We start from the raw sequence: 144,179 nt of genomic DNA, 5'->3' as shown, positions 1-144,179 counted from the left end.
GCCAACTAGTTAGGAGGCTTATATATTTGGACAAAAATTCCTACCCAAAGATATCTAAAATAGATATATGTATGCCTAAAGTACATGACAGAAGTATAAATACATAAAACAAGATAGAAAGTCCAGAGATAAACCTATGCACCTGTGATCACCTAAACTATGACCAAAGAAGGCAAGATTACATAATCATGGAGAAAAGACAGCCACTCCGATGAGTGGTCCTTTGAAAACTGGACAGCCACATGTACAGAAATAAATTAGAACACTTTTCTGACACCATACGTGAAAATTAGCTAATGTAAGGCTGGACACTATAACACTCTTAGAGAAAAACATTTGCAGGACACTCTTTGATATAAATTTCTATAAGATCCTTTCAGATCCAGGTCTTGAGTAATGAAAATAAAAACAAAAATAAGCAAATGGAACCTAATTAATCTTAAAAGCTTTTTTTTTTTTTTTTTTCACAGCAAAGGAAACCATAAACAAGACAAAAACAACTCTCAGAATGGGTGAAAAATATTTTCAAAAAGAGCAGTTGATGAGGGATTAATGTTCAAATAAATAGCTCATGCAATTCAATATTTTAAAAAATAATAAACTGAACAGAAGACCTAAATAGATATTTCTCCAAGGAAGACATAAAAATGGCAAAGAGGCACATGAGAAGATGCTCAACATCACTAATTATTTGAGAAATGCAAATTAGAACTACAATGGGATATCACATCACATCAGGCAGAATGGCCATCATCAAAATATCTACAGATAATAAATACTGGAGAAGGTTTGGAGAAAAGGGAGCCCTCTTACATTACTGGTAGGAATGTAAACTGATACAGTCAGTATGGAGTTTCCTTTAAAAACTAAAAGCAAAACTACTATATCACCCAGCAATCCCACTCCTGGACATATACAGATAAAATAATAATTCAAAAAGATGCATGTACCCCAATGTTCACTGCAGCACTATTTACAATAGCTAGGATATGGATACAACCTAAATGTCTCTCAACAGAAGAATGAATAAAGAAGTTGTGGTACATATACACAATGGATGGATCCAAAGTCTGTCATACAGAAAAGCAAGTCAGAAAGAGAAAAACAAGTATCACATAATATTTCTTATAAGTGAAACCCAGAAAAATAATACAGATGAACTTATTTGCAAAGCTGAAATAGACATACAGATATAGAGAATAAACATGTGGATACTAAGAGGGGAAGAGGGGATTGGATGAATTGGGAGATTGGAATTGACATATATACACAGGTGGTGGTGGTGTTCAGTCACTAAGTCATGTCTGTATAAAATAGATAACTAATGAGAACTTACTGTATAGCACAGAGAACTCTACTCAATGTTCTGTAATGACCTAAATGGGAAGGGAATCCAAATAAAAGAGGGGATATATATGCTGTGTTAATTTCTACTGTACATAAAAGTGAATCAGCCATATACATATATACATATATATATATACACATATATATATATATATTATATCAGATCAGTCAGATCAGATCAGTCGCTCAGTCGTGTCCAACTCTTTGCGACCCCATGAATCACAGCACGCCAGGCCTCCCTGCCCCTCACCAACTCCCGGAGTTCACTCAGACTCACGTCTATTGAGTCAGTGATGCCATCCAGCCATCTCATCCTCTGTCGTCCCCTTCTCCTCCTGCCCCAATCCCTCCCAGCATCAGAGTCTTTTCCAATGAGTCAACTCTTCGCATGAGGTGGCCAAAGTACCGGAGTTTCAGCTTTAGCATCGTTCCTTCCAAAGAAATCCCAGGGCTGATCTCCTTCAGAATGGACTGGTTGGATCTCCTTGCAGTCCAAGGGGGTGACTGCAGTCATGAAATTAAAAGACACTTACTCCTTGGGAGGAAAGTTATGACCAATCTAGATAGCATATTCAAAATCAGAGACATTACTTTGCCAACAAAGGTTCGTCTAGTCAGGGCTATGGTTTTTCCTGTGGTCATGTATGGATGTGAGAGTTGGACTGTGAAGAAGGCTGAGTGCCAAAGAATTGATGCTTTTGAACTGTGGTGTTGGAGAAGACTCTTGAGAGTCCCTTGGACTGCAAGGAGATCCAAACAGTCCATTCTGAAGGAGATCAGCCCTGGGATTTCTTTGGAAGGAATGATGCTAAAGCTGAAACTCCAGTACTTTGGCCACCTCATGCAAAGAGTTGACTCATTGGAAAAGACTCTGATGCTGGGAGGGACTGGGGGCAGAAGGAGAAGGGGATGACAGAGGATGAGATGGCTGGATGGCATCACTGATTCGATGGACGTGAGTCTGAGTGAACTCCGGGAGTTGGTGATGGACAGGGAGGCCTGGCGTGCTGTGATTCATGGGGTCGCAAACAGTCGGACACGACTGAGCGACTGATCTTATCTGATATTTTATATATATATATGTATGGCTGATTCACTTTTATGTAGAGTAGAAATTAACACAGCATTGTTAAGCATTTATATGCCAATAAAAACTAATTAAAAAAATTACAGACGCTCCCCACTTATTGAAACTTCCCTTTACACCACTCCACTTTTACAAAAGACCTGCATTATTAGTTGTTTTTGTTAACAGAAAGAAATCCAAAGATGATATTTGCTTTTACCTAAGAAGGCAAAAATCAAAAGTAGCAATCAGTGTTTGTTTTGCAGCAAGTTGTTATAAAGGTAGCATGTACTCAAAGCATTGAGAGTGGCACAGCCAAGCTCCTTCTCCAGGAACCACACCAAACAACTCAGAATCAAGTTTATAACTGTGTCTGTGGGCATCTGTGCTTTATCTAATTTATTTTCTGTATCCATTAACAATATGTGTCCTAGGATAATTGCTTCTTTTCTTTATGTCTTTTCAGCTTAGGGAAAGTTTCATAGGAATGCTCTACTTTCAGATATTGGAGAAACCTGTACCTAGAAATAATGATACTACCATGGATATTTTGTTGAAAAACTGAAAAAAAAAAACTATATTTATAATACATCCAATCAATGTCAGAGCTAAAGATAAATAGTTTATCAAGTGAAAAAAAAACCTTAAGAGTAAAATGAAATTGTACTCAACTTAGGTTGGTGTGTATAATGCAAAAGAAATATATAATTCTCCCTAGTAATGAGGTTTTCGAAAATGCCAAAGGACTACTTAAATACTCCATAAATTGCTGAAGTTAAATGTGACTAATCTGGTCCTATTTCAAGTAAAATGTAATTGAAACACTTTAAAAAGTCTTTGCTTCACATAATTTGTTCACTTTCAGGATATATATTTATTGAGTGACTTATATGATAAGCATTTTTGTTTGTTTGTTTTATGAGTCATACAGTCTAGTGGGAAAGATGGACATTAAGCAATCACACAGATAAAGAAATTTCACTGAAAGATTAATGGTTACCTAGAATTAGGGGTGGCAAGAAGAGGTGGCAAGAATAGATAGAAGAACTGTACCAAAGGAAAAAAAAAGGTTTTAATGACTCAAATAGCCACTATGGTGTGGTCACTCACTTAGAGACAGACATCTTGCACTATGAAGTCAAGTGAGATGTAGGAAGCATTACTAGTGACAAAGTCATTGGAAGTGATGGAATTCATGCTGAGCTATTTCAAATCCTAAAAGAAGATGTTGTTAAAGTGCTGCACTCAGTATGCCAGCAAATTTGGAAAGCTTTATAGTGGCCACAGGACTGGACAAACTCAGGTTTCATCCCCATCCCAAACAATGATAACAGTAAAGAAGGTTCAATCTACCTTACAATTGCACTCACTGCACATGCTAGCAAGATTATGCTCAAAATCCTTCAAGCTAGGTTCAACAGTATGTGAACCAACAACTTCTAGATGTACACGTTGAATTTAGAAAAGCCAGAGGAACCAAAGATCAAATTGCCAGTATCCTCTGGATCATAGAGAAAACAAGAAAATTCAAAATTTAAAAATTCTACTTCTGCTTCATTGACTGTGCTGTGCAGATCACAACAAACTTTGGAAAATTCTTAAAGCAATGGGAATATCAGAAAGCCTTATCTGTCTCCTGAAAAATCTTTATGCAGGACAAGAAGCAACAGTTAGAACCAGACATGGAACACTGGATTGGTTCAAAACGTGGAAAGGAGTATGTCAAGGTTGTATTTTGTCACTCTGCTTATTTAACTTATATACAGAGTACATCATGCAAAATGCTGGGCTGGATGAATCACAAGCTGGAATCAAGATTGCCAGGAAGATATCAAGGACAACTTGAGATATGCAGATGACACCACACTAATGGCAAAAAGTGAGGAGGAACTAAAGAACATCTTGATGAAGGTGAAAGAGGAGAGTGAAAAAAAAAAATGACTTAAAACTCAGCATTCAAAAATCCAAGATGATGGCATTCAGTCCTATCACTTCATGACAAACAGAGGGGAAAAATGGAAACAGTGACAGACTTTATTTTCTTGGACTCCAAATTCACTGCAGATGGTGACTGCAACCATGGAATTAGAACAAACAAACAAAAACAAACAAACAAAAAAAAGCTTGCTTCTTGGAAGAAAAGCTATGACAAACTTAGACAGCTTTTCAAAAAGCAGAGACATCACTTTGCTGACAAAGGTCTGTATAGTCAAATCCCTGGTTTTTCTAGTAGTCATGTATGGATGAGACAGTTGAACTATAAAGAAAGCTGAGCACCAAAGGGTTGATGCTTTTGAATTATGGTGTTGGAGAAGACTCTTGAGAGTCCCTTGGTCTGCAAGGGGATCCAACCAGTCAATCCTAAAGGAAATCAGTCCTGAATATTTATTGGAAGGACTGATACTGAAGCTGAAACTCCAATACTGTTGCTGCCTGATGGGAAGGGCCAACTCATTGGAAAAGACCCTGATGCTGGGAAAGATTGAGGGTAAGAGGAGAAGGGGGTGACAGAGGATAAGAAGGTTGGATGGCATCACCAACTCAATAGACATGCTGTTGTCTTTGTTCAGTTCCTTAGTCATGTTCTACTCTTTGTGATCCCATGAACTACAGTACACCAAGCTTCCCTGCCCTTCTCCCAGAATTTGCTCAAACTCATATCCATTGGGAGGGACTAGAGATCTCTTGAAGAGATATCCTCAATGGACACAAGCTTGAGCAATCTATGGGAGATAATGAAGAACAGGGAAACCTGGCATGCTGCTGTTCATGGGGTTGCAAAGAGTCAGACAGAACTTAATGACTGAACATCAACAACAATAATTAGGGGAATGGAAGAGGGGCATAAGTGTTAATTAACACTGCATTGCTTTTTGAGATAATGTGACAATTACAAAATTAGATAGCTGTGATGCCTACCAAATTCTATGTTAAAAAAAAAAACAAACACTGAAAAGCACACTTTCATACTGATGTATGGCAAAACCAATACAATATAGTAAAGTAATTAACCTCCAATTAAAATAAATAAATTTATATTAAAAACAAGAAAGAGTACCAGAACAACAACAACAAAAAAAAAAGATAAAATTTTTGTCAATTATATCTAAAAAAAAAAAAAAAAAGCTGTTATTAGGGAAAAAAAAAGGATCATGCCTCTTCATGACTCAAAACTTACCTTCCAGGGATATTTGCCAAGTTTAGAATATAAAGAGATATTTGGGACTCAGATTTTAAAAGACTATATTTCTGACCCCAGTTACTGCCATACTATGTCTTACTAACTATACTCACAAACCATCCTGTTCTCTAAATGCCAAAATTATTCTTTCCTTAGTAGGCTTCACCCTTTCTCTTTCTCTTCACTCTTTTTCTCTTAACAGTCCTGGAAGGCCACTACCTTGGGTAATTTCAAAGTCCATTCTCTTTTTTTATTGAAAACTTTATTTTATTGAGAAAAACTTAGAGCTAACTTTTCTTTTTTTTATAAGAATAAAGTTTATTTTATTTAATTTTTTAATATAAATTTATTTATTTTAATTGGAGGTTAATTACTTTACAATATTGTACTGGTTTTGCCATACATCAACATGAATCCGCCACAGGTATACACGTGTTCCCCATCCTGAAACTCCCTCTCTCCTCCCTCCCCGTACCATCCCTCTGGGTTGTCCCAGTGCACCAGCAGAGCTAACTTTTCTAAACCTAATTTCTCTAACTGTTCTATCCGTCTATTTATCCATATGGGCTTCCCTGGTGGCTCAGATGGTAAAGCATCTGCCTACAAGACAGGGGACCTGGGTTCAGTCCCTGGGTCAGGAAGATCCCCTGGAAAAGGGAATGGCAACCCACTCCTGTACTCTTGCCTGGAAAATTCCATGGATGGAAGGAGCCTGGTAGGCTACAGTCCATGGTGTCGCAAAAAATCGGACACAACTGAGCAACTTCACATTTACGTATACTTATCTATGTTATTTGATTTCTTTATTTCTATAACTCTAAATACTTGTTAATATTTAATATATAATTTTGTTTGTATGTGCTTCCAGGCTTCCTTTTTATAATGGGATGAAACCTCAGTTTTATATAATTATCTGGTGTCATCTTTTTAAATTAGTAAATGAAATCATGAATAAATTAAATATGCTGAGTATTTTTTAAATAATAAATTTATTTATTTTAATTGGAGGTTAATTACTTTACAATATTGTATTGGTTTTGTCATACATCAACATGAATCCCCCACAGGTATACACGTGTTCCCCATCCCGAAACCCCCTCCCACCTCCCTCCCCGTACCATCCCTCTGGATCGTATGCTGAGTATTTTAAGCATGATATTCAACTTTAAATTTTAGATTTCTCAGTTTTAAAATGTGAATAACAGTACTCTATGTTTGAGGATATATTATGGTTAAAAGTAGTAATGAGTGCAGAATACTTGCCGCATCTTCTGTTAACTATCCTAGGAGATAAGCATCCAAAACCAAATTTTCTCTGTAGAAACTAGAGACATCTTGAATTTTATCACATCTTCATAGGCATGATCATGTAAAGGCACTAATAATTTGCCTTATCTTAAAATATCTGTACGTACTTAAATAACAAGAAATGAAATAAATAAGATTTTTAAAAACTAAAGTAAAAAACAAAGGAGTCATTTAAATATAAGATACTTTGAGATCTTGAAGGTCTATATTAGCATTTTTCTGAATTGCCTCAGTTAATGTCACAATAGCCCCTGGAATAATAGGTTACTTGTCCCACAGTATTTACTAAAGGAAAGAATTATTCAGGCCTGATGATTTACCCACAGAAATATTCCACAGAAAAGAGATGAGTTCAGTACCAATTTTAAGCTGTCAACATCTGAAAGAGTGTTGCCCAAAGGAAAGCACAAAAGCTTAACACCTGAAAATTCTCTAAGTTTTCCTGTTTTTAATTAAAGTAATAGCAATGGTGATGTGTAAATTTTCCTCACAATGATTTTTTAACTTCAGTTTTAAGTAAAAGAATACCAAGTAGACAAGAGTCAAGACATGTTCTTTAAAGGGGTATCTAAATAGGTCAATCATTTATTCAGATGAGAATTATGAAAAGAGGAACTAACGTGTTCATAGTAACTCTGGCCTTGAGGATTAGATTGAAGAACAAAACAGACAGATCACACGTTGTCATGGAGATTAGAGTATTACAGGAAATACTGGCATTAAACCAAATGGCAAAAAATATAAAGATGAATATAGATTTAAAAGCATTATAGGCTAGGGAGAGACAATAGTAACATTTAGATTCCACCAGGAAAAAAAAAAAAAGGCAATCCTGCAGAATTTAGTTTAAATTGTAATGAGATCAGCTTTCTTTGAAGGAGTGAAATTTGAGCCAAGTGAAAACTACCATTCAGTCATGACAGACTCTTTGTGACTCCATTGACTGTAGCCCGCCAGGCTCCTCTGTCCATGGGATTTTCCAGGCAAGAATAATGGAGTGGGTAGCCATTCCCTTCCCCAGGGGATCTTACTAACCCAGGGCTCGAACTCTGGTCTCCGGCACTGCAGCCATCTGAGCCACCAGGGAAGCCCTTGAACTTTGGGTAAAGACATACAGATTTGGTTGGAGATAGCCAGGAAATGTGAGGGAGCTTTGAGAATGAACTTATGTTCAAAAGAAACAAGATACACATGCTCCTGACAGAAGACCTAATCAGACGTATTTGACTGAGAAACTGATCTGAAGTGGGGAGTAGACAAGGACCAGGCTTTTTAACGTGCTAATGTTTTTTCTTTAGAAATCTATCAATTCATTAGGTTAGAGGTGAATTTGCTTCTACTAGGGTAGAGAGGGCAATGGCACCCCACACCAGTACTCTTGCCTGGAAAATCCCATGGACGGAGGAGCCTGGTAGGCTGCAGTCCATGGGGTCGCTGAGGGTCGGACAAGACTGGGCGACTTCACTTTCACTTTTCACTTTCATGCACTGGAGAAGGAAATGGCAACCCACTCCAGTGTTCTTGCCTGGAGAATCCCAGGGACGGGGGAGTCTGGTGGGCTGCCGTCTATGGGGTTGCATAGAGTCGGACACAACTGAAGTGACTCAGCAGGGTAGTCATCCAAGAGATAGAATTGTATGGACTGGAGATTTAGAGTTGGCAATGGCAGAATGTGAAGGATGAGAAAAATGAATCAAAAAGCATTTAAATGTATTTACTTGGAAATATGCATAGTGGAGACTCTTGTGGGTATGTATGAGACCACCTCTCCTCTATAAACACAATCCAAGACTCTAATTTGAATCAAGAACCAATATCGTTGCAGCTTTTCCAACAGACCTTAATAGTAATAATAATAATATATAATTGTTTGCATGTTATATTGGACTATAGGTCCTGCTTCTTAGCCATTGTCTCACTTATCCTTTAAAATAGTACTTTGGAAGAATTATCATTATTTCCACAAGTTTATGGTGGAGAGTGGATCTTAGAGAGGTCACTTAACTTGTTAATGTGGCTGAATCTTCACCCTAAACCATGCTTGTCTGATTCAAAAGCCACTAAGACACTAGCTTTCAATGCTAAATCAACATATATGTCACCTAAGGTGCTAGATAAAATACATATTCTGAGATCTCAAACTCAGTTTTCTGATTCTATATTCTATATTCTATTCTATATTCTATATTCTATTCTGAGTTTGGGTCTAGGATTTTTTTTGCTTTTAATATACACACCAATGGAGAAGGAAATGGCAACCCACTCCAGTACTCTTGCCTAGAGAATTCTGCGAACATAGGAGCTTGGTGGGCTGCTGTCCATGGGGTCACACAGAGTCGGACACGACTGAAGCAACTTAGCAGCAGTATACACACCAAAAGGAATCTGATGAAGACCATATTTTCATAACAGATATTCGGGGAACAAGTGGGCATATAAGGTAAAGCATTGCAAGCCTACATTTCTGTAACACTCTGAATTCGAATTAGAAAGCTGCTTGCATTTTACCTTGTTTTAGGAAACTACTCCAGCCTGTAAAACTTGTCTTCCAATGCTGTAATCTGTAGAAGTATATTAGTGTCCAGGCATCTAGAAAGTACAGAGGTAAAAGTTTCAATGTTCAGGTTACTCTCATTGATTTTCTTAGAGGATATTTTGTCTCCTGAGAGAGCAAGTTTAAAAGCAATAGGAAGAAGGAAAAGTGGATTCATCACTGTGTTAGAAAGAATACCTTTCAAATAATCAATAGTTACATGGAGTAGACACAGAATATAAATTCTGTCTTGTATTACTGTTAGCACATTCTTTTGCTCTTTGATGTACCTTCATTCTCACATCCAGAGGTTGTCTGTGCTGTAAACTGGGATAGAATCTAGAGGTATTATAGTGTACATTCATGTCAACAGCTTCTCAATTAGATGAAGCTTTCTATTTATTTGACACATTGGTAATATAAATTGTTGCAAGTAATAATAAATGATGTATAAAGTGTTTTTGCTCTGAAAAAATGCAATCAATAATATTCCAGAATATTGCTTTCTCAGATGACAAGCCAATTCTTATTTTGTGCTTGAATTCAAGAACTCAATCATCATTTTAAACCACTAATACATTCTAGAAGTACAGGGCAAGAAGACAGGATAAGAAGAGAGGACAAGAAGACAGGATTTAGAAAGAAGACAGCTTTCAAAAACATTAATGTTTAAACAAAATTTTTCAATATCTGAGCTTGTTCAAACTCATGCATGTGATTTTTTTCTACTTTCTATCATCATATGATAGCAAAGGAATACTACTACTACAAATAATACAATTAAAAATAATAATGGTAATATTCATGCATATATTCCTACAGCCATCGGTTATCTTTCAGAGAACGGAAACAGTACACAATGATGAAAAAAAAAAAGGAATACTGCATTAGTATAAATTTTAAAACACTCAATTTCAAAGAAATAATTGTGAAATTAAATAAGATTCAACTGGGGAATTGTTACCAGAAAGTAAGACCTGTCCTCTTTGAAAGACTACAAAGACACTGATAACTGTAGATAACTGTTATCAGGATATAGAGGATGACCATAGAAACACAGTCACCAAAGGGGTTAAGATAAATGTGAATTTATCCATTCACTTATTTTAGAGTTGAGGCCTATGGTGATGATTGGGAGGCCTAACCTATCTCTGCTCTCTGAATCATTCACCCATGTACATATTTTCTGTTTGTTAGGTTTTCTAAGCAAAATATTAACCCCAATTTAGTCCTCACTGAGAAATAATTTTGACATGAATACAAGCATTTTGAAATGAGCATCTGACTCAGAATATTTGAAAAAAAAATGGGGAAATTAATTTAACTAACATAAAAGCATTATAAAAGACTTCCCTGGTGACTCAGAAGGTAAAGAATCTGCCTGCAATACAGGAGATCCAAGTTCAATATTTGGATTAGGAAGATCCCCTTGAGAAGGGAATGGCTACCCACTCTGGTATTCTTGCCTGGAGACTTCCATGCACATAGGAGCCTGATGGGCTGTAGTCCATAGGGTCACAAAGAGTCGGACACGACTGAGTGACTTTCACTTCTTTTTTTTTTCCAAAAGCATTATAAAAGCACTAAGAACATGACAACAACTTTATGGCAATTTTACTACAGAAAAAAAAAAGTAACTCACTCTAGAGTAAATTCTAATGCCTTTTAGAATGTCCCTGACATTATTCCTCTCTTTGGACTTCATCAAAATTATTAATAATGAAAATTAAGCAAACTTTATAACATTATATGAGTGTGTAATAATTTTATTTATTTATACTCAGAAATAGTTTGGCGCCTACTACCATTTTGATGTATAATTATCAAGGCAGCTCAATCATATACATCAGTCGAAATGGGCAAAGACATTGCAACCTATAGGCCAATGAGTGCAGTGCAGTTCAGTTCAGTCATTCAGTCATGTCTGACTTTTGCATCCCTATTGACTATAGCACACCAGGCTTCCCTGTCCATCACCAACTCCTGGAGCTTGCTCAAACTCAGGTCCCTCAAGTCAGTGATGCCATTCAACCATCTCATACTCTGTCATACTCTGTTGTCCCCTTCTCCTCCAGCCTTCAATTTTCCCAACATTAGCGTCTTTTCTGAGTAGTATGGGAACTTCAGCTTCAGGATCAGTTCTTCCATTGAACAGTCAGGACTGATTTCCTTTAGGGTTGACTTATTTGACCTCCTTGCAGTCCAAGGGAATCTCAAGAGTCTTCTCCAACACCACAGTTCAAAAACATCAATTCTTCAGTTCTCAACTTTCTTTCTTTATAGTGCAACTCTCACATCCATCCATGACCACTGGAGAAAACCATAGCTTTGACTAGATGGACCTTTGTTGGCAAAGTAATGTCTCTGCTTTTTAATATGCTGTCTAGGTCGGTCACAGCTTTTCTTCCAAGGAGCAAGCATCTTTTAATTTCATGTCTGCAAGTCACCATCTGCCATGATTTTGGAGCCCCAAAAAAGAAAGTCTCTCAATGTTTCCATTGTTTCCCCATCTATTTTCCATGAAGTGAAGGACTGGATGACATGATCTTAGTTTTTTGAATGTTGAGTTTTTTGTTTTTTCGTGTTTTTTTTGCTGGAGAAGACGCTCTATTATATTAGTATTATATTAGTATTATTTTAGCTAATTTATTTTTATGAAGAATATTTGCTTTACAGAATTTTGTTGTTTCTGTCAAACCTCAGTATGAATCAGGCATAGGTGTACATATATCCCCTCCCTTTTGAACCTCCCCATCTGACCCCTCTAGGTTGATACAGAGCCACTGTTTGAGTTTCCTGAGCCATACATCAAATTCCCATTGGCTTTCTATTCTACATATGGTAATGTATGTTTCCCTGTTACTCTTTCCATACATCTCACCTTTTTCTCCCCTCTCCCCATGGCCATAAGTGTATTTTTTATGTCTGTTTCTCTATTGCTACTACTGTTACTGCTACTGCTAAGTCGCTTCAGTCGTGTCCGACTCTGTGTGACCCAGACCCAATGGATGGCAGCCCACCAGGCTCCCCCGTCCCTGGGATTCTCCAGGGAAGAACACTAGAGTGGGTTGCCATTTCCTTCTCCAATGCATGAAAGTGAAAAGTGAAAGTGAAGTCGCTCAGTCCTGTCCAACTCTTTGCGACCCCGTGGATTGCAGCCTACAAGGCTCCTCTGTCCATGTGATTTTCCAGGCAAGAGTACTGGAGTGGGGTGTCATTGCCTTCTCCGTAAATAGCACCTACTGCTACCCTGTAAATAAATTCTTCAGTATCATTGTTATAGATTCCATATACATGCTTTAAAATATGATATTTCTCTTTCTCTTTCTGACTTACTTCACTCTGCATAATAGGTTCTAGGTTCATCCACCTCATCAGAACTAACTCAAATGCATTCCTTTTTATGGATGAGTAATATTCCATTGTGTATATGTACCACTACCTCTTTATCCATTCATCTATTGAAAACATCTAGGTTGCTTCCACATTCTAACTATTATAAATAGTGTTTCAGTGAACAGTCGGATACATGTGTGTCTTTCAATTTTGGTTTCCTCAGGGTATATGCCTAGGAGTGGGATTGCTGGATCATATGGTAGTATTATTCCTACTTTTTAAGGAATCTCCATACTGTCTTCCATAGTGACTGGGTTAATTTACATTCCCACCAACAGTGCAAGAGTGTTCCCTTTTCTCCACACCCTCACCAAATTTTATTGTTTGTAGACTTTTTGATGATGGCCATTCTGAATGGTGTGGGGTGATATCTCATTGGTGTTTTGATTTGCATTTCTCTAATAATGAGCAATGTTGATGATTTTCTCATGTGTTTGTTAGCCATCTGTATGTCTTCTTTGGAGAAATGTTTGTTTAGGTCTTATTTCCAGTTTTTGACAGAGTTGTTTGTTTTTCTGGTATTAAGTTGTATGAGCTGTTTGTATATTTTGGAAACTCATCCTTTGTCAGTTGTTTCATCTGCTATTATTTTCTGCCATTCTGAGAGTTGTCTTTTCAAATTACTTATAGTTCTTTGTTGTGCAAAAGCTCTTAAGTTTAATCAGGTCCCACTTGTTTACTTTTTTATTTCCATTATTCTAGGAGGTGGGTCATAGAGGATCTTGCTTTGATTTATGTCATCGAGTGTTCTGCCTATCTTTTCCTCTAAGAGTTTTATAGTTTCTGGTCTTACATTTAGGTCTTTAATCAATTTTGAGTTTATCTTTGCATATAGTGTTAGGAAGTGTTCTAATTTCATTCTTTTACAAGTAGCTGTCCAGTTTTCCTAGCACCGTTTATTGAAGAAGCTGTCTTTGCCCCATTGTATATTTTTGCCTCTTTTGTCAAAACTAAGGTACCCATAGATGCATGGTTTTTTTGCTGGGCTTTCTATCTTATTCCATTGGTTAATATTTCTGTTTTTGTGCCAGTACCATACTGTCTTGATGACTGCAACTTTGTAGTATAATCTGAAGTCAGGAAGGTTGATTCCTCCAGCTCCATTCTTATTTCTCAAAACCACTTTCTCTATTTGGGGTCTTTTGTGTTTCCATATGAATTGTGAAATTTTTTATTCTCATTCTGTGAAAAATGACATTGGTGATTTGATAAGGATCACATTGAATCTGTTGATTCATTTTGTAGAATATTCACTTTCACAATATGATTCTTCCTACCCAGGAACATGGAATGTCTCTCCATCTGTTTATGTCATCTTTGATTTCTTTCATTAGCATCTTATAATTTTCTGTGTACAGTATTTTTGTCTCTTTAGGTAAGTTTATTCGTATATATTTGATTATTTTTGTTGCAATGGTGAATGAGATTGATTCCTTAATTTTTCTTTCTGATGTTTCATTGTTAGTATATAGAAAGGCAAGTGATTTCTGTGTATTGATTTAGTACCCTGCAACATTGCTAAATTCACAGATTAGTTCTAGTCATTTTCTAATACTATCTTTACGGTTTTCTATGTAGAATGTTGAGTTTTAAGCCAAAATTTTCACTCTCTTCTTTCACTTTTATCAAAAGGGTTTTTATTTCTTCTTTGCTGTCTGCCCTAAGAGTGGTGTCATTTGCATTATCTGTGGTTATTGATATTTCTCCCAGCAATATTGATTCCAGCTTGTGCTTCATTGAGCCCAGTATTTTGCATGATGTGCTCTGCATATAAGTTAAATAAGCAGGATGACAATATACAGCCTTTTCTTACTCCTTTACACATTTGGAAGCAGCCTGTTATTCAAATGTCCAGTTGTATCTATTTCATCTTGATCTGTATACAGATTTCTCAGGAGGCACATAAGGTGGTCTGGTATTCCCATTTGAAGAATTTTCCACAGTTTTTTGTGATACACAGTTAAAGGCTTTGGGGTAGTCAATAAAGCAGAAGTAGATGTTTTTCTGGAATTATCTTGCTTCTTTGATGATCCAATGGATGATGGCAATTTAATCTTTGGTTCCTCTGCCTTTTCTAAATTCAGCTTGACTATCTGGAATTTCACAGTTTGTATACTATGGAAGCCTGGCTTGGAGAATTTTTAGCATTACGTTGCTAGCGTGTCAGTGAGTGACACATGAGTGAAAATGTGTGGTAGTTGAACATTCTTTAGCATGGCCTTTCTTTGGAATTGGAATGAAAAATGACTTTCCTGTCCTGTGGCCACTCCTGAGTTTTCAAAATTCATTCAAAATGCTATCATATTGAGTGCAGCACTTTAACAGAATAACCTTTTAAGATTTAACATAGCCCAGCTGGAATTCCATCACCTCCACTAGCTTTGTTCATAGTTATGCTTCCTAAGGCCCACTTGACTTTGCATTCCAGGATGTTGGGCTCTAGGGGAGCTATCACACCATTGTGGCTATCTGGGTCATAAAGATCTTTCTTGTATAGTTCTTCTGTGTATTCCTGCCACCTCTTCTTAATATCTTCTTCTGTTACTTCTATAGTGTCTCTGTCCTTTATTGTGCCCACCTTTGCATAAATGTTCCCTTGCAATCTTTATATTTCTTGATGAGATCTTTAGTCTTTCCCATTCTATTGTTTTGCTCTATTTCTTTGCATTGATCACTGAAGAAGGCTTTCTTGTCGTTCTTTGCTATTCTTTGGAACTCTACATTCAAATGGATATATCTTTCCTTTTCTCCTTTGCCTTTTGTCACTCTTCTTTTCTCAGTTATGTGTAAGACCTCCTCAGACAAACATTTTTCCTTTTTGTATTTCTTTTTATTGTGGATGGTCTTGCTCACTGCCTTCTATACAATGTCATGAACCTTCATCCATAGTTCTTCAGGCCCTCTGTCTCTCAGAGGTAATGTCTTGAATCTATTTGTTACTTCCACTGTATAACCATAAGGGATTTTGATCATACAAGAATGGTCTAGTGATTTCCCCTACTTTCTTCAATTTAAGTCTAATTTTTGCAATATTATGGTCTGATCCACAGTCATATTCTGGTCTTATTTTTGCTGACTGTATAGAGCTTCTCCATCTTTGGCTGCAAATAATAGAATCAATCTGATTTCAGGGTTAACCTTCCGGTGATGTCCATGTGTAGATTCTTATCTTGAGTTGTTGGAAGAGGGTGTTTGCTATGACCAGTGCATTCTTGTGGGAAAACTCTGTTAGCCTTTGTCTTGCTTCATTTTGTACTCCAAGGCCAAATTTGCCTGTTACTCCTTGTATCTCTTGACTTCCTACTTTTGCACTCCAGTCCCCTATGATGAATATGGCATGTTTTGGGGGTGTTTAGTTCTAGAAGGTCTTGTAGGTCTTCATAGAACCGTTCAGCCTCAGCTTCTTCAGCATACTGGTTAGAGCATAGATCTGGATTACTATGACATCAAATCATTTGCCTTGGAAAGAAAGAGTTATCATTCTGTAGTTTTTGAAATTGCCCCCAAACACAGTATTTTGAGCACTTTTATTGACTATGAGGGCTACTCCATTCTTTCTGAGGATTCTTGCCCACAGTAGTAGATACAGTTGTCATCTGAATTAAATTCACCTATTCCAGTCCATTTTAGTTCATAGATCTATATTTGACAGGAAAAATTTTCAAGAAAACTTCCCTTTGTATGAAACTAGAGGAAGTATTTCTTGAGAGGGATGAAAAGAACACTGTGCCTACCATCAATTTTGCTATCTAAAAGTCCCATAATGCTGATAAAAGTTCTTGCCTACAAGACAAACACTAGGAATATTGTTATCAGAAGACCAAGATAAACAGGCCAACCTACACATTCAGAAACAGTGCTATAGAACAATTGTCTCTGTCTCAGTTCTGCATGACTATCCTGGAAATTGTCAAGAGCCTTTGAAAGACTCACTGCAAACACTCCTGGGATATGAAGCACACATTTGTGGACAGTGCCCTTCAACAGAGAATGACACTTGATGTAACCCAAAAACTGGTCTTCCCAGGTGGCACTAGTAGTAGAAATCTCACCTGCCAATGCAGGAGATACAGGAGACATAAGAGATGCTGTTTTGATCCCTGGGTTGTGAAGATCCTCTGGAGGAAGGCATGACAACCCACTCCAGTATTCCTGCCTGGAGAATCCCATGGACAGAGTAACCTGGAGAGCTATCATCACAATAAGTTGGACATGACTGAAGCTACTTAGCTTGCTTGCACAACCCACAAATCTAAATGCAAGCATATCTTGAACTTTTGTACAACTCAGCAGAATTTTAAGATGGGTATGCACTACTTATTGTTGTGGCTCACTTTTCTATGGTTAGGAAAAGTACAAAAAAATCTCCTAACCAGTATGAGTTTAAGAGGGCTAAGCTTGTTAAAAAAAATCTGTTATTATGAGAGAAAATGTCACTGGTTTTCTAAACACAGAAACTTAGCCCCACCATAAAATTGAATTTATTTTATTAAGTGAATGATGAGCCAAGAATGTTACAGTGTCTTGAAAATCACAACAGCAAGCCATGAATTTATAAAGCTTGGAAGAGCTATCATTCAAGAGGCCCAGGATTATTATACAGTTTGGTAAAGTGCAAATGAATAATAGTAGGCCATGAGCTTATAAATCTTAGAAGAACTTTCATTCAAGAGGTCCAGGATTATTATACAGTTTGGTATTTACACGTCTGGCAATGAAGTAGGGAGTCTAAGATGGTGGAGTGGAAGGGTGTGTGCTCATCTTCTCCTGTGAGAACTCCAAAACTGCAACTCACTGCTGAACAACTATCCACAGGAGAAAGTTGGATCCCACTAGAAAAGATACCAAGGGCATCTTGGTATCCAGGGGTAAAGGAGAAGTCCCAATAAGATGGTAAGAGGGGCAAAATCACATTTAGAATTAAACTCCATACCCACCAGAGATGCTCAGAAAGCTCAAACAAAACCTTGTGCACACCAGGACCCAGAGACTTCACAGAGACTGAGTCAGACCTGACTTTGAGTGTTTGAATGTCTCCTGCAGAGGCATGGATTAGCAGTAGTCTGCCACTGGCACAGGGGCTCTGGTTTCAGCAGACTTGGGAGACACAGTATGGGTCATAAGTCTTCTTGGAGGAGGTCACCATTAGACCCACCATAGAGCTACTGAGCAGATGACCCACCAAATGGAGAACAATCATACCCAAGAAGTTCTTGCACTGTTTAGAAAGTTCTAGGACCCACAACAGATTTCCCAACCTGGGGATCTGCAAAAATAATAACACCAAGGGACTTTGACTTTGAAGGCCAGAGGATTTGATTACAGAACTTCCACAGGACTGGGAAACAGACTTTTGGAAGCCACAAACAAAATGTTGTATGGACTAATGACTTTTCCTTTTAAATCAGTTAGCACTGATTGAACATTCTTCATGTACCTGGTACTTAACAAACCGATTCCCATACAGTTTAGCATTTCATTCTTAAAATAACCATGGGGATTTTTATTTTATTTTTTCCATTAGTATCCCTTTTTTAATTACTAGGAAGTTAAGATGAAAAGAATAGAGTTGATAGAGTTGTAGAAGGTAGAGATAGTAGGTAACTTCCCTAGGGTCTCATCATCTGGGAAGTCAGGAGACTTCACACAACAGCCTGATTTCAGAGTTTGTAGCCTTAACAAATGGAGAAGGCAACGGCACCCCACTCCAGTGCTCTTGCCTGGAGGATCCCATGGACAGAGGAGCCTGGTGGGCTGCAGTTCATGGGGTTGCTAAGAGTCGGACACGACTGAATGACTTCACTGTCACTTTTCACTTTCATGTATTGGAGAGGGAAATGGCAACCCACTCCAGTGTTCTTGCCTGGAGAATCCCAGGGACGGGGGAGCCTCGTGGGCTGCCATCCATTGGGTCGCACAGAGTCGGACACGACTGAAGCGACTTAGCAGCAGCAGCAGCAGAAGCCTTAACAATTACCCTATGCTGTCTCTCATGGAGACTATTTGCCTTGATCCATGGACCTGACATTCCAGGTTCCTATGCAATATTGCTCTTTACAGCATCAGACCTTGCTTCTATCACCAGTCACATCCACAGCTGGGTATTCTTTTTGCTTTGGCTCCATCCCTTCATTCTTTCTGGAGTTATTTCTCCACTAATCTCCAGTAGCATACTGAGCACCTACTGACCTGGGGAGTTTCATTTTCAGTATCCTATCATTTTGCCTTTTCATACTGTTCATGGGGTTCTCAAGGCAAGAATACTGAAGTGGTTTGCCATTCCCTTCTCCAGTGGACCACATTCTGTCAGATCTCTCCACCATGACCCGCCCATCTTGGGTTGCCCCACGGGCATGGCTTAGTTTCACTGAGTTAGACAAGGCTGTGGTCCTAGTGTGATTAGATTGACTAGTTTTCTGTGGGTATGGTTTCAGTGTGTTTGCCCTCTAATGCCCTCTTGCAACACCTACTGTCTTACTTGGGTTTCTCTTACCTTGGGCATGGGGTATCTCTTCATGGCTGCTCCAACAAAGCGCAGCCATTGCTCCTTACCTTGGACAAGGGATATCTCCTCACCACCGCCCTTCCTGACCCTCAACGTGTGATAGCTCCTCTAGGCCCTCCTGCGCCTGCACAGCCACGGCCCCTTGGATGTGGGGTTGGTCCTCCTGACCACTGCCCCTGGCCTTGGGCATGGGTTGCTCCTCCCGGCCGCCGCCCCTGGCCTTGGGCTTAGGGGCATGGGGTAGATCCTCCTGGTTGCCACCCCGACCTTGGACGAGGGGTATCTCCTCTTGGCCGCTCCCCCCGACCTCGGAGGTGGGGTAGCTCATCTCGGCCGTTCCTGTGCGGTTGCAGTCTGGTACTCTCGGCCACTGCCCCTGACCTCGGACGTGGGGTAACTCCTCTTGGTCACCGCCCTTCAGGCATGGGATCCTCCCAGCTTATGCCCCTGACGGATGTGGGGTGGCTCCTCTCGGCCGCACTTAGCGCACCAGTTGCAGCCGCCTGCGCTTTTAGAACTAACACCCAAAAAAGATGTCCTTTTCATTATAGGGGACTGGAATGCAAAAGTAGGAAGTCAAGAAACACCTGGAGTAACAGACAAATTTGGCCTTGGAATACGGAATGAAGCAGGGCAAAGACTAATAGAGTTTTGCCAAGAAAATGCACTGGTCATAACAAACACCCTCTTCCAACAACACAAGAGAAGACTCTATACATGGACATCACCAGATGGTCAACACCGAAATCAGATTGATTATATTCTTTGCAGCCAAAGATGGAGAAGCTCTATACAGTCAGCAAAAACAAGACCAGGAGCTGACTGTGGCTCAGACCATGAACTCCTTATTGCCATATTCAGACTTAAATTGAAGAAAGTAGGGAAAACCACTAGACCATTGAGGTATGACTGGGAGTGAGAAATAGATTTAAGGGCCTGGATCTGATAGATAGAGTGCCTGATGAACTATGGAATGAGGTTCGTGACATTGTACAGGAGACAGGGATCAAGACCATCCCCATGGACAAGAAATGCGAAAAAGCAAAATGGCTGTCTGGGGAGGCCTTACAAATAGCTGTGAAAAAAAGAGAAGCGAAAAGCAAAGGAGAAAAGGAAAGATATAAACATCTGAATGCAGAGTTCCAAAGAATAGCAAGAAGAGATAAGAAAGCCTTCTTCAGCGATCAATGCAAAGAAATAGAGGAAAACAACAGAATGGGAAAGACTAGAGATCTCTTCAAGAAAATCAAAGATATCAAAGGAACATTTCATGCAAAGATGGGCTCAATAAAGGACAGAAATGGTATGGACCAACAGAAGCAGAAGCTATTACGAAAAGATGGCAAGAATACACAGAAGAACTGTACAAAAAAGACCTTCACGACCCAGATAATCACGATGGTGTGGTCACTGACATACAGCCAGACATCCTGGAATGTGAAGTCAAGTGGGCCTTAGAAAGCATCACTACAAAAAAAGCTAGTGGAGGTGATGGAATTCCAGTTGAGCTATTCCAAATCCTGAAAGATGATGCTGTGAAAGTGCTGCACTCAATATGCCAGCAAATTTGGAAAACTCAGCAGTGGCCATAGGACTGGAAAAAGTCAGTTTTCATTCCAATCCCAAAGAAAGGCAATGCCAAAGAATACTCAAACTACTGCACAATTGCACTCATCTCACACACTAGTAAAGTAATGCTAAAAATTCTCCAAGCCAGGCTTCAGCAATATGCGAACTGTGAACGTCCAGATGTTCAAGCTGGTTTTAGAAAAGGCAGAGGAACCAGAGATCAAATTGCCAACATTGCTGGGTCATGGAAAAAGCAAGAGAGTTCCAGAAAAAACATCTATTTCTGCTTTATTGACTATGCCAAAGCCTTTGACTGTGTGGATCACAGTAAACTGTGGAAAATTCTGAAAGAGATGGGAATACCAGACCACCTGATCTGCCTCTAAAGAAATGTGTATGCAGATCAGGAAGCAACAGTTAGAACTGGACATGGAACAACAGACTGGTTCCAAATAGGAAAAGGAGTATGTCAAGGCTGTATATTGTCACCCTGCTTATTTAACTTATGTGCAGAGTACATCATGAGAAACACTGGGCTGGAAGAAACACAAGCTGGAATCAAGATTGCTGGGAGAAATATCAGTAACCTCAGATATGCAGATGACACCACCCTTATGGCAGAAAGTGAAGAGGAACTCAAAATCTCTTGATGAAAGTGAAAGAGCAGAGTGAAAAATTGGCTTAAAGCTCAACATTCAGAAAATGAAGATCATGGCATCTGGTCCCATCACTTCTTGGGAAATAGATGGGGAAACAGTGGAAATAGGGTCAGGCTTTATTTTTCTGGGCTCCAAGATCACTGCAGCCATGAAATTAAAAGATGCTTACTCCTTAGAAGGAAAGTTATGTCTAACCTAGATAGCATATTCAAAAGCAGAGACATTACTTTGCCAACAAAGGTTTGTCTAGTCAAGGCTATGGTTTTTCCTGTGGTCATGTATGGATGTTAGAGTTTGACTGTGAAGAAGGCTGAGCACCGAAGAGTTGATGCTTTTGAACTGTGGTGTTGGAGAAGACTCTTGAGAGTGCCTTGGACTGCAAGGAGATCCAGCCAGTCCACTGAAGGAGATCAGCCCTGGAATTCCTTTGGAAGGAATGATGCTAAAGCTGAAAGTCCAGTACTTTGGCCACCTCATGCGAAGAGTTGACTTATTGGAAAAGACTCTGATTCTGGGAGGGATTGGGGGCAGGAGGAGAAGGGGACGACAGAGGATGAGATGGCTGGATGGCATCACTGACTCGATAGACATGAGTCTGAGTGAACTCCGGGAGTTGGTGATGGACAGGGAGGCCTGGCATGTTGTGATTCATGGGGTCGCAAGGAGTTGGACACGACTAAGCAACTGATCTGATTTGATCTGTTTTAGACTATATAAAGCAAGACCAAAATAAAACTAGCAAATGAAGATGAAAGAATGGTAAATGTTTTTCCTACCACAGAAATGTCTAGCAACACCAGTGGATAAAATATAACTTTGAAGAAAAATACCTATATCTATTTTAATATGTATGCACTATTTTAGGAACACTTTAAATGAAAATTGTCTGACACATTTGAAAGGCAAAATCCAAGAAAGAAAATGAAATTATAACTTATTCTTAAAAATCTATTAAGCAAATATTTTTTGTATATTGGTAAGGTGTTTTTATTGTGTGGGAAAATACATTATTCAAATTTGCAAATATGAGGATTGAATATGACAGATTTTAGGACTTTCCAAGGGATAGAATGAACAGCTGATAACACTGAATAAAATACAACCTCCCGTGTCTTCTCTACTTCTCTAGGACTTTTGCTTCTAAAATATTGCTCTCTTTTTAAACTCAATAGAGCTTTCATCCTTTACTGAGAAAAATAAAATCTTGAGGATTAATCCATCCTATTTTAAATGGATCTTGGAATTTTTTTTTTTAAACAATGGCACCTTTATTTCACTGTTGGCCTTAAAACACGCATGATTCATAATCCTGCGAAACAAGCCTAAAAGGGCATTTTAGTAGTCAAGAATCACTCCCTTCGTATTTACTGTAATTGATTAAAATATTCACTTTTGTAATTGAAGGGGTGCCTTATTCTATATTTTAAAATTCTTCTTTCTGGGCTTTCCTGGTGGTCCCAATGGTTAAGAATCCACCTATCAATTCAGGGTACATGGGTTTGAACCCTGCTCCAGGAGGATACCACATGCTGCTTGGCAACTGAGCTCCTGCACCACAAGTTCTGAGCCCAGGGTCTAGAGTCCACAAGGCACAGCTACTGAGCCCATGCACAGCAACTATGAAAACCTGAATGCTTAGAGCCCCGTTCTTGGCAACAAAAGAAGCCACTGCAATGAGAAGCCTGAGCACCACCGCAGAGAGTAGCCACCAGCTCGCTGCAACTATAGAAAGCTCACATGCAGCAGCAAAGACCCAGAACAGCCATAAATAAATACATCTTTTTAAAAAGTTATTCTTCGTCCAATAAAAATAAATACCTTTCATGAATAGCAAAATATAAGCCCACAGTAACGTTTCATTTAAAAGCAAACATACTATAAGGCCTGTGTTATAAACTGATTCACTTACAGAACAGTGAAGCTGATCCACAGAAGGGCTTTGCTGTCCTAATTAGGAGAAACTGATGAAATATTTCAGGGCTTCCCAGGCATCTAAGTGGAAGAAGCCACCTGCCAATGTACGAGGTACAAGAGACACTGGTTTGATTCCTGGGTGGGGAAGATCCCCTGGAGGAGTAAATGGTCATTCACTTCAGTATTCTGGCCTGTAGAATTCCATGGACAGAGGAGTCTGATGGGCCCCAGTCTAGAATGTCACGAGAAGTTGGACATGACTAAGCTTGCACACACACACGATGAAATATTTCAGGTTTCCTTACAGCCTAGCCTTTTTCAGGGCCTAGAATGTTCTTTATGTAATCTGTTTGCATCTTTCATGTGTTTGTTCAGGTCTTATAATATAATTTCATAGAATAAGTTTACATTTTTAAAATTGCATTTGAATTTAAATTTTTAGCTTCCCCCACAACTCTTAAGAATATATACTCTTCATTTGAGTAGTCCCAATACAACTCAGTACTACTTTCACTAGAGGCCCTAAGCTTAAGAATGCCCTTTACCAGGCTACCAGTGTAAATAATGCAGTCTGACTTGTGTTCTTTGGAAATGTCCCATTGTAGAATCTGAGCACAAGCTGCTATGTACCTAACACGTTTATGGATCCACTTTACAATTCCTTTGCTACAGACATACTTCTAGATTACCTACTCTAATACATTCCAAACACTTTTCTAAGAGCATGGAGGATTCAGTAGGGTTAAGAGCAGAGAAACATCCCTGTCTTCACGGCTTTATTTAGTATAAGATCTTATTAAGTTATTTTGTACATGGAATGCTACCAAATAATCTGTATTTTGAAAGTCTTTTCTGTTAAAGTTATAAAACAATACTATTTATTGCTCTTTCATAAAGTGAGATTCAACCATTTAAACATATACTTATGATGTGAAAGGACTTCCCTGGTGGCAAAAGAATGAAAATGTAAGTGATTTCTTTTTTTTTTTAATCTGTATCTTCCTCAGATATTTTTACATCTTCTTCTGTAGATGATTGACTGGTGCTGTTTGGAAATAGGAAATTCAAATACTTGTTTTTTCCAAATTTCCTTTACTTTATCCTTGTAAAGTTAAAGCATGTAAAAATCATATAACCTTAGGCAATCTTTAGGATAAATAAAGAAATGCAGAAATGAAAAAATTAAAATCAAGAAATAAAGAATTCCATAGCAATCAGCATTTGACACCTTTTTGTGTATAGATGTGTGGGCAAAATAAAATAGCTACAACAGATGTTTAAAAAGTCATGAATTCATTAAATGAGGATTTATCCAAATTTGTGTTTTAAATTTCTACAGATTATTACCAGACATTGTCATAATGAATTCAACCTGAAACACACCATCACCCTCACACTGATCGAAAATTAACAGAAATAGACAAACATTAGTGAGGCAAATCATGTTATCAGGCTGGTGGTTTACAGACAGTATCATGATGATGGCATACAGACCACTTCTGTCAGAAGGCAAACTGCACAATAATTAGATTCTGTGTCTCACAGGAGAATATAGAAAGTGTCCACAGGAGAGTCATTTTTTTCATCTACTCTTCTGTCAGAGAATAAAAAGTGACTTTTATAAAAGGAAGCTATATTAGAGATATAAAAAATTATCTTTAAGTTTTGATTTTTAAAGTAAGTATTCACAACTAATCATCTAATAATTACATGGTCTATACTAACTAAATGCAAAACATTTATTTGGTGTACAGACCCAGAACTTGAAAACATGAATTCTAAGGAGAATGAAACCACAAAGACTAATCTGTTAGTGCATCATCCAACTAAATCTGTATGACAATGACTTTAGTTAGCTAAATCATTTGATTCACATGTATATTGTTCCTATAATTGTTGCAATATTGTCTTTTTGGAAAAAAAAATAATATTGTACTTAATTGCAGAAAGTAAACATATCCCTATGTTAATAGAAACCACTTTTATTATGTATAAAATGAAATCATTTAGATATTCTGAAAGTGCATGAAAACATAAAGATTGGGAATTTAATTTTGGTCTCTGACTCTGAATTGAATGGGCACTCAGAATCTTCAATCTTCTCATTTGAATTCAATTTACATAATTATACTTCTTTCTAATTACAGTTTATGGGATACGGCCTAGTTATAATTCTTCTCATAATAACAAGTTTCCTGAATTAACCTTTACCATCTATGTCTTTTAAACCTGTTTTAGATGACACAGGAGAATCACTTTAAAACTTTTGATTCAAAATCATGGGAGAATGGCATTGAAACACGTATAATATCATATATGAAATGAGTCGCCAGTCCAGGTTCAATGCACAATACTGGATGCTTGGGGCTAGTGCACTGGGATGACCCAGAGGGATGGTACGGGGAGGGAGGAGGTAAGAGGGTTCAGGATGGGGAGCACATGTATACCTGTGGTGGATTCATGTTGATACATGGTAAAACCAATACAATATTGTAAAGTTAAAAAATAAAATAAAATAAAAAATAACAACAACAAAAACAAAATCATGTCTTTTTCACATTAGAAATGAAAACCTGAAGGAATATCACAAATGTATATAAAAATCTTTCAGCTATAATATACAGAGTGTATACATTTACTTATGCAAACATCTTTAGTGAATGTTCTTATCATATTTATTTTATTATTTTGAATATATGGCATGCTGTTCTTGGGAACCTTGACATCATCATAAATATTAACTAAACTACCTAACCTTACATATTTCTTTTATCGGCACAATCCTGTTCCTTATTACAGAGTGGTGTGGAGGCTTAGTTCAATTTTACAGAGAGGTGACTTTTTCTATCAATCTACTTGTGCTTTTTTTTTCAAGTGATTATTTTGCTATAATTTTACTATGAAAGCTGAGGTTAAGTAGATTATATAACTTTCCTTAAATATAAAGTGTTTTATAAAGAAGTGTGTCCAATAGAAAAAATATAAATAATTTATTAGATTTTGTATAAAATTAACATTCAAATAGATCAAATTAGTATATAATTTAAAATGGTTAAACTTGTGTTCTAAACAAAAAAGATATGTGTGTGTGTGTGTTACTTTATATAACCCAGTTAATAGAATATACTCACATACTAGTTAAGGGTAATAATTATACAATAATGCAAATCATAACATTAGCTATTTATTGGGATAAAATTTCATGATAAGTAATTGATATGTGATAATTCTAATTCTCATAAGAATCATGCAAGTTAGGTATTTTTCTCTCCACTTTGTAGTTAAGAAAAATATAAGCTACAGATTTTAACTCACTAATTGAATTTTAAGTGATGGATGAATAGCATAATACAATCTTATATTTTGTGGATGGATAAATTGCCAACACCAGAGTAAATACATGTTCATTTGTTTCTTTACTTGTCTATTTGGTTTGCTCCACGTACTATTTTAAGCATCTTATAATATGAATCTATGACAACAGTATCTAGGCTTAATCAGATAAGATATTGCATATCTATGTAGTAGATGATATAAATGCTTTTCATTCATAATCACATGTAAGTGTGAGTTTATAAAATATCTTGCTCTGATTATTAATGCATAATGTGTTAGCTTTGATCCATATTTTTCAGCAAATTCTTGACTATTGTCAGGTTAGTTGCTTAATTTAACTTTCAAAGTTTATATGGACTCTATTGTAAGGCAAAAACTTTAATGTCAAAATTTTTATCATATTATTATACAGGTTAAAATTATATTATTTAAAGCAGCCTATCAGAGTACACACAAGTCAGGTGCACATGTAGAATTGATAACTCAGTTGTGTGGCTATAGCTATAATTGGCTACATTACCTCTCCTGAAAGATAAGCCTCAGCAGAATATTTCATAAGAATATTTTTTAATCATTGGATTTTTTCTATGTTATCATTTATTACATTGTTTAATAAAATGTTACATTTAAAGCATGGGCTTCTCTGATGCTCAGATGGTAAAGAACCTACCTGCAATGCAGGAGACCTAGGTCTGCTCCTCGGTTGGGAAAATACACTGAAGAAGGGAATGCAACCCACTCCAGTATTCCTGCCTGGAAAATTCCATGGACAGAGTAGCCAGGCATTCTATAGTCCATGGGGTCACAATGAGTTGGACATGACTGAGTGACTAACACTTCCAACTTTCAAGGTAGTTACTTAGATTTTCTAGATCAGTCTAGAGGCAATATTGTTTATTTAATCCATTCATTTAGTATTTTGTTTTTTTGGAAATAATAGTATTCATGTAAGTCAATTATAAAAAAAGAACATGTAGATGCCCTTTCAAGTAGCATTATTAATACAGTATTCCTCATTTGTATAATGTTGCATTGTCATATAACTTTCTAATTGTAGTATAGGTTAAGCATATCAAAAGATAAAAGGATATCTTAGTGATTTTTAATTATGATTTGGTGTGAATATGTTTGAGAAAAATAAAATTGCTATTTTATTAAATAATGATAAAAGAGATCTTTCCTGGTGTAATATCCTGTGTTTATAATGAATCAGAGATAGTCAAGATGACAATTCACAGAATGAAAACAGTCTCTCTTAATATCATTGGGTTCCTTTCTCAGATATCCATAGAATATCAGTATATATTGGTGAAATAATTTATTTCCTATTAGTTTCAGTTTCAAAAATTATAACGTCATTATTTTAATCTGTGAAAACCATAAGCCTCCATAATAATATGGTACACATATTATCAGAATCAACAAGATGTAATAGAAGGATGTGGAGCTCACCTCCCCTAAAAATACAATAAAATTATATTGACATGGGGAAAAATTGTCACTGAAAACTATCCAGAAACTGGCAGAAAGACTCCTGCACAATCAAGGCTGTAAAAATAATCCACACAAAATTGGATAGAAAGGGAAGAAAAATTATCAGATTGGAACCTGTGACTCTGGGAGGGGACTAGGTGGAAAAGGAAAATATAGGGCAGAGGATAACCCTGGAGAGTGAGTGATTTGAACCACAAATTGTGAGCCCCAGTCATAGGGTCCAGCTTGAGCCCTGTAGGCTGGATGGAGGGCCCGTTAGACTAACAGAGGGCTGTGGGAACCTGGAGCCCGGCAGTGAGTATATGCTTGCTGCTGCTGCTGCTAAGTCGCTTCAGTCGTGTTCGACTCTGTGCGACCCCATAGACGGCAGCCCACCAGGCTTCCCTGTCCCTGGGATTCTCCAGGCAAGAACACTGGAGTGGGTTGCCATTTCCTTCTCCAATGCAGGAAAGTGAAAAGTGAAAGTGAAGTCACTCATTCGTGCCCGACTCTTAGCAACCCCATGGACTGCAGCCTACCAGGCTCCTCCGTACATGGGATTTTCCAGGCAAGAGTACTGGAGTGGGGTGCCACTGTCTTCTCCAGAGTACATGCTTACTTGCTCACAAAGTGGGGAGGAGAGGTGGATTGGCAACTGCACCAATGGCTGCCCAGTTTCCCATGAACCATTCGAGACCAGACTGAGCTAAGAAAATGCTCCACTCCCATTTGCTTCATGATGCTTCATGATGCCTCCACACTAGGGCCTGGGCTCAGCTATGTGACACAGATAGCTCAGACCTGAAGCAGCCTCCAAGCAGGGAGCCCCCACTGACACATAAATAGGCAGTTCATCAAACACCTTCTGGGTACTGCACTCCAGCTGGACAACCATAGCCTGTGCCCTGACCCAGGCCAAGTACCCACACCAGCTCTTCTTGATCCAGGACCTCTCCCCTGTGGGATAAGAGTGATGGTGCTAGGAGGGTGGGAGAGCATACATTCAAAGGGAAAGGAGCCAACATAGACTTGACCCTCAGGATTTCTACTCAGCAACTTGGGATCAAATCTCACCTGTAATAAGCAGTGACAGTCACTGAGCAGAGGGCCAGCCCCATCTGCTACTTAGGTCTGTCCCTAGCTCTTCCATCTCCAGCCCCACCTCCTACTAAGGTGATAGCTGTCTGCACACCCTGAGGAAGGAAGTAATGCATTTATGTCAAATCCAGCATTCCCACCAAAGCCATTGGGCACCAGCATACTGTAAAGGGACACTCCCACACAAGGACATCTCATTAAGAGTGCAATAGGTTACTGCCATATTTTAGAATAATAAAGTCCATTTTTGACAGACAGTTAACTATTAAAAGTGAAAGCTGAAAGATTTTCCTCTAAAATCAGAAACGAGATTAAAGATGCTCACTCTTACCACTTTCATTCTATATAATATTGGAAGTCTTAGCCACAGCAATTGGGGAATAAAAAGAAATTAATGACAGTCAAAATGGAAGGGGAGAAAAAAACTGTCACTATGAGCAGATGACATGATACGATATACTGAAAAACCTAGTTTTATAACTAATAAATGAAGTCAATGTAGTTTCAGGATACAAGATTATTATTATTATTTTTTTTGGATGTCAGGCATATAATTGAGACACAGTAGCCATAGTTTGTTAATAGTATTGCATTAGTACATGTAAAAGTTTCTATCTGATCAGTTATTATTACAAGTTCTTGTGGTGGTTCAGTCATGAGTTGTGTCCTACCCTTTGTGACCCCATGGACCCTTCAGGCTCCTCTGTCCATGAGGTTCTCCAAGCAAGAATACTGGAGTGGGTTGCCATTTCCTTCTCCAGGGATCTTCCCAGATCAGCGATCTAGCCTGCGTCTCCTGCATTGGCAGGCAGATTCTTTACCACTGAGCCACCAGTTTTTATTTCTGTATTTGAGTTATTGAGTCATGTCCAACTCTTTGCAATCCCATGGACTGCAGCACACCAGGATACAAGATTATTATATAGAAATCTGTTATTTTCAATATGTTAATAACAAACTCAGAGAATGCAAGAACAGAGTCCCATTTAAACCCACAGCAAAAAGAATAAAATAACTGAAAATAAACATAATCAAGGAGGTAAAAGACCTATTCATCAAAAACGATAAAATATTGGTGAAGGAATTTGAAAATGAAACAAATAAATGGAAATACATCCCATATTATTGGATTGGAAAAATTAATTGCTGAAATTTCTATACTATTCAAAGCAACTTATAGATTTAATGTAATCCTTATCAAAATACTTATTTGATATCAAAATACATTTTTCATAGAATCAAAACAAATAATTCTAAGATTATATGAAATCACAAAAGACCTTGATAGCCAAAGCTATATTGAGACAAAAGAATAACGCTGGAGGTATCATGTTACCAGACTTCAGGTAATGTAATATAGCCCAGGTACTGTAATATATTACAAAGCTACAGCAATTAAAACAGCATGGCACTGGCCCCCATAACAGACACATGGATCTAAACAGAAAAGACTAGAGAGCCCACAATAAGTTCATGCACCAATGGCCATGAAACCATAGACAAAATGGAAAAACAATCTACTGAATAAGAGAAAATGCTTGCATGTGATATGACTGATATAGGGTTAATATCCAAAATGTATACAGGGCTCATGCAACTTAATATCAAAAATACAAGCAATCAAATTTTAAACAGGTGTAGAAGACCTGAAGAAATTTTTTCCCCAAAAAGACATATAGAGGGCTAGCAGGCTATGCTGATCACATTAACCATCAGAGAATGCAAATAAAAACCTCAATGAGATGTCACTTCACACCTGTCAGAATTGTAATCATCAAAATGACTGCAAACAACAAATGTTAGTGACAATATGGAGAAAAAGGGAACAGAAATGTAATTTGGTTCATCAACCATGGAAAACACTATGAAGGAAACCCAAGTGCCTATCAACAACAGATAGGGTTATGAAGATGCTATTTTTATCTATCTATCATCTATCATACACACACAATGGACTATTACTCAGCCATAAAAAATAATGAAAATCTTTCATTTTTAACAATGTAGATAGACCTAGAGAGTACTAGGCTTAGTGAAATAAGTCTGAGAAAGATATTCTCTGTTATCATGATATGTGATATTTAAGCAACAAAAGAAAGTATATAACAAAATGGAAACAGATTCACTGATTGTTAATAGAGAAAGAAAAGAAGGGAGAAGTTCAAAATAAGGGTAGGGGATTAAGAGACACAAATCACTATGTATAAAATAGATATGCAGCAAGCATATATTTTGCAGTATAAGGGATTGCAGCCTTTATCTTTAATAAATTTAATGAACATAATCTGTAAAATGCTGAATCACTATGTTGTATATCTTCATTTTATAATACTATAAATCAATATTATAATCAATCAATAAAAAATTATATGCATGGACTTATCCTTGAGGATCTAAATTGCATTTAGAGCTGTATGTACATGTCATTTTTCTCAGTCATTTTTGAAAGAAAGAGGAAGAATCCTTATTAATAAAATATGACATTATTATGTTAAATGCAGTGTGTGTGTATAAAACAATGCTATATATACATGTGAGATAGTCTTCTTTTGTATGTATTAATATTCATCAAATTTTATATTTAAAATATTTTTAATCTGAAGTGAGCATACATTGAAGGCAACATCATTAGGCCCAGTTTAAGATAAAAATATGGAAGTATAATGCAGAAAGATTAAGAGAAATAAACCAATTCAGGACGAAGTCTGATTCAACCTGCCCATATCTCATCAATTATTGTGAGTCTTCACATACTCAAGCACTAAAACTAATTATACATGAAGATTTACTATTTGAAAAAGAAAAACAAAACAAAGTATGAGTTTTAGATGGTTTCTCCAAGTATTCTTATAAACTTTGCCTTTGTCTTCAAATCTCTATAATCACTTAATTGATGTGTTTTTTTCCTTCTCTGAATCAAATTTCATTTACTGTCAGTATCTTTCATTTCACAACTCAGATCCCCTGGAAGACTAGAGTGTAGGAAAAGCAGCAACAACTTGGGAATCCTGACAGCATGATTGGTCTGATGTGTGAGCTTGGACTTGTTACTAGACTTCCTGAGAGGAGTTAAAAGGCTATTGATAGGGCAGGGAGACAGGTTTGGTGAGAAGCAGCCTCACCCAGAGAGAGGGAGCAGATGGAAGTGAAGAGGAACTAAAAAGCCTCTTGATGAAAGTGAAAGTGGAGAGTGAAAAAGTTGGCTTAAAGCTCAACATTCAGAAAACGAAGATCATGGCATCCAGTCCCATCACTTCATGGGGAATAGATGGGGAAACAGTGGAAGCAGTGTCACACTTTATTTCTCTGGGCTCCAAAATCACTACAGATGGTGACTGCAGCCACGAAATTAAAAGACGCCAGTCCAGGTTTGATGCACGATACTGGAGGCTTGGGGCTAGTGCACTGGGACGACCCAGAGGGATGGTATGGGGAGGGAGGTGGGAGGAGGGTTCAGGATGGGGAACACATGTATACCTGTGGAGGATTCATTTTGATATTTGGCAAAACTAATACAATTATGTAGAGTTTAAAAATAAAATAAAATTGAAAAATTAAAAAAAAAAAATAAAAGACGCTTACTCCTTAGAAGGAAAGTTATGACCAACCTAGATAGCATATTCAAAATTAGAGACATTACTTTGCCAACAAAGCTCTGTCTAGTCAAGGCTATGGTTTTTCCTGTGGTCATGTATGGATGTGAGAGTTGGACTGTGAAGAAGGCTGAGCACCGAGGAATTGATGCTTTTGAACTGTGGTGTTGGAGAAGACTCTTGAGAGTCCCTTGGACTGCAAGGAGATCCAACCAGTCCATTCTGAAGGAGATCAGCCCTGGGATTTCTTTAGAAGGAATGATGCTAAAGCTGAAAGTCCAGTACTTTGGCCACCTCATGCGAAGAGTTGTCTCACTGGAAAAGACTCTGATGCTGGGAGGGATTGGGGGCAAGAGGAGAAGGGGATGACAGAGGATGAGATGGCTGGATGGCATCACTGATTCGATGGACGTGAGTCTGAGTGAACTCTGGGAGTTGGTGATGGACAGGGAGGCCTGGCGTGCTGCAATTCATGGGGTTGCAAAGTGTCCGACATGACTGAGCAACTGATCTGGTCTAGAGTCAGGTAGGGTTTGCCTGACTTATCACATTTTTCCCCCCAATTCTTTCATCTGTAAAAGAGATGTTTTTTCCAATTCTTTCATCTGTGATTAGTATTAGTAAATTCTCACAGGTTTTTTTTGAGAATTATATGTGTGGTTTCAGTGTTTCCAATCACTGCTATTACACAGCCTATTCATGTTTCTTTTATATGATGCTATGTACTCATATTTACATCCTATATCTTACATTATTTGAATTATGAATTTTAATGTAATCTTAAACTGGATCCATTTGGCCTTCATCACATATTTCTAAGTAGGATATTGTTTAGTAGCTAAGACGTGTCTGAGCCTTTTGCAACCTCATGGACTATAGCAAGCCAGGCTTCTCTGCCATGGGATTTTCCAGGCAAGAATACTGGAGTGGGCTGCCAATTCCTTCTCCAGGGAATCTTCCCAACCCAGGGATCAAACTTGTATCTCCTCCTTGGCAGGTGGATTCTTTACCACTGAGCTACCAGGGAAGCCCAGATAGGAGATAAGACTTGTCCAAAAGCAGAAAATACGTGGTGGTATATATTATTCCAGGTAAAAGTCAGTAGGTAGTGAGAAAATAATTAAAGCAGAGAAGTGAATAACAATGTTGCCTAATTTTCAACAAAATAGCCCAAAATATAGTCTTTCCTGTTGGCTTGGATGGCAAAGAATGTGCCTGCAATGAAGACCCAGGTTCAAACCCTTGCTAAATTTGATCTATCAAAGAAATCTTCAGAGTTTCTTCAGGAAATTTCTCAGTTCCTTTCTTGGTTGTAGTCTAGCCTTTAGATGCAAGACACATCACTTACCTTAAAGTAGGACTCACCTCTGCAAAAATAGGTATTATATCTCCGATTACTTAAAGAACAGTCTAATTTATAGCAGAAAAGTTAACTGGACCCCACATGACCTGAGAAGGCTGTCAAGTATTATTAGTAAGATTGGGACCATGATCTATTAGAATCCCAGACATTAAAAAAAATTAAAAAAAGGAAAGAAAAAAACACAGAAAAAAGTGGTTTAAAACCACATATTATGGATGATAGTGAAGGATAATCAGGAATATTGGATATGGACCAAAAGTTAGATCAAAACTTTACAAATAAATGACAGCCAGTAATAAAAATAGTTTAAAAGGGTAGAGGATTATGATATTCTGAATTATGGTAAGCAATTTTATTAGCATATAATTGATATTTTCTTAAAATTTTGCTAATTAAAGAATGGTATCACTAACACTTGACTGTAAACTTCCAAGTTGATTTCATCTTTAATTTCATTCTTAATTTCAACATTTTGTTACTGCCATCTATATTTGACAAAGAAAAAGCTCTAATCATTAGCATGAACAGACAAGCAATAAAAATTTTAAAACTTTGGACAGTGCATGTCATATTAGTCTTTCAGTTACTAGAGTATCAGGAAGGTGGCTTTACACAATGTTTCCTGTTTTAAAATTATTTGGTAATAACCTTAGGTGTTTCAGCTGAATGTAAATACTGCTTTTGGAATCTGCATACCCCCTGGCATTAAGAGAAATTGAGATTCAAATGCATTTTCTGTTGAGATTCTAAATAAATTTACCTGTGACTTTTCTTTTGTAGTATCATCTTCAAGGAAGAGAGGAAAAGCTAAAATAACATTTAATTGATAATGTTTTATACTAAGTACTAGCAACAGGAAACAAATGTTAACTTGTGCTATTTTAAAGTTTTTGTATATTTTATGATCTAAATCACAAATTCTATAAGCTTGAAGTGAAAATTAGCTTACTTCAGAAGAAAGAGTAACGAAAAAATATTGCAGTTATATGCAAGTCTAAAGGATCAGAAAAGATAGCCCAGTAAATGCCTTGGAGACATTTGTGGGTATTTCTTGCCTCCTGAAAAACAGTCTGTGGATTGGCTCTCAGTGTAAGGCATTTCCTCCAGTGAGACTGAACTCGTCTCACCGTGGTCCTTAAATAACTCAGCTGAAACTTCTAGCCATCTTCTTGACAGAATTTATCATGTGTCGGCAACTTATCTAAGAAAAATCTTAGACTTTTTTTCTTCTGAGATAAGATTTCAGTTGAATTATACTGTTTATAATGCCTTATAAACATTACAAAGTAATTAAGAGTTAATGTCTTTGTCATTTTTCCTTTTTTTTTTCCTTTTTTTGGTTTCTCCTTTTCTGCTTACTCCTACTTTCCTTGCTCTGTTTCTCTCTCTCCTGTCCTCCCCCCACTCTTTTCCTTTCCCTCTTTCCTTCTACTTTATTACAAGAGTACACTGTTGCTCAAGACCACACAATGTAGTGTTGAATAAAATCTTTGACAAGCTTTTTGGGGGCACTTAAAATCTGGGCTTCTTCTGATATGAACTTCATCTTCTGGGAGCCATAACCTATTCAAGAATTTCTTCAGTGACTGGTTCTTTAAAATGTCATAGGGATAAATATGGCTGATACACCAAGGAACCAATCATCATGATTTCTGCCTGTCTGTCCCTTTCTGGTCTCTATCCTGCCATCTCTGTGGGCCCTACCATGAAGACACAGGTCCCCACCTTGCATTGCACTTCCTGACTGTGTGCCCACGAGAACTAGCTGGCTCCATGTGATCTAAAGGACAGTGTAAGATCATATCTTCCATATGAAGAACTGACCTCCCTCATAGCAATGAAAATTTGGTTACTTGATGTCTTCCCTGTAGTTATCAGAATCTAGAATTTAAGAAATGGAATTTCAACAGTTATAAATAGTCCAAAATAAATATTTCATATAGCATCCACTACATTTATAGATATAAGGTGCATCATTTTAAAAAGAAGATCTTCAGGTCTTTGGTTTTCCACCAGGTGCAAGCACCTGTACATTTTTACCACTCCCAGTATCTCATTTCAGGGAAAAATTGGTGAAATTTTTAAGCAGTTGAATTTCTCTGGAAAACTTGTTTAAATAAAGAACTGGGAAAATTGTCTAGATGAATCAGTTAGCAATCTAATTTTAGTTGATTACTTTCATGGTAGGAGCTTTTATGCACAGTGGGGTAGCTTTTTTCTCAATGCCTTTCCTGTATCTATGTTCTTTTACAGAGCCCTCTCATATTATCCAGGGCATGACTGACTTTGTCAAATGGTACAACAGTTACTGTGACAGATGCAGAAGCCTGCAATGGTATACATTTTCTAGAGTTTACCCTCTCCTTTGTTATTTGAAGCCCTTCCAGCATTAAGACTAAGTAGCTTGCTAAACCTGGAGAAGGAAATGGCAACACATTCCAATATTCTTGCCTGGAGAATTCCATGGACAGAGCCGCCTGGCAGGCTACAGCCCATGGGGTCACCAAAAGTTGGACATGACTGAATTGACTTTTCACAGCACAGCCTGCTAGACGTCCCTGGTAGCTCAGTTGGTAAAGAACCTGCCTGCAATACAGGAGACCAGGGTTCAATCCCTGGATCAGGAAGATCCCCTAGAGAAGGAAATTGCAACCCACTCCAGTGTTCTTGCCTGGAAAATCTCATGGATAGAGGAGCCTGGCTGACTACAGTTCATAAGATCACAAGGGTCGGAGACAACTTAGCACTAAATTCCTACAGCCTGCAAGACAGAAGACTACAAAGAACAGAGATCAATCTGTCTGAGCTTAGAACTTCCTATAGTCTTTTTGACCTTTTATCCCTAAAGAACCATGCTCTAATGCTTTAGGGTATCCAGTATGACTGATGTAATGAATTATATCTTTCACATGCAACTAAAATAATATTAATTGCATACTACCTTTGGGATAATTTTAAAGTTGGAACACAAATAGTACTCTGTTCTAAGGTTGAGATGAGAAATTTTAGTTGACAAATATCATTCCTTAGGCAACCTGGTTCAGTTCAGTTCAGTTGCTCAGTTTAGTTATGTCTGACTCTTTGTGACCCTGTGGACTGCAGCATGCCAGGCTTCTCTGTCAATCACCAACTCTCAAAGCCTACTCAAACTCATGCCCATCAAGTAGGTGATGTCATCCAACCATCTCATCCTCTGTCATCCCCTTCTCCTGCCTTCAATCTTTCCCAGAATCAGGGTCTTTTCAAATGAATCAGCCCTTTGTATCAGGTGGCCAAAGTATTGGAGTTTCAGCTTCAGTATCAGTCCTTCCAATGAATATTCAGGATTGATTTCCTTTAGGATGGACTGGTTGGATCTCCTTGCAGTCCAAGGGACTCTCAAGAATCTTCTCCAAAACCACAGTTCAAAAGCATCAATTCTTCGGTACTCAGCTTTCTTTACCGTCCAACTCTCACATCCATACATGACTAACAGAAAAACCATAGCTTTGACTGTATGGACCTTTCTTGGCAAAGTAGTGTCTCTGCTTTTTAATATGCAGTCTAGGTTGGTCATAGCTTTTCATTCAAGGAACAAGCTTCTTTTAATTTCATGGCTGCAAGCACCATGGGATTCTCCAGGCAAGAATACTGGAATGGGTAGATTTTCCAGGGGATCTTCACAACCCAGGGATTGAACCCAGGTTTCCCATATTGCAAAAGGATTCTTTACCAGATGAGCCACAAGGGAAGCAGGCAACCTGGTACCTGATTGCAAATCCATGAATGATCTCAGCTGAGACTATATGAAGTGCTCTACAAAACTATGGTTAGCTCACCACCCCTCAGAATCATAACTTAATACTTTGTCATAAACTATTTTGTTTTGTTTAGAGGTGTTTCTTCTTGCAGTATTAGATAACCAATACAATCAAGAATTTTCAAAGGTTAGTTACTGATGACAATGAATCCAACAGCTTGTGCCATAGATAAAACCACATTTTCAAAATCATCTTATTTTTATCATGACTTAATATTAAATAATATTACATAGCATACATGGGCAATTGATCTAATAGGATTTCCAAATCATATTTTCACATATGCATTTCTTTTGCACTCCTCCTCATTCAAACTTTTTCTTTGTTTCATTTCATTACCATTATATAAAATTTATTATGATTTTTTTTTTTTTGCTAAAAGGAATATTTTTATTTATTTTTATATTTTTTATTTTTTAAATTTAAATTTATTTATTTTAATTGGAGGCTAATTACAGTATTGTATTGTTTTTGCCATATTTCAACAGGAATCTGCCACGGCTGTACACGTGTTCCCCATCCTGAACCCTCCTCCCACCTCCTCCCAGTACCAAAGAGACACAGATGTATAGAACAGTCTTTTGAAAATTTTTAAATAAAATATTAGCCAAATTAAAGAAAGTTAAAATATGACAGGTATGTGCATAAATAGAAACTTGTTCATAAAAATAATATTCAAAATATAAATATTATATGGAATAGCCCTACAGATTCTAGAATAGAGCATATATTTAAAATGTTTCTGAAAAATAATTATGAATAAAACTAAGTTAAATCACATTATCTTTTATAAAATTTTTAATCAAATTCAGCATTTACTTTTTTCATGCTTTGTATTTTATTTTTCTAAATATACTTATAGTTGTATAACATAAAGACAATATAAATTTTGAATAAAAACTGAATACAGTTAAGGTACCCAACATGATGTTTTGATGTCCACATGCACAATGAGTGGAATGATTATTACAGTCAAGGTAATTAACTCATCCATTTCCTGTCTCAGTTCCCTTTTGTGTATGTGTTGTGAGAGCACCTGGACTCTACTCAGGGTAATGGCCATGGTTAACAGTACAGTATTGTATATTGGAAATTTGCAATAATGATCTTGGTCTTAAGAGCAATAGTAAGAAAAATGCAGATATGTCATTTTCATTTAACTTTATGCATTAATTACAGGGTTTCTGTGAATAAATTATTTACAAAGCTGGAAGTAATTCAGTGCTCTGTCTTGAAGGTTAAGTATATAACAATATAGAATTTGTCTGGGTTTATTTGGGCCAGAAAAAATGTATATTCCTGTAGGGTAAGAATCTGAACTAATTTGTTTAGTAGCTATTTAGAATTTTCTTTATGATGTAACTATTTAAGTTATAATTAAATGTAGCCTACAATGTTTGCCAATTTAATACATAGAAATAACTTAAATCGAAATAAGGAAAAAAATGGCTAGAAAGACTGATAGGAAAAGCTGCTGGAATTTTTAAGATGATAACTAAAATCAAACTAATTAAGAAACCAAGATTGTTCTCTGGGAGGCAAGATGATGATAGATTCAATTGAGGAAAAAATAAAAGTGGGAAAACTAGGTCAACAGTGGGTTTGCCATCTGTCTTGTTCTAAGTCATTTTGGTTAAACACTTTATTCTTTCCATTTTCCCCTTTTTAAAATTCTCTTACAGTAATCTCCTTTTGATTCTTCAACATACTGTTTTATCATTTTTTAAATAACTTGATAGGCCAAAATAACCATAAAAATAATACAATTTGAAGAAGCAAAATTAGTTACAAGAACTAGATATATTTATTAAACTTCTGCTCTGTGTGCCAAGGAATATACTGATTAGGACAGGTGTACCAGGCCTAGTTTCTATCCTTGAGAAAAACCTAGCAAAAGTTGGTAAGCCTTGGAATTGTAATGCTACATTATATGTTGTTCACTTATTTCCCATCACCTTCGAACATTTTATTAGCTAATGCACCAAAAAAGTCAAAGAATTATTTGATGTTTTATTATATGGATTTCAAGGAAACTAATGCAAAGTTTAAAGAAATATGGAATAAAATAATTTGGTTGGAAGTATATATTGGCCTAGAAAAAAAGGACCAGTGAATACAACAGGAATAAAACTTGATTAAAAACATATCTAGGAATTATGATGAAGGCAAAATAGAAAGGAAAGCAGATAACTGAAATTTTAAAATTCATGCACTGTCTGGGTAGCTTTCAGACACTCCATGGGTGATGCAGTATAGCAAATTATTATATGTCTCAATACAAGGCTTAGAAAAGTGCATAAAAAGAAGCACATGCCTGGGGCTTTCTGGAAGAAATTAATGGAAATGCTCAAGTATTTAGTGAGAGAGATATTTAAGTTGGCTCTAAGAACTGAGGACTGGAAATATATTAACATTTTCCCCTAAAAGGACATTGTGCTGAGTGAGAGAGAAAGGAATTAAGCAACTGAATTTAGAGATGAAGCAAAGAGGGAGCACCGTAATGTTCTCCGCTGTTCTCTGATCTCAATAAACTGATGATCAATATGCTTGAGTCTAGCCAGTATAGCCTGAAAATTATTAGCTAAAATTATATTTGTTAATTAGGTCTATTATATGTATGCATTTCATATTTCTAGATAATTTAGACACTTGTTCATGAGATGGCTAAATAGTTCATGGCACTCTTCACTAATCCACACGTGTATGCTGATTTGTCAAAGTTTACTTGCCATCATAAAGCAGGAGAGAGGGAAGGAGACACAGAGAAAAGCCATTTATTTGGATTCAAAGGGCAGAGAAGAAGTGGTGGTGACACTGCCCTTACTAACACTGAAACCTTTGTTTCCAAAGCAGTCCTTTCTCAAGGACCATATGATCTCCCTTCATCTAGGACAGGCTGCCAGTGGATGCCATGTGAATAATTCCTATTAGACAAAGACATAACATAATGAACCCCCATCTTCAGTTCCTTGTAGGAGAAGGTAAATGAAATGAGCCATGTCTTTCTCCCATATCTAGGGATTAGCTGTCTTCTGGATTACTTGCACCTGTACCACCTCCTTCTCATCAACAGGAAGGACCTGCACATACAGTGGAGTTCATCTCTTCCAGAGTGTTTATAAAGCTGGAGCCTAGGTAATTTTAGCTTCATCACCCCACTCCAGTACTCTTGCCTGGCAAATCCCATGGACAGAGGAGCCTGGTAGGCTGCAGTCCATGGGGTCGCTAGGAGTCGGACACGACTGAGCGACTTTACATTCACTTTTCACTTTCATGCATTGGAGAAGGAAATGGCAACCCACTCCAGTATTCTTGCCTGGAGAATCCCAGGGACGGGGGAGCCTGGTGGGCTGCCACCTATGGGGTCACACAGAGTCGGACACGACTGAAGCAACTTAGCAGCAGCAGTAGCAGCTGTATCTTACCAGGCAGTTGAGTAACACTAAGAATTAAACAATTCTGTAGCTAGGTTAGAGATAGACATTGCAAAATTATTGTTTTATTTTCTCATTTGATCATAATGAATAAGTAGCTTGACCTTAACTTGACTTGCTTTCTTCACCTTTAAAATGAGGTTTAGGATAGTAGCAACTTTATAAGTTGCTATATTTAAATGGGTTAGTGCATGTAAAATGCTTATAAACTTATCTCAACAAAGTGTAAGTACTGACTATTTTTATCATTACTACTTTCCTGGAGAATCCCATGGACAGAGAAGCCTGGCAGGCTATAGTCCATGGGGTTGCAGGAGTCGGACAGGACTTGGCGACTAAACCACCACCACCACCCTTATATAATATGCTTCTACCAGCCCTAATCACAAAGTTACTAAAGTTGGGACCTCAACTCCGGGGACTCTAGATCTCTTTAGACTTTGTTCAGGACCTACTATTCTTGCAGAGATGAGGTGGACAGTCAGAGACTCCAAGAACACAGGTGCTGGGCCTTGTAACCATGATGGCTTGCAAAGTGTTGGTTTACCACAGTGACATCTATGGGTCAATTTTCTGAAACACAGTTGGATCTCAGGAAATTGGAGGAGGATGGGTCAGTACAGTCTTAATCCTTTTACTTTACAAAGAAATTTTATTAAAGGATAAAAGGAACACAACGCTGTAAATCACCTATTTCATTGTTGAGTCACAAAGAGTTGGACACAACATAGTGACTGAATGACAGCAAAATAATTGATTTTCAGTGTTGTGCTACTTTCAGTTGTACAGCAAAGTGAATCAGTTATACATGTACCTGTATCCACTCTTTTTAGATTATTTTCCCATATAGGTCATTATAAAGTATTGAGTATAGTTCACTGTGCTATACAAGGGGTCCTTGTTGGTTATTCATCTTACATATAGTAGTGTGTATATGTCAGTCTGAATCTCCCAATTTATCCCTCTCACACGTTCCCACCTGGTAACCATAAATTCATTTTCTACATCTTTGACTCTATTTATATTTTATAAAAAGTTCATTTGTACTATTTTTTATATTCCTCATATGTGATATCATATATATTTGTCTTTCTTTGTCTCCTTTTACTTTTTTTATTTTCATGTTTTATTTGTTCCCATTTACTTGTTTATAATTTATCTCCTTTTAAGAAAATCTCATAATTCTTTAAACATTTAAAAAAATTTTTCTATAATTTCAGTATTTTATATTGTTTTTTTATTATTATTATTTGCTTTTATGTGTTATCTTATAGCTTAATATTTATTTCACTACTTGGTAAAGACCATGGTCAAGAGATAGTGGTAACAAATAAACCCATACAAGAAAAATAAGAATTTGAAAGTCTTCTGTCCTGATCTATGCTGAGAAAGACCCTTCCAGATTCTCTGGTTATTCTTCCAGGACTTTTCTTCTCTGAAGTGGAACCCATGATTCTACAATATTGGTAAGTACTCTGGTGATCCTGATGCAGGATATATGCAGACCCTGCCTTCAGAAAAGCATTTGCGAGTCACTTATGGAGCCAATTGTTCATTTACTCATTTATTAATTTATTCACTCTTGGTCATATGTTTTACTGCTATAATTTCATAATTTATATACATCCTCTCTATATTTTCAAAAAATATATTTATCACTTATTGCCCACTACTTTTTCTGGTATACTGCAGCGTCATTTTTGGATACTCATAAGGAAATAATGATGTACTAGTTTTGGTGTCTCAGGCTGTAAAGAATCTGCCTGCAATACAAGAAACCCAGGTTCAATCCCTGAACTGGGAAAATCCCCTGGAGAACGGAATGGCTCCCCATTCCATTAATCTTAGCTGGAGAATTCCATGGATGGAGGAGCCTGGCAGGCTATAGTCCATGGAGTTACAAAGAGTTGGACATGACTGAGCAGCTAACACTTTCTCTTAACACAGTGTGCATCATATTTCTATAATATTCATGATGGATTCAGTATTCATTTTTCGAGCATTATGTAATATCTTTATGTATTTTTTGACTTTCCCTTTTAAATATCTCAGTAATGTTTTGAAGTTTTCTAAATATAGTTCATTCACAATTCTGTTCAAAGTTATTTCTAGGCAATTTTTGTTGAAACCATTTTTGAGATATAGCAAACATAATGCTGGTTTAGATATAAAAGTAAGATGAACAAGGTGTTACTTTACTTCCTGCTTCATATAAAAACAATTAACTTTATTGTATGTTTTTTAGGGTACTGAAAATGAGAAAGTTTCATGACTATATAAGACAATTGGAATATTAGCATAAAAAGAAACAAGCTAATTGTGATACTCAATGGCTTTCATACAGTATTATTGATTTTTTTTTTTTTTTGAAGCTTTTACATTCTCACCAATTCAGGAGAGCTTTTGAGCACTTATGGTTTCTTGAGGAACAAAACAGACTGTCTTTAACATCCTGTCTCTAAAACTCGGGTTGAAAGTTTCAGTTCTATTCCATTGCAACAATGCCTCCACCATAGACACATACTTATATCCCGACAATATGAGGAATGTTGTTAAAGCATCTAGTGTAATTATCAAAAGGTTATTCAGACAAGAGATAGATTTATCCTAACAAATCCTGTCTGTTGTGGAAGAGACACAAAAGAAAAGAAATAACATATCCACCATGTGGTGAAAAAATAATATGTAAGAGTCAATGAAGGATTTTGATCTTCATTTTTTCTTTTAGGAATTACACCAGCTTGCTATAAATCAACTTTCATTGGTAAATATGCACTGTTCCTAAAATGTTTTTGTAGAAAAAAAGCTAGAGGCCTTGAGAGCATGATCATTTCTGTGGTTCTAGGGGTTGTAAAGCATCTATACCCAATGTAATCTTTTATTATTATTATTTTTTAAAGTAGAAACAAACAAAAAGACTCTCCTGAATTGGAGATTAATGGTCTTTACTTGCCATTTACATGAGTTTCTAAAGCATACATTTATTATTTTATCAGAAAATATTTTTTGCTTATTTCCCTAATGCCAATCATCCTGATAAATTCATTTGTGTGACAGACTGAAGGATACCAGAGGGACAAGATCCATTAATTTATTTGATAACACATAGTATTAGGAACTTCTTAGTGATGTATGTACTTTTGTCTGAAATTGTTAATTAAAAATTGAAACTGGTTTTCTGACGCTTAAGGAAAACTGGACAAAAGAAGATAAGTTTTGGGCTATCCAAGATCCAAGTGCTTTCCATCACTTCTTACTTTTCCTTTTTCTGATAGGCCTATTTTTTTTTAACAAATATTTAATCTTTAAAATGTCAACACATCTTTTAATCAGAGCACAAAGCATTTTGATGTCATTCCATTTGAAGTACTTCAGCAGTTAACTTTGTACTCAATAACTTAGTATACTTATTTACTGTTTTGTTTTATCCAATATTGTTTTCTGGTTTGTCTGAAAGTACTTAAGAAAGATTCTGGCAAAATCTGTTACACTTCCTTTGCCATTTCTCAGAAGCTGCTTGACCTTGAATGATTTTAAAGATATAAAAACAATCATGTATCTGAGCTATTCATTTTACAATAGATGAAACTAAACTTGAGAGTGATTACTGACTGGTTTGCTTGCAATAAAACTGATTCTAAAATCTGAGTCTTCTAATTCTGATAATTTTTCCTTATTTAAGCACAATCTTTTTTTAAGCTCTTTAGCCTCTAAAAGCCTCTAAAAGTAATAATTTTTAGAAGCCTCTTTAGCCTCTAAAAGTAATAATTTCCCATTATATGTGTCTTTAGTGTTGTTCTTAATTGAATATTTTATAATTATTTTCATTGAAATATATTTGACTCACAATGTTACATTAGTTTCAGGTACTCAGAGTGTTTCATTATTTTTATAGATTACTCCAGTAAAAGTTATTATAAGATAATCATAATAATTCTCCATGTTATATATCATATCCTTGTTGATTATCTATTTTTTATATACTAGTTTTATCTCTTAACTCCATACATGCAATTTGTCCTTTTCCCTTCTTTCTCCCCTTCAATAAACACAAGTTTTTTTCTATGCCTATGAGTGTATTTCTGTTTATTCATTTATATTACTTTTTAGATTCCACATAGAAGTATTATTATACAGCATTTGTCTTTGACTTATTTCACTAAGCATAATGTTCCCTAGGGCCATCTTTGTTGCTGCAAACAGCAGAATTTCTGATTAGATAGTTTTCTAAAAAAGACATACAGGTGGCTAACATAAGATGTTCTTATGTTAAGAAGATATTCAACATAAGAAGATGATCAACACATAAGATATTCAACACCATTAACAGAGAAACGCAAATGAAAACTACAATGAGATATCACCTCACTCTTGTTAGAAAGGCCATCATCAAACAGTTACAAATAACAAATGTTAGAGAGGATGTGGAGAAAAGGAAACCCTTCTAAACTGTGAGAATGTAAATTTGCATGGCCAATATGGAAAACTACATGGTTTTGCAAGAAAAAACTAAAAACAAAACTATCATATAATCCAGCAATTCCATTCCTGGATAAAATTCTGGATAAAGTGAAGACATTAATTTTGAAAGACATCTGCACCCCAAAGTTCACAGCAGCACTGTTTACAATAAGCAAGATATGAAGGCAACCTTAAGCACTCATCAACTAATTAGTAAATATTTTATAGTTATTTAATTGTGCACCTAATTTTCAGTGACTAAAAGTACAGCTCAAATATTATTGAGAAAATAAATATGTTTAAATTGATTTGTTAATCAATTGGTTATGTAGTTTTATTATTTTTAATCAAGGATTGAGTAAGTCTGAGGCTTCCCAGGTGGTGCTAGTGGTAGAGCACCTTCCTGCCAGTGGAGGAGATAAGAGATATAAGAGATGCAGGTTTGATCCCTGGGTCAGAAGTATCCCTGGAGAAGGGCTTGGCAATTCAGTCCAGTATTCTTGCCTGGAGAATCCATGGACAGAGGAGCCTGGTGGGCTATAGTCCACAGGGTCACAGAGTAGGATACAACTGAAGCGACTTAGCATGGGTTAAGTCAGAATCATGAAGTCATGTAATCTTCTTACACTCTCTTCCCCATGCTACTATTCATTCAACATGTCTCAATAAATATTGATTAGCTCCACTGCATGAGGCACTTTGGAAACAAATGGTAATAAAAAATAAATATTTATGAACACTGCTTTCACCTTAATGGAATGTACAATCTTTCAAAATAGACTCAGTCAAATAAACAAGTTCAGTTCCACCTGCACACACATGCATGCAAACACAGACACACTTACACACATTTTAACAGACAATATTTAACCAGGTCAAGTACGGAAAAGAAGACACATACAGTGGATCAGTGAATATATATACCTAGGAGTTGACAGCATGAAGAAAAAGAGTAAGATGACTTTTGAATAGATTCTAGTGGTCATTTCTAAGGGATGTAAAGAAGCTATTTTGGTTCTATTCACTGAAGTAGAGTACTCTGGAAGGGAATCAGATTAGGCAGAGTTAGCTTAAATTCTATTTTCTTATTTTGCCATAAGATATAGTGCCAAATTTTCTGTAATTGTGGTTTTCATTCTGTCTCCCTTCTGATTGATAAGGATAAGAGGGCTTGTGGAAGCTTCCTGATGAGAGGGAATGGCTATGGGGGAGTCTCGGACTTGCTCTGATGGGCAGGGCCACGCTCAGTATATCTTCAGTTCAGCTTTCTCTTGATGGGTGGGGCTATGTACCCTCCCTGTAGTTTGCCCTGAGGCGACCTTCTTCAAAAGGACTTATGCCAGCAATCTGGGGCTCCTAGGACTGTTGTATTTAGTTCTCATGACCTCACATCAGGCCACTGTCAACTCACAGCTCTGCCAGAGAATCCTGGACACTCACAGGCATGTGTGGCTCAGTCTCTTGAGGGGTCACTGCTCCTCTCTCCTGGGTCCTGGTGCCCACAAGCTTTTGTTTGTGCCCTACAAGAGTCTGTTTTTCCAGTCTTCTGGATATTCTGTAATCAAATCCCACTGGCCTTAAAAGTCAAATTCCCTGGGGCTTCTCAGTCCTTTTGCCAGATTCCCAGGTTGGAAAATCTGCTGTGAATCTTAGAACTTTCACAACACTGTGAGAACTTCTTCAGTATAATCATTCTCCAGTTTGTGGGTCATCTGCTCAGTGGCTGTATGGTGAGACTAATGGCGACCTCCTCCAAAAGGACTTATTTCACACACCATGCCTTCCAAGTCTGCTGAAGTCAGAGTCCCTGTGCCTGTGGCAGGCCACTGCTGATCTGTGCCTCCACAGGAGACACTCTAACACTCAAAGGCTCAGTTTCAGTGGGCTCTCTGGGTCCTGGTGCACATAAGGTTTTGTTTGAGCCTTCTGAGCATCTCTGTGGGGTTTGATTCTACACGTGATTTTGTCCTCCCTCCTACCATCTTGTTGGGCTTCTCCTTTGCCCTTGGATGTGGGGTATCTTTTTTTTGGTGGGATTCAACATTTTCCTGTCAATGGTTGTTTAGCTGTGAATTGGAATTTTGGAATTCTCACAGGAGAAGATGAGTGTATGTCCTTCTACCATGCCATCTGGTTTGTTCCCCTTATATTTCAGTAATGAAAGCAGTGCCTGGATTCAAATACCAACTTTCATTTAATTGCTTGTAACTTTGACAACGTCTTTGAACATGTTTAACCACAGCTTCCTCACCTGACCCAACGCCAAGGACTTCCCTGGAGGCTAAGTTGGTAAAATGTCTGCCTACAATGCAGAAGAGCTGGGTTCAATCCTTGGGTCAAGAAGAGCCCCTATTGCAAGTTGGGAACAGGTGGTGATGAAGGACGTGGGCCTCTGCTGTGGAAGGCCTCATTTGATTAATGTGTGGCTTAACTCTGGTCCCAGGGGCAGGCATCTGATTTGCCACACATGCTGGGAACAGTTGAGGTGCTCCTCCAGAGAGAGACTGGCAGGTGCTACCACTAGATGTCTTTGCCCTTCCCCAGCCTTGGCACCATCTTCTCTCCCTTGGACATGTAGGGTGCTCCCTGCCTCCCCAAGAGGGAGGCTGGCAGGCACCACCACTAAGCTGCCTCTTCCCTGACCCAGTTCTGGCTTCATCTTCATCCCTCTTCTCTCTTCATTGTTGAACCCAATGAAACTATGAGCCATGCTGTGTGGGGCCACCCACGATGGACGGGTCTCAGTGGAGAGCTGTGACAAAATGTGGTCCACTGGAGAAGGGAATGGCAAATCACTTTTCTTGGCTTGAGAACCCCATGAACTGTATGAAAAGACAAACAAATATGACACTGAAAGATGAACTCTCTAGGTCAGTAGGTGCCCTATATGCTACTGGAGAAGAGTGGAGAAATAACACCAGAAGGAATGGAGAGACAGAGCCAAAACAAAAACACCACCAGTTGTGGATGTGACTGGTGATGAAAGTAAAGTCCAATTCTGTAAAGAGCAATATTTCAAAGGAACATGGAATGTTAAGTCCATGAATCAAGGTAAATCAGAAGTGATGAAACAGTTGATGGTGAGTGAACATCAACATTTTAGGAATCAGTGAACAAAAATGGAATGGGCAAATTTAATTCAGATGACCATTATATCTACTACTGTGGCCAAAATCCCCTTAGAAGAAATGAAGCAGCCCACATAGTCAACAAAAAAGTCTGAAATGCAGTACTTGGGTGCAATCTCAAAAACGACAGAATTATCTCTGTTTGTTTCCAAGGCAAAGAATCCAATATCACAGTAATCCAAGTCTATGCCCCAACCACTGATGTTGAAGAAGCTGAAGTTAATGGTTCAATGAAGACCTACAAGACCTTCTAGAACTAACACCCACAAAAAAAAAAAAAAAAAGAAAGAAAGAAAGATGTCCTTTTCATCATAGGGGACTAGAATGCAAATGTAGGAAATCAAGAGATACCTGGAGTAACAGGCAAATTTGGCCTTGGAGGACAAAATTAAGAAGGGCAAAGGCTAACAGAGTTTTATTCTATTAATAATACTTTATCAACACTGATATTTGTTCTCAGCATCTCTGATTACTCAGCCCCTGGTAGTTTTAAATATAGGGATTTGTGTTTCTTACTTCAATAGATTATTGAAGGCATTTTTTTAAATTGAAAATTTGATCCAGGGTGTAGATTTCCACATTATTTTAATGCAGGGTGAAATGCCTTCGAATTATCTTAATCTGAACTCCCAACTCCACTGTCGACTCAGTGCTTTGGAAAATTTAGTGACTCTTCAAATCATCCAGGCAGCCATTAGTTACATTTATGCAGAATTTTCATGTCTCCATTAAGATTTTATGTGTTCTTAAGACTTGCTTTTTAATTGTGAAGTAGTTTGCTACTGATTACTTCAATGCATTATCTGCTGGGAAGACTCACATATGACCAGCATGAATTTAATTTTAAATTTACATCACCACCCCATGTGACAGTTTTGTATGAGTCACTTCTCACTCAAGAACCACATGCTATAGCAGAATATATTAAATTGAGTTTGAAATTCTTTTGAGCCAAGTGGTTAGACATATGGGTCTGGAGTTCAGAGGAGACATCTGTGCTAAAGATATAAATGGTAGTTATCCAAGTGTGGCTGATTCCTGAAGGCCTGCTTGTGAATGAGATTATTTATGGTAACAATATAAACTGAAAGTCAGAGGCTAGAACTGACCTGGAAGAACTCCACCCATTTATAAACATGATCTTGAGCAGGAAATAGAAAATGGGTGGGCTGAACGTCTTAGGGAAAGCAGGACAATGAATTCTAGCATCTGTGGGAAGAGGAAAGATCACAGTTCAAATATTCTCACTTCATCACCCCCTTTTATACCATGTCAAAAATACTAATTCCAAATTACATAAAATTAAAGCTACCTAAGAAAATAGCACTTATGTACTAGGGTGCTTATCAAATCTATTCATACTGACTTATTTAAAAATTTCAGTGTACTTGGTTATTCCTCCTGTGTGTACATGTATTTTTATGTAAAGTTATAAGCATATCCTTGTGTTTTTTTTTCTTTTAATCTCCCCGACAAGATAATAAATAAATGACTCAAGTGAGAGCTATTAGAGACACTATGTGGAAGTGCTAAATTTGTACCCTTCAAAAAGAGCAGAGAAGAATTTTTACAAAAGATTATATAGACATAAAAATCCCACAGATATGCCAAAGAAAAATGACATCTATACCTTGGCTGACCATGATACATGATACATCTGTAACTGCTCAAAAGTTTGTGCAGTGATTCTAAGACATGGAATTCTGCTAGAAGCCAGGAGCCACTACTGAGGAACACAGACCCTGGCATTAGGAGATGCAGAGATGATAAATGATGACTTGAACCAAAACTGGGTACACTGGGAAACTTTATGCTAAAATAGGAACATACATAAAGTAGGAAAAGCGAAAAAAAAAAAAAAAGAGATATTTTTAAGAGTTTCTGTTAAAGTGCATTTTGAATAGTAGAAATAACTAAAAGCACAGTGAACGACAATTCTAAACTTAAAAGAAGATACTGGAATCAGATTTAGAATCACATCTTTGAAAATCAACTGTATGATTCCCAGCGACTGCAATTCTAGTACAGTTTTACAGGTCTCGGCTTTTAGAACTGAAACCAGCATAAATCTTGTGTGATTATGAGCTGAAGGGAGTTTTACTCTCTTTTTCATGTGGCTCTCTACTCTCACCCTTAAGAGTAATGTGAAAGCCTCTTAACACCAGCCTGCTCAGGGTTTTGTGTAAATAGATGGAAGAGTGAAAGGCAGTGAGGATGAGCAAATGTTCTTGCTCCTGCTTCAGAAGCCCTCCCAGCCCATTTAAAAAATTGACTCCATGATATTTACAAATTTATATTCCCATGCCTTCTCTCCATAACACCCATCATCAGTACAATCTATGTTTGTGTCCACACTTGAATGTGTACATTTTTTAACTTGCTTTTTCTAAAATTCTTCTATAAGAAATAGTATAACTTAAGTAATTTGAATTATAGCATGGTCTATAATGGGAGACCATTATATAGTCTCCTGTGGGGTCAGGTTGCTTATTAAGTAAAATAGCTTCATCAGAACATTTCTACTTGTTTTCTATTCATAATGAAACTTCTAAATGGATTGGATTCAACAGACTGCAATGCAGAAAAAGGTTTTTATTTCTTTTTTAAATTATTTTTAAATTTTGTTTTATATTAGAATAAAACTGATTTACAATGCTGTGTTAGTTTCAGGTGTACAGCTAAGTGCCTAATTCATGCACATACATATGTCTATTCTTTTTCATATTCTTTCCCATTTAGGTTATTACAGAATATTGAGTAGAGTTCCCTGTGCTCTACAGTAGGCCCTTGTTCATTATCTATTTTATATATAATAATGTTTTTTTGTTAATCCCAAGCCCCCAGTTTATTCCTCCCTTCCCTGCTACTTTTCCCCTTTGATAACCATGTTTGTTTTCAAAATCTGTGAATCCATTTGTGTTTTGTAAATAAGTTCATTTGTATGTTTTTCTTTACTTTTAGGTATAAAGAAGAAATTTCATTTTTATATAATTTCAACTACTCTACATCTCATTTAAATTACTGTTCCCCTCCACACACACACAATCTCAGGCCTGACTCATACTTTGCAGATAACAATGTGGGGAGGAACATGGGAATTAAAGAAAAAGTGGCAAAGTTGTATACAGCTGATGATATATTATTCTAGCTCCTGGAAACTCTTCTGGCAGGATTCTATAGACTGTCTCAAACACACCAGGTACTTTGGTTGGTGCTTTATAGATGAATGACTTCCAACATTGCACAGTTCTAGAAATGGGCTATGGGTCATGGTGAGGCATTCTGAAAAGATTCTTAATGTTGGAGTCTCCTCACTCAGAACAGCAGTGCTCAGGGCATGTTCCTGTCAAGATTACTCTCCTTCTTAAGTACAAAGATTGTAGTTATTTTCAGCTAAGCTCCTCAAACTGCACTTGCCATTTAATTGACATCAGAGGTAGAGTAAGAGCCTCCCCCACACGCCCACATCCTAGTCCTTGAAAGTAAAAGTGTTAGTAGCTCAGTAGGGTCCGACTCTTTGCGACCCCACGGACTGTAGCCCATCAGGGTCCTCTGTCCGTGGAATTCTGCAGACAAGAATACTGGAGTGGGTTTCCATGCCTTTCTCCAGAGGATCTTCCCAACTTAGAGACTGAACCCAAGTCTCCTGCATTGCAGGCAGATTCTTTACCGCTGAGCCACCAGGGAAGCCCCTATCATAGTCCTTGGAACCCTTGAGGACGTTAGGTTCCATGGTGAAGAGCAATTAAAGTTGAAGATGCAATTATGGTTGCAAATTCCTTATCAGCTGTCCTTGAGAAGCGGGGATTACTGGACTTTGTAATCCATGTGTAATTACAAAAATCCTTGTAAATGGAAGAGGGAGGCAGAAGATCAGAATCAGAGAGGGATTTGAACACAGAGTTGGCTTTGAAGATGGAAAGAGATCATAAGCCAAGGAATGCAGATGGTCTCTAGAAGCTGGAAAAGACAACAAAACGGATTCTCCCCTAGAGCTTCTAGAAGGAAACACAGCCCTGTTGACACCCTGATATTAGCCCAGTGAAACCCATTTAGGACTTCTGATCTCTTCTGAACTTCTTTAATATAATAAATTTCTGTTAAGTCAAAACAAAACAAAAAACATGTCTCTCCAACCCAAATCCTTATCAGGCACACATACAACCCAGCTAGTCTAGGAGTGTGAATGGATCATAGTTCCAACATCAGAGACAGATGCAGAGACTATATTCTTACCTTTAGATTTTCACTGGAGAGCCAGACACCAGTTTTTAAGTGGATGAAAGACCAGGAGACTCAATAAGAATGGAGTAGGTCTCTTCAAGTCAGTCAACTTGAAATTATCTTGAGCAAGATGAGTGAAGAACACAGTACACAGACAACTCCCTTCAGATAATCAACTAATGATTCCTTTTTCAAATTGGTTTCCTGGTTTTCCCTATATATCACCTGGGTTGGGAATAAACTAAATTTCATTCCTGTGGCAAGACTTCTGTTTGACCTTTGGAGAATATTTGCAACTCTTCTTCCTAAATTTGGATTTTCATCCAAATTAAGACAAAAGGAAGTTTATTTAACATCCCATTATATTTCTTTTTATATTAGGCATATATTTCAAATGCCTAATGATCATTTCTTAGGCATTTGAATCAGAAAGTGGTGAGAAGTAAAGTATGAGTTATTAAAAAAAGCAGAATATACACGTAGGTGTGATTTGAGTGGCATAAAGTTTATTAGTTGGAAGAATTATTGTTTACAGGTAAAATTAAATAATTTGATTATGGACAGACCACCTGGATATTCAGAGACATACTTTTTAACTTATTAATCAGAAGAAAAATACTTTAAGAACTAAAATTTTAAAAATGCTAGAAAGATTTTTAAAATTTCAATAGATAATTCATGTTAAATATTTGCTTAATATTTAGTATTAATATAGCTTTGTGTTATTAAAAGATGTGGCTATAAATATTGTTCAAGTGTTTGATGTTAAAAACATTGTCTTCCTTAGTGGTGATTAAGAAATATAATATTCTTTAAGTTCTATGAAACAGTGGTTCTAATTAGAATGTTCTTTGTATGCAGGAAAATAACGTGCTCTTTCAAAGAAAGAAAATTGGCATTTAACAACCAGTGAAGTTGTATAAGATACTATATTTCTGATACAAAATAACACATACAGTTTGATATTTTAGAACTGACACAACCTCAGTTCATCATCCTGCAAAAGTTATTCAGGGATCCAAGTACTTCATATTATATTCTTTGTAAAACTATATATTTTGTAGCTATTTGTGCTGGGTAATGCAAGCTCTATTTCACCTTCAAATCTGGATTATCTCATTTAGAGTAAAGAGTAGAAATTCTACTCCACAAATATGTTAATATCAGAAGTGAAATAAGAAGAAATATGGATACAAATGATCTACAGCAAACTAAATAAAGATTAAGAATAATAATATAGCATAATTAGAAGGAAAGATAATTATAATTGTGGAGAAAAATCCATTTTAAATAATCTCTTTTAAAATATTATTATTATTATTTATTTTATTTTTTAACTTTACAATATTGTATTGGTTTTGCCATATATCAACATGAATCCACCACATGTATACACATGTTCCCCATCCTGAACCCTCCTCCCTTCCCATACCATCCCTCTGGGTCATCCCAGTGTACCAGCCCCAAGCATCCAGTATCATGCATCGAACCTGGACTGGTGACTCATTTCATATATGGTATTATACATGTTTCAGTGTCATTCTCCCAAATCATCCCACCCTCTCCCTCTCCCACAGAGTCCAAAAGACTGTTCTATACATCAGTGTCTCTTTTGCCATCTCATATACAGGGTTATTGTTACCATCTTTCTAAAATCCATATATATGCGTTGCTGCTGCTGCTAAGTTGCTTCAGTCATGTCCGATTCTGTGCAACCCCATAGACGGCAGCCCACCAGGCTCCCCCATCCCTGGGATTCTTCAGGAAAGAACACTGGAGTGGGTTGCCATTTCCTTCCCCAATGCATGAAAGTGAAAAGTGAAAGTGAAGTCGCTCAGTCGTGCCTGACTCTTAGCGACCCCATGGACCGCGGCCTACCAGGGTCCTCCATCCATGGGGTTTTCCAGGCAAGAGTACTGGAGTGGGGTGCCATTGCCTTCTCCAATATATGTGTTAGTATACTGTATTGGTGTTTTTCTTTCTGGCTTACTTCACTCTGTATAATAGGCTCCAGTTTCATCCATCTCATTAGAACTGATTCAAATGTATTCTTTTTAATGGCTGAGTAATACTCCACTGTGTATATGTACCACAGCTTTCTTAAGGAATCTCCACACTGTTCTCCATAGTGTCTGTACTAGTTTGCATTCCCAACAGCAGTGTAATAGGGTTCCCTTTTCTCCACACCCTCTCCAGCATTTATTGCTTGTAGACTTTTGGATCACAGCCATTCTGACTGGCGTGAAATGATACCTCATAGTGGTCTTGATTTGCATTTCTCTGATAATGAGTGATGTTGAGCATCTTAAAACTTTATCACATGCAAAGCAAAAGAACAAATGAGGTTACCTGGGCAGGTATTTGGGAAATATATGTATTCTCAAGAAGAAGCATTCTCAGTATCCACACAATACCCAATATCAAAACAGTTCATAACTATTTTTTAATTTTGTCTTATTTTTGTAGCTATGGATGAATTTATTATTTTTTGATGTAACCATTCAACATGTACAAAGTAAGTAAAAATTTCCTAGAGTGTCAGACAGTTTTTAGGCAATTGCTAGACAATTGCCTTTAGGTTTAATTTCCAAGTTTGGGAGAGGGAAAGGGAGGAAATACATTTAAACATATTGTTAGTGACTTGGAAATTTCTGAAGGATTAATTTTGATTGATCATTTATTTTTATATATAATTTGTATGTTCATAAGATTATGCCAGCTCTTAGAGATTAGGAGGAAAATATTTGAGTTGATGCCCTCAGAATATTTCCAGTCTTTGTATTGTTAGTTGTATCTATTCTCACTCATGATCACTAAATCATCTTCAGTTGTAAGTCCCTGGTAGTTGGTAGGCAGCAGTATTCTTATTGCTTTATCTATTGAAGGGATTTATTGCATATAATATTCTAGTCTGATATATATTTGATTGAAAATTCAACTCTGGACCTCAAACTTCATTTATATATTGCACTACTGTAATAAATCAGGAAAAACAAAACATAAGCATTATCAATGATTACCAACACTTATCCCAAGAGCTCAATGAAACAGTCCTAAGAAGCCTGCTCTCTTTACAAGCTGCCCCCTGTCCTTACCTTGATATTTGAATTTTAAGGAGGAAATTGACTCCCAAATGAGTGTCTGCATCCCAAGTTATATATAGAAGATAGAAGTATACAAGAGAAGTAATATAGATAAGACAAGTAGATGTCCAGTTGTTTTACAGATCAAAATTCCAGTACCAGGACAGTGGACTAACAGCATGTCACAGAAGACATAATTTTGTTGCAGATTCATAGCAGAAGTCTCCCCCTAGGGTTGGGACAGTAAAGAGTATCTGTGAGTTTTCTCTAGAATAGTGCTTTTATACCTTTTCTGGATAACATTCTGTTAAAATGAAAATGATGAACTCATTCTGATTAAAAAGAAAAAATAAAAAGTCAAGAATATAACCTCTGCAAAGCTGTACAGTAGAGCTAACACAACATTGTAAAGCAACTATATGCCAACAAAAATTTAAAAAAATAAGTAAATAATAACAGGGGAGTAAGGAAGGAGGAGTGCTTCCCTGATGGCTCAGTAAGGAAAGAATCTGCCTGCAATTCAGGAGACACAGCAGGTGCAGGTTCAATCTCTGGACCAAGAAGATTCCATGGAAAAGGAAACAGCAACCTGCTCCAGTATTCTTACCTGAAAAATCCCATGGATGGAGGAGCCTGGTAAGCTACAGTCTGAAGGGTCACAAAGAGTCAGTCATGATTGAGTGACTAAGCATGCATGCAAGCAAGGAAAGAGGACTTGAGAGATGAGCCCATATGCATTTACTTTATCATATTCAGGAAGCTTTGTATTTGTGTCTGGTGAAATTTCTGAATTTCTATTTTTCCGAACAAGAGAATTAAAAAAGAAAAAACCTACTCTATTAAAAAGAAAGAAAGAAAAAACATCAAAAATACATATATCCAAACAAGAGAATTCTTCTCAGTAATAACCAGGAAAGAATAATTAATAAACAAAATAATTGAATCTCAAAAACATTATGCTGAGTAAAAGACACTAGATATAAAAGAATACATACTGTTATGATTCTAATTCCATGAAAAAGGCAAACCTAAGCTATAATGACAGACTGAAATGATTACAAGGAAGTGAAGGAAATTTCTGGAATGTTGAAATATTCTTTATATAATTAGGTAGTAATTACACAATGTGAATTTTTGTTTTGTTAAACCTCATATTAATACATATGAATTAAAGCTCAATAAATTTATTATAAAAATAGTCACATATCTCAAAATGGTACATTGAAACCATACAGGGATAACACAGACCCTATGGACTCCTTCAACATATCTCCTAAGTATCTTTGAATCCGAGTCTGAGTAATAAAATATAGTAGAAAGTACAGTAATAAACAATGGAACTAGATTATGAAGGGTCACAGTAAATTAATATTACTTCTGAAGGAGTGAAGAAACATAAACAATTTATACTGAATCCAAATGTACACACAAAATTTTGTGTTTATTTCATGTGTTGACTTGGGTCCAGATAAAAAATAATTCTGGAGTTCTAAAACGTATAAACAAAATGAGCAACAGATCTTTTGCATATATTCTGTAATATTCTGATAAGTCCTGAAAAAAAAGATATTATTTATACATACTCACAGGCACTTACAAACACATTGTAATAAACGAAAGTTGGGAACAAACAAGTAGATTTTGATGTGCTGGTAAGAAGTGTTGGAGTTGAGGGGAGTTAACCACATCCTCTGCTTTGCTCTGGAAACTAAGAGATGAAGAACTTTATTGTTCAAGGCGGAATATAGAGAATGAGCTTGAGGAGAATAATAGAGGTTAGAGTAGGCGCTGCAGGGCTCCGAGGGGAGTGATGGAAAAACAAACAAGCAAAGGAATGTTGTGCAGGGTGACAAAGACAGTCATCATAAGTTGGAATCAAAGAAGTTACATGGCTTTTTTTTTTTTTCTTCCAATGTGCTTAGTAGCCTAGATGGTGAGAAGACCTACAGCTGGATTGAGACAGAGATGGAAGTTTGAAGGTCAGTGTGTTAGAAGGATGAGAAGCTATCACTGCTTTGTGAGTGGGATCAAGGCTCTGGAACTTCAGATCCATACTGAACTTGAAGGAAAACAAATCAGAAGCAGAGGGCTGGTAAACTGGGGAGAGGGTGAGTGAGAGACTGGTTAAGACACAGGTATCCTGAGGAGGCAAAGACAAGTATGTAAGACCTCTGAACAGGGGGAGAAGATGCTGCAGGCAAAGTGTAGTGTAGTTGGTCTTTAAAATTTTAGAGATACAGCTGTGTACTCTTAGATAGCTGGGCTTTATCATCTTCAGATGCAGAGAATGACCCTTAGGGCTTTCAATGTAATCTGAAATGGAATTTGAGGAAGCGACCTACTTACTAACTCACCAGACAGAGATATAGAACTTGACAGAAAAAAAAAAAGAAAAACTCATCTAGAAAATTTGCTTTATCAAGATTAGCTAACAACAGAGTGTAAGAGATAGAAAGAGTAGGGGAGGAATGACTGCATTGAATAAAGATCAGCGATTATGCTTTGCTTTGGGGGGCATCTAATTTACTATCTTGCTGCCATTTCTATTCAAAATTCTAGCTACCTCAGTCTCTATCAAAAGAGCAAGGAAAGTGGGGCTGCTTCCAAATGGCTGATTAAGTCACTGCTGTAAGTAAAGTTAAATTTGCTGCCTAAAGCCACATACTGGTTGTGATATAGGGATTTTCTCAGTGAAAACTCTGAGCACGTTTCCCACCAGCTTGTGTTTCAAGAGTGAAGGTGTGTGAATTTTTAATAACTAAAGAAACTCTGCTCATCTTAATCCTGATTCACCTGGTTAGGTTTATTTCATTAACACCAGTGTTGACTAAAGAATAGAAGCAGAGTACAGGTACTTCTTCACAGTCAGTTTCCTGGAGGCTCAGGGATTTTATTTTTGTGTTATATAAATTACAGTCCCTAAATAAGGTGTAATTATGGATGCATATATCTAGTTCAAAGAGTTTTCATTTGTGTTATTAAAAAAAAAAAAATCTAATGACAGGCACTCAGTCTGAAAAATGCATTTTCATATATACCAATCAAACTCTGCTCAAAATTGAAGGGAAAGTTCAACAGGAGGCACACAATACACAATAATACCACGTGTTTCCACAGCATTTTATCCAAAAAGTGCTTTCTAGCTCATCAGTTGATCCTAACTAAATTTTGTGAGGTAAGAACTATTCCCATTTTAAAACATGAAAAACTCAGTTTAGATTAAATTACATGTTAAAAGTCACAAGGACACTAAATTTCAGAGAATGAATTATCCATGAAAATATGCTATCTTTTGAGAAAATTTCTGAACCGAAGTTTACAAAAACCCAGTTGTGGAGAATAACAAGGAACTCATCATTGTAAAGATTTTTGTTCCTTTAACATTTTACTATTGAGGGTCTGTAGGGTGAAGGTGCTGCTTGAAGAACTGGGATTGCAAAGTCAATGTGGCAGCTTTGCCTTCATAAAGCTCTCATTGCAGTAATATTTACATATTAAAGCAGTGTGAGTTATATAAATAAATGTTAAGGGGCAATTAGAAAAGATAGCATAAGTTGCGAAGCAACTATTTTGAGAGTCGGGCATAACAGAGCACACACACATAAAAATATTTTGAATTTCAGAAGAGGCATGCCTATTTTTGACAGAAATGGTCATATACGGTATACAGTAAAGGTGGTTCTGAACAATCATCATAATGAACAGGGGAGACAGAACCAAGTAAACCCTAGATTTGAGGGTGATTCAACTTGGACAGATTCTGGGAGATGGTGAGAGACAGGGAAGACTGATGTGCTGCAGTCCAGGGGTTCTCGAAGAGTTGGACAGGGTTTGGTGACTGAACAATGACAGCTTCCTGGCTATTTCCTAAAGGTCAGGAGAATTTAAAGACAGAGTATGACAAGGAAAGAATCAAAGCATGAGGTCAGGTCTGTGAGGGGCAATAGAGACTAACGGAGGATCCAAAACTGTAGGACCCCACAGCATCCAGGTAGATCCAACTTTATATGAAGAAACGGTGATGGACTGGTTGATGGGAGCCATGGCAAACTGGAAAGCATGTAAGATACTCAGGAAATTGATTACTAGTCAGCCTAATTCTTTGTACCTGATTATTCTCAGATATTTAATTACTCAAGAAAGTGTTGGAGATGTGACCACCTAATGATCTGGGCAGTAGAGGCTTCTTATCTCCTTTGCTGTCTTGGAAATGTATGCTTTGCCAACAGTTCCCATAGCCAAGCCATTAACAACTTTGAAAGCTGGTCTGAACTGTGTTAGCCAGGAGATCTAATCATCTGTGGCTGCCTGAAATAAGCCTCTTTCTGAAATGAGGCTTATCTACCAGCAGTCTGAAATGATCAGCCTCTTTCTTCCATCCCTCTTTGTCCTCCATGTTCAGGGGCCAATTTCAGATTTCACCAAATCTTTGAACCAATAGAGCTTTTGAACCAACAGAGAGGAATGAAATGAAGGTTTTTAGGTGAAATATCTGAGTTGCTAAAATTTTTCACATAATTTAAAAGTGTGTACTAAAATTGTGTGAATGCGTGCAGCCAGGTAACAGTCTAAAGATGTCTGTTTTATGCTTTCTATTCTGAAGGAAAGGAAAATACTTTCATTGGAGTAGGTATTAGAAGTTTCAGTACCTCCCCTAGTGCCTCTGGCTTGCTGTATGATACAAAACAGTAACTTAAAGGCTCTTTGCTTCTGTTGTCAAATTCAAGTTTGTATGCTTGATGTACAGTGAGGCCAAACAAATAAAAATTTTGGACTTTGGAGAGGAGAAATGTTCATTGCAGGGCCAGGCAAGGAGAAAAGGTGGTTTGTGTTCAAAGACCCTAAACCCTTAGATGGGTTTCAGGGAAGAGTTTTTAAAAGCAAATTTGAAGGCAGGGCTCCACTGTGCACAACTTTCTTCTGATTGATTGGAGGTGAGGTAATAAAGCTGAATCTTGCCTCTGTACCCTGACACTGAATTAAATCTCAGAGAGAGAAAGCTTTGGGTGAAGTGAAAAAGAACATGTCTCTTGCTTTGGCAGAGAAAGTGGACCACTGCAGGCTAATGCCCTCAAAGTTGTGTGTCTTCAATTTTATAGTAATGGTTCATAGAGGGCATGATCAGTTTGTGGACATTTTGACTGGTTGGTAATGAGGTAAAGGGGAGTCAGTATCACCAACTTTCTTGTTGGAACTGGTTTGAAATCTCTGTTGAAACGGGAATCTGAGTTCTTATTCAGAGAGCAAAAGAATGAACTTCACGAACATGCAAACATGGAAGCAAGTGAATAGGACTTATTAAAGAAAAGGGAAATACAAAGCTCTCAGCATAGACACTGAAAGAGGGTAAACAGCTCCCTAAAGGCAGGACTTACAGTAGTTTGTATGCTTACCAGTATTAAACTGCACATTTTCGGTTGGCTCCCATTCCTAAAACATGTCATTTCTAACCAATCAGCTTAAAGATCAAAATGTTAAACTTAACGTCTTTATGGCTTCTCTTAATCCTTGGATTAAGTCACCACCCTTTTTTATACCCCTCTCCATTTACAATGGGCCAGCTATATGGGCTAAAGATTAATGATCACTAGTTGTTTTTCCCTCGGGCATCCTGGATCTGAGTGCTGATAATTTATCAGACCAACAACCCATTCCAGGACAAAGGATATAGCTTTAGGTTAATGGATCAACATGTCTATTGGAAACAAGACCGAGGTCTCAGAGTCTTACACTGACAGCCTAGCAATTTCTAACTCACTATGTTTGTGGGTAACATACAGTTAACTTCTCCCACCTGGTAGAGGTTTCAGTACTTGCGAAAAGGCTCAAAGATACTGTTATGTGTATCCCTTGACCAGGACATTGCCCTAAATCTGGGCAGTTGTTTCTCTTGACTTTTTCTTCCTTGTTTCCATATCTCCTTCTTTTCCTAATTAGCAACTGTTTGAATGTGCTCACTCAGAGGAGGACATTGAGGCTGACCGAAGCCTATTTCTTATAATAAAGAAACAGGAGACACAGAAAGGCTTGTGTCTCCAGGAGCCCTACAGGGTCCTGTTTAGTAAGTAACAGGGTGGTGTTCCCAGAATCTCAATCTTCAGCCTTCTGGTTCCAACCAGTCTCAGGTGCACATGCTTCTGCTCAGGCTAAAGTTAACCATCTTCTACCTGGGTGGGGGAGCTTTAGTTCCTACAAAAGAACTGAAAAGTATTGCTATGTATATTCTTTCCAGAGGAACAAAAACTTTGCTTAATGGCTGCTCTATTGTTTCCTGACTGTTCGTCCTTTGTTTCTGCATTCACTCCCTTCCCTGATTAGCAACTGAATCTTTCCTTTGAAACTCAGGGAAAATTTAAGAGACTAAAGCCTTTTTCCTACAACCAGGAAACAAGGGAAACAGGTGGGCTTTGGTATCTATGAGGGCCCCAAAGGGTCTTGTTGGGTTTCACTTCCACTTACTCACCAAAACAATGGGGATGATATCTGACATCTTCTATCTGAGGTCTGCTATGGGGGCCAAGTGAGACAATATAGAATGGGATCTGAAAGTTTGAAAATTTTACTGAGAAATAATTTTATTATTGATAAAGATGATTATAAATCATGACAAAGATCTCTTACTGGTCAATAATAAGGCATTTTCCCTATGTTGTCAATTCTGTTTTCAACTTGGAGACTTGTTTGTCTTAGAAGAAGCTATTATCACTTTGAAATGTGTAAAATATCACCAGAAAGCACAGTTTATCACTTGGCCAGACTCAGTAGGAAGTAGGTTACTGTGTTCCTTTAGCAAATGCTATTTAGGCTGTAAAATTTTAAAAGGATGTGGGTTCCCTGAGACTGAGGGTAATCTTGTTATGACTGATACTTTACAAGTCCTCTTCATTATGACTTGTAACTAAACTGAATTTTTAGAAAATATTTTAATCATTCCTCAGTGCTCTTAAATAAATGAATAGAATTAGAAGTGAGAGATGTTTTGACAATTTAAATACCACTTAAAATCTTAATTTCATGTCCTTCATGAATAATTAAAATATCTAAGAATACTTAGCTTTTCATAGCAAGAATTAGTGAAACTGAAACAGGAGGAAAGGGGACAGGGTGCAACCTTTGAAAGGATCACATCACTCCAGGACACGGCATAAGCTGGTTAAAACTAAATGGTTCCAAGATGGTGGTGAAGTCAACTTCCACCAGAACTTGAGCATCCATATAGCTCATTGTAACACATCAACCCCTTCCAAGGATCACTGTCCTGTCATGGAGAAGGGGCTAGCTTAACTCAATGAAGCTATGAGCCATGCCATTCAGGGCCACCCAAGACGAATTGGTCGTAGCAGAGAGTTCTGACAAAACATGATACATTGGAGGAGGGAATGGCAAACCACCCAAGCATATTTGCCGTTAGAACCTAATGAACTGTATAAAAGGCCAAAAATATATGACACCAAAAGATGAGTCCCCCAGGTCTGAAGGTATCCAGTTGGAGGATAATTATCAATAACCCCAGAATGAATGAAACTACTGGGCCAAAGAGGATATGATGTTCAGTTGTGGATGTGTCCAGTGATGACAGTAAAATCTGATGCTACAAAGAACAGTATTGTATAGGAACTTGGAATATTAGGTCCATGAATCAAGTAAAATTGTACATGGTGAAGCAGGAAATAGTAAGAACAATGATAATATCAGACCATCTTATCTGTCTCCTGAGAAACCTGTAGGTAGGTCAAGAAGCAACAGTTACAACCTTGTATAGAACAATTGAATGGTTCAAGATCGAGAAAGGAGTACAACAGGGCTGTCTTGTTGGCACCCTGTTTGCCTAACCTATACACGGAGCACATAATGAGAAACGCTGGGCTGGATGAGTTACAAGCTGGAATCAAGATAAGCAGGAGAAACATCAGCAACCTCAGAAATGCGGATGATACTCTCTAATGGCAGAAATGAAGAAGAACTAGAGTCTCTTCATGAAGGTGAAGGAGGAGAGTGAAAGGACCATCTTAAGACTAAATATTAAAAAAAAAAATAATAAGATTATGGCATCTGCTCCCTTACTGCACGGCAGATAGCAGGGGAAAATGTGGAAGTAGTGACAGAGTTCCTTTTTGGGGCTCCAAAATCACTATTGATGGTGACTGCAGCCATGAAATCAGAAGACAACTAACTGCCTCTTGGCAAGAAAGTAATGACAAACCTAGACAGTGTGTTGAAAAGCAGAGACATTACTCTGCTGACAAAGGTCTGTAGTATCAATGCTATAGTCTTCCAGTGATCAGAGATAGTTGTGAGAGCTGGACCATCAAGAAGAAAGAACGCCAAATAATTGATGCCTTCACTGGAGAAGACTTCTGAAAGTCCCTTGGACAGTGAGGAGATCAAACCAGTCAATCTTAAGACAGATCAGCACTGAATATTTGCTGGAAGGACTGATGCTGAAGCTGAAGCTCCAGTATTTTGGTCATCTGATGAGAACAGATGACATACTGGAAAACTCCATAACGCTGGGAAAGGTCAAGGGCAGAAGGAGAAGAGGGCATCAGAGGATGAGATGGCTGAACAGCATCACTGATGCAATGAACATGAACTTGGGCAAACTCTGGGAGATGGTGACAGATAGGGAGGCCTGGTGTGCTGCAGTCCATGGGGTCAGAGAGACAGGGGCACAACTTTGTAGCTGAACAACCCAAGAACTGCAACACATCAACAAATGAAGTTACACAACCATGGGTGCCATAACAGTTCAAGGCTGACCATCAAAGATTAAAATCGGGGTGATGTCCCAATTCCTGGAAATTTCCACTCCTTCCTCCAAAAGAGTTGGAATAATCCTCCCATTCATTAGCCTGTGAAATTTGTTTTTGTTTCATTACCTAGTTATTTCTGACTCTTTGCAAGCCCATGGACTGCAGCACACCAGACCTCCCTGTCCCTCACTACCTCTAAGAGTTTGCCCAGTTCATGTCCATTGAGTCAGAGATGCCATCCAACCATCTCGTCCTTTGTCGTGGCCCTCTTCTTCTCCTGCCTTCAATCTTTCCCAGAATTAGGGTCTTTTCCAATTAGTCAGCTGTTTGCATCAAGTGGCCAAAGTATTGGAGTTTCAGCTTCAGCATCAGTTTTTCCAAAGAGTATTCAGGGTTGATTTTCTTTAAGATTGACTGGTTTGATCTCCTTGAAGTTCAAGGGACTCTCAAGAGTCTTCTCCAGCACCACAATTGGAAAGCATCAAGTTTTCAACACTCTGCTTTCTTTATGGTTCTGCACTCACATCCGTACATGACTAGTGGAAAGACCACATCCTTGACTATATGGGCTTTTGTTTGGCAAAGTGATGTCTCCTTTTTAACACACTGTCTAGGTTTGTCACAATTTTCCTGCCAAGAAACAATTGTCTTCTAATTTCATGGCTGTAGTCACCATCTGCAGTGATTTTAGGGCCAAGAAGTGAAAATCTGTTACTGCTTCCACATTTTCCCCTTCTATATGTCATGAAGTAATGGGACCAGATGCGATCATTTTAGTTTTTTATTATTGAGTTTTAAGCTGGCTTTTTTACTCCTCTCCTTCCCCTTCATCAAGAAGCTCTTTAGTTCCCTTTGCTTTCTGCCATTAGAGTGTTATCATCTGCATATCTGAGGTTGTTGATATTTCTCCTGGAAATCTTGATTCCAGCTTGTAACTCATCCAGCCTGGCATTTTGTATAATGTGCTCTGTGTATAAACAAACAGAGTAACAGTAAACAGCCTTGTAGTACTCCTTTCTCAATCCAGAACCAGTCAGTTGTTCCATACAGACTTCTAACTGTTGCTTCTTGACCCACATACAGGTTTATCAAAAGAGAGGTAAGATGATCTGGTATTCCCAATCTTAAAGAATTTCCACAGTTTGTTATGATCCAGATAGTCAAAGGCTTTAATGTAATCAATGAAATGTAGATGTTTTTCTATACTTTCTTACCTTTCTCTGTGATCCACTGAATGTTGGTAACTTGATTTCTGGTTCCTCTGCCTTTTCTGCCCGACTTGAACACCTGGAAGTTCTTGGTTCATGCAATACTGAAGCCTAGATTGGAGGATTTTGAGTACAACCTTAGTAGCATGGGAAATGAGCTCAGTTGTCCAGTGGTTTGAACATTCTTTAGTACTGTCCTTCTTGGGAATTGGGATGAGGATTGAACTTTTCCAGTCCTGTGGCCCCTGCTGGGTTTTCCAAATTTGCCAGCTTATTGAGGGCAGCACTTTACAGCATCTTTTTTTTTTTTTTTTTTTTAAGATTTTAAATAGCTTTGTTGGAATTCCATCACTTCCACTATCTTTTTTGGCAGCAGTGCTTCCTAAGACCCACTTGACTTCAGACTCCAGAATGTCTGGCTCTGAGTGAGAGCCTACACCATCGTGGTTATCCAGGACATTAAAACCTTTGTGTACAGTTCTTCTGTGTATGAAATTACCCAGCCCATAATAGCTAACCACGCCACAATTTGAGACTGCACTGGCCTTCCATGACGGCCCACACCCTTGTCTGTGAAGCTTACTTCTCCTAAGGGCACTCTTTCTTCTGAGATGGCCCACACCTTTATCTGTAGGATGTGTTTCTCTCTAAATATATCCACTTCTTACCTATCACTTTGTCTCTCAATGAATTCATCTGCAATGAGACATCAAGTATCTGAGTTAATTAGGCCTTGAAATCAGGTGTGTGACCTCAGTTGGAAGACTGTTGTTTTGGCGAAGTTTGAGTCCCAGCCACATTGGATTAGCAGAGAAGGCAATGGCAACCCACTCCAGTACTCTTGCCTGGATAATCCCATGGATGGAGGAGCCTGGTAGGCTGCAGTCCATGGGGTCGCTAAGCATTGGACACGACTGAGAGACTTCACTTTCAATTTTCACTTTCATGCATTGGAGAAGAAAATGGCAACACACTCCAGTGTTCTTGCCTGGAGAATCCCAAAGATGGGGAAGCCTGGCAGGCTGCCATCTATGGGGTCACACAGAGTCGGACACGATTAAAGCAATTTAGCAACAGCAGAAGCAGCACATGGATTAGATTCATAAGCAGGTAAGTCCTCGCACATGGATTCAGGTTTCAGTCTGAGGTGATGTTCAGAACTGAGTGGTGACTGTTCATTTCAGCCGGTTAGTCAATTCAGTCGCTCAGTTGTGTCTGACTCTTTGCCACCCCATGGACTGCAGCATACCAGGCCTCCCTGTCTATCACCAATTCCCAGAGTTTACTCAAACTCATGTCCATTGACTTGGTGTTGCCATCTAACCATCTTATCCTCTGTTGTCCCCTTCTCCGCCCACCTTCAGTCTTTCCTAGCCTCAGGGCTTTTTCCAGTGGTAAGTTCTTTGCATCAGGTGGCCAAAGTTTTGGAGTTTCAGCTTCAACATCAGTCCTTCCAATGAGTATTCAGAACTGATTTCATTTAGGATGGACTGGTTTGATCGCCTTGCAGTCCAAGGGACTCTCAAGAGTCTTCTCCAACACCACAGTTCAAAAGCATCAATTCTGTGGCATTCAGCTTTCTTTATAGTCCAACTCTTACATCCACAATGACTACTGGAAAACCATAGCCTTGACTAGATGGACCTTTGTTGGCAAAGAAATGTCTCTGCCTTTTAATATCCTGTCTAGGTCGGTCATAAATTTTCTTCCAAGGAGTAAGTCTTTTAATTTCATGGCTGCAGTCACCATCTGCAGTGATTTTGGAGCCCAAAAAAATAAAGTCTGTAACTGTTTCCACTGTTTCTCCAACTATTTGCCGTGAAGTGATGGGACTGGATGTTGTGATCTTAGTTTTCTGAATGTTGAGCTTTAAGCCAACATTTTCACTCTCCTCTTTCACTTTCATCAAGAGGCTCTTCAGTTCATCTTCACTTCTTGCTATAAGTTTGGTGTCAGCTGCATATCTGAGGTTATTGATATTTCTCCTGGCAATCTTGATTCCAGCTTGTGCTTCATCCAGGCCAGCGTTTCTCATGATGTACTCTGCATATAAGTTAAATAAGCAGGGTGACAATATACAGCCTTGGCATACTCCTTTCCCTATTTGGAGTCAGTCTGTTGTATCATGTCCAGTTCTAATTGTTGATTCCTGACCTGCATATATATTTATCAAGAGGCAAGTCAGGTGGTCTGGTATTCCCATCTCAAGAATGTTCCACAGTTTGCGGTGATCCACACAGTCAAAGGCATTGTTATAGTCAGTAAAGTAGAAATAGATGTTTTTCTGGAACTCTTTTGCTTCTTTGATGATCCAACAGATGTCAGCAATTTGATCTGTAGTTCCTTGGTCTTTTCTAAAACCAGCTTGCACATCTGTAAATTCATAATTATTAATGTATTGCTGAAGCCTGGCTTGGAGAATTTTGAGCATTACTTTACTAGCATGTGAGATGAGTGCAATTGTGCAGTAGTTAGAGCATTCTTTGGAATTATCTTTGGCATTGGAATGAAAACTGACCTTTTCCAGACCTGTGGCCACTACTGAGTTTCCCAAATTTGCTGGCATATTGAGTGCATATGCCATATGACTGTTCATTTAGGTAGACAGTATGCCTTCTAATTTGCCATGGGCACATTATTAACCAGCCCCTTCCCCTTCCTAAGTGGAATTTAACTGGTCATGTATGGATGTGAGAGTTAGACTGTGAAGATAGCTGAGCACCAAAGAATTGATGCTTTTGAACTGTGGTGTTGGAGAAGACTCTTGAGAGTCCCTTGGACTGCAAGGAGATCCAACCAGTCCATTCTGAAGGAGATCAGCCCTGAGATTTCTTTGGAAGGAATGATGCTAAAGTTAAAACTCCAGTACTTTGGCCACCTCATGCGAAGAGTTGACTCATTGGAAAAGACTCTGATGCTGGGAGGGATTGGGGGCAGGAGGAGAAGGGGAGGACAGAGGATGAGATGGCTGGATGGCATCACCAACTTGATGGACGTGAGTCTGAGTGAACTCCAGGAGTTGGTGATGGACAGAGAGGCCTGGCGTGCTGCGATTCATGGGGTTGCGGAGTCAGACATGACTGAGTGACTGAACTGAACGGAAATGAACTGAAACAATTTAAATGCAGTGGTGAGATGAAATTGGGATCAATGAATATGAATGCTGCCAAAATTACTAGACTGTACCTGTTTCCTTTGAGGAGCTGGGAAGTTCAATCTCTAGCTACAAAAATATATTAAACCTGGGCTTGGTTTGGGCAGTGACCAGTATCAAAATGTAAACTTTTATAATCAAAGCCTTGTACCTCTATAGAAGTCTGCATTTGCTTTTCAACGAGGTTCAGTTCCAAGGAAAGGGTCCACTTATATCTGAGGGTTGAAATAGTAGACTCTAAAAGCCATATCCATAAGTCACTAAAACATGAATAGAATCATACCCTGTGTATTCTTTTGTATCTCGCTTCTTTTGCTTAGTGCTTTCTATTTTAAGATCCATCCACGTTGTTTAGTGTTTCAGGAGTGAATTTTTTTTTTCCCCATGGTGCTAGCTCTATCTTTCTCTCTTGATTGTTAAAAGATTTCATCAATAATGTGAACTATGGCTTTATTAATTTTTTTCTGTTGTTTGTATTCTATTGTATTAAGTTCCTCTCTTATTTTTATTGTTTTCTTTCTTCTATTTATTTTGGGTTGGATTAGAAAAGATATCCAGAGCTGGACAGTAGTGAAAATGGTAGAAATAGATTTTATTCAGGAACTATTATAATAGGGGGAAAATGCCTCAGTGCAGAATTGGTTCATTCTTTACATCAGACAGTGTGGGCAGATGGAGATGTACAGTCAAGGAGCAGGGAAGGGCCAGTGATAGAGCAGTACTAAGATGTAACATCTGGAATAAGCATGGATTCTGTCTGAATAAACTCATCAGTATTCTTGTTGAAGGCAGCCCAATGTGATCAGACCTCACCAGGGGACTTGTGGAAGATGAGGAATTTGACATAAGCTCAGATATTGAGGATGGAGGATTTCCCGTTAAATGGCTTAGCAAGCTTTTGCTAAACTGGACAACACAGGTCCAAAAAGGATGAATAGGAAAGCCCAAGGTGGAAGTCTAGTTGAGAAGTGGCCTTAAGGGAGCCAGACTAAAATTCATTCAAGAAAATTGTCTGTTTCAGTTGAATTCACTATTATATTGGTTTCTTAAGATGTCAAGTCATTTATTTTACAATTTCTTCTTTTCTGGTATAACCATCTGAAGTTATAAATTTCTGTCTAAGACTATTTTGGCAGCATTCCACACATTTAAATATGCTGTGCTTTCATTATCATTCAGTTGAAATATTTTCTGGTCTTCCTTGAGCTATCTTCTTTCTTCATGGGTTGTTTAGAAGATTGCTTAATCCTCAAATTTTGAGGGAGTTTCTCAGGTATTTTAAAGGTTAATTTTCAGTTTAATATTATTGGGATCAAATAAAACTCTTTGTGTGTTTTTAAAATTATGGAGTGCATTGAAGGTTATTTATGACATAGTATACAGTTTGTCATGGTGAATGTTCATATGTCCTGGGAATGAATGTGTATTTTGTAGTGATTAGCTATAGGTAAGTCACTTCAGTCGTGTCCGACTCTGTGCGACCCCATAGACGGCAGCCCACCAGGCTCCCCTGTCCCTGGGATTCGCCAGGCAAGAACACTGGAGTGGGTTGCCATTTCTTTCTCCAATGCATGAAAGTGAAAAGTGAAAGTGAAGTCGCTCAGTCGTGTCTGACTCTTAGCAACCCCAAGGACTGCAGCCTACCAGGCTCCTCCGTCCATGGGATTCTCCAGGCAAGAGTATTGGAGTGGTGTGCCATTGCCTTCTCCGGGTGATTAGCTATAGAGTTCCATAAAAATTACATCAAGTAGGTTGATACTATTATTTATGTTGTGGCCTCAGTAATATTTGACTGATGTTTGAATCACAGAGACAGGAGTGTTACATTTTTCAAAAATAATTGTGGATTTGGTTATTTCTTCTGTTTGTTATATCAATATTTGCTTTCTGTACTTTTGGACCACTGTTATGAAATGCACACACATTAGTCCACATAAAATCAATCAACACTTTTGTCTTTAAGAAATGCTCCTCTTTACCCTGGTAATCCTTTTTTTTTTTTTTCAAGCCTACTGTGACACTAACATAGCCATACCAGTGTTCTTACGTTTAGGCTCTGCCTGGTGTACTGTTTGTTCTTCTGTTTACTTTACCTTGCCTATGTCTGTGTAGTTAAAATCTATCTCTTATAAAATCCATGAAATTTGATCTTGATGTTGTATTTACCTGAAAGCCTTTGCCTTTAGTTAAAATAGTCAGTTTTAATGTAACATAAGGATTGACATGCTCTGTCTTTTCATTTCTTGTCTTGTTATAGATTAAGTAATTTTTAGTATTCCATTTTTATTTTCTATGGGATTACATGTTGGAGATACTGTGTTTGTGTGTGTGTGAGATGTGGGTGTGTTTGTGTGTACGTGTCTTCTACTCAAATGTATCTTCAGCCTACTTTATCATTTTACTCCTTCCCAACTTCAAGCAACTGCTCTCTGTTCTTCTACAGAAAAATTGTAGCTGAATTAAGTATCACTCATTTTTGGGAAAATAGTACATTTTGAGAGAACATTGTTTTAGTACAATTTTTTTTTTAGTACAATTTTTAATCTCTTTATAAACAATTGTTTAATTAAGCTAAATTATTCCCTAATTTTGTGGATACGTGTGTCACAGCTGCCTGCAGGTCTATTAATTTTTTCTATGTTGTGGCTTTGAGAAATATTTAGGCTTGTGGAAGGTAAAGCATTTTTCATTTCTTAAAAATCTTTTACTACATATTTTCTTTGTGTCTCATTATAAATGAAAGCATGGGTGGTTTAAAATATATTCTTGCTGCACCTTTGAATTGTACCATTTTTCAAATTCTAAGAGGATTCCAAGATTTTTTTTCTTGGTGTAGAACTAAGAATGAATTATAATCTCGAGCAAATAAAACCCTTCCCTAGATGACGGTTATAATTAAAGTTTAAAAAATATTGCATAGGCCATCCTTTCTATTTGTACCTATTTTAAAGTGTAATTATCTCCATTCTAATATATTTATCTGCTTCTGAGTCAGAAGTCCACAACTCCATCAATCTCTAGCTTCTCAAATTTCCCTTTCCACTTACTACTTCATAGCGACATTACTTTGGTGGATTATGTACCTAATGGGCCTTTCTGTTTTTTCTCTCTTTCTTAGCAAATGCCTCTTGGAGGTTAATGGGACAGAAGGGACCCATAAATAAATATGCTCAACCTGAGAAGATGAGTCATGTTTGGTCTAACCCAACTGGGGAAATCCTGTTCCTTTATTCCGGTGTATGACAGACTATGACCCAGATCTGACCAATTCAACGTAAAAGGAAGTCTTGTGGGGGGAGGCAGAGATGGAGAAGTCTTCCCTCTCTAAACGAAAAACAGGCACAAAAGAGAAAATGCTCCTTTTGCGTTCATCATCTTTCTTGCTGCTTGGGAAACTTCTATAAGGATTTGATGCTTCACATAGAAAGTGCCACAGGACAAGCCCCAAACATTAAAGAAAGAGGGGAGATGTTTGACCTTTGATGGTATGTGTGTGTTTAGTCTCTCAGTCATGTCCGACTGTTTGCGACACTATGGACTGTAACCTAAATCCACCGGATTGCAGGTGGATTCTTTACTGCTGAGCCATGAGGGTAGTCCCTTTGATGTTATAATTAAATCAATAATCCAACTCTGGAATCAAAATTTTCAAGACTTTTTGCAATGTAAAAAATAATGTAACTTTATAGATTATAACTCTTTCTGTAACGTTTCATGGAAAAGAAGGCATTCTAACTGAAACAGAGTTCATAAGAGAGACTAGAGTCAGCTGAATTATAAGAATTTCATAGAATACTTTCTGTCTCTATTTCCTTGGGGCCAGTGACCTTGGGGCTTTCCTGGTCACCCAGATGGTAAAGAATCTCCTGCAATGTGAGAGACCTGGGTTTGATCCCTGGATTGGGAAGATCACCTGGAAGAGGCCATGACAACCCACTCCAGTATTCTTGCCTGGAGAATCCCCATGGGCAGAGGAGCCTAGCAGGCTACAGTCCATGGGGTTGCAAAGAGTTGGACAGGACTGAGGGACTAAACACAGCAGAGCACAGTGACCTTGACTTTCCATATCATGGAGATAGCAAGATTTCAGATTTGGGAGTAGGCTTAGGAAAAATAAAAGATACTGGCTTGGTTCAGTTTGGGGAGTTAGACTGTCCCTAAAACACATGTGCCATGTGATCCATGGAGACCAGCTAGGCAGAGTACAATACTGAGTTTCTTAAATTTGGGTTCAAAAAGAAGGTTGGTTAGTTGAACGCTATTCCTCTAAAATTGATTTGTATGTATGTATGTATGTATTCTCTCATCTGTTTATCTATCATCTATCTATCATATCTATCACCGATTTTCTACTTATCTATCCATCTGTCTATTCATCCCTTGGAGAAATAACTGAGACTGAGTTAGAGTTGATTGTGCTATTTCAGAAATAAAGTATCTCTAGGTCTACTGAATAAATATCATCCTAACTATTACGTGCTGACTCTTTGTGACTCCATGGATTGTAGCTGTCAGGCTCCTCTGTCCATGGAGATTCTCCAGGCAAGAATACTGGAGTGGGTTGCCATGCTCTCCTCTAGGGGATCTTCCCAGCTCAGGAATCAAACCCAGGTTTCCTGCATTGAAGGTGGATTCTTTACTGACTGAGCCACCAGGGCAGCCCCCGAATTCTTAAATCTGTTTACAAATATTGGGTCAAAGTGTAACATAAATATAAGATATACAGCTTTATAACACAGATTAAAAATATTCCAGTGCATTATAGCCCTAATTGCAAATTAGTTTCAATTTTATTTTTTTAAAGTTCATTTGTATCATTATTTTTAGGTTTCACATATGAATGACATCATATGCTTTTTGTCTTTCTCTGACTTACTTCACTCAGTACGGCACTCTCTCAGTCCATCCATGTTGTTGCAAATGGCATTATTGTGTTCTTGTTTATGGCTGAGTAATACTCTTTATATATTCTCTTTATCCATTCCTCTGTTGATGGACATTTAAGTCATTCCCATGTTTGGGCTATTGTAAATTGTGCTGCTATGAACATTTGGGTGCATGCATTTTTTTCAAGTTATGTTTTTTCCAAATATATACCTAGAAGTGGGATTTCTAGGACATATGGTAGTTATATTTTAGTGTTTTTAAGGATTTTTCATACTGTTCTCCACAGTGGCAATACCAATTTGCATTCCCACCAACAGTGTAGGAGGGTTCCATTTTTTCCACACCCTCTCCAGCATTTATTACACTTTTTGATGATGCCTATTCTAATATGTGTGAGGTGGTATCTTATTGTAGTTTTGATTTGCATTTCTCTAATAATGAGCACTGATGAGCATCTTTTCATGTGCTTTTTGGCCATCTGTAGATCTCCTTTGGAGAAATGTTTGCTAAGATCTTCTATTTTTTGATTGGTTTGATTTTCATATATTGAGCCATGTGGGCTGTTTGTATGTTCGGGAGATTAATTCCTTGATGGTTGCTTCATTTGCAAACATTTTCTTCCATCCTAAGGGTTGTCTTTTTGTTCTGTTTATTGTTTCCTGTGCTGTGCAAAAGCTTTTAAGTTTAATTAGATCTCAGTTGTATATTTTTCTTTTTATTTTCACTACTCTAGGAGGTAGATTCAAAAAGATATTGCTGAAATTTATGTCAAAGAGTGCTCTTCCTTAGTTTTTCTCTACAAGCTTTATGGTATCCAGTATTACATCTACGTCTTTAACCCATGTTGAATTTATTTTTGTACATGCTATTAGAGAATATTCTAATATCTTTCTTTTGCACATGGCTGGCCAGTTTGCCCAGCATCATTTATTGAAGAGAATCTTTCTCCACTGTATCTTCCTAACTGTTTTGTCATAGATCATGTCACTATATATGCATAAGTTTACTTTTGTGCTTTCTATTCTGTTCCATTGATCCATATTTCTGTTTTTGTGCCACTACCATACTGTTTTTACTACTGTAGTTTTATAGTATAGTATGAAGTCAGGGAGCCTGTTTCCTTGATCTCCTTTTTTTCTTTCTTTTTTTTTTTTTAGGACTGCTTTGGCTATTTGGGGCCTTTTGTATTTCTATACAAAAAAAAAATTGTTCTAATTCTGTGGAAAACATCATTTGGTAATTTTAATAGATTTTATTGAATGTGTAAATTGGCTCAGGTAATATAATCAAGTATGAAAATTTTGATTTTTTGATTTATTTTTCAAAACTTTTTAAAATTATTATTATTATTATTATTATTACTTTTACTTTACAATATTGTATTGGAAAATTCAAGAACATGATATATCCTTCTATGTGTTTCTTTCATGTTCAATTTCTTTCAACAATTTCTTACAGTTTAAAAAAAAATAGGTCTTAGGTCTCCTTAAGTAGAGTTATTTCTAGATATTTTATTCTTCTTGGTGCAATGGTAAAGGTGATTGTTTCCTTAATTTCTCTTTCTAGCCTTTCTTGTTAGTGAATAGAGATGCAAGAGATTTCTGTCTATTAATTTTGTATTTTGCAATTTTAACAAATTCACTGATGACGACTACTAGTTTTCTGGTAGAATCTTTAGAGTTTTCAATCTATAGTATCATGTCATCTGCAAACACTGACAGTGTTAATTCCTCTTTTCCAATTTGGATTCCTTTTATTTATTCTTCTGTAATTGCTTTGGCCACAAAATTGGCAAGAGTGGATGTCCCTGTCTTGTTCCTGACCTTAGAGGATATGTTTTCCACTTTTCACCATTGAGTATGATATTAATGATAGGTTTGTTATATATGGCCTGTTTTTGAAGGTTGATTCCCTACATGCCCACTGTCTGGAGAATTTTTATCATTAGTTCAGTTCGGTTCAGTTCAGTCTCTAAGTCGTGTCTGACTCTTTGAGACACGCCAAGCCTCCCTGTCCATCACCAACTCCGGGAGTTCACTGAGACTCACATCCATCCAGTCAGTGATGCCATCCAGCCATCTCATCCTCTGTTGTCCCCTTCTCCTCCTGACCCCAATCCCTTCCAGCATCAGAGACTTTTCCAATGAGTCAACTCTTCGCATGAGGTGGCCAAAGTACTGGAGTTTCAGCTTTAAGCATCATTCCTTCCTAAGAAATCTCAGGGCTGATCTCCTTCAGAATGGACTGGTTGGATCTCCTTGCAGTCCCAGGAACTCTCAAGAGTGTTCTCCAACACCACAGTTTAAAAGCATCAATTCTTCAGTGCTCAGCTTTCTTCACAGTCCAACTCTCACATCCATACATGACCACTAGAAAAACCATAGCATTGACTAAACAGACCTTTGTTGGCAAAGTAATGTCTCTGCTTTTCAATATGCTATCTAGGTTGGTCATAACTTTCCTTCCAAGTAGTAAGCGTCTTTTAATTTCATGGCTAAAATCAACATCTGCAGTGATTTGGGAGCCCCCAAAAATAAATTTTGACACTGTTTTCACTGTTACCCAATCTAATTCCCATGAAGTGATGGGACAGATGCCATGATCTTCGTTTTCTGAATGTTGAGCTTTAAGCCAACTTTTTCACTCTCCTCTTTCATCAAGAGGCTATTTAGTTCCTCTTCACTTTCTTCCATAAGGATGATGTCATCTGCATACCTGAGGTTATTCATATTTCTCCTGGAAATCTTGATTCCAGCTTGTGCTTCTTCCAGGCCAGCATTTCTCATGATGTACACTGCATATAAGTTAAATAAGCAGGGTGATAATATACAACCTTGACATACTCCTTTCCCTATTTGGAATGAGTCTGTTGTTCCATGACTAGTTCTAACTGTTGCTTCCTGACCTGCATATAGGTTTCTCAAGAGGCAGGTCAGGTGGTCTCATATTCCCATCTCTTTCAGAATTTTCCACAGTTTATTGTGATTCACACAGTCAAAGGCTTTGGCATAATCAGTAAAGCAGAAATAGATTTTTTTCTGGAACTCTCTTGCTTTTTCCATGATCCAGCAGATGTTGGCAATTTGATCTCTGGTTCCTCTGCCTTTTCTAAAACCAGCTTGAACATCTGGAAGTTCATGGTTCACATATTGCTGAAGCCTGGCTTGGAGAATTTTGAGCATTACTTTACTAGTTTGTGAGATGAGTGCAATTGTGCGGTAGTTTGAGCATTCTTTGGCATTGCCTTTCTTTAGGATTGGAATGAAAGCTGACCTTTTCCAGTCCTGTAGGCACTGCTGAGTTTTCCAAATTTGCTAGCTTATTGAGTGCAGCACTTTCACAGCATCATCTTTTGGGATTTGAAATAGCTCAACTGGAATTCCATCACCTCCACTAGCTTTGTTCATAGTGATGCTTTCTAAGGCCCACTTGACTTCACATTCCAGGATGTCTGGCTCCAGGTAAGTGATCACACCATTATGCTTATCTGGGTCATGAAGCTCTTTTTTGTACAGTTCTTCTGTGTATTCTTGCCACCTCTTCTTGATATCTTCTGCTTCTGTTAGGTCCATACCATTTCTGTCCTTTATCGAGCCCATTTTTGCATGAAATATTCCCTTCGTATCTCTAATTTTCTTGAAGAGATTTCTAGTCTTTCCCATTCTGTTGTTTTCCTCTATTTATTTGCATTGATCGCTAAGGAAGCCTTTCTTATCTCTCCTTGCTATTCTTTAGAACTCTGCATTCAGATGCTTATATCTTTCCTTTTCTCCTTTGCTTTTTGCTTCTCTTTTTTTCACAGCTATTTGTAAGGCCTCCTCAGAGAGCCATTGTGCTTCTTTTCATTTCTTTTTCTTGGGGATGGTCTTGATCCCTGTCTCCTGTACATGTCACAAACCTCTGTCCATAATTCATCAGGCACTCTGTCTATCAGAACTAGTCCCTTATATCTATTTCTCACTTTCACTGTATAATCATAAGGGGTTTGATTTAAGTCATACCTGAATGGTCAAGTGGTTTTCCCTACTTTCTTCAATTTAAGTCTGAATTTGGCCATAAGGGGTTCATGTTCTGAGCCACAGCCAGCTCCCGGATCTTAATGGGTGTCAGATTTTGTCAAAAGGTTTTTCTCCATCTATTGAGATGATCATATGGTTTCTATTCTTCAATTTGTTAATATGGTGTATCTCACTGATTGACTTGCAGATTGAAAAATCCTTGCACCCCTGGGATAAATCACCCTTGATCATCATATATGATCTTTACATCATATATGATCTTTACAATGTATTATTACATTCAGTTTACTAGTATTTTGTTGAGGATTTTCGTGTCAGTGGTACTGGTCTTTACCTTTTTTTTTGGGTGGTATCTTTAGATTTGTTGTCAGAGTTGTAGGGGCTATATAGAAGAGGTTTGGATATATTCCTTCCTCTGAAATTTTTTGGAACAGTTTCAGAAAGACAGGAAACATTTCTCAATGTTTAATAGAATTCTGCTATGAATCCATCTGATCCTATACTTTTTTTAGAACTTTTAAAATCAGTTTTAATTTCAGTACTTATGATTGGCTTGTTCATATTTTGTACTTCTTCCTGGTTCAGTCTTGGAAGATTATACCTTTCTAAGACTTTGAATTTTAAAGTTATCATGATTATACCAAGGAAGATCTCCATCACTTTTTACAGAGGAGCTCTCCACTCCTGTCTTCCTTTTTAAAACTATCTGAAAGTTTTAAGATCATTATAGAGTAAGCTTTATAGGGATATTAAAGATTGACAGGGCTATTAAATTTTGACTTCCTGAACAAAGATAGAGAGCATTTGGACAGGATAATAATGAAAGTGGTCTTTCTAAGAGCTTCTTTGTCTACTACAGAATCTGCTAAATTCAGAAAAGACATGGTCAGAGAGAGGTAAAGTCAAAATACCAGAGAGACAAACCTTGTTACTATTACATGAAATTTTAGATTTAGATTCAATCAAGCACATCGGGTGTGACAACATTTATTCTTAAGGATATTTCTAATAAAGACAAAACTTTGGTGACATATTTCTGTGCAATATTACTAAAGTGTTTTAACATGACACTATTCCAGAAAAGCTGATGATTACCTAATAGTGTAAACTGTTCGTTGATAATTAATCCAAATTATTTAATGCCATCATGAATACCATACCATACTGTATCATTGTTTAAAATCTAAATTAAAGGGGACTGTATCAGTCAATACATGAATTTTGTTTCCTTTTATCCAAAGTGATTTCTTCCTATTCATTGGATAGGCTGATGCTGAAGCTGAAGCTCAAATATTTTGGTCACCTAATGAAAATAACTGACTCACTAAGACTGATATAGGGAAATATTAAAGGCAGGAGGAGAAGAGGACGACAGAGGATGAGATGGTTGGATGGCATCACCAACTCAGTGGACATGAGTTTGAGTACGCTCTGGGAGTTGCTGATGGACAGCGAGGCCTGGCGTGCTGCAGTCCATAGGGTCACAAAGAGTCGGACATGACTGAGCGACTGAACTAAAGTGATTTCCGACTTTTCATTAGAGTATGGTTTTACTTTTCTTTCTTTCTTTTTTTTTTTTAAGTAAATTGCCCCTCTTTTCTGTATCTGTTCAGAAAAGTGCAAGTACAATTAATGCTTTTGAATGCCTCAGGGCACTGATCATGTTCTATTTTTTGACTAGATTTATGTCCCAGTTAAGAAATAAATTGTTTTCCTTGAGCTAGTAGCCTTTGGGGTCTTAGGTTAATTGGAGCTTTCTATCATGTCCTAAACTCCCATCTGGAAAAATTCTGAGCTACCCTGGTTAGAACTGTCTGTAAAACTGTACCCTGGAATCACAAGAAGAGGTCAGTATTTTCTTGCATCTGCAACTATGGAAAAGGCATATGAGAGACAGCAGTCTTCCTTGATTCTCTTTTCTCTTTACCAGGTGATATTTGGACACTAATCTCATCCAGTCAGCTCTACATGAACAAAAGTTCTGATTTTAGGCCTTTATGAAATATTTATAGTAATATATTACATAGGTTTAAGAGAAAATATTGTTTCTCTTATGCTTAAATTAAAATTGATTGGTCTTCTTTGGAAAATTCAAATAGGTTTTAAAACAATCTAGAACAACTTTCTTTATAGAATAATAGCTTTTAATTGGAAATAATTTGATTATAAAAGATATATTTACTAAGACAAAGGGAGAAATAGAGATATAGTTATTGTTCCAATCATTGAAAAACTAGCATTCTGTGATTAAGCAAATAAGTGAATGCCCTCTATTTCCAGTATGTGCTAAAATATGAGTTTTAATATCTAGAAGGATGATTTTATTTTTGCTTTTTTATGCCAATGCAAGTACCAGGTTTTTTTAATATAAATTTATTTAGTGTAATTGGAGGCTAATTATTTTAAAACATTGTATTGGTTTTGCCATACATCAACATGATTGTGCCATGGGTGTACACATGTTCCCCATCCTGAACCCCTCCCACCTCCCTCCCCAACCCATCCCTCTGGATCATCCCAGTGCACCAGCCCCAAGTATCTGGTATGTTTCAATGATATTCTGCCAAATCATCCCACCCTTGCCCTCTCCCACAGAGTCCAAAAGACTGTTCTATACATCTGTGTCTCTTTTGGTGTCTCGCATACAGGGTTATTGTTACCACCTTTCTAAATTCCATATATATGTGTTAGTATAGTGTATTGGTGTTTTTCTTTCTGGCTTACTTCACTCTGTATAATAGGCTCCTGTTTCATCCACCTCATTAGAACTGATTCAAATGTATTCTTTTTAATGGCTGAGTAATACTCCATTGTGTATATGTACCACAGCTTTCTTATCCATTTGTCTGCTGATGGACATCTAGGTTGCCTCCATGTCCTGGCTATTATAAACAGTGCTGCAATGAACATTGAGGTGCACGTGACTCTTTCAATTCTGGTTTCCTTGGTAAGAATGCCCAGCAGTGGGATTTCTGGGTCATATGGCAGTACTATTTCCAGTTTTTAAAGGAATCTCCACTCTGTTCTCCATAGTGGCTGTACTAGTTTGCATTCCCACCAACAGTGTAAGAGGGTTCCCTTTTCTCTGCACCGAGAGGGTGCATTTATTGCTTGTAGACTTTTGGATAGCAGCCATTCTGACTGGCCTGAAATGGTACCTCATAGTGGTTTTGATTTGCATTTCTCTGATAATGAGTGATGTTGAGCATCTTTTCATGTGTTTGTTGGCCATCTGTATGTCTTCTTTGGAGAAATGTCTGTTAAGTTCTTTGGCCGATTTTTTGATTGGGTCATTTATTTTTTTGGAATTGAGCTGCAGGAATTGCTTGTATATTTTTGTGATTAATTTTTGTCAGTTGCTTCATTTGCTATCATTTTCTCCCATTCTGAAGGCTTCTTTTCACCTTGCTTATAGTTTCCTTTGTTGTGCAAAAGCTTTTAATTTTAATTAGGTTCCATTTGTTTATTTTTGCTTTTATTTCCAATATTCTGGGAGGTGGGTCATAGAGGATTCTACTGTGATTATGTCAGAGAGTGTTTTGCCTCTGTTCTCCTCTAGGAGTTTTATAGTTTCTGGTCTTACGTTTAGATCTTTAACCCATTTTGAGTTTATTTTTATGTATGGTGTTAGAAAGTGTTCTAGTTTCAGTCTTTTACAAGTGGTTGATCAGTTTTCCCAGCACCACTTGTTAAAGAGATTGTCTTTTCTCCATTGTATATTCTTGCCTCCTTTGTCAAGGATAAGGTGTCCATAGGTGCGTGGATTTATCTCTGGGCTTTCTATTTTGTTCCATTGATCTATATTTCTGTCTTTGTGCCAGTACCATACTGTCTTGATGACTGCGGCTTTGTAGTAGAGCATGAAGTCAGGCAGGTTGATTCCTTCAGTTCATTTCTTCTTTCTCAAGATTACTTTGGCTATTCGAGTTTTTTTGTATTTCCATACAATTTTTGAAATTATTTGTTCTAGTTCTGTGAAACATACTGTTCGTAGCTTCATAGGGATTGCATTGAATCTATAGATTGCTTTGTGTAGTATACTCATTTTCACTATATTGATTTTTCCAATCCATGAACACAGTATATTTCTCCATCTATTAGTGTCCTGTTTGATTTCTTTCACCAGTGTTTTATAGATTTCTGTATATAGGTCTTTTGTTTCTTTAGGTAGATATATTCCTAAGTATTTTATTTTATTTTTTTTTTTTTTTGCATGGTGAATGGAATTGTTTCCTTAATTTCTCTATTTTCTCATTATTAGTGTATAGGAATGCAAGGGATTTCTGGGTGTCGATTTTATATCCTGCAACTTTACTATATTCACTGATTAGCTCTAGTAATTTTCCAGTGGAGTCTTTAGGGTTTTCTACATAGAGGATCATGTCATTTGCAAATAGTGAGAGCTTTACTTCTTCTTTTCCAATTTTGATTTTTTAATTTATTTTTCTGCTCTGATTGCTGTGGCCAAAACTTCCAAAACTATGTTGAAAAGTAGTGGCGAAAGTGGGCACTCTTGTCTGGTTCCTGACTTTAGGGGAAATGCTTTAAATTTTTCACCATTGAGGATAATGTTTGCCGTGGGCTTGTCATATATAGCTTTTATTATGTTGAGGTAAATTCCTTCTATTCCTGCTTTCTTGAGAGTTTTTTTTTTTTTTTTCCCATCATAAATGGATGTTGAATTTTGCCAAAGGCTTTCTCTGCATCTATTGAGATAATCATAAAGATTTTATTTTTCAATTTGCTAACGTGGTGTATTACATTGATTGATTTGTGGATATTGAAGAATCCTTGCATCCCTGGATAAAGCTCACTTGGTCATGATGTATGATCTTTTCAATGGGTTGTTGGATTCTGATAGCTAGAATTTTGTTAAGGATTTTTGCATCTATGTTCATCAGTGATATTGACTGTAGCTTTCTTTTTTTGTGGCATCTTTGTCAGGCTTTGGTATTAGGGTGATGGTGGCCTCATAGAATGAGTTTGGAAGTTTACCTTCCTCTGCAATTTTATGGAAGAGTTTGAGTACGATAGGTGTTAGCTCTTCTCTAATTTTTTGTTAGAATTCAGCTGTGAAACCGTTTGGACCTGGGCTTTTGTTTGCTGGAAGATTTCTGATTACCGTTTCAATTTCTGTGCTTGTGATGGGTCTATTAAGATTTTCTATTTCTTCCTGGTTCAGTTTTGGAAAGTTGTACTTTTCTAAGAATTTGTCCATTGCTTCCAAGTTGTCCATTTTATTGGTATATAATTGCTGATAGTAGTCTCTTATGATCGTTTGTATTTCTGTGTTGTCTGTTGTGATCTTTCCATTTTCATTTTTAATTTTATTGATTTGATTTTTCTCCTTTTGTTTCTTGATGAGTCTGGCTAATGGTTTGTCAATTTTATTTATCCTTTCAAAGAACCAGCTTTCCCTTTGTTGATTTTTGCTACAGTCTCTTTTGTTTCTTTTGCATTTATTTCTGCCCTAATTTTTAAGATTTCTTTCCTTCTACTAACCCTGGGGTTCTTCATTTCTTCCTTTTCTAGTTGCTTTAGGTGTAGAGTTAGGTTATGTATTTGACTTTTTTCTTGTTTCTTGAGGTATTCCTGTATTGCTATGAACCTTCCCCTTTGCACTGCTTTTACAGTGTCCAACAGGTTTTGAGTTGTTGTGTTTTCATTTTCATCCGTTTCTATGCATTTTTTTTTTTTTTTGATTTCTTCTGTGATTTGTTGGTTATTCAGCAATGTGTTAAGCCTCCATATATTGGAATTTTTAATTGTTTTTCTCCTGTAATTGAGATCTAATATTACTGCATTGTGGTCAGAAAAGATACTTGGAATTATTTCAATTTTTTTGAATTTATCAAGGCTAGATTTATGGCCCAGGATGTGATCTATCCTGGAGAAAGTTCCGTGGGTGCTTGAGAAAAAGGTGAAATTCATTGTTTTGGGGTGAAATGTCCTATAGATATCAATTAGGAATAACTGGTCTATTGTATCATTTAAAGCTTCTGTTTCCTTGTTAATTTTCTGTTTAGTTGATCTATTCATAGGTGTGAGTGGGGTATTAAAGTCTCCCATTATTATTGTGTTATTGTTAATTTCCCTTTTGTACTTGTTAGCATTTGTCTTACATATTCTGGTTCTCCTATGTTGGGTGCATATATATTTATAATTGCTATATTTTCTTCTTGGATTGATCCTTTGATCATTATGTAGTGTCCTTCTTTGTCTCTTTTCACAGCCTTTGTTTTAAAGTCTATTTTATCTGATATGAGTATTGCTATTCCTGCTTTCTTTTGGTCTCTATTTTGTGGAATATCTTTTTCCAGCCCTTCACTTTCAGTCTGTATGTGTCCCTTGTTTTGAGGTGGGTCTCTTGTAGACAACATACATAGGGATCTTGTTTTTGTATTCATTCAGCCAGTTTTTGTCTTTTGATTTGGGCATTCAATGCATTTACATTTAAGGTAATTATTGATAAGTATGATCCCGGTGCCATTTACTTTATTGTTTTGGTTCGAGTTTATACACCCTTTTTGTGTTTCCTGTCTAGAGGAGATCCTTTAGCATTTGATGGAGAGCTGGTTTGGTGGTCTGAATTCTCTCAGTTTTTGCTTGTCTGTAAAGCTTTTGGTTTCTCATTCATATTTGAATGATATCCTTGCAGGGTACAGTAATCTGGGCTGTAGGTTATTTTCTTTCATCACTTTAAGTATGTCCTGCCATTCCCTCCTGGCCTGAAGAGTTTCTGTTGAAAGATCAGCTGTTATCCTTATGGGAATCCCCTTGTGTGTTACTTGTTGTTTTTCCCTTGCTGCTTTTAATATTTGTTCTTTGTGTTTGATTTTTGTTAACTTGATTAATATGTGTCTTGGGGGTGTTTTGCTTTGGTGTTCTGCTTGGGACTCTCTGGGTTTCTTGGACTGGGGTAATTATTTCCTTCCTCATTTTAGGGAAGTTTTCAACTATTATCTCCGCAAGTATTTTCTCATGGTCTTTCTTTTTGTCTTCTTCTTCTGGGACTTTTATGATTTGAATGTTGAGGCGTTTAACATTGTCCCAGAGGTCTCTGAGATTGTCCTGATTTCTTTTAATTCATTTTTCTTTTCCCCTCTCTAATTCATTTATTTCTGCCATTCTATCTTCTACCTCACTAATCCTATCTTCTGCCTCCATTATTCTATTATTTATTCCCTCCAAAGTGTTTCTGATCTCATTTATTGCATTATTCATTATATATTTACTCTTTTTTATTTCTTCTAGGTCCTTGTTAAACCTTTCTTGCATCTTCTCAATCCTTGTATCTAGGCTATTTATCTGTGATTCCATTTTGTTTTCAAGATTTTGGATCATTTTCACTATCATTATTTGGAATTCTTTATCAGGTAGATTCCCTATCTCTTCCTTTTTTGTTTGGTTTGATGAGCATTTGTCCTGTTCCTTTACCTGCTGGGTATCCCTCTGACTCTTCATCTTGTTTATATTGCTGTGTTTGGGGTGGCCTTTCTGTATTCTGGCAGTTTGTGGTGTTCTCTTTATTGTGGAGTTTCCTCGCTGTGGGTGGAGCTGTACAGGTGGCTTGTCAAGGTGTCCTGGTTAGGGAAGCTTGTGTCGGTGTTCTGGTGTGTGGAGCTGGATTTCTTCTCTCTGGAATGCAAAGAAGTATCCAGTAATGAGTTATGAGATTTCAGTGGGTTTGGAGTGACTTTGGGCAGCCTGTATTTTGAAGCTCAGGGCTGTGTTCCTGTGTTGCTGGAGCATTTGTGTGGTATGTCTTGCTCTGGAACTTGTTGGCCCTTGGATGGTGCTTGGTTTCAGTGTAGGTATGGAGGCATTTGATGAGCTCCTGTCAATTAATGTTCCCTGGAGTCAGGAGTTCTCTGGCGTTTACAGGATTTGGACTTAAGCCTCCTGCTTCTGAGTTTCAGTCTTATTTTTACAGTAGCCTCAAGGCTTCTCCATCTATACATCACAGTTGATAAAACATCTAGGTTAAAGATGAAAAGTTTCTCCACAGTGAGGGACACCCAGAGAGGTTCATGGAAAAGAGAAGAGGAAATAGAGAGATAAAGGTTACCAGAATGAGATGAGGTGGAATCAAAAGAGGGAGAGCAAGCTAGACAGTAATCACTTTCTTATGTGTGCTCCACAGTCTGGACCACTCAGAGATGTTCATGGAATTATACAGAGAAGAGAAGAGGGAGGAAGGAGACAGAGGTGGCCTGGAGGATAAAGTGGGGAATCAAAAGAAGAGAGACAGATCCAGCCAGTAATTGGTTCCCTACGTGTTCTCCACCGTCTGGAACACAAAGATATTCATAGAGTTGGGTAGAGAAGAGAAAGGGGAGGGAGGAGATAGAGGCGACCTGGTGGAGAAAAAGGAGAGTCCAAAGGGGGAGAGAGCAGTCAAGCCAGTAATCTCTCTCCCAAGTAAAAATGGGTACTGAAGATTGGGTTCTTAAAGGTACAAAATTGATAACAGATCCCAAGAAGCAAAGATTAAAAATCTAGAGTAGAGATTGGATTTTCAAAAACACAATATTAAGAAAAAAATAAAAAATAAAGTCACAAAAAATTAAAAAAATATATATATACATATGAAGTTTGCTTTAAAAAATAGGGTCTCTCTCTCTCTCTTTTTTTTTTTTTTTTGTAAAGTAATGCTGCTGCTGCTAAGTTGCTTCAGTCATGTCCGACTCTGTGCAACCCCATAGATGGCAGCCCACCAGGCTCCCCCGTCCCTGGGATTCTCCAGGCAAGAATACTGGAGTGGGGTGCCATCGCCTTCTCTTTTGCAAAGTAATGCTGCTGCTGCTAAGTCGCTTCAGTCATGTCTGACTCAGTGCAACCCCAGAGATGGCAGCCTACCAGATTCCCCGTCCCTGGGATTCTCCAGGCAAGAACAGTGGAGTGGGTTGCCATTTCCTTCTCCAATGCATGAAAGTGAAAAGTGAAAGTGAGGTCACTCAGTCGTGTCTGACTCTTCGCTACCCCATGGACTGCAGCCTACCAGGCTCCTCTGTCCATGGGATTTCCCAGGCAAGAGTACTGGAGTGGGGTGCCATTGTTTTCTCTGGCGGTGTCTTAGATTAGGGCTTTTCCTGTGGTAGCTATCCCACAGTCTGGTTTGCTAGCCCAAGTTAGTTCCTTCAGATTGCCCTCGGAGCATTCAGGCCAGGTCCTTACTCTAAGCAATGCAGCTTGCACATTCCTGCTGAGCCCCTGCTTGATAATGGAGGATGCAGGCGTCTGTGCTGCTTCTCGCTGGGGGAGTTACTGTTGGGCACATAATCTGTGGGTTTTAATTATTATTTGTTTTTTTTCTCCCAGTTATGTTGCCGTCTGTTGTTCCAAGGCTCGCCACAGACTCAGCAGTGAGAGTGTTTCCTGGTGTTTGGAAATTTCTCTCTTTTTAAAGATTCCCTTCCTGGGACAGAGCTCTGTCCCTACTTCTTTTGTCTCTCTTTTTGTCTTTTATATTTTTTCCTACCTCCCTTCGAAGACAATGGGCTGCTTTTCTGGGTGCCTCATGTCCTCTGCTGGCATTCAGAAGTTGTTTTGTGGAATTTATTCAGCATTCAAATATTCTTTTGATGAATTTGTGGAGGAGAAAGTGATCTCCCCGTCCTATTCCTCCGCCATCTTAGAATTGCCTCCACAAGTACCAATATTAACAAATAATACATTTTTAAAGATGTAGTTAAATCAGTTTCCTTTTACATAGTGGAAGAATTGTAAATGGAGATCGAATTTAAATATAATCTCCTTCTAACTTCATTTGACTCTGAGAAGAATTAAATTGTCCATGAGTAATGCTTATCACCTGGTATCTTTGAGCTTTCCACTATCTTGCTTAGAGGCAAGGGAAGAAAAAATGGAACCAGTAATGGGAACTGGCATACAATGGCATTTGGAGTATAAGTGAAGCACTATAATAAAACAGCTTGATTTTAATTAAAAATAAAATAACTCAGTATGATATCTCATATTTCCATATAAATAAGAATTCCATGTGTCTAGCATACTTTTCAACATTTTGGTGACTAGTCTTGCTTTATAAGATGTAATACACTATACAGATAGTAGATTATTCACGGTAATCCAAACCTATGCCCCTACCAGTAATGCTGAAGAAGTTGAGGTTGAATGGTTCTATGAAGACCTACAAAACCTTCCAGAGCTAACACTCAAAAAAGATGTCCTTTTCATTATAGGGGTCTGGAATGCAAATATAGGAAGTAAAAAAAAACACCTGGAGTAACAGGCAAATGTGACCTTGGAGTACAGAATGAAGCAGGGCAAAGGCTAACAGAGTTTTGCCAATAGAATGCACAGGTCATAGCAAACAGCCTCTTCCAACAACACAAGAGAAGACTCTATATATGGACCTCACCGGATGGTCAACACCAAAATCGACTGATTATATCCTTTGCAGCCAAAAATGGAGAAGCTCTATACAGTCAGCAAAAACAAGACTGGGAGCTGACTGTGGCTCAGATCATGAACTTCTTATTGCCAAATTCAGACAAATTAAAGAAAGCAGGGAAAGCCACTAGGCCATTCAGGTATGACCTAAATGAAATCCCTTATTTCTACATAGTGGAAGTGAGAAATAGATTTAAGGGACTAGATTTGATAGACAGAGTGCTGATGAACTAGGTTCATGACATTGTACTGGAGACAGGGAGCCAGACCATTCCCAAGAAAAAGAAATGCAAAAAAGCAAAATGGCTGTCTGAGGAGGCCTTACAAATAGCTCTGAAAAGAAGAGAAGTGAAAAGCAAAGGAGAAAAGGAAAGATATACCTATTTGAATGCAGAGAACCAGATAAAAGCAAGGAGAGATAGGAAAGCCTTCCCCAGCGAGCAGGGCAAAGAATTAGAGGACAACAATAGAATGGGAAAGACAAGAGATCTCTTCAAGAAAATTAGAGATACCAAGGGAAAATTTCATGCAAAGATGGGCTCAATAAAGGTCAGAAGTGGGATGGACCTAATAGAAGCAGAAGATATTAAGAAGAGGTGGCAAGAATACATAGAAGAACTGTACAAAAAAGATCTTCATGACCCAGATAATCACGATGGTGTGATCACTCACACTTCTGTGGAATGTGATCATATTACATCCTGGAATGTGAAGTCAAGTGCTCCTTAGGAAGCATCACTATAAACAAAGTTACTGGAGGTGATGTAATTCCAAGTGAGCTATTTCAAATCCTAAAAGATGATGCTGTGAAAGTGCTGCACTCAATATGCCAGCAAATTTGGAAAACTCAGCAGTGGCCACAGGACTGGAAAAGATCAGTTTTTATTTAGTCCCCAAAAAAGGCAATGCCAAAGAATGCTCAAACTCCTGCACAGTTGCACTCATCTCACATGCTAGTAAAGTAATGCTCAAAATCCTCCAAGCTAGGCTTCAGCAATACATGAACCGTGAACTTCTAGATGTTCAAGCTGACTTTAGAAAAGGCAGAGGAATCATAGATGAAATTGCTAACACCTGCTGAATCATCAAAAAAGCAAGAGAGTTCTAAATAAACATCTCTTTCTGCTTTATTGACTACGCCAAAGCTTTTGACTGTGTGGATCACAATAAACTGTGGAAAAATTCTGAAAGTGGTGGGAATAGCAGACCACGTGACCTGCCTCTTGAGAAACCTGTATGCAGGTCAGGAAGCAACAGTTAGAACTGGACATGGAACAACAGATTGGTTCCAAATAGGAGAAGGAGTACATCAAGGCTATATATTGTCATCCTGCTTATTTAACTTATATGCAGAGTACATCATGAGAAATGTTGGGCTGGATGAAGCACAAGCTGAAATCAAGATTGCCAGGAGGAATATCAATAACCTCAGTTATACAGATGACATCACCCTTATGACATGAAGTGAAGAAGCACTAAAGAGCCTCTTGATGAAAGTGAAAGAGGAGAGTGAAAAAGTTGGCTTAAAGCTCAACATCCGGAAAACTAAGATCATGGCATCCGGTTCCATCATTTCATGGGAAATAGATGAGGAAACAGTGGAAACAGTGGCTGACTTTATTTTTCCGGGCTCCGAGATCACTGAGGATGGTGATTGCAGCCATGAAGTTAAAAGATGCTTACTCCTTGGAAAGAATGTTATGAGCAACCTAGACAGCATATTAAAAAGCAGAGACATTACTTTGCCAACAAAGGTCTGTCTAGTCAAGGCTATGGTTTTGATATACAGTCGTGTATGGATGTGAGAGTTGAAGTATAAAGAAAGCCGAGTGCTGAAGAATTAATGCTTTTGAACTGTGGTGTTGGAGAAAAGACCCTTGGACTGCAAGGGATCCAACCAGTCCATCCTACAGGAGATAACTGCTGGGTGTTCATTGGAAGGACTGATGTTGAAGCTGAACCTCCAATACTTTAGCCACCTGATGCAGAGAGCTGACGTATTTGAAAAGACCCTGATGCTGGGAAAGATTGACGGCAGGAGGAGAAGGGGACGACAGAGGATGAGATGGTTTGATAGCACCACCGACACAGTGGACATGGGTTTGGTTGGACTCTGGGAGTTGGTGATGGACAGGGAGGCCTGGCATGCTGCAGGTGATGGGGTTGCAGAGTCGGACACGACTGAGTGACTGAACTGAACTTAACTGAATTGATACACATACTGCCACCACCACTCTACCCTCTGTCCACTGGTCACAAGTCAAATCAACTCTGTGCCAATGAGTGGCATCAGCAGCTTCTGACTCTGTGCACCACATGTTGGGCCAAAAGGTATCCATTAGATGGGAATATAGCTGGTGGGGCAGAGGACTAAACTTGAGGTACATTGAACCCTAAAATACAAAAGCTTATGTTCATGAAAAGACTGCCTCACATATAACCCCAAGGAGAGTCAGACTTTGCAAACCTTTTTGCAAACCTAGTCTTATGGACACCCATTAATTTTTCCTTAACCAGTCATTGTCTTTGTCCCTTAATCTCATAATAGAACTACTCTTTCAAAATGAGAATTTATTTATTCATTAAGTGGAGGCTTGACATTCTGTCATTATAAACATCATGCCTTGACAAATTTGTGAATAAATAGATCAAGACCTGGCCAATCAGGTCACTTTATGTTCCTGGTTGAACTAATTTACCTAGAGATGTCTCATCAATCAAACCAAGCCATCAGTGTTTTCCATTATAACCTTAGTGTTTTGCTTCTCAGTAAGATGATGTCTTTATACTGAGGTTGAGAAACAGAATGTAAGGTTGGATTTGGCTGGGACCATTTTTCCAATGACAGGAAGAGCATGTTCCATTTACAAAAAACTAGTGTTGAAATCATCTGGGCTCCTCGGAACTACAGGTAATGTCTGTTCTAAAGAATGTCAGTGATTTTTGTGAAGCATGACTAATATCATTGATTTTTTTAGCCAAGTGTAAAAGTATATTCTCTGAGCTCAGTTTAGTTCATGTTCACTATATTATTAAGCATATCATTTAACCAAACCTCAAACCACACTCAGAGGAGTTTCAATCAATCTCTTCAAAAGTATGGGAACAAGGAGCTGTAGTAGAATCCAGTGCAGGTTTCTGACAATCCCACATCTATATAGATATTTGAAAGCTTAATATCTGGATTAAACATTAATTCACATCACAGCTTTTATGTGACACTGAATAATACATTGCTCTAATCTTCCGCCTCTTCATTGTATGTTGTGGATAATAATACCTTGACTATTATAGGAAATATTAAGTGAAATGACATATGTAAAGTACTTAGCATCTTCTCTAAGCTATAGGAAGCACTCAATAAACATTACATTTCATAATCTCCTATTCTTTCTCATTATTCCTTTTCTAAGCCTTCACAGTTATCATCAGGAATAATGTTACATCAAAAAGCATAATACAAAGAATAACATGTCTACCACAGGCATGCAATTGAGCACTGATGTCCTTATTCCCCTTTGTAACACTCTATTTTCTATGACACACTGATGCTTTCAGTTTGGGAGACATGCATATGGGAATACAGCAAAGAAAGAAGGGACAGTGGGAATGATGTCACTCATTCATCACAGCTCTAGAGAAAACACTCTCATGAGCAGTGATGCACATAACAGTGGACACAACCAACTCAGCTGACTGCATACTCTGATCTAAAAAGTTGAGGGCTTTCTAAACTGTTGAATTTAAAAGTGCTAGAGTTTATTTAAAGAAGTACTGTGTGTGTGTGTGTGTGTGTGTGTGTGTGTGTGTGTGTGTGGATGGGAAAGTAATCCAGACATGCTTCTTCCTGTTTCTAATGTATATGGAAGTCAAGTATTATAAGAATGAACACTAATTATGAAGAGTTGAAAGGAAAAAAAAAAAATCCAAACCATTGAATCAGTAGCACAAATCTCAAGGTAAAGCATGAAGAAATTTAGAACCTGAGGACAGGAAAATGTGAAGTATGTTGCCATCTTCATCTTATATTGTCTCTTTTACTACTTTACTGTTTTGATTATTTCACCTTTCCATTTTCTTTCCTTCTAAGTGTCTCATGATCTTCTTTTCTTTTTAGCATGTATCTCCTCAACATTTTTTATTCATTTTTTTAAATTCACTATTATTTCTGTCCTCCAATTTAAATTTTTGGAGAAAAGTCAGAAAACTGAGTGAATTTCACAATCTAAAAGAAAAATGCAGCCATGAAATTAAAAGACACTTACTCCTTAGAAGGAAAGTTATGACCAAACTAGACAGCATATTAAAAAGCAGACATATTACTTTGCCAACAAAGGTCTATCTAGTCAAGGCTGTGGTTTTTCCAGTGGTCATGTATGGATGTGAGTGCTGGACTGCGTGAAGAAAGCTGAGCACCGAAGAATTGATGCTTTTGAACTGTGGTGCTGGAGAAGACTCTTGTGAGTCCCTTGGACTGCAAGGAGATCCAACCAGTCCATCCTAAAGGAGACCAGTTTTGGGTCTTCATTGGAAGGACTGATGCTGAGGCTGAAACTCCAATACTTTGGCCACTCATTCATTGGTAAAGATCCTGATACTGGGAGGGATTGGGGGCAGGAGGAGAAGGGGACGACAGAGGATGAGATGGCTGGATGGCATCACCGACTTGGTGCACATGAGTTTGGGTGAACTCCGGGAGTTGGTGATGGACAGGGAGGCCTGGCATGCTGCAATTCATGGGGTCACAAAGAGTCGGACACGACTGAGCGACTGAACTGAACTGAATAGTATTACCAGATGATCAAATAGACGTCACCAGAGGGTCAATACCAAAATCAAACAGACTATATTATTTGCAGCCATAGATGGAGAAACTCTACACAGTCAGCAAAAACAAACTGGGAGCTGACTGTGGCTCAGATCATGAACTCCTTATTGCCAAATTCAGACTTAAATTGAAGAAAGTAGGGAAATCTACTAGACCATTCAGGTATGACCTAAGTAAAATTCCTTATGATTATACAGTGGAAGTGACAAATGGATTCAAGGGATTAGATCTGATAGAATGCCTGAAGAATTATGAACAGAGATTCTTGACATTGTACAGGAGGAGGTGAGGGAGACCATCCCCAAGAAGAAGAAACACAAAAAAGGTAAAATGGCTGTCTGAGGAGGTCTTACAAATAGCTGAGCAAAGAAGAGAAGTGAAAGACAAAGGAGTAAACGCAAGATAAACCCATTAAAATGCACAGTTCGAAAGAATAGCAAGAAGAGATAAGAAAGCCTTCCTCAATGATCAATGCAAAGTAATAGAGGAAAACAATAGAATGGGAAAGACTAAAGATCTGTTCAAGAAAAACAGAGATATCAAGGGAACATTTAATGCAAAGATGGGCACAATAATGGACAGAAATATTATGGACCTAGAAGAAGAAGAGGTGGCAAGATTACACAGAAGAATTATTTAAAAAAAAAAAAAATCTTCTTCACCCAGATAACCACAATGGTGTGATAACTCACCTAGAGCCAGACATCCTGGAATGCAAAATCAAGTGGGCCCTAAGAAGCATCACTACGAACAAAGCTAGTGAAGTTGATGCAATTCCAGTTGAACTATTCAAATCCTAAAAGATGATGCTGTAAAAGTACTGCACTCAATACACCAGCAAATTTGGAAAGCTTAGCAGTGGCCATAAGAATGGAAAAGGACAGTTTTCATTCCAATCCCCCAAAAATGCAATGCCAAAGAATGTTCAAACTACAGCACAATTGCATTCATCTCACATGCTAGCAAAGTAATGCTCAAAATTCTCCAAGCCAGGTTTCAACAGTACATGAATCATGAACTTCCAGATGTTCAACCTGGATTTAGAAAAGGCAGAGGAAGCAGAGATCAAATTGCCAACATCCATTGGATCATAGAAAAAGCAAGAGAATTCAAGAAAAATATGTATTTCTGCTTTACTGATTATGCCAAAACCTTTGACTGTGTAGATCACAATAAGCTGTGGAAAATTCTTCAAGAGGTGGGAATACCAGACCATCTTACCTGCCTCCTGAGAAATCTGTATGAGGTCAAGAAGAAACAGAACCACACATGGAACAGACTGGTTCCAAATTGGTTAAGGAATACCTTAAAGCTGTATCTTGTCACCCTGCTTATTTAACTTCTGCGCAGATTGCATGCATGCATGCTTAGTCACTTCACTTGTGTTCGACTCTGTGAGACACTATGGGCAGCAACAAACCAGGTTCCTCTGTCCACAGGATTCTCTAGGCAAGAATACTGGAGTGGGTTTTGTATTGCAAATTACATCATGCAAAATGCTGGGCTAGATGAAGCACAAACAGGAATCAAGAATGCCAGGAGATATATCAACAACCTCAGATATGCAGATGACACCATCCTTATAGCAGAAAGTGAAGAAGAACTATAGGGCCTCTTGATGAAAGTGAAAGACCAGAGTGAAAAAGCTGGCTTAAAACTCAACATTCAAAAAATCAAGATCACAACGGAATGACTGAAGTGAACTGAACTGAGCTGATGTAACAGTTATAATTTGCATATCTTATCTGTTACGCAGCATCATGAACTATCAGTGTTGTCTTTTCTACAAGAAGTAGTTATTCAGTTCAGTTCAATTCAGTTCAGTCGTTCAGTCATGTCCGACTCTTTGCGACTCCGTGAATGCAGCACGCCAGGCCTCCCTGTCCATCAACAACTCCTGGACTTCACTCAAACTCATGTCCATTGAGTCGGTGATGCCATCCAGCCATCTCATCCTCGGCTGTACACTTCTCCTCCTGCCCCCAATCCTTCCCAGCATCACGGTCTTTTCCAATGAGTCAACTCTTCACATGAGATGGCCAAAGTTTTGGAGTTTCAGCTTTAGCATCAGTCATTCCAATGAACACCCAGGACTGATCTCCTTTAGAATGGAGTGGTTGGATCTCTTTGCAGTCCAAAAGACTCTCAAGAGTCTTCTCCAACACCACAGTTCAAAAGTATCAATTCTATGGTGCTCAGCTTTCTTCACAGTCCAACTCTCAAATCCATACATGACCACTGGAAAAACCATAGCCTTGACTACATGGACCTTTGTTGGCAAAGTAATGTCTCTGCTTTTCAATATTCTATCTATATTGGTCATAACTTTCCTTCCAAGGAGTAAATGTCTTTTACTTTCATGGCTGCTGTCACCATCTGCAGTGATTTTGGAGCCCCCAAAATAAAATCTGACACTGTTCCCACTGTTTCCCCATCTATTTGCATGAAGTGATGGGACCAGATACCATGATCTTAGTTTTCTGAATGTTAAGCTTTAAGCCAACATTTTCACTCTCCTCTTTCACTTTCTTCAAAGACTGTTTAGTTCCTCTTCACTTTCTGCCATAAGGGTGGTGCCATCTGCATATCTGAGGTTATTGATATTTCTCCTGGCAATCTTGATTCCAGCTTGTGTTTCTTCCAGCCCAGCATTTCTCATGATGTACTCTGTATACAAGTTAAATAAGCAGGGTGACAATATACAGCCTTGACATACTCCTTTTCCTATTTGGAACCAGTCTGTTATTCCATGACCAGTTCTAACTGTTTCTTCCTGACTTGCATATAGATTTCTCAAGTGGCAGGTCAGGTGGTTTGGTAATCCCAGCTCTTTCAGAATTTTCCACAGTTTATTGTAGTCCACACAGTCAAAGGCTTTGGCATAGTCAATAAAGCAGAAATAGATGTTTTTCTGGAACTCTCTTGCTTTTTCCATGATGCAGCAGATGTTGGCAATTTGATTTATGGTTCCTCTGCCTTTTCTAAAACCAACTTTAACATCTGGAAGTTCATGGTTCACATATTGCTGAAGCCTGGCTTGGAGAATGTTGAGCATTACTTTACTGGCATATGAGATGAGTGCAATTGTGAAGAAGTTTGAGCATTCTTTGGCATTGCCTTTCTTTGCGATTGTAATGAAAAGTGACATTTTTGAGTCCAGTGGCCACTGCTGAGTTTTCCAAATTTGCTGGCCTATTGAGTACATCACTTTCACAGCATCATCTTTCAGGATTTGAAATAGCTCAATTGGAATTCCATCACCTCCACTAGCTTTGTTTATAGTCATGCTTTCTAAGGCCCACTTGATTTTACATTCCAGGATGTCTGGCTCTAGGTAAGTGATCACACCATCATGCTTATCTGGGTCTTGAAGCTCTTTTTTGTACTTTTCTTCTGTGTATTCTTGCCACCTCTTCTTAATATCTTCTGCTTCTGTTAGATCCATACCATTTCTGTCCTTTATCGAGCCCATTTTTGCATGAAATGTTCCCTTGGTATCTCTAATTTTCTTGAATAGATCTATAGTCTTTCCCATTCTATTGTTTTCCTCTAATTTTTTCCTCAAATTTCCTCTAATTTGATCACTGAGGAAGCCTTTCTTATCTCTCCTTGCTATTCTTTGGAACTCTGCATTCAGATGCTTATATCTTTCTTTTTCTCTTTGCTTTTCGCTTGTCTTCTTTTCACCACTATTTGTAAGGCCTCCTGAGACAGCCATTTTGCTTTTTTGCAATTCTTTTTCTTGGGGATGGTCTTGATCCCTGTCTCCCGTACAGTGTCATGAACCTCCACCCATAGTTCATCAGGCACTCTATCTCTCAGATCTAGTCCCTTAAATCTATTTCTTACTTACACTGTATAATCATAAGGGATTTGATTTAGGTCATACCTGAATTGTCTATTGGTTTTCACCACTTTCTTCAATTTAAGTCTGAATTTGGCAATAAGGAGTTCATGATCTGAGCCACAGTCAACTCCTGGTCTTGTTTTTGCTGACTGTATAGAGCTTCTCCATCTTTGGCTGCAAATAATATAATCAATCTGATTTCAGTGTTGATCATCTGGTGATGCCCATGTGTAGAGCCTTCTCTTGTGTTGTTGGAAGACGGTGTTTGCTATGACCAATGATTTCTCTTGGCAAATCTCTATTAACTTTTGCCTTGCTTCATTCAGTACTCCAAAGCCAAATTTGCCTGTTACTCCAGGTGTTTCTTGACTTCCTACTTTTGCATTCCAGTCCCCTATAATGAAAAGGACATCTTTTTTTTGGTGTTATTTCTATACTGTCTTGTAAGTCTTCATAGAACTCTTCAACTTTAGCTTCTTCAGTGTTACTTGTTGGGGCATGGGCTTGGATTACCATGATATTAAATGGTTTGCCTTGGAAATGAACAGAGTTCATTCTTTTGTTCTTGAGATTGCATCCAAGTACTGCATTTTGGACTCTTGTTGATCATGATGGCTACTCCATTTCTTCTAAGGGATTCCTGCCTGCAGTAGTAGATATAATGGTCATCTCAGTTAAATTCACCCGTTTCAGTCCATTTTAGTTTGCTGATTCCTAGAATGTTGATGTTCACTCTTGTCATCTCCTGCTTGACCACTTCCAATTTGCCTTGATTCATGGACCTAACATTCCCAGTTCATATGCAATAGTGCTCTTTACAGCATCAGACCTTGCTTCTATCACCAGTTACTTCTACATCTGGGTATTGTTTTTGCTTTGGCTCCATCCCTTCATTCTTTCTGAAGTTAATTTTTCCACTGATCTCCAGTAGCATATTGGGCACTTACCAACCTGGGGAGTTCCTCTTTCAGTATCCTATCATTTTGCCTTTTCATACTGTTCATGGAGTTCTCAAGGCAAGAATGCTGAATTGGTTTGCTGTTCCCTTCTCCAGTGGACCACCTTCTATCAGACCTCTCCACCATGACCTGCCTGTCTCGGGTGGCCCCACATTGCATGGCTTAGTTTCATTGAGTTAGACAAGGCTGTGGTCCATGTGATCAGATTGGCTAGATTTCTGTGATAATGGTTTCAGTGTATCTGCCCTCTGATGCCCTCTCACAATACCTACCATCTTACTTGGGTTTCTCTTACCTTGGATGTGGGGTATCTCCTCACAGCTGCTCCAGTAAAGCACAGCTGCTGCTCCTTACCTTGGATGAGGCATATCTCCTCAGGGCCGCACCTCCTGACCTTGAACATGGAGTAGTTCCTCTCGGTCCTCCTGTGCCCACACAGCCACCTCTCCTAGAACATGGGGTTGCTCCTCTTGGCCGCCGCCCTTGTCTTGGGCATGGGATAGCTCATCTTGGCCGCCGCTCCTGACCTTGGACGTGGAGTAGCTCCTCTCCACCGCTCCTGTGCCATTGCAGCCTGGCACTCTTTGTCACCTCCCTTGACCTTGGGCTAGGGGTAGCTCCTCTCAGCCACACTTCTGAATGGTTCCTCGCAGCCAGCACACTTAGTACCTTTAAATCTAACCAGAGAATCACTTTCAGAATCCCTAGAACGGTGATTCTGTTTTTCTAGAGAAAAAAATACTAATTTTTCTTAACACTCTTGATACCAAAGTCTCTAGATAAGATTCTCCAGAGGAACAGATCAATAGTATAAAAATATACAGAAAGAAAGAGAAAAGAGAGATGAAGGAAGAAAGGAAGAAAGAGAGAAAAAAAGAAAGCTTATCTTTGAAAATTATAGATATTACGGGTGTAAACACCACATGAATCAGAAAGTCGCATATAGGTTTGAGTTCCCCCAAAGCTTAAAGATAGCCTATTGTGGACCAGAAGCTTTACTGATAATATAAAGAGTCAATTAATGAATGTTTTGTATATTACATGTGCTATATACAGTATTATTATAATAAAGTAAAATGGAAAGAAGAAAATGTTAATGAAATCATAAGAAAGAGAAAATACACTTATGGTACCATACTATATTTATCAATACTGTAAATTTATTTTCTCTGTTTATATGATGAATTGTTTATCAATACATGCATCATAAGGAGAAGAGGGCATCACAGGATTAAATGGCTGGATGGCATCACTGATGCAATGGACATGAACTTGGGCAAATTTCTGGGGATGGTGAGGGACAGAGAGGCCTGGAATGCTACAGTTCATGGGGTCCCTAAGAGTTGGACATGACAGAGCAACTGAACAACAACAACAACCACCTACATTAGTATTGTCTCATTTTATATAAAACACTGTAGATATTACACATGGTACTAACACTAAACACAAAAGTTGAACAGATGTGAAAAATAAATTATATTTATTTATAATATATTGATTCATATATTAATAACAAAAATTAAAAATATGATCATTTTATGGTATTCTGTGATAATACTATTTCCTTATGGTAGCCTAGGCTATAGAGCAATGAATAGAATGTTATAAAAATATATATGGCATACAGTATATGGTCATACTTATAGAATTAAAGAAACTAGTACAACTTACCAGTGATATCAGACTCCTACTCAATTTCTCCAATTGCAAAGGAAAAAAGCATATCATACAGTAAAGTAATTATTTGAAAACAAAGTTAGAAAACACAAAACTAGCACATTACTAATTTTATATTAAATGTCACTCAATTTATGCCTATGTAATAATAGACTATCCATTTTGTTACAAGTCTCATGCATGGTGTTCTTCATGATGAATGCTTAGGCCATGATGATAGCAGAAAAATGTCTAGACAGTTCTTTCCATACAGTTATTAGTTTTTAATACAGAGACTCTCACACACCTACAACCCATAAGTTTATCAAATGTACAATATCATGGCCATCTGTTATTCATTAAGTGAAAGTAGATCAGCATCAAGTTCTTCATCCAAGGAAGAGAGGTTGATCCTATCATTTCAGGGCTGACAGAGGTGGAGGAGGTAGAAGGTGGGGCACACTCAGTGTAACTTTGTGTGTATGGAATGCATCATAATTTCTGCTGACAGTTTTTGCTTTTTAATTTCTCTAAAGTCATTTCTATTATATGGTACTAATCCTCCGTTTACTATTTGCTTTGGTTCCAGTGCCCATATCATATAAGAGCCCATGTGTGTAAGGGTCAAAAGCAGTCTTGAAGAACCAGAATCTTTCTGCCAGATTGCTGATGTCAGTTTGCTTTCTGGCACTGCTTCTCCTGTGTCTGCTTCTTCACTGTCTGCCAGTTGTTTGGAGGCACTTACCTCTGTCAAGTCATCTTATGTTAATTCCTCTGGTGTGGTATTTATTAGTTCTTGGATTCTCCAAGGTCCCTGTCCTGGAACTCATCACCCTCTGTTCATTTGGAGGCAGATCTCATACAGGGTCAATTGTGTGTGTATATATACATATAAAGAGAGAGAGAGAGAGAGAGATTTTAAGGAATTTGCCCACACAATGACCTAAAAATTAATGATCCAGTGATTTAGTATATTGGAAAATACATTTAACTATTTTTTTTTTTTTTTGTCATGTCCGTAGTCTTTCATTTCACTTGATTGGCTCTGTAGCAAATCCTGTGAAGTCATGCACATCTGGACAGCTTTCTCTTGCAGGAGTTTATTTGGGATCAGGGTATGAAGACTTGCATAGTTTTTCTGTAATGATGGCATCTTCAATGGTGTAATTCTCCCAGGATTTCATGATACTCTCTCTATCAGGATTCTTGTCCATTGCATTGACAATCCCTTCTACAGAGTATCATGTACAATGAGTCTTAAAGGTCTCTATGACCCCCTGATGCAGAGGCTGAACTAAACATTGTGTTTGGAGGCAGGTAAACCACTTCAGTGCTTCCCTCATAGCTCAATAGGTAAATCATCTGCCTGCAAGGCAGGAGAACCAGGTTTGACCCTTTGGTCGGGAAGATCCCCTGGAGAAGGAAATGGCAAGCCACTCAAGTATTCTTGCCTGGAGAATCCCATGAACAGAGGAGCCTGGGGGGCTACAGTCCATGGGGTCGCAAGAGTCAAACATGGCTTAGCAACTAAACCACCACCACCATACCACTTCAATGCCTTCAGTATGAAACTCATGGAGTTCTGAGTGGCCAGGGGGATTGTTGCTGTTTTTTCATCATGAAGTTGCGACAGACTCTTTGAGACCCCATGGATTGTAGCCCTCCAGACTCAAGGAGAATCTTTTTTTATGAATTAAGATATTGATCTTAATCAATGCTAAAGAAACTTTATAAGGCAGTCTGTTACTAGCAAGATGCTTTCCGACTTCAAGAACTAAGAATCAATGAAACTAATCCATGAAAAAGTTCTCCTTGTCCAGGCTCTCTTTTACAACCAAAAGACACCAGGCAGCTGGTGGTTATCTTTTTCCCTCAGGGCTCAGGGATTAGAGCAACTATACAGAGAAGCAAACCCTCCTGCATTTGCACAAAACAATAGAACTATCCCTTCCTTTTTTTTTTTTTTTTTAATCCTACTATTCTCTCTTCCTTACTAATAAATGTTAGGGCTTCCCCACTGGTGGCTCAGTAACTTAAAAACAACAAACAACAAATTAACTTGCCAATGCACATGATGTGAATTTGATCCATGTGTGAGAAAGATCCCCTGGAGAACAAAATGGCAACTCACTCTAGTACTCTTGACTAGGCAATCCCATGGACAGAAGAGCCTGGTGGTCTGCAATCCAAGGAGTTGCAAAAGCTGGACATGACTTAGTGACTAAAAAAACAACAGCAGCATGACACTTTTTCCCAGAATAGGGCACTTTCATCTGTATTACAAAACTTGTCCAGGCAGATATACTTGCTCCTCAATAATTTTCTCATGTTGTCTTGGAGGTCATCTGCTTTCCATTGGTCAACAGAAGCTACTTCTCCTATTCTCTGGACAACTGTTTTTTTGTTTTGTTTTGTTTTAATCAAACCTCTTCCTAAAATTACCAAACCATCCTTTGCTGGCATTAAATTCCTAGCATTACATCCTTCACCTCTCTTTGGCTTTAAGCTGTTATATAATGAACTAACTTTTTCTTGAATAATATTAGACTCTAGGAATGTTTTTTTCTTATAACAATTCCTTACCCACATAAAAGCTGCATTTTCAAGATGAGATTAAAAAAAAAAAAGTGTTTCCCAAAAAAGGGCAAATTTTCTTAGCTGCTGATATAGCTGCTGTGAGGGCCTCATGGATTGCCTTTGTTTTTTTCACATAGTCCTCATGCTAGACTCATTTATCTTGAAAGGTGGGTAACTACAGCTGCAGAACTCAACCTCTGGTAAGAGATCAAGCAATTCAACTTTTTCTTATAATCTTTACTTTCTTTCTTGAGAGTACTTCCAGAGTCACAATGGCACTTCATGTGGGTTCCATGGTGCTATTCAAGGTTTGTAGTATTATATTAAATATGATGAAAAATATGGGAGAACAGTGGGAGATCACTTTATTACTGTGATACACAATTTACTGCAGAGATAGACTGCTTACATGGAGAGAATTATCAATACAGGGCATTTTAGTGTATATTTGCAATACTTGAGCTCACCATGATAGCAACAGGAGATAGACATGCAATTATTATAGTAGTTTAATATGTACTACAGCTAATTTTATGCACTAATGATTTAATACTGCATATTTATACTTGTTTATATTTCTCTCAACTGTGAATGGCACCATGAACAGTCTATATTTGTGTGTGTGAGTTGTGATAAATTTACCTTTTTGTTATAGACCTGTGTGCATTTTATGGCCTTAAAATAATAAAAGATACTAGTATGTGCATATATATTATGCATCCTGATACATCTAAATTTTTCTTAAATGTTTTCAATACTTAAAAGCTTCACATTTCATCATTTTTTCAAATTGTTGCAAATATCTAAAAGCTTTTTAATATATTTGTTGAAAACAACCTACTTATAATGGGCCCGTGCAGGTTAAACCTTTGTTGTACAAGGGTCAGTTGTATATGGGTATACACACACACACACACACACACACACACACACACACACACACATATACACCAAGAGATTTTAAGGAATTGGCCCACACTATGACCTAAAAATGGATGATCTAATAATTTTGTGTATTGGAAAACACATCAATAAAAAAACTGCATTGCACTTGATAAAATGTTCCTTGAAAAGTATTAGTAACTCCTACTAAAACACTTACATTATCTATTAACACTTGGTTCTATGTTTTACAATTAAAGTAAAATCACCTCAGTTCAGTTCAGTCAATAAGTTGTGTCCAAATCTTTGTGACCACATTGACTGCAGCATGCCAGACTTCTCTGTCCATCATCACCTCCCAAAGCTTACTCAAACTCATGTATATTGAGTTGGTGATGCCATCCAAACATCTCATCCTCTGTCCTCCTGTTCTCTTTCCACCTTCAAACTTTCCCAGCATCAGGGGCTTTTCAAATGAGTCAGTTCTTCACATCAGGTGGCCAAAGTTTTGGAGTTTCAGCTTCAGCATCAGTCTTTTCAATGAATATTCAGGAGTGATTTCCTTTAGGATTGACTGGTTTGATATCCTTGCAGTCCAAGGGACTCTCAAGCATCTTCTCCAACACCACAGTTCAAAAACATAAATTATTCAGCACTCAGCTTTCTTTATAGTCCAACTCTCACATCCATACATGACTATTGGAAAAACCATAGCTTTAACTAGATAGATCTTTGTTGGCCAAGTAATATCTTTGCTTTTTAATATGCTATCTAGGTTTGCCATAGCTGTTCTTTCAAGGAACAAGCGTCTTTTAATTTCATGGCTGCAGTAGTTACCATCTATTTTTTTGGAACCCAAAAACATAGTCTGTCAGTTTGTATTGTTTCCCTGTCTACTTGCCATGAAGTGATGGGACCAGATGCCATAATCTTAGTTTTCTGAATGTTGAGTTTTAAGCCAAATATTTCACTCTTCTCTTTCACTTTCATCAAGAGGCTGTTTAGTTTTTCACTTTCTGCCATAAAGGTGATATCATCTGCATGTCTGAGGTTATTGATATTTCTTCTGGCAATCTTGATACCAGCTTGTGCTTCATCCAGCCTGGCATTTCACATGATGTATTCTGCATATAAGTTAAATAAGTAGGGTGACAGTATACAGCCTTGATGTACTCCTTTCCCAATTTGGAACCAGTCTGTTGTTCCATGTCCAGTTCTAACTGTTGCTTCTTGACCTGCATACACATTTCTCAGGACGCAGGTAAGATGGTCTGGTATTCCCACCTCTTGAAGAGTTTTCCACAAATTGTTGTGATCCACACAGTCAAAGGCTTTGACGTAGTCAATAAAGCAGAAGTAGATGTTTTTTTCTGGAACTCTTGCTTTATCTATGATCCAGTGGATGATGACAATTTGATCTCTGGTTACGCTGCCTTTCCTAAATTCAGCTGGAACATCTGGAAATTCATGGTTCATGTACTGTCGAAGCCTGGCTTGCAGAATTTTGAGCTTTAGTTTGCTAGAGTGTGAAATGAGTGCAATTGTGTGGTAGTTTGAGCATTATTTGGAAAAGGAAATGGCAACCCACTCCAGTACTATTGCCTGGAAAATCCCATGGACGGAGGAGCCTGATAGACTACAGTCCACGGGGTCACAAAGAGTCAGACACGACTGAGCGACTTCACTATTATCACTGCCTTTCTTTGGGATTGGAATGAAAACTGACCTTTTTCAGTCCTGCTGAATTTTCCAAATTTGCTGGCATATTAAGTTAAGCACTTTAACAGCCTCATCTTTTAGGATTTTAAAGAACTCAACTGGAAATCTATCACCTCCGCTATCTCACCTAGCCAATAAAAATTAAAAATAAATGGAAAACTCTAGGTTTTTAACTTGAACTCCACAGAGGTCCTCCAGTTGTTTCATGGATATTTGCTCCTTACTTGGAGCCTTAAAACAAGAAGACGATGATATGAAGTAGGCAGCTCCTATTTCTATTTAGGAACATGATTTCTTTAGATGTTACAAATTACTTTACATAAATTTTATTTGTTGTACTTCTGGTTTTGTCATACCTATATTTGACTTAGTCTATCATTTCTATTTACCAATAGCAACATGTTAGTTAGTTTAAAGCTTCCTAGAGACAAAATTGTTTCTCTATCCATCTGAGTTCTCTGAGTTATGAGCAGGGCAATAAATTTGAAAGCCTACTATATATATCATCGTATCCTGGGTAAATGCAAATAATAGGTGTATCTAAAGTGAATTTTTATTTTTTATATTCTAATAAATAAGTAAATAGCCTTATGTGATATCATAATGGTATTCATAATGAATATTTAGGGCAGGGTTGATACAACTATACTTGTGTAACAACTCACCATCATTATATACACTGGTTCATTCTACGACCATACTTCATATACATCATTTATACACACAATTTATTTTAGCAATAACTCAAATCAAATATCAAATATTTAAAAATGACATTTAGAGTAAGTTATTTCTATAATTGAAATATATATATATATATCGGGAATTTACTACTGTCCAATTGTTATTACAACCCCCAGAGGCAATATATATACCTAAGTTTACTTGATCACATCTTCTATGGTTTTACTTTATGTGGGCTTCCCCAGTAGCTTGGTGGTAAATAATCCACCTGTCAAGCAGGAGACCCCGGTTTGACACCTTTGTTGGGAAATTCCCTTGGAGAAGGAAATGACAACCCATTCCAATATTCTTGCTTGGAAACTTGCATGGATGGAGGAGCCTTGTGGGATTTGGTCCATGAGGTTGAAAAAATTTGGACATGACTTAGCCACTAAAGAACAATTAGCCACTATTACAACAATGCAGGAAATCAGATTCTTTTACTTAGGGCTAATTGTTCTGTGCTGATATTAGAACATTCCAAGCATATAAAATACCCACAATAAATAAATTTTCCTTCAAAGTACATGAAGGTAAAACACTCTTCCCAAGTGTTCACCTACTAATTGACAGAGTTGGCATTTAAGGATACTGATAACATCAATATGATTTGGAGAGTTTTGGTCAGCATAAAGAACCTGACATAATATATTATGTAGCCCGATCCCTGAGAGCACAACAAATTCCTTAACACAAATAGTATTAGATAATATATCAGCTTTATGTTTTCTTTTGACAAACTTGGGAGGTGGGAATTTACATCACTATTAACACTTCATGTTATAGTGCAACAAATTCCTTAGCACAATTAATTATAGATAATGCTAATACATCAACCTTAAATTTTATTTCGGCTAACTTGGGAGGTGAGGATTTGCATCATTGTTAATACTTCAGGTTGTGTCTGATTCAATACTAATACTTATAATGTAACAAACTATTTTGAAGCTCAAGACAAAACAATGTGTCATGGACTTGTGGAGACTTTGGGACCTCTTATTCAAGCCTGGTAAATATTGACCATCTTCCAGAATACTGTTCAGTCCCTTCTTAATATACTTCTAGGAATGCTTATTGGTCTCATGGTTGTTCAGTATCTTTGAATCAGAATTTTAAAAATTTCTGCAGTGCACATCCTGATAGTTACAAAAGAAATGAAAAGACAAAAATAGAATGGAACAATTCCAATGGGTGCTGAAAAAAACTTGAATTCTAGCAAATAAAACTCATGTTAAAGGAGAGTCACAACTGTGATGAAGACATAGAGAAGTGAAAAGTGAAAGTTGCTCAGTCGTTTCCGACTGTTTGTGACCCCATGGACTACACAGGCCATGGTATTCTCTAGGCCAGAATACTGGAGTGGGTAGCCTTTCCCTTCTCCAGGGGATCTTTGCAACCCAGGGACTGAACCCAGATTTCCCACATTACAGGTGGATTCTTTATCAGGTGTGCCACAATGGAAGCCCTGGAAAATCCTTAATAATATCTCTTATGTTGTTTGTTGAGTGGAAAAAAAGGAACCAATGATAATAAAATAATAAAAGCAGTACATTTCATACTCCTAAAGAAGACATAGATTATTCTGTGGCTATGGTAACAACTCTCATCAGGCTTCTTTTAAAGTCAAAGAATCAATCAAGAAAATTTTGTTCCATGAAAAAATATTCTTTTAGTCAAACAACCAGTATCAACTCTTCATTTCTGAGTTTCAGCCAATCAGGAACATACCCATTCCAGTGCACATATTTCTGAGTGTTAATAAATCCACATTGGTGTTACACAAGTGAGCACAGTTACATATGTCAAACCATTTAAATCTTTGAAAGTCTGCCAGCCATATACTCTTCAAAATTCCCATTATCAGTAGTCTACTTTTAGTGCAGACACTGTACCTAATCATCATGTCTCTCCTTAATTTTTTTTTTCATTTTGCTATTCACTTTAATTTTTATTCAGAAGTTGATGATGATTTCTCCAATTCCTGCAATGAGGGAAAAAAAATGATGTGTTTGTGTGTGTGTGTGTACTCAAATATGCAAATTGAATCTCCAATATAGGGAGAATAACAAGTTATTCTTTTATTAGTAAAGGTGTATAACTATATTATTTTTGTTTTATTAGAACTCAATATACTATACTCCAATACATGAATATGTCATTGAATTTCAGTGTAATGAATAATTTAGAAATCAATAAAGTTATATGCTTTTAATATTAAATAAATTTGAGTGAGTCATGCTTGTAATACAATTTATAGATTGGTATTAAAGAACTGGGCAGACTTGAAGGAAAGGATATACTGACAGCATTTATAAAATTATTATTATGAGAAGTATGTAATTTTCAAATTACTTCTTAGTTTGCTTTCAGTAAAGTCTATTTGATAGTATTAAAGTAATCATAAGCAATATAAAAGAAATCTGAAGACTTTATTTGCATATTCCATTTGCCATCATTACACCAGATAGCAGTCAAAAGAACAGTAGTAGTGTAATATTCAAATATATTTTTGAATCTTAGTTTTCACATCAATAAAAATGAAATGAAAATACAAGATATTTTGAGATTAAATGGAAATACACATCGGTCTACATATAGTACTTAAAAATATCTGATGCTGTCATTTTTTTATAGTCTCATGATACAGATTTACAGGTTTCATATTCTCATTTTAGTTTATGTGTGTGTGTGTGTGTGTTTACCAATTCTTCAGGTAGAACTTTCATTCAAATATGAGGTTTATTCTTTCAATTTATTGCAGGTCTGAGAAAGAAAGAACATGTTTGTTAAAGCCATTTTATTGAAAAGGATATGTTTTTTTGGGGGTGTGAGGGCAGAGGATTCTGTCAGGAGGTCAGGAGCTGCCTTACTCTCTTTGACCTACCCTCACAGGGTAGCATAAAAAATTCCTGAACACACATCATCCTGTGGTCAAAGCAAATCTATAACTGTACATGGAATAATTCTCTCTGAAAGGTATCATAAAACTGGATGAACAAAGTCTCCACAAAAAAACGGGTAAAAATACAGTATTAACACAAATAGAAGAAACAGAGATATGGTTATACCAAGAATAAAACCTCAGCTGTGGTTATCCACAATAATGTCTCAGCTGTGGTTATCCACAATCAGGAAGGACCATAAAGGTATGCTTATTTTCCCTGAGGGGTGAGCTGCATCTAGACACTCACCCCTTGCATCCTGCTCAAGAATAGACAAGTCTCTAAAACACCAACTTTGAAAAACCAGTAGGGAATATGTTCAGGAAAACTATAGAACTACAGAGTACAGAAACTTGCTATAAAGGATTTGACTACAGACTCTCTTGATCTTAAAACAGTTGAAAAACACAAGTTTAAAGCACATAAACCATAGGTAAGTGAGTGAAGTCGACTCTTTGAGACCCATGGACTGTAGCCCACCAGGCTCCTCTGTCCATGGGATTCTCCGGGCAATAAAACTGGAGTGGGTTGCCATTTCCTTCTTCAGGAGATCTTCCCAACCCAGGGATCAAACCCGGGTCTCCTTCATTGCAGGCGGACACTTTATCCTCTGAGCCACCAGCGAGGGTTAAACCATGGGTAAGGAAGCCTCAGTGACTAATTTTGAATCATCTGCTAGAAAGGCAGAAACCAACTGGGATACTCCTCAGGGACTGAGACAATGGTGGGAGCCATTTTTGTGATGTCAGCCTACCTCTCTAATATCAGCACTGGTGGGTGCTATTTTGGAAATTGTCCCTGAACCTGTTAGCTCCAGTGGATGTACCCCACTGAGTGCCCTGCTCATCCCAGAGCTTTGGGCAGGTCTTACAGATAGTCAAACAATAAACTTATCCAACAGTGAAGTTGTACCAAGGGTTCAGCCTCATTCACCAGTGCACAAAAGTAGAAATCTCAGCCTTGCCACAATAAGAGAGCACAGAAGCCCATGTAGAGGACATCTCTTGAGCTCCTGGCTCTGATGGTCAAGTGGGATTGTGTTTCTGAACTCCCAAGGAAGTCTCCCACAGAAGGACACTTCTCTAAGATCTATGGGATAGAAACAAGGAATTAACCAAAATTAGGTGACAGAGAAACATATTCGAATTGAAAGAATAGCAGAAAATTTCAGAAAAAGAGCTAAACAAATTAAAGATAAGTAATTACAAATAAACAAAAAATAGTTTAAATTGGTGACCATAAAGTTGTTTACCTAATTCAGGAGAATAATGAATGAACACAATCAAAATTAATAAAAGTGTTAATCACACAGCCATATCTCACTCTTTGGGACCCCATGGACTATATAGCCCTCTAGGCTCCTCTGTCCACAGAATTCTCCAAGCAACAATACTGGAGTGGTTAGCCATGCCCATCTCCAGGGATCTTCCCAACCAGTTGATTGAATCCTAGTCTCCCGCATTATGGGCAGATTCTCTACCATCTGAGCCATGAGAGAAACCCTTTCACTTTCACTTTCAGAGTGGTCCAACACCAGAAAGATTATGTAGAAGAATGAATCATTGAATTGGAAGATAAGCTAATGGAACACATCCCAACAGAGCAGCAAAATAAAAATAAAATTTAAAAGTAAAGATACCGCATGGGATATTTGAGGCACATCAAGCAGAATAAACTTAGAAGGATTTTGAGGAGGAAAAGAGACAGGAAATGGCCAGAAAAGTTATTTCAAGAAACGATGCCTGAAAACTTGCCTGACCTGGGAAAAGAAATACATATCCAGATCCAGGATGTGCAGAGAGTTTCAAATAAACTATCCTCCAAAGACATATAACAACACTTGTTATCATTAATATAAAAGAAGCTAAGAATAAAGAGGGAATCCTGAATGCAATAAGAGAAAAACAGCTTGCTATGTATAAGGGGAATTTCATAAGACTATCAACAGATTTCCCAGCAAAAATTTAGAGGACTGAAGGAAATAGCATGACATATTCAAGATGCTTTTTTAAAAATTTATTTATTTTTTTATTGAAGTATAATTGCTTTAAAGAATTTTGCTGTTTTCTGTCAAACCTCAACATGAATCAGCCATAGGTATACATATATCCCCTCGCTTTTGAACCTCCCCACCATCTCCCTCCCCACCCAACTCATCTAGGTTGATACAGAGCCCCTGTTTGAGTTTCCTGAGACACAGAGCAAATCACATTGGCTATCCATTTTACATATGGTAATGTAATTTATATGCAGAATACATCATGAGAAATGCTGGGCTGGAAGAAGCACAAGCTTTAATCAAGATTGCCAGGAGAAATATCAATAACCTCAGATATGCAGATGACACCACCCTTATGGCAGAAAGTGAAGAGAAATTAAAAAGCCTCTTGATGAAAGTGAAAGAGGAGAGTGAAAATGTTGGCTTAAAACTCAATATTCAGAAAACTAAGATCATGGCATCTGGTCCCATCACTTCATGGGAAATAGATGGGGAAACAGTGTCAGGGTTTACTTTGGGGGGCTCCAAAATCACTGCAGATGGTGACTGCAGCCATGAAATTAAAAGATGCTTACTCCTTGGAAGGAAAGTTATGACCAACCTAGATAGCATATTCAAAAGCAGAGACATTACTTGGCCAACAAAGGTCTGTCTAGTCAAGGCTATGGTTTTTCCAGTGGTCATGTATGGATATGAGAGTTGGACTGTGAAGAAAGCTGAGCACTGAAGAATTGATGCTTTTGAACTGTGGTGTTGGGGAAGACTCTTGAGAGTCCCTTGGACTGCAAGGAGATCCAACCAGTCCATTCTAAAAGAGATAAGTCCTGGGATTTCTTTGGAAGGACTGATGCTAAAGCCGAAACTCCAATACTTTGGCCACCTCATGTGAAGAGTTGACTCATTGGAAAAGATTCTGATACTGGGAGGGTTTGGGGGCAGGAGAAGGGGATGACGGAGGATGAGATGGCTGGATGGCATCACCAACTTGATGGACACGAGTTTGGGTGAACTCTGGGAGTTGATGATGGACAGGGAGACCTGGCATGCTGTGATTCATGGGGTTGCAAAGAGTCGGACATGACTGAGCAACTGAACTGAACTGAATGCAACTTTCTATGTTACTCTTTTCATACATCTCACCCTTCTAAAAACACAAACTTCAAACCAAGAATTCTCTACCTAAAAAGGTTGTCGTTCATTATCGAAGGAGAAATTAAGGTTCCCAGGTAAGCAAAAACTAAAGGAGGTCACCATCACTAATCTGCTCCTACAAAAATGTTAAGGGTCTTGTTTAAACTAGAAATAGATAAACACTAATTAATATAAGAAAGCATGAAAATAAAAATCTCAATGAAAAATGTAAATTTATAGTAAAGAGTGTACATCATCGCATATAAAACAGGTTTTAAGATTTAAAAAATTAGAGTAAAATTAATTAAAATCACAAATTAGTTAAGGGATTCATAAAATAAAAAGATGCAAAATATATCACCAAAAGGATAACATATTGTGAGGCAGAGTCAAAATTTAGAATTTGGAATATGTTCAGATTTAAGTGGCTATCAACTTAAAATAGACTGCTATTTACATATGATGTAATATTGAAACAGGGTAAATACAAGGCAAAAACCCATAGTAAATGCACAATGGGAAGTGATAAACAGAATAAGAAAGGAACAGATAGGAACCACAAAAAGAGCAATTAAAACTTAACAAAATGGCCATACTCTCATTCCTAATTTATAATCACTTTAAATGTCAATGAACTATATTTGCCAATCAACAGGCATAGAGTGGCCAAAAAGTGGCTGTCTACAAAATCCTCAGAAGTAAGAACACACAGAGAATGAATGTGAAGATATGGAAGAAGATATTCCATGAAAATGGAAATAAAAATAAAGCTAGAGATGTCAGACAAAACAGACTTTAAAGCATTAAAGGGTTCAATCCAGAAAGATGATATAATATTTATATATGTACATGCATCCACCATAGGAATCAACATATATAAAGCAAACATCAATGGACTTAAAGGGAAAACGTGACAGCAGTACAATAATAATGGAGAACTTTAGCTCTTCACTTGCTTCAGTTGATGGATCATTCAGATTAATGTAAATCAATAGACAAAGCTAAGTCAATAAAATTTATTGGACTTAAACTACACTTTAAAATATATTGACTTAATAGATGAATTCAGAGCATTCCACCTCAAACCAGTAGAATATTTAGTCTTTTCCAGTGCACATGGAGTACTATCCAGGGTAAATTGCAAATTAGGTCACAAAACAAGTGTTAATAATTTCAAGAAAAATGAAACAATATCAACCTTCTTCTGTGTTAACAATGATTTAAAACTAGAAATCAGTCACACGTAAAATAAAGCTGGTAAGAAACATAAAAATGTGAAGATAAAAGAACATCTATTGAATAAATGATGAGTCATCAACTAAATCAAAGAAAAAGTAAAAAATACTCAGAAGGAAATACGAAAAAAAAAAATAATAATGTTCCAAAATCTGTGAGCTGATGCAAAATTGACTCTGAGATGGCATTTCATAGCAGTACAGTCCTACCACAAGAAATAATAGAAATTCCCAATAAACAATCTAACACTTTATCTGAAGGAACCAGATGAAGAAAAATACATGAAGTCCAATATTTATAGAAGGAATGGAAAAATAATAATAATAAATAAAGCCACTCAGCATAAATAAGTGAGAGACCAAAAAAAAAAAAAAAGAAAGAAAGAAAGAAAGAAAGAAAAACAAAATACTAAGAAAACTAAGAATTGATTCTTTTAAAGGATAGATAAAACTGCCAAGCTAGACTAATGAGAAAAAAAGAGAGGTTTCAAGAGAATAAAATTAGAAGTGAAAGATACATTACATCCAATACCATAGAAATGCAAAGAATAATAGAAGACTACTATGAAGAGTTTTAATCTAAAAATTGAACAACCTAGAAGTAATAAATACATTTCTAGAAACATACAGTTTTCCAAGACTGAAGTATAAAGTAATACAAAAATCTGCTTAGTCCAATTACTAATAAACATATTGAAACACTAATCAAAAGTCTCTTAAAAAGAAAGAAAGAAAGAAAGAAAACACAAGACCAGAGAACTACCCTGCTGAATTCTACAACACTTTCAAGGAAGGCTTAGTATTTACCTTTCTCATAGTCTTTCAAGGAAATTGAGTAGAGAAAAATCTTCCCAAAACATTTTACAAAGCCAGTATTACCAAATACCAAAACCAGAAAATACATATAGACACAAAAGAAACAAAGGCCACTATTTTTGATGTACACAGATGCAAAAACCCTCAACAAAACATAAGCAAACCAAATCCAACAAAAATATTCATACACCACAATCAAGTGGGGTTTATATAGGATACAATAATCAATATAAGCACATCAATCAATATGATAAATCACATAAAATAAAGAATAAACATTATTTAATCATTCCAATAGATACAGAAAAACTATTTGATAAAATTAAACACCTAATTATAAAAATATCTCCAAATAAAGTGATGGAAAGAACATGTCTCAACATAATAAAGGCCATATAAGACAAACACACAGGTGCATCATATTTAATGCTGAAAAGCTAAAAGCTTTTTTATAAGACTAGGAAAAATACAAGGGTTCCCACTGAAACAACTTTATTCAACATAGTACTTAAAGTCCTATGAGGATTCACAGGTGGTGGCGTAGAAGGATGCATGCTCATCTTCTGTGAGAACTCCAAAATTGCAACACACTGTTAAAAAATCATTGACAGGAGAATGTTCCATCCCACCAAAAAAGATTCCCCATGTCCATTGGCAAAGGAGAAGCCCCAGCAAGACAGTAAAAGGGGCAAAAACGCATTTAAATCAAACCCCATACCTGCCAGAGATGCTCAGAGGACTAAAACAAAAACGTGCACACCAGGACTCATGATACCCCACAAGAGACTGAGCCAGAGCAGCCTTTGTGTTTTTGAGTGTCTCTTGCAGAGACACAGGTGAGCTGTGAGTGGTCTGCCGTGGGGACAGGAGCTCTGGCTGCAGCAGACCTGGAGGCATGATGTGTGGCATAAGTCCTCTTGGAGGAGATCGCCATTAGTCTCACCATAGAGCCACTGAGCAGACAACCCACAAACTGGAGAACAGTTATGTCAAAGAAGTTCTCACACTGTTGTGAAAGTTCTAGGGCACACAACAGATTCCCTTGTTGCAGGGGATCCTGCAAAGGGACTGAGAAGCCACAGGGAATATGACTTTGAAGGCCAGAAGGCATTTGATTACAGAACTTCCAGAAGACTGGGAAAACAGACTCTTGTAGGGCACAAACCAAACCTTGTGCACACCAGGACCCAGGAGAAATGAGCAGTGATCCCTCAAGAGACTGAGGCAGACTTTCCTGTCAGTGTTCAGGAGTCTCCAGAGGAGTGGATTTACAGGGGCACTGAGATGGTCAGGGGCACATAATACAACAATCCTGGGAACCACAGTGTGTGCTGGCATAAGTCCTTTTGAAGGAGGTTGTCCCTATCATAGTTAACCTGAGGCAAAACTACAAGGGGGGAAAACAGCCCTGCTCATCAACAGAATTGGAATAAAGATTTATTGAGCAAGGTGCCACCCATCAGAGCAAGATGCAGACACTCCAATAAGGAGGCATTCAAAAGCCTCTTATCTTTATCCATCAGAGGGCAGAGAGAATGAAAATCAAATCACAGAAAACAAACCAAATTGATCACATGGACCACAGCCTTCTCTAGTTCAATGAAACTATGTGTCATGCTGAGTGTGGCCACCCAAGACAGAGGGATCACGGTGAACAGTTCTGACAAACGTGGTCCACTGGAGAAGGGAATGGCAAAACATTTCAGTATTCTTGCCTTGAGAACACCATGAACAGTATGAAAAGGAAAAAAAAATATGACACTAAATGATGAACTCCCCAGGTAAGTAGGTGTCCAGTATGCTACTGCAGAAGAGTGGACCAAAAGTTCTAGACAGAATGAACAGGCTAAGCCAAAATGAAAAAAAATGCCCAGTTGTGGATGCAACTGATGATGGAAGTAAGTCCAGTGCTGTAAAGAACAAAACTGCATAGGAACTTAGAGTGTTAAGTCCTTGAATCAAGGTAAATTGGAAGTGGTCAAGCAGGAGACAGCAAGAGTGAACTTGGACATTTTAGGAATCAGTGAACTAGAGTGGATGAGAATGGGTGAATTTAATTCAGATGATCATTACATCTAGTACTGTGGGCAAGATTCCCTTAGAAGAAATAAGTACACCCCATAGTCAGCAAAAGAGCCTGAAATGCAGTTCAGTTCAGTCACTCAGTCGTGTCAGACTCTGTGACCCCACGGACTGCAGCACGCCAGGCTTCCCTGTCCATCACCAACTCCTGTAGTTTACTCAAACTCATGCCCATTGAATCGGTGATGCCATGCAACCATCTCATCCTATGTCCTCCCCTTCTCTTCCCGCCTTCATTCTTTCCCAGCATCAGGGTCTTTTCAAATGAGTCAGCTCTTTGATCAGGTGACCAAAATATTGGAGTTTCAGCTTCAACATAAGCTCTTCCAATTAATTAATTCCAGTCCAATTAATTCAGGACTGATTTCCTTTAGGATGGATTGGTTGGATCTTCTTGCAGTCCAAGGAACTCTCAAGAGTCTTATCCTACACCACAGTTCAAAAGCATCAATTCTTCGGCGCTCAGCTTTCTTCACAGTCCAAATCTCACATCCATACATGACTACTAGAAAAATCATAGCCTTGACTAGACAGACCTCTGTTGGCAAAGTAATTTCTCTGCTTTTTAATATGCTGTCTAGATTGGTCATAACTTTTCTTTCAAGGAGCAAACATCTTTTAATTTCATGGCTAAAGTCACCACCATCTGCAGTGACTCAGTACTTGGGTGCAATCTCAAAAATGACAGATAGATCTCTCTTTGTTTGCAAAGCAAACCATTCAAAATCACAGTAATTCAAGTCTGTGCCTCAACCACTAATGGTGAAGAAGCTGAAATTGAATGGTTCAGTGAAGACCTAGAAAAACTTCCAGAATGAACACCAAAATAGATGTTCCTTTGGTCATAGAGGACTGGAATGCAAAAGTAGGAAGTCAAGAGAAACCTGAAGTAACAGGCAAATGTGACTTTGGAATACAAAATGAGGCAGGACAGAGTTTTGCCAAGAGAACAGATTGGTCATAGCAAACAGCCTTTTCCAATAACACAAGAGACTACTCTACTCTACACTTGGACATCATCAGATAATCAATATCAAAATCAGATTGAGTATATACTTTGCAGCCAAGAAGCTCTATACAGTTCACAAAAACAAGACCAGAAGCTGTCTGTGGCTCAGATCATAAACTCCTTATTGCAAAGTTCAGTTTAAATAGAAAAAGTAGGGAAAGTCATTAGCCCATTCAGGTGTGAACTAAACCAAATTCCTTATGATTTTACAGTGGAAGTGACAGATTCAAGGACTCAGATCTGATAAAGTGCCAGAAGAAATACAGATAGACATTTGTAAAATTGTACAGTAGGCTTGATCAAAACCACCCCCAAAAAAAAAAAAAAAAAAAAAAAGGCAAAATGGTATTCTGAGGGGCCTTAGAAACAGCTGAGAAAAGAAGAGAAGTGAAAGGAAAAGGAGAAAAAGAGATTGACCCATTGGAACGCAGAGTTCCGAAGAATAGCAAGGAGAGATAAGAAAGCCTTCCTAAATGAATAATGCAATGAAACAAAGGAAAGCAATAGAATGGGAAATATTAAAGATCTCAAGAAAATTACAGATACCAAGGGAACATTTCATGCAAAGATGGGCACAATAAAGAACAGAAAATTTATGGACCTAACAGAAGCAGAAGATATTAACAAGTGGTGGCAAGAATACACAGAAGGACTATACAAAAAAGATATTAATGACCCAGATAACCACAATGGTGTTATCACTTGCCTAGAGCCTGGCATCCTGGAATACGAAATCAACTAGGCCTTAAGAAGCAAAACTTATGAACAAAGAGAGTGGAAGTGATGGATATCCAATTGAGCTATTTCAAATCCTAAAAGATGATGATGTTAATGTGCTGCACTCAATACGCCAGCAAATTTGGAAAACTCAGCAGTGGCAGTAGGACTCTCAAATGTCAGTTTTCACTCCAATCCCAAAGAATGTTCAAGCTACCACACAATTGCACTCATCTCACATGCTGCCAAAGTAATGCTCAAAATTCTCCAAGCTAGGCTTTAACAGTACATAAACTGAGAACTTCCAGATGTTCAAGCTGGATTTAGGAAAGGCAGAGGAACCCCATATCAAGTTTCCAACATCCAGTGGATCATAGAAAAAACAAGAGAGTTCCAGAAAAAAAAAAATCTACTTTCCCTTCACTGAGAGAAATAAAGTGAAAGTGGAAATCGCTCAGTTGTGTCTGACTTTTTGTGATTTCTATGGACTATGCAGTCCATGGAATTCTCCAGGCCAGAATACTGGAGTGGGTAACCTATACCTTCTCTAGTGGATCTTCCCAATGAACAATCAAACTGGGGTCTCCTGCATTGCAGCCAGATTCTTTACCAACTGAGCTATCAGAGAAGCCCTTTCCTGTCATTGACTATTCTAAATTCTTTGACTGTGTGGATCACATCAAACTCTGGAAAATTCTTGAATAATTAAGAATACCAGATCACCTTACCTGCCACCTGGGAAACCTATAGGCAGGTCAAGAAGTAACAGAATTGGATATGGAAAAATGGATTGGTTCCAAATTGGAAAAGGAGTATATCAAGTTTGTATCTTGTCAACATCCTCATTTAACTTATATGAAGAGTTTCGTTCAGTTCAGTCACTCAGTCGTGTCTGACTCTTTGGGATTCCATGAATTACAGCATGCCAGGCCTCTCTGTCCATCACCAACTCCCGGAGTTCACTCAGACTCACGTCCATTGAGTCAGTGATGCCATCCAGCCATCTCATCCTCTGTCGTCCCCTTCTCCTCCTGCCCCCAATCCCTCCCAGCATCAGGATCTTCACCAATGAGTCAACCCTTTGCAGGAGGTGGCCAAAGTATTGGAGTTTCAGCCTCAGCATCATTCCTTCCAATGAACACCCAGGACTGGTCTCCTTTAGGATGGACTGCCTGGATCTCGTTGCAGTCTAAGGGATTCTCAAGACTCTTCTCAAACACCACAGTTCAAAAGCATCACTTCTATGGCGCTCAGCTTTCTTCACAGTCCAACTCTCACATCCATACATGATCACTGGAAAAACCATAGCCTTCACTAGATGGACCTTTGTTGGAAAAGTAATGTCTCTGCTTTTCAATACGCTATCTAGGTAGGTCATAACTTTCCTTCCAAGGAGTAAGCGTCTTTTAATTTCATGGCTGCAATCAACATCTGCAGTGATTTTGGAGCCCCCAAAATAAAGGCTGACACTGTTTCCACTGTTTCCCCCTCTATCTGCCATGAAGTGATGGGACCAGATGCCATGATCTTCGTTTTCTGAATGTTGAGCTTTAAGCCAACTTTTTCACTCTCCACTTTCACTTTCATCAAGAGGCTTTTAGTTCCTCTTCATTTTCTTCTATAAGGGTAGTGTTATCTGCATATCTGAGGTTATTGATATTTCTCCTGGCAATCTTGATTCCAGCTTTTGCTTCTTCCAGCTCAGTGTTTCTCATGATGTACTCGCATATAAGTTAAATAAGCAGGCTGACAATATATAGCCTTGACATACTCTTTTTCCCATTTGGAAGCAGTTGTTGTTCCATGTTCAGTTCTAAACTGTTGCTTCATGACCTGCATATACGTTTCTCAAGAGGCAGGTCAGGTGCTCTGGTATTCCCATCTTCTTCAGAATCGTCCACAGTTTATTGTGATCCACACAGTAAAAGGCTTTGACATATTCAAAAAAGCAGAAATAGATGCTTTTCTGGAACTCTCTTGCTTTTTCGATGATCCAACGGATGTTGGCGATTTGATCTCTGGTTCCTCGGTCTTTTCTAAAACCAGCTTGAACATCTGAAAGTTCACAGTTCACGTATTGCTGAAGCCTGGCTTGCAGAATTTTGAGCATTACTTTACTAGAGTGTGAGATGAGTGCAGTTGTGCAAGAGTTTGAGCATTCTTTGGCATTGTTTTTCTTGGGGATTGGAATGAAAACTGACCTTTTCCGGTCCTGTGTCCACTGCTGAGTTTTCCAAATTTGCTGGCCTACTGAGTGCAGCACCTTCACAACATCATTTTTGAGGATTTGAAATAGCTCCACTGGAATTCCATCACCTTCACTAGCTTTGTTTGTAGTGATGCATTCTAAGGCCCACTTGACTTCATATTCCAGGATGTCTGGCTCTAGGTAAGTGATCACACCATCATGCTTATTTGGGTCGTGAAGCTCTTTTTTGTACAGTTCTTCTGTGTATTCTTGCTATCTCTTCTTAATATCTTCTGCTTCTGTTAGGTCCATACCATTTCTGTCCTTTATCGAGCTCATCTTTGCATGGAATATTCCCTTGGTATCTATAATTTTCTGGAAGAGATCTCTAGACTTTCCCATTCTGTTATTTTCCTCTATTTTTTGTATTGATCACTGGGGAAGCCTTTCTTATCTCTCCTTGCTATTCTTTGGAACTCTGCATTCAGATGGTTATATCTTTCCTTTTCTCCTTTGTTTTTTGCTTCTCTTCTTTTTACAGCTATTTGTAAGGCCTCCTGAGACAGCCATTTTGCTTTTTTGCATGTATTTTTCTTGGTGATGGTCTTGATTCCTGTCTCCTGTACAGTGTCATGAACCTCTGGCCATAGTTCATCAGGCACTCTGTCTATCCAATCTAGTCCCTTCAATTTATTTCTCACTTCCACTGTATAATCATAAGGGATTTGATTTAGGTCATACCTGAATGGTCTAGTGGTTTCCCCCACTTTCTTCAATTTAAGTCTGAATTTGGCAGTAAGGAGTTCATGATCTGAGCTACAGTCAGCTCCTGGTCTTATTTTTTCTGACTGTATAGAGCTTCTCCATCTTTGGCTGCAAAGAATATAATCAATCTGATTTTGGTGTTGACCATCTGGTGATGTCCATGTGCAGAGTCTTCTCTGGTTTTTTTGGAAGATGGTGTTTGCTATGACCAGTGTGTTCTCTTGGCAAAACTATATTAGCCTTTACCCTGCTTCATTCCATATTCCAAGACCAAATTTGCCTGTTACTCTAGTGTTTCCTGACTTCCTACTTTTGTATTCCAGTACCCTATAATGAAAAGGGTATATTTTTTGGGTGTTAGTTCTAAAAGGTCTTTTTGGGCTTCATAGAACCGTTCAACTTCAGCTGCTTCCATATTACTGGTTGGCATAGACTTGAATTACCGTGATATTGAATGGTTTGCCTTGGAAATGAACAGAGATCATTCTGTCGTTTTTGAGATTGCATCCAAATACTGCATTTTGGACTCTCTTGTTGACCATGATGGCTACTTCATTTCTTCTAAGGTATTCCTGCCCGCAGTAGTAGATATAATGGTCATCTCAGTTAAATTCTCCGATTCCAGTCCATTTTAGTTCGCTTATTCCTAGACTGTCGACATTCATTCTTGCCATCTCCTGTTTGACCACTTCCAATTTGCCTTGATTCATGGACCTGACATTCTAGGTTCCTATGCAATATTGCTCTTTACAGCATCGGACCTTGCTTCTATCACCAGTCACATCCACAGCTGGGTATTGTTTTGCTTTGGCTCCATCCCTTCATTCTTTCTGGAGTTATTTCCCCACTGATCTCCAGTAGCATATTGGGCACCTACTGACCCAGGGAGTTCCTCTTTCAGTATCCTATCATTTTGCCTTTTCATACTGTTCATGGGGTTCTCAAGGCAAGAATACTGAAGTGGCTTGCCATTCCCTTCTCCAGTGGACCACATTCTGTCAAATCTCTCCACCATGATCCACCTGTCTTGGGTTGCCCCACGGACATGGCTTAGTTTCATTGAGTTAGACAAGGCTGTTGTCCATGTGATCAGATTGGCTAGTTTTCTGTGATTATGGTTTCAGTGTGTCTGCCTTCTGATGCTCTCTCGCAACACCTATCATCTTACTTTGATTTCTCTTACCTTGGACGTGGGGTATATCGTCACGGCTGCTCCAGCAAAGCGCAGTCACTGATCCTTACCTTGGATGAGGGGTATCTCCTCACAGCCGCCTTTCTTGACCTTGAACATGGAGTAGCTCCTCTCTGCCTTCCTGCACCCATGCACTCCTTGAACGTGGGGTTGCTCCTCTTGGCTGCCTCGCCTGACCTCTGGAATGTGTAGCTCCTCTCGGCAGCCCCCCAACCCCACCCCCGACCTCAGACATGGGGTAGCTCCTGTCAGCTGCTCCTGTGCTGATGCAGCCTGGCATGCTCTGTCACCGCCCCTGACCTTGGGGGAGGTGTAGCTCCTCTCGGCCAGGCTTCTGCACCATCCGTCGCAGCCTGTGTTCTTCTGTGAATTTCAGAGTGGGTTGCCATTCCCTTTTCCAGGAGATCTTCCCAACCCAGGAACTGGACCCAGGTCTCCCACATTGTAGGCAGATGCTTTACAGTCTGAGCTACCAGGGAAGTCTATATGAAGAGTACATCATGCGAAATGCTGGCTCGGTGAAGCACAGGCTGGAATCAAGATTATGGGGAGAACTATCAGTAAACTCAGTTATGCAGATGACCCCACCCTTATGGTAGAATCCGAAGAGGAACTAAAGAGCCTTTGATGAGAGTGAAACAGGAGAATGGAAAAGCTGGCTTAGAACTGAACATTCAAAAAACAAAGATCATGGCATCTGGTCCCATCACTTCATGTAAAAAAGACGAGTATATAATGGAAACAGTGACAGACTTAATTTTCTTGGGCTGCAAAATCACTGCAGTTGGTGACTGCAGCCATAAAATTAAAAAAAAAAAAAAAAAAAAAAAAAAACTTGCTCCTTGGAAAAAAATATGACCAACCTGCTAAATCACTTCAGTCGTGTCTGACTCTTAGTGACCCCATGGACTGCAGCCTACCAGGCTCCTCCGTCCATGGGAGTTTCCAGGCAAGAGGACTGGAGTGGGTGGGACCAGTGCCTTCTCCAACCGAGACAACATATTAAAAAACAGAGATATTACTTTATTGACAAAGGTCCGTGTAATCAAAACTATTGTTTTTCCAGTAGTCATGTTGGGTGTGAGAGTTGCACCATAAAGAAAGCTGAGTACTGAAGAACTGATGTTTTTGAAGTGTGGTGTTAGAGAAGACTCTTGAGAGTCCCCTGGGCTGCAAGGAGATCCAATCAGTCCATCCTAAAGGAAATCAGTCCTGAATGCTCATTGTAAAGACTAATGCTGAAGCTGAAGTTCCAGTACTTTGGCCAGCTGATGCAGAGAACTGACACATTGGGAAAGACACCAATGCTGGGAAAGATTGAAGGCAAGAGGAGAAGGAGACACAAAGGATGAGATGTTTGGATGGCATCACTGAGTTGATATATATGAGTTTCAGCAAGCTCCAGGTGTTAGTGATGGACTGGGAAGCTTGGTGTTCTGCAGTCCATGGGGTCGCAGAGAGTGAGACACACCTGAGTGAGTGAACTGAACTGAGTTAAAGTCTAGGCAAGCAAAGTAAGACAAAAGGTATCCAAATTGAAAGAAAGAAGTAAAACAATCACTAATTGCAAATGACTTGGTGGGATATAAAAAACCTTAATGAAACTACCAAAAAATCTGTTAGAACTAATAGTTGAATTCAATATCACAGAATATAAAATCAACACAAACAAATCCGAAATATATTTACACACTAATAGCAAACCAACAGACAGATAATTTAAGTAAACAGTCCCATATATAATTGATCAAAAACAATAAAATATCCATGAATTAATTTAACCAAGGAGGTGAAAGACATATACATTGTATATTATAAAACAATGATAAAAGACATTGAAGAATATGTCAAAAAAGGAATGATATTTCATGCCAATGAATTGGAAGAATTTATATTGTTAAAATGTCCATACTACTGAAAGAAGTCTATGGATACAGTAAATTCCCTAACAAAATGTCAATGGCATATTCCACAGAAACAGAATTTAAAATTTGTATGAAAACAATAAAGATCTTAAAAACTCAAAGCAGAATTTAAAAAGAGTAAAACTGGAGGTAACAAGTTTCCTGATTTCAAACTGTACTACAAAGTTATAGTAATTAAAACAGCGTTTGGTTCAGTCACTCAGTTGTGTCTGACTCTGCGACCCCATGGACTGCAGCACACCAGGCCTCCCTGTCCATCAGCACTTCTAGAGTTTACTCAAACTCATGTCCATTAAGTCAGTGATGCCATTCAACCATCTCATCCTCTGTCATCCCCTTCTCCTCCGATATTCAATCTTTCCCAGCATCAGGGTTTTTTCCAATGAGTCAGTTCTTTGCATCAGGTGGCCAAAGTATTGGAGCTTCAATTTCAGCATAAGCCCTTCCATAGAATATTCAAGACTGATTTCCTTTAGTATGGACTGTTTGGATCTCCTTGCAGGCCAAGGGACTCTCAAGAGTCTTCTCCAACACCACAGTTCAAAAGCATCAATTCTTTGGTGCTCAGCTTTCTTTATAGTCCAACTCTCACATCCATACATGACTACTGGAAAAAACCATAGCTTTGACTAGATGGAGCTTTGCTGGCAAAGTAATGTCTCTGCTTTTTAATATGCTGTCTAGGTTGGTCATAGTTTTTGTTCCAAAGAGTAAGCATCTTTTAATTTTATGGCTTCAGTCACCATCTTCAGCAATTTTGAAGCCCTCCAAAATAAAATCTGTCACTGTTTCCATTGCTTCCTCATCTATGCCATGAAGTGATGGGACCAGATGCCATGATCTTAGTTTACTGAATGCTGACTTTTAGCCAACTTTTTCACTCTTTTCGTGCACGTTCACAAAGAGGCTTGGTTTTTCTTCACTTTCTGCCATAAGGGTGGTGTCATCTGCATATCTGAAGTTACTGATAATTATCCCAGCAATCTTGATTCCAGCTGGTGTTTCATCCAGACCAGCCTTTTTAATGATGTACTCTGCATATAAGTTAAATAAGCAGGGTGACAATATACAGCCTTGACATACTCCTTTCCTGATCTGGTACCAGTCTGTTGATCCATGCCCATTTTTCACTGTTGCTTCTTGACTTCCACACAGATTTCTCAGGAGTGTCAGGTGGTCTGGTATTCTTAACTTTTGTAGAATTTTCCCATTTGTGGTGATTCATACAGTCAAAGACTTTAGCATAGTCAATAAAGCAGAAGTAGATATTTTTCTGGAACTGTCTTTCTTTACTGATGATCCAACAGATGTTTGCAATTTATCCTCTGGTTCCTCTTTCTTTTCTAAATCCAGCTGGAACATCTGGAAGTTCGTGGTTCATGTACTGTTGAAGCCTGGCTTGGAGAGTTTTGAGCACTGTTATGCTAGTATGTTCAGTTCAGTTCAGTTTAGTCGCTCAGTCATGTCCAACTCTTTGTGACCCCATGAATTGCAGCACACAAGGCCTCCCTGTCCATCACCAACCCCTGGAGTTCACTCAGACTCATGTCCATTGAGTCAGTGATGTCATCCAGCCATCTCATCCCCTGTCGTCTCCTTCTCCTCCTGCCCTCAATCCCTCCCAGCATCAGAGTCTTTTCCGATGAGTCAACTCTTTGCATGAGGTGGCCAAAGTACTGGAGTTTCAGCTTTAGCATCATTCCTTCCAAAGAAATCCCAGGGCTGATCTCCTTCAGAATGGACTGGTTGGATCTCCTTGCAGTCCAAGGGACTCTCAAGAGTCTTCTCCAACACCACAGTTCAAAAGCATCAATTCTTCCGTGCTCAGCCTTCTTCACAGTCCAACTCTCACATCCATACATGACCACTGGAAAAAACATAGCCTTAACTAGACGGACCTTTGTTGGCAAAGTACTGTCTCTGCTTTTCAATATGCTATCTAGGTTGGTCATAACTTTCCTTCCAAGGAGTAAGCGTCTTTTAATTTCATGGCTGCAGTCACCATCTGCAGTGATTTTGCAGCCCAGAAAAATAAAGTCTGACACTGTTTCCCCATCTATTTCTCATGAAGTGATGGGACCAGATGCCATGATCTTCGTTTTCTGAATGTTGAGCTTTAAGCCAATTTTTCACTCTCCACTTTCACTTTCATCAAGAGGCTTTTTAGTTCCTCTTCACTTTCTGCCATAAGGGTGGTGTCATCTGCATATCTGAGGTTATTGATATTTCTCCCGGCAATCTTGACTCCAGCTTGTGCTTCTTCCAGTCCAGCGTTCCTCTTGATGTACTCTGCATATAAGTTAAATAAGTAGGGTGACAATATATAGCCTTGACATACTCCTTTTCCTATTTGGAATCAGTCTGTTGTTCCATGTCCAGTTCTAACTGTTGCTTCCTGACCTGCATATACGTTTCTCAAGAGGCTGGTGAGGTGGTCTGGTATTCCCATCTCTTTCAGAATTTTCCAGTTTATTGTGATCCACACAGTCAAAGGCTTTGACATAGTCAGTAAAGCAGAAATAGATGTTTTTCTGGAACTCTCTTGCTTTTTTGATGATCCAACGGATGTTGGCAAATTGATCTCTGGTTCCTTTGCCTTTTCTAAAACCAGCTTGAACATCAGGAAGTTCATGGTTCACATATGTTAGACTAGTGCAATTGTGCAGTTCGCCTTTCTTTGGGATTGGAATGAAAACTGAACTTTTCCAGTCTTGTGGCCACTGCCGAGTTTTCCAAATTTGCTAGTATATTGAGTGCAGCACTTTCACAGCATCATCTTTTAGGATTTGAAATAACTCAACAGGAATTCAGTCACCTCCACTAGCTTTGTTCACAGTGATGCTTCTGAAGGCCCACTTGACTTCACATTCTAGGGTGTCTGGCTCTACGTGAGTGATCACATCATTGTGATTATCTGGATTGTGAAGATCTTTTTTGTATAGCCATTCTGTGTATTCTGAGAAACCCAAGTAAGATGGTAGGTGTTGCAAGAGGGCATCAGAGGGAAAACACACTGAAACCATACTCACAGAAAACTAGTCAATCTAATCACACTAGGACCACAGCCCTGTCTAACTCAATGAAACTAAGCCATGCCCATGGGGCAACCCAAGACAGGCAGGTCATGGTGGAGAGATTTGACAGAATGTGGTCCACTGGAGAAGGGAATTGCAAACCACTTAAGTGTTCTTGTCTTGAGAACCCCATGAACAGTATGAAAAGGCAAAATGATAGGATACCAAAAGAGAAACTCCCCAAGTGTCCAATATGCTACTGGAGATCAGTGGAGAAATAACTACAGAAAGAATGAAGGGATGGACCAAAGCAAAAACAATACCCAGCTGTGGATGTGACTGGTGATAGAAGCAAGGTCTGATGCTATAAAGAGCAATATTGCATAGGAACCTGGAATGTCAGGTCCATGAATCAAGGCAAATTGGAAGTGGTCAAACAAGAGATGGCAAGAGTGAATGTCGACATTCTAGGAATCAGCGAACTGAAATGAACTGGAATGAGTGAATTTAACTCAGATGACCATTCTATCTACTACTGCGGGCAGGAATGCCTCAGAAGAATTGGAGTGGCCATCATGGTCAACAAAAGAGTCCAAAATGCAGTACTTGGATGCAATCTCAAAAATGACAGAATGATCTCAGTTGGTTTCCAAGGCAAACCATTCAATATCACAGTAATCCAAGTCTATGCCCCAACCAGGTATGATGAAGAAGCTGAAGTTGAACGGTTCTATGAAGATCTACAAGACCTTTTAGAACTAACACCCCCAAAAGATGTCCTTTTCGTTATAGGGGACTGGAATGTAAAAGTAGGAAGTCAAGAAACACCTGGAGTAACAGGCAAATTTGGCCTTGGAATACACAATGTAGCAGGGCAAAGACTAATAGAGTTTTGCCAAGAAAATGCACTGGTCATAGCAAACACCCTCTTCCAACAACACAAGAGAAGACTATACATGGACATCACCAGATGGTCAACACCAAAATCAGATTGATTATATTCTTTGCAGCCAAAGATGGAGAAGCTCTATACAGTCAGCAAAAACAAGACCAGGAGCTGACTGTGGCTCAGACCATGAACTCTTTATTCCCAAATTCAGACTTAAATTCAAGAAAGTAGGGAAAACCACTATACCATTCAGGTATGACCTAAATCAAATCCCTTATGATTATACAGTAGAAGTGAGAAATAGATTTAAGGGCCTAGATCTTATAGATAGAGTGTCTGATGAGCTATGCAATGAGGTTCGTGACATTGTACAGGAGACAGGGATCAAGACCAACCCCATGGAAAAAATGGAAAAAAGCAAAATGGCTGCCTGGGGAGGCCTTATAAATAGCTGTGAAAAGAAGAGAAGCAAAAAGCAAAGGAGAAAAGGAAAGATATAAACATCTGAATGCAGAGTTCCAAAGAATAGCAAGAAAGGATAAGAAAGCCTTCTTCAGTGATCAATGCAAAGAAATAGAGGAAAACAACAGAATGGGAAAGACTAGGGATCTCTTCAAGAAAATCAGAGATACCAAAAGAACATTTCATGCAAAGATGAGCTCAATAAAGGACAGAAATGTTATGGACCTAACAGAAGAAGAAGATATTAAGAAAAGATGGCACGAATAAACAGAAGAACTGTACAAAAAAATCTTCACCACCCAGATAATCACAATGGTGTGATCACTGACCTAGAGCCAGACATCCTGGAATGTGAAGTCAAGTGGGCCTTAGAAAGCATCACTACGAACAAAGCTAGTGGAGGTGATGGAATTCCAGTGGAGCTCTTCCAATTCCTGAAAGATGATGCTGTGAAAGTGTTGCACTCAATATGCCAGCAAATTTGGAAAACTCAGCAGTGGACACAGGACTGAAAAAGGTCAGCATTCATTCCAGTCCCAAAGAAAGGCAATGGCAAAGAATGCTCAAACTACCGCACAATTGCACTCATCTCACACGCTAGTAAAGTAATGCTCAAAATTCTCTAAGCCAGGCTTCAGCAATATGTGAACCGTCAACTTCCTGATGTTCAAGCTGGTTTTAGAAAAGGCAGAGGAACCAGAAATCAAATTGCCAACATCCGCTGGATAATAGAAAAAGCAAGAGAGTTCCAGAAAAACATCTATTTCTGCTTTATTGACTATGCCAAAACCTTTGACTGTGTGGATCACAATAAACTCTGGAAAATACTGAAAGAGATGGGAATACCAGACCACCTGACCTGCCTCTTCAGAAATCTGTATGCAGGTCAGGAAGCAACAGTTAGAACTGGACATGGAACAACAGACTGGTTCCAAATAGGAAAAGCAGTGCGTCAAGGCTGTATATTGTCACCCTGTTTATTTAACTTCTATGCAGAGTACATCATGAGAAACGCTAGACTGGAAGAAACACAAGCTGGAATCAAGATTGCCAGGAGAAATATCAATAATCTCAGATATGCAGATGACACCATCCTTATGGCAGAAAGTGAAGAGGAACTAAAAATCCTCTTGATGAAAGTGAAAGTGGAGAGTGAAAAATTGGCTTAAAGCTCAACATTCAGAAAACGAAGATCATGGCATCCGGTCCCATCACTTCATGGGAAATAGATGGGGAAACAGTGGAAACTGTGTCAGACTTTATTTTTCTGGACTGCAAAATCACTACAGATGGTGACTGCAGCCATGAAATTAAAGGACGCTTACTCCTTGGAAGGAAAGTTTTGACCAACCTAGATAGCATATTCAAAAGCAGAGACATTACTTTGCCAACAAAGGTTCATCTAGTCAAGGCTATGGTTTTGTCAGTGGTCATGTATGGATGTGAGAGTTGGACTGTGAAGAAGGCTGAGTGCCGAAGAATTGATGCTTTTGAACTGTGGTGTTGGAGAAGACTCTTTAGAGTCCCTTGGACTGCAAGGAGATCCAACCAGTCCATTCTGAAGGAGATCAGCTCTGGGATTTCTTTGGAAGGAATGATGCTAAAGCTGAAACTCCAGTACTTTGGCCACCTCATGCAAAGAGTTGACTCATCGGAAAAGACTCTGGTGCTGGGAGGGTTTGGGGGCAGGAGGAGAAGGGGACGACAGAGGATGAGATGGCTGGATGGCATCACTGACTCAATGGACGTGAGTCTGAGTGAACTCCCGGAGTTGGTGATGGACAGGGAGTCCTGGCGTGCTGCGATTCATGGGGTCACAAAGAGTCGGACATGACTCAGCGCCTGATCTTATCTGATCTGATATGAATAATTAATTATGTTGAACATGTTTTTATGTTCCAGTTGTTTGTTTACCTTCTTTTAAAAAATATATATATAACTCAGATCCTCTGATCATAGTTAATTGGGCTGCTTATTTTTGTTGTTGTATAATCAGTCCAATTAAAAATAACCAGTGAATCTGAGTTATATATATATTTTTGAAAGAAGATATACAGACAACTGGAAGATAAAAACATGTTCAACATAATTAATTATTAGGGGAATGCAAATTAAAATCACAGTGAGAGACAACCTAATATATGCCAGAATATCTACTATCCAAAAGACAATTGTTGAAAATTATCGAAGATGTGGAGAAAAGGGAGCACTTGTGCATTTTTGATGGGAATGCAAATTGCTGCAACCACTATGGAAAACTATATAGAATTTTCTCAAAATATTAAGAACAAAGCTGTGTTATAATCCAGCTAACTCACTGATTATTTATCCAAAGAACATGAAAAGACTAATTTGAAAAGATACATGCAATCCACGTGTTCACGGAAGCACTGTTTACAACAGGCAAATTAAGTAACTCAAGTGTCTATCCATATATAGACAAAGACAATGTCACACACACACACACACACACATACTATAGAATTTTACTCAGTCATTAAAAGGAATCAAAACAATGAAATTTTCCCATTTATGACTACATGGATGGACCATGAGGGTATTATGCTAAGTGAAATAAGTCAGATGGAGAAAGACAGATATTATATGATTTCACACTTCTGTGTAACTTAGGTGAAAAAGAAAAAAAGAAAATTGAAAGAAAACAATCCTATAGATGCAGAGAATAGATTCATGCTTACCAGAGGTGAAGGGGATAGAATATAAATAAAAATGGGTAAGGTGGTCAACATATCGTGATGAGTGGTAATTAGACTTATCCTGGTGGTCACTCTGTAGTTTATACAGTTTTGAACTATAACTATAACTATATATATGCATATATATATATATATATATATACACATACACACACACCAGAAACTTAGATAATAAAAAGAAAAAAATAGAAATAAATAAAACTACTCTAAAATTCATATATCTCTTTTATGAAAGAGTTGACAGAGTTTGGTTAAACTCAGTCTTTCCATTTTACTTGAAAGAGCATTCAAATATATCTTCATTTATTTCAGAACTTTTTAGTTTGTCTCATTCAACTATAAATAATCTAGTTATGCTATTTAGCCTTAATAAGGTGAGAGGTAGATGGTGATGGTAATGACCACTTACTTGACATTAGGAGATACTGGGAATTATTATTTAAACTTTTTTTTTTTAATTTTATAAATAAGCATATGATATTTTTTTTTTTATTCTTCCAATTTTATTTTATTTTTAAACTTTACATAATTGTATTAGTTTTGCCAAATATCAAAATGAATCCGCCACAGGTATACATGTGTTCCCCATCCCGAACCCTCCTCCCTCCTCCTCCCTCCCCATCCCATCCTCTGGGCCGTCCCAGTGCACCAGCCCCAAGCATCCAGCATCATGCATCGAACCTGGACTGGCAACTCGTTTCCCACATGATATTTTACATGTTTCATTGCCATTCTCCCAAATCTTCCCACCCTCTCCCTCTCCCACAGAGTCCATAAGACTGTTCTATACATCAGTGTCTCTTTTGCTGTCTCATTACACCGGGTTATTGTTACCATCTTTCTAAATTCCATATATGTGCGTTAGTATACTGTATTTATGTTTTTCCTTCTGGCTTACTTCACTCTGTATAATAGGCTCCAGTTTCATCCACCTCATTAGAACTGGTTCAAATGTATTCTTTTAATGGCTGAGTAATACTCCATTGTGTATATGTACCACAGCTTTCTTATCCATTCATCTGCTGATGGACATCTAGGTTGCTTCCATGTCTTGGCTATTATAAACAGTGCTGCGATGAACATTGGGGTACACGTGTCTCTTTCCCTTCTGGTTTCCTCAGTGTGTATGCCCAGCAGTGGGGTTGCTGGATCATAAGGCAGTTCTATTTCCAGTTTTTAAGGAATCTCACACTGTTCTCCATAGTGGCTGTACTAGTTTGCATTCCCACCAACAGTGTAAGAGAGTTCCTTTTCTCCACACCCTCTCCAGCATTTATTATTTGTAGACTTTTGGATCGCAGCCATTCTGACTGGTGTGAAATGGTACATATGATATTTTTAAATATTTTCATGACTTTTGAATTCAAACTTTCTAATTTTAAGGAATTAGGAGCATCAAGGACAGAAAACAATCAAAGGATCCAGAAGATTTGAATCCTAGACGACTGACAATTAATCTAATGTTTTCTCACAGATCACTGAAGCTTATGCTTTATTTTTATAATAAACCCACCTTTCTTTAGGTCACATGGATGAATTTCTCCCTTGAAACATAAAATAAGTTAATGAATACAAATATATATATATATGCGTATATATATGTATGTGTGTGTGTGTGTGTATATATATATATATATATATATATATATATATATGGTGCTATGTCGCTTCAGTCATGTCCGACTCTATGAAACCCCATAGACGGCAGCCCACTAGGCTTCCCCGTCCCTGGGATTCTCCAGGCAAGAACACTGGAGTGGGTTGCTATTTCCTTCTCCAATGTATGAAAGTGAAAAGTGAAAGTGAAGTAGCGCCGACGTGTCCGACGTTTACCTTAAATTATACATATCTATGGAACAATCCAAGAGAGTAAACAAACACAAGGAAGCTTCATAAACTGATTTGAGACAGAAAAATTCTTCAAAAATGTGCAACTTCTTTAGGAAAATAATGGATCTAGATATGGGCAGATGAAAGCAAATGTCTAGCCGAAATTCAGATCCTCTCTGAGGTAAGAAAAAGTTTTCCTTTTTCTTTCTCTCTATTCCTCTCTCTTTCTCTTTCTTTGTTCTTTCTTTGCTGCTTCCTTCGTTCCTTCCTCCTTCCCTCCCTCTCTCTGCCTCTCTTCTTTCCTTACTGCCTGTCACCCTTTCTTCCTCTCTCTCCCTCTCCCCTTTCTCTACTTCTTTCATTAGTTTCAGTTTCTATTTTAATTGTAATTCTAGAAACTGTTCTGTTCAAATTATCTGTTCCTTCTTGACTCAGTTTTGCCAATTTGTATGCTTCTAGACAATTCTTTTCATCTAGGTTGTTGATTTTGCTAGTATAAAACTGTTTGTACTAGTTGCTCTCTCTCTCTCTTTTGTGTGTTTTTTGCAGTATTAGCTGTAGTTTCTCCTCTTTCATATATAATTTTGTTATTTGAGACTTTTTTCTTCTTGGTGCACCTGGTTAAAGGTCTACTCGTTTTATTTTCAAAAAAAAGGACTGCTTCTAGCAGTACTATCTATTGTTTTTATGATCTTTATTTTATTAGTTTCCTCTCTGATCTTTAATATAGCCTTCTATTTGCTGTTTGCTGACTGAATTTTATTTGTTTGTTTATTTTTACTAATTATTTTAGGTATTCAGATAGGTTGTTTAAGATTTTTCTTATTCTTTTTTTTTTTTTTTAACATTTTTAGTTTGTTTATTAAACAGTGTCAGTTAAGTAGATCTGGAAAAAGAGAGCTGCAGAGCAGTTACTAGCGATTTGATCCAACATTCAAATATCAGTTCTTACAGTAAGAAATAAAATTCTAAACTGTAATTATTAACCAAAGTATACATTATAAGAATGTTATTACATAAAGAAAAAGATTTTTCTTATTCTTAAGGAAGGCCTGTATCACTATTACTTTCTCTCTTAGAACTGCTTTTGCTGCATCCCATAGATATTGAAAAGCAGAGACATTACTTTGCCAACAAAAGTCTGTCTAGTCAAGGCTATGGTTTTTCCAGTGGTCATGTATGGATATGAGAGTTGGACTGTGAAGAAAGCTGAGTGCCGAGGTGAACTGTGGTGTTGGAGAAGACTCTTGAGAGTCCCTTGGACTGCAAGGAGATCCAACCAGTATCCATTCTAAAGGAGATCAGTCCTGGGTGTTCTTTGGAAGGAATGATGCTACAGCTGAAACTCCAGTATTTTGGCCACCTCATGCAAAGAGTTGACTCATTGGAAAAGACTGATGCTGGGAGGGATTGGGGGCAGGAGGAAAAGGGAATGACAGAGGATGAGATGGCTGGATGGCATCACCGACTCCATAGACATGAGTTTGAGTGAACTCCCGGAGTTGGTGATGGACAGGGAGGCCTGGCATACTGAGATTCATGGGATCGCAAAGGGTCGGACACGACTGAGCAACTGAACTGACTGATTGATATCCTAAGATTGTGTTTTCATCATCATTTTTCTTCAGGTATTTTCTGATTTCTTCTTTGATTTCATCATTGACCCATGTGTTTTTCAGTAGCATGTTGTTTATTCTCTTTTTCCTTGTTATTTTCCCCTGTAATTGGTTTTTAATTTCAAAATATTGTGGCCAGAAAAGATATATGAAATAATATCTATCCCATTAGACTTGCTGAGTATTATTTTGTGATCTAATATGTTGTCTATTCTAGAGAATGTTTCACGAGCCCTTGCATATAATGTGTGTCCCGGTGTTTTTTGGATGTACTGTCCTATTTATATCAATGAAGTGCAACTGGTCCATTGTGTCATTTTGGACTTCGATTGCTTTATTTTATTGTCCATATGATCTATTCAGCAATGTCAGTGGGGTGTTAAAAGTCTCCAACTGTTGTTATTGTATTTCTCTCAACTTCATCTTTATGTCTGTTATTATTTGTTTTATAAATCTGTGTGTGCTAACTCACTTTAGTCATGTCCAACTCTTTGCAACACTGGACTGCATCCCACCAGAATCCTCTTTCCATGGGATTCTGCAGGCAAGAATACTGAGATGGGTTGCTATTTCCTCCTCCAGAGCATTCTTCCTGACCCAAGAACCAAACCTACATCTCTTATGTCTCCTGAATTAGCAGGCAAATTCTTTGCCACTAGTACCACCTGGGAAGCCTTTATAAATTTAGGTGATCCTATAATGGGTGCATATAAGTTAATGAGCATAATATCTCTTCTTTTATTGATCCTTTTATCATTATGTTATGCCCTTCTTTATCTTTCTTCATGATCTTTGCTTTAAAGTTTATTCTGCCTAATATATTATTACCCCCATTTTGTTCTTAAATAATTTTCAAAAACTATGTACTTATTGCCATTTTAATCTTTGTTTTCCAGTTGTTTTGTAGTGATTTTTTGTTCATTTCTTATTCTTTTTATTTTTACTTAGTGCAGTTTGCCAGTTTTATTTTCATAGTATTCCCAAATTCCTCTATTTCTTTTTTTCCCTTTGTGAATCTATTGCATGTTTTTGATTTGTGATTTTGGTTATCATGGAGTTCAAGTACATTGACCTACAGTTAATCTACTTGTTTTAAAGCAATAATCATTCAAATTAAAACATATTCTAAAGGTTTACATATTTTACTCCCCTCTCCCACCTTTGTGATTTCGATGTTCCATTTTACATCTTCATCTTGATCCTTTTACGGTTTGTTTTAGTTATATTCTCCTTTATAATTTTTGTATCATTTTAACATATATCCTGGCTTAAGTGATCTTGTCAAGTATGGATTGAGAGTTGGCCAATAAAGAAAGCTGAGCACTGAAGAATTGATGTTTTTGAACTGTGTGTTTGAGAAGACTCTTGAGAGTCCCTTGGACTTCAAGGAGATCAACCCAGTCAATCTGAAAGGAAATCAAGCCTGAATATTCACTGGAAAGACTGATGCTGAAGCTGGAGCTCCAATACTTTGGTGACTTGATGCAAAGAGCCCACTTATGTGAAAAGACGTTGATGCTGGGAAAGATAGAAGGCAGGAGGAGAAGGGGATAACTGGGGATGAGGTAGTTGGATGGTATCACGGACTCAATGGACATGAGTTTAAACAAGTCTTGGAAGATTGTGATGGACAGGGAGGCCTGGCGTGCTGCAGTCCCTGGGGTTGCAAATAGTTGGAGATGATTGAGAGACATAAGAGCAACAACAAAGTGATCTTCCATCTTTTTATAAATTTGTCATTTCTATTATGACATTCTCTTTCCTATAGGTTCTTATTTCTTTTCTATTTAGAGAAAATCCTTCAGTAATGTAGGTTCAGAATTGCTGTGCTCTTATAGTTCTTGCTTGTCTGAGAAATTCCTCATTTTTCTGGTAGACTATCCTAGATTTCAGGTTTTTCCCTTTTAGTACTTTGAATATATAATGACACTCCTTTCTAGCTTGCAAAATTTCTGCAGAGAAATCACCTGAGGGTTTCCTTGTGATTGACCCTGTTTCTCTCTTGCTGCTTTTAGGACCCTGTATTTTTAATTTTACCATTTTGGTTATGCTATGTCTTCTTGTGGGTCTGTTTGTATTTGTCTTGTCTGTTTCCTGTACCTAGATATCAGTCGTCTTCTTTAGTTTTGGGATGTTTTCAGCCATAATTTCTTCAAATACATTTTTGATCTCCTTCTTTGTCTCTTCTCCTTCTGGAACTTCTTCTGGAACTGTGTGCACACAATATTATCCCATAGATACTGTATCTTTCTTTCTATTGTCTTCCTTTTTTTAAATTTATACTTCTGTATGCTGTTCTGATTGGGTGGTTATCATTCTTCCATCCTCCAGATCACTTATTTATTCTCATGTGTCATTCAGTCTGATAGTCATTGTTTACAGATTGGTTTTTGTCTCTGCTTTTGAATTATGTATTTTGTTTGGTTCATCTTTATATTTTCTAGTTCCTTGTTATAGTGATCTACATTTCTACGGAGAATATTTCTTAATTTAGGTAGCATTTTTGTTGTCTCTTTTTTGAACTACTTTTGAACAGGGTCTAGTAGACCAGCGAGGTGTTTTTCACTATGTGTTCTTTCAGGGAATTTATCTTGTTCATTTAAATGTGACTAATTTCTCTGCCTTTTTATTTTACTTAACTTTGTTTCTGAATTTAAGAGAAATAGGGGTCTTATTGGTCTTAAAGAAATGCTTTTATGTGGGAGTGTTCCCGTGTAGACTGTGTGTCCAGTATTTTTTGTGTGAGGGCTAATTTTGGTATGCAAGTCAACCACATCTTTCCTCAGGATGTGCTGGTGGTTATCTCCCTGATAAGGGGTTCTGGCTGCTTTTGTAGTATCGAAAGCATTTGCTGGATGTGAAATGGGGCTCTTCTTTGCTCTATGGCTGCCTCCACCCTGTAGGCCCAGGGTCTCTCCCATTATTGGAGTAGAAGCCCTAAGGCTGAGGTTTGATCAGGCTCCATTGCCCTTGCGTGTGTGCTCTGCCCTAATGGAGGTGACGGTCAAAGCAAGTGAGGCCTGCAGTCACAGAGGAATTATGTACCACCTGTGTAGGCATCTAAATTTCCACTTAGAAGTAGCCCGGGACCTTAGTCCTTTCTCTTTTGTGTACATCCCAGATCTAGTGCAAGGCTGTGGTGTGAAATAGGCTGGGCCTGGGGGTCAGATTGATACATCAGGCACTTCTGTCTGTATATGTGTAGGTAGGCCAGATCTTTGCCAAGATTTAAGTGTGGATTGAGTGGGTTTAGGGCATTCATCCATTCATGTTGGGAAGTGAGACCAGGCAGCAGCCAGTAGTGCAAGAATCTCTCTGCCTTGACTATTAGTACATTATCATTTGAACTGTCTCTTGGTCTCCTCCTGAAAAGAAATACATTTTAAGCAAATGGTATTGCAAACTGGATAATCATTTGAACAAATAAAATGCCTTAATACACCAAATCATATATTCATATTAACAAAATGGATGACAGATCTCAATGTAAAAACTAAAATTTCTAGCTCCTAGAATAAAACATAAAATAGTACATTTGTTATGTTAGTTGATAAAACATTTCCTAGATCAAATGCAAAATCAGTAACTGAAAAGTAAAAGAAATTGATAACCTGAACTTTATCAAAATTAAAAACTCTTCTAAAAACACCTAAAAATGTAGAATGTAGAAAGGATAGAATGCCACACAATGAGACAAATTATTTGCAAAAACAAATACTTAACAAGGACTTATTTACTGAACATTTTTGAAACATTAATGACACTTTTATATTGAAAAAAAGTAACTCAGTTTTAAAAAGAAATTTCAATCACTTCTTGCTTTGCCGCTGACATGTAAAGTATTGGAAGTCACCATTCCTGTTCTTATAATAAAACAATTCAAAGGAACTGAAAATAAATAATTTTTAAAGGATCTTTCAGAGAGTTAAAGTCACAGGGATAGCTGCCACACCCAAATCTGGAGAAACAGGTGCATGTAGAGAGGCATAGCTGAAATGATCTTCCCTATAGGTGAAACCACTATAGCCATAAGATGGTGGCATAAATTATGAAGGATCTTATTAGTCAATGCTAAAGCTGAAATGTAGCTTAGTGTGAGTATGAAATTCTTGGTGGCCACAGTCTTGGAGAGCTCCCACACTTCTCTGAATTTTCACTCCAGGAACCCCAGAAGTTTATCACTGAGAAGAGTCAGAAAAACCCTCACCTTTGTATTAGGGAGTGGAGGTAGATGATTAATTTCATATATATCCAGAGTGTTCTCCATGACGAGGGTCTCCTAAGCAAGTGAAGTGTTTTCCAGATCCTTATCCCACAAGAAGAAAAGGAAATAATCTAACTTCATACACTCCTAGCTTTCTTGTTTCACTCAAGGGGGACAAAAAGTCTGAGAAACACTCATGAAGGTCACAGCTAAAAGACACAGTCAATGAAGGATTGAGACACAATCATATGATTATAGAATGCTTCTTACATCACCAGAGCACCAGTAGAATAACAATATAACTGAACATTTTTTAAGTCTCAGATTCTATTTAAGAAGATATTTTCAGAGAAATTTAGACAAAAAAAGAAGGGAAAATTTAAAAAGTTGAAGTTTCTAACATCTGCAGTATAGCAAACACTGAACACAGGCTAATTCTTAGCAAGATTAAAATAAAAGTTCACTGTAAAGGCCTATAAAACTGAGTTCTTATTAGTTGACACATAACATCCAGCTTTCAAAAAATTACAAGACATATTGGAAGGCAAGTGAGGACACAACCTGAAGAAATAAGACAATCTCAAAACTAGATTCATGAATGGAAGAGCTTTTGGAATAATAGATCAGGATTTAACAAAAGAAACTTCAAATGATATATTAAAAACTTTACTGGGAAAATCACAAACATGCATTAATAGATGGATAATGCAAGTAAAGAAAAACTCTAAGAAAGAATTGAAATAACATTTTATAAATACTTTATAGTAGACATGAATACGTCCCTTATTTACTCATCAGTATATTGGACATGACAAAGGATAACTTGATATTTTCAAGTGAGCTTGAAAATTTATCAATAGAGATTTCACAAATTGAAACACAAAAACAAAGAGTTTAAACAACATAACAGAATATACAAAAATTGTGGGATGATTTCAAAAGATGTAACACATGCATCATTGGCATATCAGAAGAGATAGGGAATATAAGACATATCTGAAATAACAATAGTTATGAAATTTTCAGAATTAATTCAGACACTAAACCTCAGATCCATGAAAATCAAAGAACACCAAGCAGGTTATATATATATATATATAAACAGCAAAGAATGACAACAAATATTCAACAAGCAACAGCATGTAATCATATCGTATTTGAACTATGGAATTCCAAGGATGAAGGGAATATCTTGAAATCCACCACAGAAAATGAAAAATTCTTTACTCATAGAGAAACAAGGATAAGAACTATATTCGTTTTCCTTATCAGAAACCATGCAATCAAGAGAGTGGGACAAATAAATTGTTAAAAGAACACACACACACACACACACACACACACACATATATATATATATAAAAACTAGAAACACTGGAAAATAATCCACTTGCTTATTAGCTCAAATGCTGTACAATTATTAAATAGAAATATTCCTGCTCATGAAAAAATGAAGAGCTCTTACATTGTGAAAAAGTAATACATATTGCATGCTTTCTTTCATAAAGTTAAAAACTGCTATATTATTAAAAAACAAGATAGCAATTATAATTGGCAGAAGGTGTGATTACTAAAAGGCAGGTAGGGGATGTTGGCAGGATTCTATTTCTGGACTTTGGTGGTTTTCATGGGTGTATTCCCTTTTTGTTATTTCCTAGAACTGTGTATTTATTAGTTGTAAATTGTTCTGTAAGCATGTCATACAACAATTTAAAAACTTAAAGTTCTGAAATAATTGAAACAACATAGCCATCTATTCAGACAAAATGAAATATCTTCTTCTTTCACCCCCAATTGTGGCTGAGGAATTGTGATCAAGTCAAAATCATGTAAATGAAGTATACAAGCCCATATACCAGACTAGGGCTACTTCTCTGAACATCTTATAGGGTTAGTTACTGTTCATGCTGCTAAAAAACATTATCCTCAAATCTCTCAATCAGCATAAGGAAAATTATAAAAATTATAAGAAGCTCTCTATCCTAATAGCTTACAATTTTACACCATGGTAATGCTCCATTAGATCTAACAATATAGTTTTACTTTTGCAAAATAAGAATGCTTTTTGATTTATATAAATATATGAATGTTCTGATTTTCTTTCATCTTGACTCTTTAGGCTTCCCTATTGTCTCAGATGGTAAAGAATCTGCCTGCAATGCAAGAGACCCAGGTTTGATCTCTGCGTCTGGAAGTTTGCTTGGAGAAGGGAATGGAAACCCACTCCAGTATTCTTGTCTGGAAGATTCTATGGACAGAGGAGCCTGGCCAGCTACAATCTAGGGAGTCTCAAAGAGTCAGACATGACTGAGCAACTAACACACACACACACACACATATTAATATTTAAATAGTGTTACCTTAATAAGATTTTTGACCTCAATTATCCACTCAACTCTATATACTATGATCTGTCATTCAACAAAACACTTTCAATTATGGTTCAATTACCTCTATAATAGGTCTTACCATTTGCAAATTCAGAATGAACAGTCCATTTAAGCCCATTTTATTGCAGAATGACTAATTTTTAACTATTGACTTTGATCCCTAGGTTTCTTCATAGCTTCAAATGATACTTAGTTTAAACATCAGGTAGATTCAGCTCAGTTCAGTTACTCAGTCGTGTCCGACTCTGCGACCCCATGGACTGTAGCACACCAGGCTTCCCTGTCCATCACCAACTCCTGGGGTTTACTCAAACTCATATTCATAGATGGTGAAGCCATCTAAAATCTCATCCTCTGTCGTCCCCTTCTCCTCCCACCTTCAATCAAGGTCTTTTCAAATGAGTCAGTTCTTTGCTGAATCAATACTTTGGCCACTCATCAGGTGGCCAAAGTATTGGAGTTTCAGCTTCAACATCAGTCCCTCCAATGAACACCCAGGACTGTTCTCCTTTAGGATGGACTGGTTGGATCTCCTTGCAGTCCAAAGGACTCTCAAGAGTGTTCTCCAACACCACAGTTCAAATTTACCAATTCTTTGGTGCTCAGCTTTCTTTATAGTTCAACTCTCACATCCATACGTGACTACTGGAAGAAACCAAAGCTTTGATTAGACTGACGTTTGTTGGCAAAGTAATGTCTCTGTTTTTTAATATGCTGTCTAGGTTGGTCATAACTTTTCTTCCAAGGAGCACGTGTCTTTTAATTTCATCATTGCAATCACCACTGTTTATAATAGCCAGGACATGGAAGCAACCTGGATGTCCATCAGCAGACAAATGGATAAGAAAGCTGTGGTACATATACACAATGGAGTATTACTCAACCATTAAAAAGAATACATTTGAAGCAGTTCCAATGAGGTGGATGAAACTGGAGCCTATTATACAGAGTGAAGTAAGCCAGAAAGAAAAACACCAATACAGTATACTAACACATATATATGGAATTTAGAAAGATGGTAACAATAACCCTGTATATAAGTCAGCAAAAGAGACATTGATGTATAGAACAGTCTTTTGGATTCTGTGGGAGAGGGAGAGAGTGAGATGATTTGGGAGAATGTCATTGAAACATGTATAATATCATATATGAAACGAGTCGCCAGTCCAGGTTTGATGCACGATACTGGATGCTTGAGGCTGGTGCACTGGGACAATCCAGAGGGATGGTACAGGGAGGGAGGATGGAAGAGGGTTCAGGATGGGGAACACGTGTATACCTGTGGTGGATTCATGTTGATATATGGCAAAAGCAATACAATATTGTAAAGTTAAAAAATAAAATAAAATAAAAAATAAAAGACTAATTTCATGGTTGCAATCACCATCTGCAGTGATTTTAGAGCCCCCCCCCCCAAATTAAAGTCTGTTACAGTTTCCACTGTTTCCCCATCTATTTCTCATTAAGTGATGGGACCAGATGCCATGATCTTAGTTTTCTGAACGTTGAGTTTTAAGCCATTTTTTTCACTCTCCTCTTGCATATTCATCAAGAGGCTTTTTAGTTCTTCATTTTCTGCCATAAGGGTGGTGTCATCTGCATATCTGAGGTTATTGATATTTCTCCCAGCAATCTTGATTCCAGCTTGTGCATATTTCAGCCCAGTATTTTTCATGATGTACTCTGCATATAAATTAAATAAGCAGGGTGATGATATACAGCCTTGACATACTCCCTTCCTGTTTTGGAACCAGTCTGTTGTTCCATGTCCAGTTCTAACTGTTGCTTCTTGACCTGCATACAGATTTCTCAGGAAGCAGGTCAGGTGGTCTGCTATTCCCACCACTTTAAGAATTTAGTAAATTCAAAAGATTGACCTCTCTGGATTTTGGTCTCTCTCCTCTTACATTATGTTCGAGAATATTAACATATAAATTCTGGTGATTTATCTGTAGTTGCCTGGGTGATAAGTTAGAGTAAATCTATAAATTCAATCTATATATTTGTTTAAAGTGTGTCAATAACTTAATTTATGTTCCTTGATCTTTAATGCTTTTACATAGCTGGGAAAGAATATTGTCAAAGTTCTTGAATTTTAAATTCTTTAGGCTAAGATTATTTTTCTGTTTTGGAGTATTCCTAACTGTATATTAAGAGTTAGTCTATTTTTTTTTAATCCTAAAATAAATTATTCTGCTTGAACAGGCCAAGCCATTCTAAACAACCTACTGCTGACAGTGCTTAACTAAAGTCAACAAAGAGAAGATAAGGCTTCCTGGTATTTTTTGTTGAAATATTAATACCAATTTCAGCTGTAAAAATGATAAATACTTTAATAAAGATAGCTTGTTCCTCATCAAACTTTGCAGTACTCTTTATTCTATCCATGCAGGAATATTCTCAGTGGACAGATTTAATCTCACAAAAGATATGGGTTACTAAAATGTGGCTATCTTACAAATGTCTCCAAAGCTTTTACAGCCAAATATTGTAAGTTGCATTTCACATCCTTTAAAATCCCACATATATTTTCCTAATAAGCATATGTTAAAAGAAATAGATGTTTTTTTTTTTAAGATACTATTTCACATATATACCATTTAGATCTTTATTTGCACATCAATTGTGTATTTTTTTATGTTTGCCCTTTATTTGCTTGCCTTTGATGTATGTGTCTATGCCTTTTTTGAAAAATACATTTAAATGAACTGCATGGAGCCAAGCAGCATCATAAATTATAAAAGATTACAAGGATAAACTGTTGAATTGAACAGGAGAGGAGACTATCGGGTGCTAATTTTGTTGTCAGAGAGGCTGGGTGGAAGGTGCTGTGTGTATTGTGATAATAAAAGGATTATATGGGGAAATGCCACTTCAGTTTCATGAGCTATTTATGTGACATGGTGCATCAAATCTGGTAGCAGAAGCACAGACCATCTGGAAAGAGTATCAGT

The sequence above is a fragment of the Bos mutus genome, chromosome 9, assembly GCF_027580195.1.
Source record: "Bos mutus isolate GX-2022 chromosome 9, NWIPB_WYAK_1.1, whole genome shotgun sequence".
NCBI lineage: Eukaryota > Metazoa > Chordata > Mammalia > Artiodactyla > Bovidae > Bos > Bos mutus.
Note: the sequence above shows the minus strand (reverse complement) of the source record.